The sequence below is a fragment of the Dipodomys merriami genome, unplaced genomic scaffold, assembly GCF_024711535.1.
Source record: "Dipodomys merriami isolate MVZ:Mamm:240054 unplaced genomic scaffold, mDipMer1.0.p SCAF_519, whole genome shotgun sequence".
In the NCBI taxonomy this organism is placed as follows: Eukaryota; Metazoa; Chordata; class Mammalia; order Rodentia; family Heteromyidae; genus Dipodomys; species Dipodomys merriami.
This window is the reverse complement of record NW_027206090.1, coordinates 60,690-182,585: the sequence shown is the minus strand read 5'-3', so window position 1 is coordinate 182,585 and position 121,896 is coordinate 60,690. Positions and strand designations below refer to the sequence as shown.

Below are 121,896 nucleotides of genomic sequence, written 5' to 3'. Positions count from 1 at the left end.
GGGGCGGACAGACGGAGGGACGGACTCGGCGCGTGGCCGGGAGCGCGACCGACCCCCGCCCGGGACGGCCCCGCCCCGCCCGGTGCCGGCCGGCGGCCCCGCCCCGCGGGCCCCTCCCAACCGGGGCTCCGTCCGGTACCGATCCCGGCAAGAGACGACTCTCTCCGGGGAGCCGAGCCCCGGCCCCGGCCCCCCAGCCCCCTCCCCGCCGCCAGACGCGCGGTGCGGACCGGAGGGAGGCCTTCGGCTCCGCGGCGTCGGCTCGCCAGGCGCTCCCGGCCCGGGGCGGAAGTCGGGCCTCACGGACCCGGCTGGGCAACTCGGGCGTTTCCCGCGGCCCCCACCCCCCACCCCGGGTCCCTGCGGTCACGGACGCCGCGGGGGACCTCCGCCCCCGGCCCCCGTCCACAGCCCAAGGCCGGTGCCCCCCGGAGCGTCCGGGTTCCCCGACGCGGAGCGCGCACTCCCCTCGGCCGACCCCGCCCGGGGGCGGGGCCTCCGACGCCGGCCGTTGCCCCGCCCAACCGCCACCCAACGGCTCTTCTGGGTCGGGCGGCGGGGGGTCCGGGCGAATGCGCCTGCGCGCGCCCACCGGCGCCTGCGCAGAAGCGCGGGGCGTGGCGCGCGCGCGCGGGCCCCGCCCAAGCCCGGCGTCTCCGGCCTTTCCTCCCCCCCCCATCTCCCAATCTCCTCAGCGTGGCGCCGACGCTGCGTGCGGCGCGAGTTACCCAGAGTGCTCCGCGCGGGGGCTGCTCAGTGGAGTTTGGTTCTCGAGGCGGCGGCGGCGGTGGCGGCGGCTCCTCCTCCTCCTCCTCCCTCGGCGGCGGCGGCGGCGGCGGCGGCGGCGGCGGCGGCGGCCCGGGCCCGCGCTCCGGCCCCGGCTCCCCTCTCCGCCTCCCCGCGCGCCCCCACCTCCTCTGGCGCCGCGGGGAACATGCGGCTCCGCTCCCGGAGGCCGGCGAGTGACTGACCCGCGTCCCCACCGCAGCCCGCCCGCCCGCTGGCCCGGCCTCCCCCCCCCCCCGCCTCGCCCAGGCAATGACAGCGGCTCCGGCGTCCCCGCAGCAGATCAGGGACCGGCTGCTGCAGGCCATCGACTCCCAGAGCAACGTGAGTACCCTCGGCCGGCCCGGAGCCGGGACGGCGGCCGCGTGCGCTCGGGACCCTCCCCCCTCCTCGGGGACCCTCGCCCGCCGGGCTCCGCCCCGGGGGGCCCGCTGCCATCCCGGCCTCCGCGCCCCCGGACCCGGGCTGGAGCCGGCGCGGGCCGCCCGGCGGCCTTCCCTACGTGAGGCCGAGGCTTCGGTGCGGCCTGGGCGTGGGGAGCCGGCGGGGGACCGGAGCCCGAGCTTCGCCTCCTCCCCGGCCCCGGCCGGCCGACCCTCGGTCGCTCCTCGCGGAGCTCACCGCTGTCGCCCGCCCCCCGCCCCCGGGGGACCCGAGGCGACCCCCCTCCCCCACCCCCAGGAAGCCCTCCCGGGGGGGAGGGGAGCGAGGCGGCCCGCGAAGCAACTGGTGTCCGGGGGTGCGCGCCTTGCGGGGCGCCGCGGGGCTCCCGACCCTTCAGTGCGGAGGAGGGCGTCAGGAGAGGGGTCGTCCTCCCTTTCCCCGACTGCGCGAGCCCCGGCCTCCCCTGTCCCCAGCTGAGGGTCCGGGGTCCCCGACGCGTCCCCCACCCCGGTCCTGGGACTGTGCCCGGGGTCGCCGGCCTCGGGAAAGGGGTTGGGTCCCGGGCAGGGCCGGAGCCTTCTTGTTGTCTTTCTGGGCCTCGGTGCTCTCCCAGCCCCGACCCAGCCAGAGCTGGACGGGTTCTGTTCTGTTCTTTTTTTTTTTTTTTGGTTGTCAACTAGAGGTGATTGTTCTCCTTGCCGTCCTCCCAGGAACCCCGCTTCCGCCGTCTTCCTTTCCCACCTGGGGCTCACAGCTTGGCGCTTGGTGGTGACCTAGACCTCCTAGAGGGTCAGGGTGAGCTCCAGGGGGTCCCTCTCTCAGGAGCTTTTTGCCAAGGCTACTGTGGGTGGAGGGCCCTCCCCCTCCCCCTCCCCCTCGGGTGACCCTCTATTAGCTCCCCGGTGCCTTGGCAGTGGGGGCAGGGGTCCTTTTTCTCACCTGGCAGCAGCAGACAATAGGAAGATGCAGGCCATCCAGGTGGAAGGGAAGGTTTGCTGGGAGACCAGGAAGTGGCCATTGAGATCACTTTTTAATATGCTGAGATGGAAGCAGGCTTGTCTGCGGCTTGGCCAGGTTGCCCAGGTTTCTTTCACTGGAGGAGCAGGAGCGCGGCTGGTGACTCTTAGATGGCTGCTTTCCTTTGCTGCTGGTAAGGTCGTTCATGTGGTCTGCACAGGCTTGGTGATCCTTGGGAGGCCCTGGATGCTGGAGCATAGTGCTGCCCTTCTTGGTCTTCTGGACCCATGAAGACTGATTCCAAGAGGGCTGGAGGTGCAGCACAAGTGGCAGAAAGCCCATCTAGCAAGCTCAAGGCCTTGAGTTCAAACCCCAGTGCTGCCAAATGGGAAAAAGATTGCCTCCTGAGAGTTGGGCATGGTGGCACCTGCGTGTCTTCAGGGCACTCTGGGGAAGAAGCAGGGGGGGGGGGTTCCAGGCAGGACCCTATCTCAACAGTAATAATAGTAACAGTAATGTTCATAGGAATGAAAGATTGACTCCATGGTAATTCAACAAACGTTGTAGACATTTTTGTTATGGCTTTGGGGGTGGGGCAGGCAGAGACTATAAACCCTTCTAGAAGGGCCTATCTGCAGTGAATAGTTTTTGCTGCAGTTCCAGGACTGAAAAGGGAGGGAAAGCAGCTGCAGTGCCTTTTCATCTTTCTTGGAGCCAGAGCGCCATCGCTTCAAGTCTGTGTCCTGCCTGCCTTTCTCCAGGCTCCGAGTGGTTGCTGGGCTGGTAGCACTGATTCTTAATGCCCCCTGGTAGAGCAGGCAGCCACCATGTTGTAGATGAGGTGTGACAGTCATCTCGGGCTCCAGTGTGTGCACACCTCTCACCTGAAGGGTTCCTAGGAGCAGGAAGGGAGAGGAGGGAACAGACCTTAGTTTCTGGATCTTAGCACACATGAAAGTGTTGAGGGCTGTCGGGCAGTGGTGATGTTCCACAGCATGGAGTTCACGTTTCTCGTGGCTTATTTGGGGGATGCTAGCGATGGCTGTGGGAGAGTCCTGCTGATGTCTGTGTGGGGGACGGAGCTGGGAGATGGTCTCTGACTGTGAGTGATGAGGAAAGTGCCTCCCTTTAAATGCTGCCATTATTAGTGCCAGCCACCAACCCAGCGAAGCTCCTCGGACAGGAGCTAGCTTTCAGAGACGGAGCCTGGCGGAGGAGGCCCGAGCCCCATGTCTGCGCTTCTGCAGGGTGTCTGGGTGCACGCGAGTGAGAGGGGGGTGCTGCTGCGCCGCTGCCTGTCTGCCTTGCCAGTTAGGAACTCCACCACTGGGAAACTGACACACAGCTAAGATGCTTAGAGGGAAAAAAACACAAAAAAACGGGGACAGGGCGGAAGAGCCAACACTAAAATTAAACCTCTTCTGAGAGAAGTGACAGAGAATTGTGTCATGTAATGCTTACCTTAGGGTCATGCAATTATGGTTAACAAACTTAGCTATCTATTGCTGAAAAATCAGTGTCACGCCCGCCGAGCTGATACCACGTGTGTAACCCTGCGGGTGGGCCGCGTCCCACCTGCCCCGACCATGGAGTGCTCAGGAGAAAAGCTGTCTGGGATCTAAAGTTTAATCTCTGGAGTATTTGAATTTGCACCACAGCAGGCTGAGAGGGAGTAATTTCTGCCAATCTGTAATACAGCAAATCCTTCACTCTCCTTCTTGAAAAGCATCTAACGGGTTCCCAAGCCATCGTGACAACCGTGTGTGTGTGTGTGTGTGTGTGTGTGTGTGTGTGTGTGTGTGTGTGTGTGTGTGTGTGTGTGTGTGTGTGTGTGTGTGTGTGTGTGTGTGTGTGTGTGTATGCGTGCGCACCCTGCATGGTGGCAGGCTCTCCCAACACTGTGTGCATGCTTCTTCAGCCTCCAGGGAGGTTGTGGGGAGAGGTGGAGACTCCCGCAAGCACCGGGCAGGACAAGGCTGCTCCCTGAGTTCCCTGCCTTCTTACTCTCTCAGCTGCCAAGGCGCTGGGCTCGCTTTCTTTAGCACCTTCAACTCTCTGAGTCTTAGTGGCCTCCTTGGGCCTACTGGGGGGGCTGCATGTGAGCCCTTAGTTTCCAAGAAGTCTTGTGATTGGCTGCTGTATCCCCGGAACTGCAGTTATAGAACGGTCTAACACAGAGCTTTCTCTCCAGCTGGTGGCCAGGGATGTGCCTTGGTGGCAGCGGGCGAGCTTTTCCCAGACAGTGGAGGGATCGTGGTTGCCCATGCAGCAGGCATGCTGGGCCAGGCAATGACCCCTTTTCTCCATAGAGAAGGTTCTGGAGAAAAGGGATTTGCAGGTGCCTTTGATGTCAGGTTCTGGAGCCAGAGAGCCAGAAATCTCAGGAGCTACCTTCCTCTTCCTGCTTCTTCGGGCATCAGGGACCTCAGGAGATGCGCCACAGAGCCCTGCAGAGAAAAACACACACACACTCATATACTCACGCACGTGCGCATGTACACATGCAAACACGCACACGAGCGCAAGGAGGATCGCTTGCCCTTCTAGGAATTTGAGTTTGCCGGTTGAGAGATTGCTTGGTTTGGATGGCCTGCAGGCCCAGTGTCTGCAGAGTGATCGGGAACTAGTGTGTCTTTCCTACAAGGTTTCTTACAGACCCAGCTTCTGGTTCTAGAAGGTGTAACAGAGGCCAACACGAATCATCCTAGATTTTCTGTTCACTTGTGTTAAATATCTGCAACATGGATTATGGGAATTTTTTTTTTTTTGGTCATGGGAGGGACCTGAACTCTGGGCCTGGGCGCTGTCCCTCAGCTCTTCAGCTCAAGGCTAGCGCTCTACCACTTGTGCCACAGCGCCACTTCTGGCTTTTTCTGCTTATGTGGTGCTGAGGAATTGAACCCAGGGCTTCATGCATGCGAGGCAAGCACTCTACCGCTAAGCCACCTTCCCAGCCCATTAGGGGAACTTTTTCAGAAATAGATTTCTGAGCAGAGATGTGCCTCGCTGTGCATGCTCCTGTAATGGTGTTCAGGTTTCTCCCAACAGCCCTGCTGGGGGTTCTGGGGCAGAGCCAGCAGCTGCTGATGGTCGGCGCCGGCTTGCACAAGGTGTCCTGTGGCCAGGAGATGACAAGGTACTTTTGTGCATTTTTTGTTGTTGTTGTTGACGCAGTATGAGGCTGGCCCAAAGTTAGGGGCTTCCCGTGTTCTTAAGTGACAGGGTTTCTGACTGTAGATGGTGTCAGAAGAGGTGTAGGTGGGGTGGGGCCACTGTCCTGAGTGGATCAGAAAAGAAGCAGGGAGGCCGTGTTTTCCCGTGGGCCTTCCTCTCAGCACACTTCCCAGCCTGCTGCTACCATCCTCAGGACACAGGGACCTGGCGTTGGGACTCGCTCCACTGGGACAAGAGGCCTGCCTGCCGCACAGGCTGAGGTTGAGATTGGGTGCGCCGTCCCTGCGATCGTGCTGACAAGAGAGTGCTGCTGGACCGCGGGGCTGGGAACACCTGAGGCCTGCAATAGCAGAATGCCGGGCCAGCGCCGCCTGCACAGGCTGCCGGCAGCTTCTCGTGCGCCTAGCCTTGCGTTGCTTTCTGCTTCACGGGGAGAGTGCTCTGTGTGTGTGTGTGTACATGTGTACCAGTGTGCATGCCCGTCCTGGGGCTTGAACTTGGCCTCTTGTGTGCTTCTTGGCTTTTTTGAGTAAAGCTGGTGCTCTACCCTTTGCCACAGCTCCATTCTGGCTTTTTTTTTTTTTTTTTTTTTGGTTGTGGGGCTTGAACTCTGGGCCTGGGCGCTGTCCCTCAGCTCTTCAGCTCAAGGCTAGTTGCTCTACTACTTTGAGCCACAGTGCCACTTCTAGTTTTCTGGTGGTTCATTGGAGGTATCAGTCTCATGGACTTTCCTGCCCTGGCTGGCTTTGAACTTTATCCTCAGATCTCAGCCTCCTGAGTAGCTAGGATGACAGGTGTGTGCCACCAGCATCTGGCATTTTTGTTGGCTAATTGGAGATAAGAGTCTCATAAAGTGGTGGGGCTGGGAAGGTGGCTCAATGGTAGAGTGCTTGCCTTGCATGCCTGAGGCCCTGGGTTCGACTCCTCAGCACCATATATGCAGAAAAAGCTGGAAGTGGCGCTGTGGCTCAAGTGGAGAGTACCAGCCTTGAGCTGAAGAGCTGAGGGACAGCGCCATGCTCAGAATTCAGGCCCCACAACTGACCAAAAAAAAAAAAATCTCATAGACATTCTTGCTTGGGCTGACTTTAAACCCAAATTATCAGATTGCAGCATGGTTGAGTCGCTTGGCACCTGGCTAGCGCTTTTGATGTTAACTTAAAATGCCACAGATCCTTAAAAAAAATCACTGTCCCCTGACTCTGCAGCCTATGTTAGAGGACACAAAGCCTGGGCACTTGAACTCTTCTGATTCTGCCCTACGCTGCTCCCTGTTCTGTGATGGCCAGGATGGAGGGGGAAGAGCAGAGGTAACCAGTCAGGACTCCCCATCCCCCGAGGGTGGGCTCTTTGGTCTGTCATGATGCAGGTGTTGTCATCCTGGTAGTATGTTGTCTTGGCGGAGGTCTGGAGACTGAGGGACTGTCCCAAGCGCAGCCTGTGGGAAGGGCCTCCGTCTTGAAGACAGATGGAATAGGTCCACTGGTCAGCTGGGCTCCAGAGAGGGGGTGAAGCTGTGGCTCGGGGCTAGGTGATAGAGCGCCTTGTGAGCATCTTCCCAGAGCTCCAGCCTGCCCTCTCTGCAGGGGAGTTGGGGGGGAGGATGGCTCCTGCCCACTCCCCCCTGCAGACCTCCCCCTGGGGTGGGGTGCTTTCTCTGTGGGTAAGAGTCGAGCTTTTTATTTCTGTGATCATGAGTCTGCCCAGTCCTTTGGGAGCGCAGTATGCCCTTTGGGTTGGTGGGTGCAGGCTGACAGTTTGCCCATCCAGAACCCCTTCCTTTATTACCCTGCACATGAGTCCTCTGAGTAGGGCTCCCCCTGAGCGGCGTGCTGGTCCCGGGAAGTGGGCCTGCCCGGGATTTGTGTGGTGTGTGTTCCAGTGCCCGGGGCTTTGGGAGGCCTGGCCTGAGCCTCTCCCCAAGGGAGCTGGGCCTCAGCTGAGCAGCCTCTTCCAGCCAGGGCTGCACCCTGGGGAGGCCCTGCCCTGCCCCACCCTCCCGGGGACTGCCAGCCTCCTAGGGAGGGGCACAAACTGAGTACACCTGAGCTGAGAGGTGGACCAGGGACCTTAGCGTGGTGTGTCCAGTGTCTGCAGACAGTTCTGGGGTGAGGGGACAGGTAGAAGGGGCAGGAATCCCGGCAGGTCTTGGGCGTGGCCCTCTGAGCTCTGCTGAGGTGACAGGCTCTGTCCACATCTCCAGAGTGGGCCTTGTGGGAGCTGTGTGTGTGCTGTGGAGGCGGGGCTCCCTGTGCTGGCTAGGCTGGCTTTGAACTCTTGGGCCCAAGCAGTCCTCCCTAGCCTCCTGAGAAGCTGGGCCTACAGGTGAGGGTGAGTAGTATTTGGAACACTGTTACATCCTCTGGGGGGCTTTGAAGTGCAAACCCAGGCCGAGGGAGGCCGGCCTCCTGGCCCCCCCCCCCCCCCCGCCCTGCTGTGTTATTGTTAGAGCTTGCTACTAGTGTCTGGCCGTGCAGGGTGGTCTTGGGCTCTGTGGCTTCCCAGTTCCCAAGGTTCTGTGGTACTGTATGGAGCGGTAAGGGGAAGGGTCCCATCGGGCCATGCTTCATGGCCTCTGGGGACTGCCAGGCAGATGGAGCTGAAGCTCTGTGTCTGCCACTGGGACGTTGGCAGAGTTCCTGGACATGTCTGCAGGACTGGGGAACAGGGGCCTCCAGATGAGTTCAGGGAAGCGCCAAGGGCTCATTAGAGCCTTTCCGAAACCCACAGGTGGCCACGGCGCCCTCTGTGTCCTGTGGTGGTCTCTGGGTGGGCAGCACCAGTGCCTAGCTGTCATTTACTGAGCATTTACTATGTGCCAGGTACTGGGTGGACCATCTTGGTTTTTTTTGTTTTGCTTTGTTTTGTGTTTCACTTGTCGTGGGGCTTGAACTCTGGGCCTGGGCATTGTCCCTGAGCTTTTCAGCTCAAGACTAGTGGTCTACTACTTGAGCCACAGTGTTGCTTCTGATTTTCTGGTGGTTCCTTGGAGATAGGAGTCTCATGGACTTTCCTGCCCTAGCTGGCTTTGAACCTCAATCCTCAGATCTCAGCCTCCTGAGTAGCTAGGATTATAGGTGTGAGCCACTGGAGCCTTGGCTGATTAGTTCTTTACTCCTAAAAGTTAGCTGATCCATCTTGAAGAGACTTAAGTACAATCTGTCTCTTGTCTTAGATGAGGGAATCTTGTTCTGACTAGGTGCCAGGTGCTCCTAAAGTAAGTGGCTAAACAAGACGTTCCCCCTCCTCACTCCCTCCCGAGGAGTGCCCTGCCGGAGGCTGAGCCCAGGGAATCCCTGGCCTACTACCCTTCCATGCTGAAGGGTTTGCCTTCCCTCCCTCCCTCCCTCCTTCCTTCCTTCTTTCTTTTCCTGGGACTTGATTGAACTCAGGGCCTGGCACTGTCCCCGAGCTGCTTTTGCACAAGACTAGCACTCTCCCACTGGAGCCGCTTTCCCGCTTGTTCTGTGTCTGTGGCACTGACTGTGGCACTGAGGAATGGAACCCAGGGCTTCAGTAGTGCTAGGCAGGCACCCTACCACCAAGCCACATCCCCAGCCCGTGCTTTGCATTTCTATTCCTTGTGGTTTGCATTTGTCCCTCCCAGTGGTTGCAACTGTTTTTGAGTGCATGGGTACAATTTTACTATGCCAAACTTGGAGTAACTGGAAAAAGTCAAAGCCAGAAGCTGCTATTCCTAACCTAGTTATGTCTTTACAGTTACAGTTAGTCACCAACACCTGTAGTTTATATGTGTAATTCTAGCTGCTGGGGAGGCTGAGATCTGGAGAACAGGGGTTCAAAGCCAGCCAGGCCAAAAATCCTTGAGATCCCATTTCAGTTAAAAAAAAAAAAAAAAAAAAGCTGGGCCTGGTGATGCGTGTCTGTTCATCAGGTATGTGGGAAGCACAAATTGGAGAATTGCAGTCCAGGTCAGCCTGGCAAAAAGAAGCAAGATCTAATTTGAAAAATATTGAAAAGTGAAACTGGTGGAGAGTATGGCTCAAGTGGTAGAGCACCTGCTAGTGTGCCAGGGCCGGGAGTTCAAACCCCAGTACTGCCAGAAGAAAACTTGTCACCAAAAGAGCATCTTCGTACATCTGTAGGTGACCTCTTCAGTACCCCTGTGTCTCTGAGAATTCGGCCTTTGTTACCTCTTGCTGGGAGCCCTCTGCTCCTTACAGCTCCCATTTTGGGACCCTTTCCTAATTCAGTGTATGGTGGTCTCGTTCTGAAACCATTCACCATCTCCTTTTCCTGACAGCGAGCCCATTTGTGTGTTGGGGGATAGGGAGATTTGTGTGAGACGGGGTCTTGCTGTGCTGCCTAGGCTGTCTGTGAACCCCTGGCCTCCTGAACTCCTGCCTCCGTCTTCCAGGAAGCAAGTACAGGGCACACAGCCTGCCAGCAGGTCCTGTCGGCTGCGGCTTCCGTGCGGTTCCTGATGGCAGAGTGCAGGTTGCTGTCTGCGTGTCTAGAACTTGTACAACATAGGAAGGGCCCGCTGCCTCTTGCTTCTATTGTGACAGGTCTAGAGCTGGTCAGCAGCGGTAACAGCAGGGGAAGCAGTTCTGAGTGCTGGACATCCACAGCTCTCCCCCAGGAGTCCAGCCCTGGAAGGCAGGAGCCAGTAAAAACACGGGGGGGGGGCGCTCAGTGGCCACATGGCCCGAGCCTGGCTGCCTGCTTGGGGCTCCCATGCCCCCAGTGAGAGGCGTGGACAGAGGAGGCCTCCCACCATCCTGCCTGGGTCCCAGGCCTGGGTCAGCCGCGGTGCTCCTCATCCAAAACCCTTGGGGGCGAGCAGTACTGTCGGGGTGAAGGGTTTTTTTTTTTAATTGCATTTTTGAACTTTCATAGATTTGTTTTTTTGTCGGTCGTGGGACTTGAACTCTGGGCCTGGGCGCTGTCCCTCAGCTCTTCAGCTCAAGGCTAGTGCTCTACCACTTGAGCCACAGTGCCACTTCTGGCTTTTTCTGCTTCTGTGGTGCTGAGGAATAGAACTCAGGGCCTCATGCATGCAAGGCAAGCACTCTACCACTGAGCCACCTTCCCGGCCTAACTTTCATAGATTCTTTACTGATTATCTTTAATTCGAAAGGTTAGGGGAGGGCTTATAATCTGAAGTGATCTAAAGTTTGAAAGCTTTTCAGTGTGATTGGGTACTCAAAAAATTTTGTGTTTTACCCAGATGCCAGTGACTCACAGCTGTCATCCTAGTTACTCAGGAGTTTGAGACCCAGATTAGCTAACCCAGGCCGAAGAATCCAGGAGATGCCATCTCCACAATAACCAGTGGTAACACTGAGCTGAGGCTCCGGCGGTAGAGTGCCAGCTGAGTGACAGGCAGCCCTGAGTTCAGACCCTGGTGCCAGTGGCTCACGCCTGCCCTCCTAGCTACTCAGGAAGCTGAGGATCACGGTTCAGAGTTACTCTGGGCAGGAAAGTCTGTGAGACTCTTTTCTCCAGTTAACCACCAAAAAGCTAAAAGTGGTGCTGTGGCTCAAGTGATAGACTTCTAGTCTTGAAGTGATAAAGCTCAGGGACAGTGCCCAGACCCTGAGTTTAAGCCCCAGGATGGCGACGCAGACACGCAGACACGCAGACACACAGACACACAGACACACAGACAGACACACACACACACACACACACACACATGTGTTTTGCATTTTGCAGCAGTTTGATGTTCAGTTTTTGGGTTAGAGATGTTCATTCAACCTGTCCCTGACATACTGTGTGCTAGCTGAGAAGGATGTTCAAGGTTGTTTTTGTTTTTCCCTTTTTGTTTCTCGGCTGACATCTTTATCCCTGACCGACAAGACCCTGCTGAGCGCAGAACTGGCATGTTTGTGAGCCTGGATGTGGTGTTTAATGCTCCTTCCTCCGGGCTGGGTGGGTAGAGCTCCTGCCCTGGATTCCATCCTCACCGCACAAACACTCCTTCCAGGAGCCTGGCTTCCCCAGGACTCTCTGGCCTTTTTTGTTGTGTGATAAAATGTATCACACACACACCCTCACGTGCTCTCACGCTCACACACACCCTCCTGTGGTTGGTTAGCTGTGTGACTGCTGCTGACTTTGGTTACTCCTGTGCCCTGTGTGTAGTGTGGTTTTACCGGAGGTTGGCTGGGGCCGGCCATGATTGGCCAGTAGCCGGTGCATTATTGAAAGGACTTCGGGAGGTGCTTTAGAACCCAGAAGGGGGTCTGGAGCCCCCCTCCAGGTCCTGGTGGCCCCATTGCCCACCTTCTGCCCTCTACGCACACCAACTCTGTTACACTTGACCTCCGGGTGGCCATGTGCTGCGTTCTTTTGTGAGGGAGGGCAGAAGGAGCCATTGAGGGAATTTTTTTTTTCATCAGTCCTGGGACTTGAACTCTGGGCCTGGGCACTGTCCCTGCGCTCTTCAGCTCAAGGCCAGCGCTCTACCACTTGAGCCACAGTGCCATTTCTGGTTTTCTGGTACTTCATTGGAGATAAGAGCCTCATAGACTTTCTTGCCTAGGCTGGCTTTGAACCGAGATCTTCAGATCTCAGCCTCCTGAGTAGCTGGGGTGACAGGCGTGAGCTACGGCAGCCGGCGAGTTCATGGTTTCTTAAGCACTGGGTTAGTGGATGTCTGGCAGAGCCCCATCTTCACCTCTTCCCAGAGGGAGGGTTGTGCTAGGTGTGTGTGTGTGGGGGCAGCCCAAACAGAGGCTTACGAAACCCTGGCGGAGGGCCAGCGCCCCTCAGCATGGTCTCCCCATGGACCTGGAGCCCTCCCTCCAAGGTGTCAGGTTTTCTTGATGACATCTTCTGGGTCTTCCCCAGAAGCTCCACAGTTTAATCCTGCTTCCTGGGGCTGTGGTGGGGTCGGCAGAGCATGTGGCCACGGGGCTAGTGGCACGCAGATGGGCGCACGGTACCAGGGTGTCTGCGGGGCCTCTCCAGGTCCCCTAGTGCAGAGTGTGTTGTGGGCTGACATCCCCGTGGATGCTGATTTGCTTGTTCTTGGGTGCTGTGCTGGCCTGTGCTGCCCTAGAGCTTCACATCCTGAAGGCAGCGGGGCAGCTGGGCAGCGGCAGGGCAGCCTGGTGAGGGGTGAGGGGAGCGTGGGGCAGGTGGCCCCGGTCCCAGACTCTGAACCTGCCTGTTGTCACCCTCGGACAGTCCTTTGTCCCTTATTGTGGGCTCAGGGTCTCCTGTGGCTCTTTCACCGCTTCCTGATACCCGGCTTGGCGGTGGGTGGGTCTGTGCTTCGGAGGCAGTGCAGTGGGCGTGGTCGGCCCTGAGCCCTCCCCCTCAGTCCCCGGGCCTCCTGTGGGCAGAGGTGACTGCAGCTTCCGCGGACTGATGGGGGCAGGCGCTCTGGCGGCCCTGCCCATCTCCCCTGTGTTCCCTCCTGGGGACCCGAAACTGGCCTGTGTTTCAGGGCCTGGCTCCTCCCGGTAGGTTAGTTGAGAGGCCCAAGCGATCCTTCTCCCACAGCCTCTTTCCCTCCTGGTTTTGGGTGGCTCTCAGCGTGGTTAGCCGCCTTCCCGCCCCGCCTCCGGGCTTGTGTTGGCAGCTGGTGGTGACAGAAGCGAGCCGTGTGCTCGCGGTGAGGCTCGGGTGTCCGGAAGGGCCGTGTGAACGGGTGCCACGCGCTGGCTTCCGTGTTCGGGGCGCTTCTGCCTGGGCATTTGAGTGAGAGCCGGCTGCTTTCCTCCCTGGCCTCTGAGGCCTTCCCCGCACCGCCCTGGAACTTTGCCCTCCCGCGCCCTGTGCTGGCAGCGGCCTTGGGGGTTGAGTGTGAGATGAGAGGAAATGAGGGGGAACGGGCCAGTTTGTTGTGGCCACGGGTGGGGGGCAGGTGGGGCATCCTCCACAGCGGGCCTGCCTCTGTACCATGGAGGCCGCGCTGTGAGAGGTGATGGCCACCGCCGGAAGTTGGGAGGGAGGCCTTTCCAGAAGCAGCCGATCCCCAGCAGGCCCAGCCCATAGCACAGAGGGTGGGAACCCTCCCAGGGTGACTGGAGACGGGTCTCCCGCAGTTGGGTGCACTTGGCAGGTTGTACTTGCATTAGGATGAGCAGTGGAGACGTGAGCATTCTGTCTTCAGCAGTTGGTGTGGCTGGGTGGTGCTAGCCAGCTGCCCTGCACCGTGCCCCTTACGTGCGTGCGTGCGTGCGTGCGTGCGTGCGCGCTTTCCTGTGTGGGAGTGTACTGCTGTGCACAGGTTTTCCATCCTGGTGAGTGGTGGGCCCCGCCCTGTTGAGAAAGAGGAAGTGACCTCACCTGCTGTGTCAGGCAAGCTGCCTGGGCCCACGGCGCCTCTGGGGGCATCACTCCACACTGTCTGCCTGGGTCACCATACTATACTGTCTTCCGGGCCTGGACTTGAACTCAAGAAGGATGGCAGCCTTGACCGTGAGTGGTGCCGCCTCCCGCCACCTCCCTGCCAGGATGCCTGCTTCCCCTGCACCCTCGCTCCGCCCCGCCTTGCTCCAGGTTCTTGGCTGATGGGAGCTGCAGGGTGCCCCTTCCCAGTGCAGCACCCTCCTGTATCCGTCAGCCCCTGGCACCCACGCAGCCCACCCGCCACAGCGCAGGGGCAGTGCCGGCTCCTGTCCTCCCCCTGTGGGGCTGTGGCCATCCCACAGCTGCCGTGGGACCCCATCCTAGCGAGCTGGGTCTCTCGGGGCCCAGCCCGGGGTGCCTGCCGCTGGTCCTGCTGGGCAGTGAGCAGCCACCCAGCTCTGCCTCCTGGTTTTCCAGAGCACGCCCCTCCCTCTGTCGGCAGTGGACCTGCCCGCCACAGGACGCAGCTTCCGGCTACTGTGTGGTCCCAGGGTGGACGCATGACTGGTCAGAGCGTGTGCAGAGAGTAGCGCTTTGCTGGTAGCGTTGAGAGAGAGCTGGATGGGAGGGGTGGGAACTACCTGCTGCCTGGACACATCTGTGTGCCTGGGGTTGCAAGCGGCAGAGACACCAGGTCACAGGACGAGGGTCAAAAAAGGAAGTGGCTCGGCTCTGTAATCACTTACTCAGGAAGCTGAGATCTGAGGACTGCAGTTCAAAGCCAGCCAGGGCAAGAAAATCCTGTGACTCTGACCTCCAATAAACTACTCAGAAAAACTGGAAGTAGTAAGAGTACTAGCCTTGAGCTAAAGAGGCTTAGGGACAGGGCCCAGGCCCTGAGTTCAAGCCCCAGGATCTACAAAAGAAAGAGGTCATAGGTTCACTTGAACTAGAAGTTGAGGGCAGAGCTCTTCTGGGACCAGCTGGGTGCTGGGGACTGAGTCCCCCGCTCCTCTGGTTCTTTTCTTGCTGATGGGTTGTGACCCCTCCATTGTTCCAGTAGTGCCTAACCTGGGGGCACCCAGTGAGGGATGGGGTAAGAATTAAGGTTTCGTGGGGCCTGGGCTTGGCAGGTCAGGGAGGACGCCCCTTCCCCTGGCTCTTGGCCTTCAGGCTTGAGTCATTTGGGTGGGTTTCTCCTGCGGGGTCCCCAGAGCCGCAGACATGGGCTACACAAGGCCTTGAGCCTGCTCTCTGGGTTGCCTGATGCCCTCCGGTCTCAGGGCCCTGTCTTGTGAACCCCTGAGACTACAGGAGTGCTTGCCAGCTCTCTGCCCTCAGGGTCGCTCCTGGGCAGCCTGCAGCGCACCTCCTCCTGTTTGTGCATGCTGGCTCCTTGTTCTTCCCCAGGGTCTTCCCAGGGCTAGTGGGCTGCTGTCCCCTCCTAGGCCAGACTTTTCCCCCACGCCACGCTTGCCCCAGGGCCACGCCAGCTCCAGCCCACAAGGCGGTGTCTTGTGGAGAAGGTAATTTCATTCCAGCTGTCGGTGATGCGTGGTCCTCTGGGCTTTCCTCCCACCTTCAAATAAAGGAAGATGGCTGGAAAGAAAGAAAAGTGGTGCACAGACGGGCTCTGCAGGGGGCCCGGGCTCACATTTCTGTAGTTGTGTCTCAGTTGTTAGTCCTTGGGCCGATGGCATCACACGTCTGCTGTCCCGTGCAGAGGGAGGCTGAGGCCGCCTCCCTGCACGCAGGCAGGCCCCACCGGGAGCTGCTCGGTGCCAAGCAGGCGCGAAATAAACAAGCAGAGCCTCTCCCCTTTTTTCTGGGAAGGGGTGTTACTCCTGGGGGGAGACTGCAGATAATTAACTGTGGTTTTGTGATGCACTCTTGCTCTACTGTCAGCAATGGGCAGGTACAGGATACCATTGCATAATTTCCCACAATTCTAGTGCGCCCCCCCCCAAAAAAAAAAAAAACCAGGAAGACATGGGGTGTGGAGCAGAAGCCCTGTGAGGAAGGGAAGGCAGGCGGCCTTCCTTGGAGCTCTGAGGCTGAAGCTGACAGGTTTCAGTCTGCCTGGCCTTCTCAGGACCCCTCGGTGCACTGATGCAGTGCTGATGAACAGAGGGGGCGGAGAGAGAGAGAAAGAGAGGAAGAGAAGGAAGAAGAGGGGGGAGGGAGGGAGGAGGGAAAGGGAGAGAGAGAAATTGCTTTTAAGATGCAGCAGCCTTCCCCGGGGAAGGATATACTCAGCTAACAATCATAAGATCTCAGAGACCACACAGAGAAAGGTTGATATAATTAGTACTCAGAAAATCTACCTGCTTCACAGACGCGTGGGGAAGAATGCCGCTGGCAGGCTGGAGGACTGGACAGTAGCCACCAAGATAAGTTGCTCTGTGTGTGTGTGTGTGTGTGTGTGTGTGTGTGTGTGTGTGTGTGCGCGCGCGTGTGTGCGTGCACGCGCGTGCACATGCGCGCGCTGGTTAATTAGAGGGAAGAGGCTCGGGTTTGTGTGCCTAGGCTGGCTTCAGACTGTGGTCCCCAGATCTCAGTTTCCTGACTATGTAGGGCTTGGGATGCCGGCACAGCTCTGGTCACTCAGTTGCCTTTCTGTAGCTCCAGCCCACACACTGCCCTCCAGGCAGGGGGGCAGTGCCACCGGCCTGGCAGCACCCGAAGCAGAATGGGGGAGAAGGGACAGCATTGGTAGGGATCTGGACAGTAGGAAAGGTTGTTTGAGTCTTCCCCCCTCCCCATTGTCTCTCTAAACCACAAAACAAATGAAAATAAGCATAGACGGTAGCTGGCCGGTATTGAGCGCTGGGGAGTGGAGTGGCGTGGTTGCCGACTGTGGTGCCATAGTGCTGTCTAGGCCCCTCGGAAGGGTGGCACGAAGTGGAAGTAGCCACAGGTGGCTTACAACGAAAACAACACCCCACATAGCTTGGGGGGCAGTGGCCCCGAAAGCAGAGGTGGATTTCCCTTAGAGATGTTGTTACTGAGCTTGGTGGGGCTTGCCCCAGGTGAGCCCTGCTCAAGCGGACTCGCTTGCACACACCAGCTTCTGGCTTCTGGCTTTGCCAAGGTGCAGGATGGGCAACATGGAGTTTGCCTGGTGCAGTTGCTTCTCAACACTTGCAAATGCTCACCATCCTATCAATTTTTGCTGGACTTTCTATCACCTTAGGAGCGTGGGTCTGAGATCCTGACAGCTGATGGGATTGGTTGATGGATTGATTTTTGTGCTTCGAGGGTTTGAAGTCAGGGCCTCATGCTGCTAGAAAGCACTTTACCACTTGAGCCACACCCTGAGCACTTTTTTTTTTTTTTTTTTTTTGGTTCAGTCGTGGGGCCTGAACTCTGGGCCTGGGCGCTGTCCCTCAGCTCTTCAGCTCAAGGCTAGCGCTCTACCACTTGAGCCACAGCGCCACTTCCGGCTTTTTTCTTTTTGCTTATGTGGTGCTGAGGAATGGAACCCAGGGCCTCATGCATGCGAGGCAAGCGCTCTACCACTGAGCCACCTTCCCAGCCCATCCCTGAGCACTTTTTGCTTTAGTTATTTTCCCAGATAAGGTTTGTTGTTTTTGCCTGGGCTGGCATCAGACCATGATCTTCTACCTCTGCCTCCTGAGTGCTGAAACAGAAGTTAGTTGTGCCTTTCACCATGTTGGCATGTTCTTTGAGATAAGGTCTTGTGTTTCCTGGCCTTAAACTGAAATCTTGCCTCTTCCTCTTGGCACTGTGGCTGAGTCCTCAGTTAATACTTTTGTTTATGTTAATGAGTCAGGTGATAGCCTTCATATACTGTAAGGACCTGCTTTTTTTTTTTTTTTTTTGCCAGTCCAGGGCCTTGAACCCAGCCTGGGCACTGTCCCTGAGCTTTTTTGCTCAAGGCTGGCACTCTACCACTTGAGCCACTGGTCTACTTCTGGATTTTTGGTAGATATTTGGAGATACGAGTCCCACAGACTTTCTTGCCAGGCCTGGCTTCAAACCACAATTCTCACAACTCAGTCTCCTGAGTAGCTGGGATTGCAGACATGAGCACTGGTGCCTAGTTTATGATGTTTTTTGCTTTTTTTTTTTTTTTGCCAGTCCCAGGGCTTGAACTTATGGCCTGGGCACTGTCCCTGATCTTTTTGCTCAACGCTAGCACTCAACTACTTGAGCCACAGTGCCACTTCCAAATTTTTCTGTTTATGTGGTACTGAGGAATCGAACCCAGGGCTTCATGCATGCTAGGCAAGTGCTCTACCACCGAGACACCTTCTGAGCTCTCACATACTTTTTGTTGTTGTTGTTTGTCGTGGGGCTTGAACTCTGGGCCTGGGCTCTGTCCCTCACCCAGCTCTTCAGCTCAAGGCGAGTGCTCTATCACTTGAGCCACAGCTCCATTTCCTGTTTTCTGGTGGTTCATTGGAGATAAGAGTCTCACAGACTTTTCTGCCCCAGCGGCTTTGAACTTCGATCCTCAGATCTCAGCCTCCTGAATAGCTACAAAGACAGGGGTGAGCCACTGGTGCCCGGCTCTGACATACTTTTTAAAGTTTAATTTTTTTTTGGGGGGGGAGTCCGGTCATGGGCCTGAATTCTGGGCCTGGGCGCTGTCCCTCAGCTCTTCAGCTCAAGGCTAACACTACCACTTGAGCCATAGTGCCACTTCCAGCTTTTTTCTTTTTTGCTTATGTGGTGCTGAGGAATGGAACCCAGGGCCTCATGCATGCAAGGCAAGCGCTCTACCACTGAGCCACCTTCCCAGCCCTTAGCGTTTAATTTTTATGATTAACCTTTTCTCATTACTTCTCAAGTCTAACCTTCAGAAGGCAGCCAAGTTCTCTGTAAAGGATCTGAGGCTAAATGATTTTGCCTTTGCAGGCTGTACAGTTTAGGTATTTCTGACGCGACTGCGGTCTGCTCCATAGAACAGCCATGCGCAGTGGCAGTGACTGGGCATGACTGAGCTCCAGTAAAACTATGTGCTTTATGGTAATGTTTCCACCTTCATGTAAACGGTATGTAGCTTGATAGTGATACAAACAGCATATAAATGGGTTTTAAAAACAAGTTTTGGAGTTGGGTGCCAGTGGCCCCTGTCTGTAATCCTAGATACTCAGGAACCTGAGATGTGAGGTCCCAGTTCAAAGCCAGCTGAAGCAAGAAAGTCCAGGAGACTCCCATCTCCAATTAATCACCAAAGAAGTCAGACTTGGAGCCTGTGGCTCAAGCTGTAGAATCCTAGCTTTAAGCAAAAGCCCCCAGGGACGATGCCCAGGCTCTGAGTTCAAATCCCAGGACCAGCAGGTACACGTGCGCGCGTGCATGCACACACACGAACAAAACGAACAAAATTTTGGTGCTGGCATGGACAGTGTGAGGGACGTTGCCCGGGTGTTTGCACACTTGTGAGAGCTGAGGGCTTGTCATGCCGCCCGTTCCCTGGTGTGCACACCTGCTGCCCCGGACCCATCGGCCGGCCACCGGCCGGCCCACGGCGGCTGTGCTGAGAGTGGAGCCGGGTGTGGGAGGCCGTGGCCATGACTAAGCACAGAGGCAGGGTGCTGGTCCTGTCGCAGACGGGAGGACCGTGTCTCCTGTTCGCAGCGGGCCCATCTACGTTGATGGAAAATCTCAGTTGGTGATAGCTTTCGGGTGGGGCCAGCGCTGGCACACGCCTGGCGCACCGTCCCTGCCCCCTCATGCCAGCTTGATGGGGGGCACACAGCAGACCCCGAAACAGGCAAGCGTGGGCATGTGTGCAGGTGGAGCTGATGGGGGTGGGGATGCTCCCCGCGGGCCTCTGGCTGCGCTGGGCTTCGTGTCTGAGATGCTGTGGGGGTGCGGCTGGACTGGGTCCCCCCCCCCCCCCCCCGGCTGCGCTGCGAGGCTGGGAGGCAGCCGCCTGCTGTTGCTGCCGCTCCCGGCCCACCTCCAGCGGGCGTGCTGGGGGACTCGCGGGGAGGGGGCCCACCCCTGCACCTGCCTTCTGCAGGGCGCTCCACCCCGCCTCCCCCAGACGGTGTGGGCTGCTGTCACCCCAGAAAACACGTCCTTCCCCGCTGCACCCCCAGGTCCTTTGGGCCTCGCTTGCCCCGAGGGGTGCCCGGGCCAGTGCGCTCTGTCCAGGTGATCTGTCTGGGATTTGACGCCTGAACCCCCAGCAGGCCTGAGGGTGCGGGAGACCTGGGAGGCGGAGGGGGGAAGCTGGCGTCTGCGTGCCGGTGTTGCGGGCGTTTCCGTAGTGATGGGGAGCTGTGCTTGGCGGGGACACCCCTGGGGCTGCCCCTCTTCCCCAGTGCGCCCCACCGGGCCCTCCTGGCAGCACTGTGCGCACGCCAGCCCTGTCAGGACAGGACACACGTGCCCAGGGCCACGGGGAGGGCGAGGCCCCATCTTGGGGAACTTGGAGGCCTTCTGGCCAGCCATGCACGGTGTCTCCGTCCGTCGGTGCTCAGAGCCTCAGTGCGCGAACACCGCCTCCTCCTGTCCCACCAGCCATCGTGGTGGGGGGGCCCCTTTCTGCTCGCTTCCTGCTGCTGGGCCTTCACCACGCAGTCTCGCCTGAGCCTGGGCCTGGGCCTGGGCCTGGGCTCCACCTCCAAGCCCTTCCCCCACCTGTGACCCGCGACCCCACCCCCCCTTGCTTGTGCCACTTCCCCCCACTGGTCTGCCCTGCAAACTCCCACTCGCTCTTCGGCCTCCTCAAAGACACCCTCTGTGCGGCACCCGGGCATTGCGGCCCCGCCCGCCCGGCCGGGGCGGCCAGCGCCTTCAAGGCCAGGCTTGTGCTCTGCTGTGCTGTGCTGTGGAGAATGGCGGGGTGCTGGAGAGGCCTCGGGCCAGGCTTCTGCACTCCCCACCCTGCTGTGTGGCCTCCGGCAAATTAGGTGACCTCTCTGTGCTTTGGTTTACTACTGAGAAAAAAAGGATGGTCGTTTGTGGAGCTCCTAGTAAGAATTGCTTAGTAGAGAAAGCAGCGCCTTTTTTTTTTTTTTTTTTTTTGGTCAGTCGTGGGGCTTGAACTCTGGGCCTGGGCGCTGTCCCTCAGCTCTTCAGCTCAAGGCTAGCGCTCTACCACTTGAGCCACAGCGCTACTTCTGGCCTTTTCTGCTTATGTGGTGCTGAGGAATCGAACCCAAGGCCTCATGCATGCAAGGTGAGCACTCTACCACTGAGCCACCTTCCCAGCCCAAGCAGCCCCTTCTTAATCCAACTAACTGGTTCTTGCTAGTAGGAAGCCGGGCTTTGGGGTATCTGGTCAGAAAAGGCTGCACCGCATGTTTGGAAGCCAATAGCAGGAGGCCAGGGCTGGGGGCTGATGGGGCTGTGGGGAGCACCCAGAGGCGTCTCTCAGCGTCAGAGCTGGGCGTCCCACACCCAGCGTTCAGTGCTCCTCTGGGAAGAAAGGGGTCTGGGGCCAGAGCCAGGGCTTCAGCCCCATCAGTGACCAGTGTTTGACCTTGGAGGGAAGGGGGCAGATGCCAGCCCTCCCGCCTGGTGGGAAGCCAGGTGGCAGGCGCAGGAGCAGGCCCAAGTGGGCCTCAGCAGGCTCCCTGCCCCCCTGGGGCTCCCCTGCAGTGGGCTGTTTCTCCTCCATGGTGGCAGCCCTGAGGGCAGGGCAGGGCAGGGCCCTGGGTCCCCCCCCCAGGGGACCCCTCCAGCTGGCTGTGGGTGGCTCCCCCGGTCCCAGTGGCGCTCTGGGGGCAGACTTCCTGGGGGCTGTCCTGCCCTTGGTGAAGCTGAGGCCCGAGGAGGTGAGGTAGTGGGACCGCCCCACTGAGGGGTGCTCCTGCCCATTTTGGGGGGCACAGGTGGACACAGGCTGAGACTGAGGGAATCAGGAACTCGGAGGCTTCTGCAAGCGGAGCCTCTTCTTCCTTGGGGGCCAGGCGCTCTGGGGACCCAGCCTCCCTCAGCCGGGCAAAGGCCCTCTCCACCCCCCGCCCCCCAGCCTGTGCGCGCGTCTGCATGTGCGCCTGTGCGTGGGACTGCAGTCTCGGCCCACGTGCCTGTCCCCACCAACCTAGGACTAAAGGATCCGTCCCAGGGCAGAGGGCCGGGCCCCAGAGAGGCTGAGGAGGAAGCGGGGGTCCCTCTGGTCGGGAGCTCTCAGCTCAGCCTCTGGGCTTCCTGGTGCTCCTTAATGTGGGGTTCAGGGTGAGGAAAACGGTGCTGCTGGCCCTGCAGGGGCTGCTCTGCTCCCCTGCTTTCCCCAGCACCCCCCCTCGCCCGGGCGCAGTGCTCTGGGGCCATGCAGGGCTGTCTGGGAGGCAGGGCTGCGTCTGTGACCCGAAGCATGTGCGTGTGTGGGTGAGGAAGACTCGGCAGGTTTGCGCGGGGAGCTCATTGTAGTTTGATAGCTATGCAGTTGTTTGAGAGTCCTGGGGCTTGAACTCAGGGCCTTGGCGCTGTTCCTGAGCCTCTACCATTTGAGTCACAGTACCACTTCTGGCTTTCCTGAGTTTATTGGAGATAAACATCTCATCTATGGTCTTTCCTGCCAGGCTGACTTCGAACCAAGATCCTCAGGTCTCAGTCTCCTGAGTAGGATTATAGGCATGAGCCACGGGCACACTTGGCTTGTGTAGTCTGCAGTTGTTTTAATGGGTTCTAGAACAAGAAAGCCTGACTGGGTTTGGGGCACACCTGTAATTCCAGTGCTTGGGAGATGGAGGCAAGAAAATCCTGAGTTTGCGGCCGGCTTGGGAATCGGTGCTAAAAGCAAAAAGCAGAAACCTTGCCCAGTACCACCTAACCCTCAATATTTTTGTTTGGGACAGAATCTCATTCCCCTGAGTAGCTGGGATTACAGGCGTGCGCCACTGGAGCCTGGACAGTTAAACTATTGAGGAATTCATGGAGCCAGACTGCAGGAGGCGAGGGCACGGGTTGGGTTTGAGGCAGGCTGAGGCCTGCCAGGCCAGGGGCTTGACGACGGCAACCGCCTCGGTGTGCGTGAACATTACAGTAGCTTGGTGGAAGCATGGACATGCTCTTCTTTTTGCTTTAAGCTCTCTGTCCCACCATTTCGGTAAAAAGGGCATCTGTCCCTCTGCCTGCCCGCACGCCCTGCTGCTCAGCGTGCCCGGGGCTGAGCGGGCACCGCGAAGGGCACTGACCCGGGCCTGCTGGCTTCAGGCGTGTGACCACCGCCGCGCCCACCTCTCGTGAGCCGGCCAGGCCCGAGTGGACAGACGGACGGACGGACAGACAGCAGCAGAGATGAAACACATCAGGCCGGGGTTGGGAGAGTCAGCGCTAGCGAATTTGCACCGACCGACTTATTTCTACCTCGGCGGCCTCCGGTGCCAAACAGCGCCATGTCTTGTTCTCTAATTCTCAATCTGTGCTTGAAGTGGGGGCCCTGGCACAGAATACAGAGGGGCACCCCAGTGATGGCCTGGGGCCACTGGGGGCAGAGGGGGGGAGAGGAACCGGGTCGTTGACTTTCGGTGACGAGTGGCCTAGTGAACCACAGTGGGCGCGGGCCACTGCCCCCCCACGCCTCTCCCCCCCCCCCCGGCCGTGGGCCAAGGCGTGGCCCCTGCTCCTGAGTCTGGCTTTGTCTCGCTTGCTCTTGGCTGACTCAGGAGCGACCCTGATCCCCCACTGTCCGCATGCCAGCCTTTCTGTGTCACATGGGAGGGGACAGTGGCCGCACCCTGGTCCCCACGCCTGCAGGGTGCTGCAGTTGGGGACCCCCGGGAGCTGGCGCCTTGTAATGGGGGGGCTGAGCCTGCAGCCGCTCCCTCCCCTCACGGGCCCGGGGCGCCTGGCCCTGCCATCTGCCCCACCGGAGGGAGCCGCACCGTGACTGCCTGGGGGTACCCCGCGCCTGCTCCTCACAGGCTGGGGCCCTGGCGCTGAGCTGAGCTGGAGTGGGGTGCGCCTCTGGACCCGGCCATGGCACGGGGGAGGGGGGGCTCTGAGCATGGCGTGGAGCACACACTGTGGCACAGGGGAGGGGGGCTCTGAGCGTGGCGTGGAGCACACACCGTGGCACGGGGGAGGGGGGGCTCTGAGCGTGGCGTGGAGCACACACCGTGGCATGGGGGAGGGGGGCTCTGAGCGTGGCGTGGAGCACACACCGTGGCTGCGCCCCGTGTTCTGCAGAGGTCAGGCTCTTCTCAGCCTGGAGCGCGGACCCCCTGCTTGCGGGAGGTAGGTGCCGTGGGCGCCGTGGGGGTGCGCCTGCCCCTCTCGTGGGCGCCGTGGCTCTGCTGGAGCTGGAGACTCGTCAGGGGTTGGGGCGGCTGCCAGCTTTGTGGTAGCAGCTGTTCAGGGAGAGCATGGTGCTGTGGGGGAACGGGACGCTGCTGTGGGGCGATGGTGCTGTGGGGCGATGGTGCTGTGGGGCGATGGTGCTGTGGGGTCAGTGCTGTGGGGCGATGGTGCTGTGGGGTCGGTGCTGTGGGGCGATGGTGCTGTGGGGTCAGTGCTGTGGGGCGATGGTGCTGTGGGGCGATGGTGCTGTGGGGTCAGTGCTGTGGGGCGATGGTGCTGTGGGGCGATGGTGCTGTGGGGGAACGGGACGCTGCTGTGGGGCGATGGTGCTGTGGGGCGATGGTGCTGTGGGGGTCGGTGCTGTGGGGTCGGTGCTGTGGGGCGATGGTGCTGTGGGGCGATGGTGCTGTGGGGCGATGGTGCTGTGGGGTCGGTGCTGTGGGGCGATGGTGCTGTGGGGCGATGGTGCTGTGGGGTCGGTGCTGTGGGGTCGGTGCTGTGGGGTCGGTGCTGTGGGGCGATGGTGCTGTGGGGGAACGGGACGCTGCTGTGGGGCGATGGTGCTGTGGGGCGATGGTGCTGTGGGGCGATGGTGCTGTGGGGTTGGTGCTGTGGGGCGATGGTGCTGTGGGGCGATGGTGCTGTGGGGCGATGGTGCTGTGGGGCGATGGTGCTGTGGGGCGATGGTGCTGTGGGGCGATGGTGCTGTGGGGTCGGTGCTGTGGGGTCGGTGCTGTGGGGTTGGTGCTGTGGAGGAGGGTGCAGTGCTGTCTCTGGCGGGCTCGGTGCAGGTGTGTGTCCGGCTTTTGCCGGGAGGTGCTCCTGGGTTTCCCGTGTCGTGTGGGAGCCTGTGGGGGTGAGGGCGCGGGCTCTAAGCTCACGCTGGTTTCTGCAGCCTCAGCTGCAGCTCGGCCCCTTCGGGTAGAGGCTCTGAACCAGGGAGCAGACCTACAGGTGGCATGCATGGATGATGTGAGCAGAAGGTTCCAGAAAGAGAAACCAGTGCTTATTGGGGCTGGCGGGGCCTGATGGGAGGAGAGGGCCTTGCGTTTCCTCTTCAGTCCTTGTTTAGCCCCCGGGACTCAGGTGGGACTGGAGGTAGATGCAGCAGCCCCCCCCCGGGGCTGGCTCCCCCCACGTGAGGGCTGGGCTGAGGAGAGCGCGTCGCCTCACAAAGAAACTTCCTCTACTCTCTCTTTTTAAAAGAATTTTGTTAAGGTAGGATTGGCACATAACTAACATGGCACATTTCAAGTGGACGTTTGGTCAGGAAGCCTGTGGCAGGTACTGGTTGAGGTAAATGCACAGAGCCACCTATCCTTCTAGAACCTTCCTCTCACCCTTCACGATCCTTCTCCCTTCCCCACCCCTGCCCACAGACAACTGCTTGGTGGCTGCACGTTAGTTGAGGTTGCCTTTTTTTTGTTTTTTGGTCAGTTGTGGGGCTCGAACTCTGGGCCTGGCGCTGTCCCTGCGCTCTTCAGCTCCAGGTGAGCGCTCCACCACTTGAGCCACTTCCGGTTTTCTGGTGGTTTATTGGAGATAAGAGTCTCACGGACTTTCCTGCCCAGGCTGGCTTTGAACTGAGGTCTTCAGCCTCCTGAGCAGCTGGGATGACAGGCGTGAGCCCTGGCGAGGTGCTTTCTTAGAATTCTGTAGTCGTACACTACGTCCAGCGGCCCCCCCCCCCGTCTGCTGTCTGTCCTGTGCGTGTTGATTTGAGGTGGGTCTGTGATGGGCTCTGTGTTCGTAGTTCCTTTTCGGTGCTGAGTAGAATTCCATGTGGTGGGGCCTGTGTCGTGTGTGTGTGTGTGTGTGTGTGTGTGTGTGTGTGTGTGTGTGTGTGTGTGTGTGTGTGTGTGTGTGTGTGTGTGTGTGTGTGTGTGTGTGTGTGTGTTCACACGTGCCCTGCTAAAGCAAGTAGTGGACCGCCCGGCGCAGCCCCTGGCTCAGAACACACCCAGACCCCTGTTCCTGCTGGCGGGGCAGGTCACCGTGGCCAGTCCTCTTCCAGGCCGCAGGCCAGAGGCTGAGGGGCCTCCTTGTGACTTGTGTTCTGACGCGCACAATTCCTGCCGACCCTGCGGCTGGGGTGCAGCGCCTGCCCGCCGTGCGCCTGCCCGCCGTGGGCTGGGACCCGCTGCCCTCTGCTGAGCCGCAGCCCTTGCTTTGCTGCCGCTGCCTGCCAGGCCCTCCTGCGGCCCGCACCCCAGTCCCTGTTTTCTCCAGGCTCACTGAGGGCCGCTGGGCGCAGTGTGGCTCCCGTCGAGCTTGTGCCAGCACGGGCCACAGAGGGCGCCCCAGCCACGCTTTGGGCCCCCAGGTTCTTAGCCTTTCTGCTCCTAATTGCTCGTTGTGACTGCTCACCGTCTGTCTAGTCCCTGTGTGTTCCTGGAAAGCTGGCTTACTCTCACCCGCGCTCCGCGTCCTGCAGTCGTGTAGATGGGTGCGTGTCCCTTCCCTGGGCACTGGATCACTTCCAGGCTTGTGGAGCTGGCATCGGCCCTGGCTCTTCCTAGAGGAGAGGCTGGGAAGGCGGAGCCCCCCCATCCCCATCCTCAGCCACGGTCTCCGGGACCTGCCCGGAGCCAGTTCTTGCAGGCACTCGAGAAGCCTGTGTGCGCTCAGAAAGGGCCAAGTGACAGGAGCGGAAGCCCTGTGGACCCGGGTCAGGGGAGTGGAGCTTGAATAAGGATCCGCGGGGACCCACGCCACCTCCCACCCTCCCCATCCTGCCTATGAGCCCGGGCCGTCCTCCCGCCGCTGCTCTGCGGGCTGTTGTAGGACGTGTATACGACTCCAAGCCCACGAGGACGGGCAGGCCGCCTGTCCGTGGGAAGTACTGTGGCCCCCGGTCCTCCTCCCGAGGGGAAGTGGCTTTGGTTAGGCAGAGCCCATGTGGTTGAGCAGGGCACGCCAGGGAGCATCGGTGCCTGGCAGGTTCTCCCGGCTCCTGCCAGGTGTGGGGTGGGCGCGGCTGGACAGCCGGAGCGCAGAGGACAGGCCTGGAGCCTCCTGTGCAGACGTGCCTCAGACACGGCCTAGAACAAATGGGGTGCCCTGGGGACTCACAGCTGCGCGGGCATGCTCAGCAACCTGGTGTGCACAGACCCCCGCCCTGGGGTCAGCTATAGCTTATTTTCATTTGGAAGGACAGCTGCTTGCTAATGAACACTTCCAGAGTCTTTTGAGCTCAGCTGTTTTGGTAGATTCTTGTCTAGACCATTCTGCATTGGGGGAAAAAAAAAAAAAGCGCAGCGCTAGTGGCTCACATGTGCGGCAGTCCTACTTGGGAGGGAGGCTGGGAACAGGAGGATCGTGGTTCCAGGCCAGCCTGGGCAGGAAAGTTAGTGAGACGCCATCTCAGCAGAAGAAAGCTGGGCATGGTGGTGCACGCCTGTCACCCCAGCTACCAGGGGAAGCATAAGGTAGGATTTCCAGCCGGGAGCATGCCCGGGCAACATGACTAGGAAGTGAGACTTGATTTCAAAATAACTAGGGCAAAAAATAAGGGCCAGAGGCAGAGCACCTGCCCAGCAAGTACCGGGCCCTGAATTCAAATCCCCGTACTGCCGCCAAAACAAGCGGCTCCTGTGTGTGACCTCCTCGCCACTAGGGAAGGAGCAGTGAAGATCCCGCCCTCACCAAAGCTGGGCCCGAGTGGGGCCCAAAATAGCTCAAGGCAGAAGGCCACGCTGTGGCTCACATGATAGAGCACCTGTCCGCCAGCGCACGAGGCCCAGCCTGGCCCCGGGTGCCGGGCTGCTGGGGTTTTACAAAGCCAGGCCGACCTGTGAGCTTAGGAAAGGGAACTGCGGAGAAAACCTGGCCGCTGGTGGTTGGGGGGGGAAGGAGAAAGAGGAACAGGCTCTTTGGGGGTGCTGCTAGCCAGAGATGGTTGGCGTGTATGAAAATAGGCCTGATTCTGTGAGCCGAGGAGGTGGGTGAGGGGATTGGAACACACGCACACGTTGGTTTACCTGCCCTGCTCGGGCAGCTGCCCTGAGCTGCTTTGAGCTACGGGCGGTGTCGCTGGGCGTCGGGCAGCAGTGTCCAGGGCTGGCCAGGCCAGGCCAGGAGTCAGTGCTGAGGGGACATGGGAGTGGGGGCCACTTCAAGGGCCAGCCCGGTGATGAGCTGGCTTCAGTGCCGTCGTCGCAGCCCTCGGGGTGGGGGGACCACAGGGCATAGACTGCGGTGGGGCCGGGGCCTCCCTGGCCAGGGCTCCTGAGTGCCCTTAGGAGAAGTGGCTCTGTGTTACGCTGGGCGCCGGTGGCTCACGCCTGGCATCCCAGCTACTCAGGAGGCTGAGATCTGAGGATCGAGGTTCAAAGCCAGCCCAGGAAGGAAAGGCCATGAGACTCTCTACAATGAACCACCAGAAAATGGGAAGTGGTGCTGTGGCTCAAGTGGTAGAGTGCTCGACTTGAGCAAGAGAAGCTCAGGAACAGCGCCCAGGCCTAGAGTTCAAGCCCCACGACGGACAAAAATAAAAAAAGAAATGGCCCTATGTGTGCTCTGGGCTATGAACCCAGGTGTGTCCTCGCCGAGGCTGGTTTGGGGAACACTGGCAGTGCCCGCTCAGCTAGATACGCCCCAATCCACAGAGCAAAGCACCGGGGGAAGAGCCCGTGCCAGGTGGTGGGAAGGGGGCTGGGAAAGGAGAGTGGGTGGCAGGGGTCCAGCCAGTGGCCCCGGGGTCAGGGGGTGCGCCCCTGCCGTCAGGGAGAGTCAGGTTGGGGGCACTTCAGACGCAGAAAGGAGGGATCCCCAAACTCCCAAATGGGGTGTCTCAGTTCCTTCTTTCGGGCCGTGGCTGGAAATACCCTCAGGGCAGGCGTGGGAGTGGGCGCAGCGCATTCCTGCCCGCGTGGCCCGCTGTGCCCGAGCCCTGCAGCGCCCGTGCTTCCCGCGCCCTCTGCGTGACCCCTCCCGGAGAGGCCGGGCTGCAGCCGGCTCCACTCCTGAACTCCAGCGCGGCCCAGGCCATGGCTTCCCCAGGGCCCCGGCCATGGGCTGTTGGGGGGAGGCCTGGGCTCGAGATCCGCGCAGAGCAGAGGGCGGTGCCCAGCCTCCTCCTCCTCCAGGCTCCCATGCAGACAGTGCCTGGTGCTGCGGGGACGCGCCCTGCCGAGCTGCGGGGAGCCCGCTCCAGGTGCCTGCCTGCCGGTCCCCCCTCCCCCCCCGCTTTCTGCACCTGGGGGAGGCCTGTACCTCGCTTCCACCTGCCGTCTACCCCAGCAGTCTCCCTCCCTAGCACGTCGCCTCCTCTCGGGCGCCCGGCGTCCAGGCACTGCCTGCCTGTGACCCTGCCTTGCCGTGTCTCTGCGCCTTCTTGCTCGGGGAGGGTGCAGGCCCCTTGTGTGTAGCTCGGGGTCTTGCTTGGGTCCCCGCAGCCAGGGTGGGCCTGAAGTGCGCAGCTCTGGTCCTCATGGCCGTGGAGCTCTGGGGCTGGGGGAGGGGCAGGGGGCTAGGGCTCGTTCTCCAGAGCACACTGGGGACAGGAGCGGCGGGAGCCACGGAGCACATGCAGCGCTCTGGCTGGCCTTTCAGTTCAGCACTGATTTCTGGGGTGCCCAGGTGTTGTGCCTCCTGTCTGGGAGCAACGCTGTTGGCCCGGGGACAAGGTCACTCTGTGCTGCTGGGCAGGGCCAGGCTGCTCAAGCGAGCGTGCAGAGCCCCGGGCTCTACATCGACCAGAGTGAGGTCACTGGTGGGACGGAGGCCGCGTGGCTCGCCCCGAGGCCACCAGGGCTCCCTGTCCCTTCAGGACCGGCCTCCGTGCCGGCGGGTCTTGATCACGGAGCCCACAGGGCCACGCAGTCAGAGGCAAGCCCAGGCCGTCCTCGCCCCGGCCCGGCCCGGCCCTGCCGCACGGGGCGCGGCGCCCGGTGTGGGTGCGCCTGCGCAGATGCTGCCGGCTCAGCCTGCTCCGAGGTGCCCTGTGGAGCCGCTGGCCCGGGCACCTGGCTGCCTATCTTGCAGCTTGTGACTTTTTTGCCCCCTGGGTGTCTGTGGCTATCTCCAGATGAGCTCTGGAAAGATGTGGTTGAGACCAGGCGGGCTGGTTGACCGTGCCACGTCGTTCTTTCCCATGAAGCATAGTTGGTGTGTCTTTCCCTGTTTTTCCATTCCTGCGTTCACGCTCCCAGGAGGCGGCCATCAGCTGCCCCGCCGGTCCGTCAGCTGGCCCTGAGGGGTGGGCCTGGGGAGCAGAAAGGCCCTGGGGGTGGGGTGGGGGCTGCGTGGGTACGCCCTAGGGTCCCCAGCCTTGTGGGTTGAGGGTGGCAGCTGACTGTGGCTCTTGCTTTACAGATCCGGAACATGGTGGCGGTGTTGGAAGTCATCTCCAGCCTGGAGAGATACCCCATTACCAAAGAGGCACTAGAGGTGGGTCACCTACCTGCATCCCCGTTTCCCAGGGGCCAAGGGCTGGGGTCCACGTGGGACGTGGGGAGGCCTCATGCCTCGGCTCTGGTCCTCTGTCGCCTTTCTAACGGGTTTTTTCTCATGCACAGAGCGGCCCTGGCAGCGGCCCTGCTGTGCCAAGCTTGTGGTGCCAAGGGCTTTAGATGGGGGGTGAGTGTGGGTCATGTATCTGGGCAGTCACCCCGCGTGGCATGGCGTGGCGTGGCACAGCAGTAAGCGGGCCACCCACTCTGGTTGCAGGAGACGCGGCTGGGGAAGCTCATCAACGACGTCCGCAAGAAGACCCAGAACGAGGAGCTCGCCAAGCGCGCCAAGCGGCTGCTGCGGAGCTGGCAGAAGCTCATCGAGCCCGCGCACGCGCACCAGAATGAGGCGGCGCTGCGGGGGCTGCCGGGGCTGCCCGGCTCAGCCAACGGCGGCGCGCACAACTGCCGGCCCGAGGCAGGCACGGCCAGCGCGCCCAAGAGCATCCTGGACCTGAAGACGCGGAATGACATCCAGAGGCTGCCCGGGCAGCGGCTGGACAGGCTGGGCAGCCGCAAGCGCCGCGGGGACCAGCGCAACCTGGGCCATCCCGGGCCGCCGCCCAAGGTGGCCAAAGCCGGCCACGAGTCCCAGGTCCCCAACTCATCCCCCCTCCCCACCAATGGCCTCAGCGGGAGCCCCGAGAGCCTGCCCAGCCCCCGGGACAGTAGCGGTCGCCTGGAGCCCAGCGAGAATGACAAGCACGGCGGCAAGATCCCCATCAACGCAGTGCGGCCGCACCCCACCTCCCCCGGCCCGGGCCAGCCCCTCGGGCCCTGCCCGCAAACGAAGGCTTCGGTGCTGCAGCAGCTGGACAGTGTGGAGGAGACCCCGGGGCCCCCGCACCCTCGGGGGCCCCCTCGCTGCTCCTTCAGCCCCCGGAACTCACGGCACGAGGGCTCCTTTGCCCGGCAGCGGAGCCCGTGCGCCCCCAAGGGCTCAGTGCCCAGCCCTTCCTCGCGGCCTCAGCCCCTCGACACCCCGCAGGTGCCGTCACCCCTGCCGCCGGCCCAGCCGTCCACGCCCCCCGTGCGGCGGCTGGAGCTGCTGCCCAGCGCTGAGAGCCCGGGGCGCTGGCCGGAGCAGCCCGAGGGCCACCCGCGGCTGGCGGGGCCGGGCTGCAAGGCCGGGCCGCTCCCCGCAGAGCCCCTCCTCGCCCGGGCTGGCCTCTCCCCGGATTCCTCCAAGGCGGACAGCGACGCTGCCTCCTCGGGGGGCTCGGACAGCAAGAAGAAAAAGAGGTACCGGCCTCGGGACTACACGGTGAACCTGGACGGGCAGGAGGCCGAGGCAGGCGTGAAGCCTGTGCGGTTAAAAGAGCGGAAGCTCACCTTTGACCCCATGACGAGACAGATCAAACCTCTGACCCAGAAAGAGCCGGTGCGGGTAGACAGCCCCGTGCAGGCTGAGCCACCTGCCAGGACAGAGCTGGACAAGTCAGAGGCCAAGGCCAGCCTACAGAGCCCCTTCGAACAGACGAACTGGAAGGAGCTGTCTCGCAGTGAGATCGTGCAGTCGTACCTGAGCCGCCAGAGCAGCCTGCTGTCCTCGTCGGGCGCGCAGACCCCCGGCGCGCACCACTTCATGGCCGAGTACCTGCGGCAGGAGGAGAGCAGCCGGCGTGGGGCCCGGCAGCCGCACGTGCTGCTGCCGCTCGAGCCGCCCAGCCACCTCCCGGGTCTCACCCGGGAGATCGCGCGGGACGATCTGGACAGGCTCCAGGCCGGCCGGTGGCCGGGGGTGAACGGGTGTCAGGACACACAGGGTAACTGGTATGACTGGACACAGTGCATGTCGCTCGACCCGCACGGCGATGACGGGCGCTTGAACGTTCTGCCTTATGTCTGCTTGGACTGACCTGGCGCTGCAGCTGCCCCAAAGTGCATTCCCGCCTGGCAGGGACAGGGGCGGCAGCGCGCTTGGCAGCCCAGGGCGGTGGGCCCAGGGGAGGCTCTGTCTCTTCCCTCCAAGTCTCCTTCTCTTGTGAAATGCTGCTACCAGGTTACTAACGAAACTGCAAAGGAAGGACGACGTTGCAGAAGGAAGGGCGGGACGGCAGAAGGGAGTTCAGAACTCTATAGCAAACCAGCTCTAAAAGCATCAGACCCCACCCCCGTGCCCCCGCCCCCCTGCAAGGTGCAGGCCCCTTCCACGCCCAAGCCCTGGGCCCTCCGTGGCAGGTGGGCGGGCAGGCGGCGCAGACAGGCCCCGGGAGAGGTTACCTTTACACAGCGACAGACGACAGACGCACGCATCTCATCTCTGCATTTTCTGTTCTCACCAGGCCGACAGTGGGCCACACCTCAGCCTCTTTTTCTCACCCCCACCCAGCCACTGTTGAGCCAGTGTTTTCTTTCTGTCATTTGCTGGAAGCTTCTTGGCCATGAGCATTGGGTGGGCAGGCCAGTTGGCCACCAGCCTCACCCCTGACTCCACGGGCAGACCCACCCGTTTGTATCTGGTTTCACTTCAAACCCGGTTCCTAAATGCTGCAGAAGTTTCAGTTTTCAAGTTTGTTTTCATCCCGTCCTCCATCTGACCACCAGCCAGATAACTTTCCTTTTTCTGCCCTCTTTTCTTCCTGCACTTCTAGAAAATTTCAGCTTTCTAGAACCCCTTCTCCCTCCCCCCCACCACAAAGTAAGCGCGGGTGCTACTGTGTGTGAGCTGTTCTCCTGGGTGAGGGAGACGTGTCTGTGCGCTGGAAACACTCAGAACCATTCCTTTAGATTCGTTTGCCTTATGGTTATGTCATAAATGCGATTTGCAAAAACAAGGAGCCTTAGTGAATGTACAGTACTAGACTTCTGTGTTCTCTGGACGCAGAAGGAAGCAACTTTGCTATTTGGTCCAGTAAGTGGACACCTTGTGATATAAATGTGGAAATAAAAAAAAAAAAACATTTGCACAAACCAGCCTGGGTGTGAGTCATTTCCCCTCTGGACCCACGCAGCCGAGCAGCAGCCCTTTTCTGGACTTGGATTGTCCCTGCAGATCGGGGCCCCACGGCCGCTGGCCTGGATGCAGCGCACAGCGGCCAAGCCGCCCGTAGGCCTTGCTGTTTGTGGGGCCTCTGCCTGCCCAAGTCAGAGCTGTCCCCCAGGTCCCGGGGCCTCCCTCGCCAGCCCTCGACCCGAAAGTAAGTCCTTGAGAGGCGCGGGTCTGGCAGCGCAAGCTGTGCCCAGCCCAGGCTGAGCTGCCTTACTACCTAGTGGTGAACTTTCTCTCCCTTGATTTGGTGTAGTATCGGTGCAGCCCTTCCTGTCTCCCTGAGCCCCGAGCTGAGGCTCAACAGGCTTTTCATTCCCAAGACAGTCGTCTCGCCCTCCATACACGCTTCAGGGCCTAAGTAAGGAAGAGTGACCTTGTGCTCAAAAGTGGCAGCTTTAAGGCCGGGAGCAAACCAATCCCCTCCCCCGCAGCGACCCCCGTCCGGCCAGGCCAGCCCCCCCGTCCCCACTGCCCCGGGCGGCTCGGAGGCCCGGGGCGCTCGGGGCCGACCCCCGGGGGTTCCGGCCGGGTCACCCGCCTGCCCGCGAGCACCCCAGGGCCAAGCTGGAAGCGTTTGGAGAACACGGGGTGCTGTGCCTCGTGGGAAGGTGTCTGCGGCCCGACACGGGGGCCCGCGGGCTGGCGGGGCGGGCGTGGCGAGACCTGCGGCGCCGACGCGGCTCTGCGGCGCTCGGGGCTGCGCGCTGGTCCCGCCGGCGCGGCCCGGCCTCCGCTCCCGCGCGCCCTGGGCATCCGGGTGCCGTCGCCCATCTGGGGCGGGTGCGGGTGGGCAGCGACCCCCGGCTGACATCCACGCGCCCCGGGCCCCGGCGCGAGGAAGACCCCGGGCCCCCCGGGCCGACCCGCACGTCCGCCCGGCCCGGGGCCTCCCGCTCGGCTTCCGGGAACGCCCCCCTGTGCTGCCGGAAGCGCGCCGCGGGTGGGCGGGGCCCGCGTTCGGGACGTGGTGGCTGGCGCGTCGGGGGGCGCGCGGCGCTGACGCGCAGCCGCGGCAGCCAATGAGGAGCGGCGCTGGCCGGCGGGCCCGCCTCCGCCCGGCCCCGCCCCCGCCGGCGTCGGGCAGTCGGGCGGGCGGGAAGGGGCGGCCGCTCGGGCAGGATGGCGGCGGCGGCGGCGGCGGCGGGCGCGGGCCCCGGCGCGGGCGCGGGCGGCCCGGGCGCGGCGGGCGGCGGGGCGCGCGAGGGCGCGCGGGTGGCCGCGCTGTGCCTGCTGTGGTACGCGTTGAGCGCGGGCGGCAACGTGGTGAACAAGGTGATCCTGAGCGCCTTCCCGTTCCCGGTGACCGTGTCGCTGTGCCACATCCTGGCGCTGTGCGCCGGGCTCCCCCCGCTGCTGCGCGCCTGGCGCGTGCCGCCCGCGCCGCCCGTCTCCGGCCCCGCCGGCCCGCACCCGGCCGCCGGCCCGCTGCTGCCGCCGCGCTTCTACCCGCGCTACGTGCTGCCGCTCGCCTTCGGCAAGTACTTCGCGTCGGTGTCGGCGCACGTCAGCATCTGGAAGGTGCCGGTGTCCTACGCTCACACCGGTGGGTGCGGGGGCCGGGCCGCTCCGCCCGGTTAGGAGCGCGCGGGGCAGAGGCCGCCCAGGCCGCGGGCGGGGGAAGGGACCGGAGGCGCCGAGAACGGACGAGCCCCGGGACCGCCCCCGCCCGGCCTCCCGGTGAGTGCCGTCCCTCTCTTTGCAGTCAAGGCCACCATGCCCATCTGGGTGGTCCTCCTGTCCCGGATCATCATGAAGGAGAAGCAGAGCACCAAGGTGAGGACGCCCCGCGCGGGGGCCGCGGGCCCGGGCTGCTGACGTGGGCGGCCCGGCTTCCTGTGGAGGAAGGGAAGTCGGCGGGGAGGCTCCCGGGGGTCCCCCCCGCGGCGGACGGGCCGTGCCGGGGCCTCGGGGCCGGCGCTGGCCCCTGCGTGCGGCCTCGCCCCGGGGCTGGCCGGCCCGGGACCTGGGCAATGGACGGAGCTTGTACAGACAGAACCGCGGGAAGTGGACGTGGAGATCTGACGTGAGATGCTGGACCCAGAGGTCGGGCGACGGCTGGGGCCGCGTCTTGGACATGAAAGCCGCGCGCTGATAACCTGGGCACAGAAAGGCGCCCGGCGGGAAGGAGGGGATGCCCCTGGTGCCAGCCAGGGCTGTGAGTGTGCCCAGCCCGGCGCTTCCTGCCTCCGGGCTCTTGGGACTCCTGGGGTCCTCGCTGGAGTCCTCTGGGGGGACACCGATAGCCTTCGCTGTGTGTGACTTGGGCGGAGCCGAACGGCTGCCCCGCACGAGCTGTTGGGAACCGGGCCCAGTCCGGCTGGATGCTTTCTTACAGCCTGGCGGACCTGTGCACCCTCCTCCTACCCCAAGGCTGACGTCAGGTGTGACTGGCCCTTGGGGGTCAGAGGCAAGGGTGACACACAGGTGCAGGTGTGTCGCCCAAGAACCCGTGGTGTTGATCGGGTTTCCGGGCTCCATGGGACATTGTACTGGGCTTGGGCAGGAAGCCCACGTGGCGGCCCCACCCAGTGGGCAGATAAGGCCGATCACTGATAGCCCTCCAGGACCTGGGACTTGAAGGGGACAGGCACCGCACCCGAAGGCCGGAGGGGAGGGGGGCCGCAGGGGAGGGGGGCTGGGACTCCATCCCCCAGACGGCACGCTGCCCTCCCAGGGGGGGCCCCTGAAATCTCTGCTGTGGCTCTTTGGGGGTTCTCCTTGCTTTTGCAGTACTGGAATTTTAACTCGGCCTTGTGCTTGCTGCACGGGCCTTAGCTGCCTGAGCTCCGCGTGAGCTTTCTCAGCTTTTGTGGGTTTTTTTTTAAGTGTCTTGTGGTTTTGTCCATACCAGCCTGGACCATGCCCCTTCTACCTAGGGCTTGTCGCGCTTGTCATGCAGCTAGAAAAGGTGGGCACGTCGGTTGAGATGGAGTTTCATTAACTGCCCTGCTGACCTCCATCCCAAGTAGCTTATGTGAGAGGTGTGAATCCCTGAGCCTCGGCCTGTCTCTTATTTTTTGTTTTGGATGGTACTGAGACCTGTACTTGGAGACTTGCACTTGCCAGGGGGACCCTCTCCTGCTGAGTCATGCCTCCAGCTCGTCTGCTTTTCTTTTTTGGTATCATGGGGCTTGAGCTCTGGGCCTGGGCGCTGTCCATTGGCTTTTCAGCTCAAGGTGAGTGCTCTACACTTGAGCCACAGCGCCACTTCTGGTTTTTTGGTAGTTCATTGGAGATAAGACTTTCATGGACTTTCCTGCCCAGGCTGGCTTTGAACTGTGATCCTCAGATCTCAGCCTCCTGAGTAGCTGGGATGACAGGCGTGAGCCTTGGGCGCCTGGCTTCGTCTTGGTCTTTGTTTTTCTGATACGGGTTCACTGTGGAGCCCCTGCTCACTGGCAACTCTGATCCCCTTTCTCAGTTTCCCGAGGGCCAGGATTACAGGTGCATGCTGTTACATCCAGCCCTGACCTTGTTTGAAGAATTTTTTTATAGCTCAGGGGTAAGCTAAAAGCCAGGACAGTTCCCCATGGTCTGTGGAACCTGGTGGCCCCTCAGGCATGGAGAATTCTCCCACCAGTGCCTGTGTCGTCCCCACGGCCAACAGCTGTTAGGCCTGCAGTGTGCGGGCCGGGTCTGTGATGGAGAGCAGATGGTCCAGTGGGCGGAGCCAGATGACCAGGCTGGGCCGGGACACCAGGCAGCACAGGACATGGGAGGACAGAGCCATGGGTGACCCGAGGAGGGGTTGTCCCAACCAGGGGAGCCAGACTTGGCCAGGAGAGCGAGCACAGTCCTTGGTCCCTGCAGGTGTACTTGTCCCTCATCCCCATTATCAGCGGCGTCCTGCTGGCCACGGTCACCGAGCTGTCCTTCGACACGTGGGGGCTGGTCAGCGCCCTGGCCGCCACGCTGTGCTTCTCTCTGCAGAACATCTTCTCCAAGAAGGTAACGGCCCCTGCAGGGGACAGTGCACCACCCCCCTCTCCCCCCCCCACCCCCCCCCCGTGTGCTCAGGTCCCCAAGAGGGTTCTCTGTTCTAAAGGGAACAGGGAGTCACACTGGTCCTCCCAGCGACTCAGGAGGCTGAGGTCTGAGGACTGTGGGTGAAAGCCAGCAGGACAGGAAAGTCTGAGCTTTCAGTGAACTAGCAAAAAGCCAGAAGCGGTGCTGCAGTTCACGTGGTAGTAGAGCACCAGCCTTGAGCAAAGACACTCAGGGACAGCGCTCAGGCCTTGGGTTCAAGCCCCAGGACTGGCTCTTGCGTGCGCCTGCACACACACACACACACACACACACACACACACACACACACACACACACACACACACACACACACACACACACACACACACACACACCCCTCTTTTGCGGTGAATATGGGGAGAGCAGAGACAAGGCAAAGAAGCACTTTGGGGTCCTCCGTGTGGCATTGTGCCAGGGGAGGTGGCCGTGTCCTGGGGTCACAACATTATGGGCGCCGCTTCCCGCGTGGCAGTGGGCGGCCGTGGCTCGCAGCGTGGCAGGCGCCTGCGCAGCCGCCCTGAGGCACAGCTCATCCAGTTCTCGGTCATTTTTAGCAGCTCTCTCCCTGCAGGTCTTGAGAGATTCGCGGATCCACCACCTCCGGCTCCTGAACATCCTGGGCTGCCACGCTGTGTTCTTCATGATCCCCACGTGGGTTCTCGTGGACCTCTCGGCCTTCCTGGTCAGCAGTGACCTGGTGAGTGTCCGGCTCCGGGGCAGCGCCTCCCCGCAGGGCCGGGCCGGCCGCCGTGGCTCTGCGATCCTTCTTCTGGCATCTGTTATATTGGCCTGTTTCCCGAGGCTGTGTCAAAGCCCGCATGTGCGCGCGGCGGGCTGGGGTTGCTGGGCGCCGGTGGCCACGCCTGTCATCCCAGCTACTCCGGAGGCTGAGATCTGAGGATCACAGTTCAAAGCCAGCCTGGGCAGGAGTTCCGTGGGACTCATCTCCAATAAACCACCAGAAACCAGATGTGGAGCTGTGGCTCAAGAGCGCTCGCCTTGAGCTAAAGAGCTAGGGGACAGCACCCAGGCCCAGAGTTCGAGCCCACGACCCACCAAAAAAAAAAACAAAGGAAAAGGGTTTGTCTGGCCCAAACAGCACGGTAGCGCCGCTGCCTCCCCATCCAAGGTAGCCAGGCAGGAAGCCGGCGCGGCGCGATGGGACAGCACCGAGGGCTGGGCCTGTGGTGCCCTTGGATGGGCCGTGCCGGAGCCAGAGGAGTTCAACAGGCAGCCCAAGACCTCCCTTCCTCCTGCCAGGCCCGCCCCCTGCCAGGCCCGCCCCTGTAACCGGAGAAGGAGCGCCCACGAAGCTCCGCCTCTTAAAGGTCCCACAGTGAGTGAGCATCATCTAGCCTGTCCTCTCGCCTGCTGGCCCTGGAGCACTGGGACCCATGTGGCCTCCACAGCCAGGGCCGGGCACCGCGCGGCCTGGCTTCCCCTGTGAGCTGAGTCCTGGTTCCCAGTGGCCGCCACACTCGGGCCGGAAGCTTCAAGCACAGAGCCTGCTGGCATGGGTGCCTTTGGCCACCTGACCGTCTCGCTCAGCTCTTGTTCTGACACTTTTCCCGCCTTTTCAGGGATCTTGCCCTGTGGCCCAGGCTGGTCTGGAATGCCTGGGTTCATGTGATGCTCCTGCCTCAGCCTCCCCGAGTAGCCGGGACTAGAGGCATGTGCCACCAGGCCCCCCTGAAGAACCACTGTAGGCGGCATCTGCGCTAAGAGCAAGGGAGGTGGCCTGTTGCCCTTCTCCCTGCGGGAGCTGTTTCCGTGGCTCCTGCTGGGGTTGGGACGCCAAGGCCCAACAGGAAGGCTCTGAGGTGGGGGCGGGGAGGGAAGGGCTGTGGGAGCCAGGCCTCCCGAACTCTTCCCCCCCTCCTACCTCTGTTTCCTGTCTCTCAAGGCATGGCCTCTGCCACATGGCCCTCGGAGGGGCCAGTGGCAGGCTCGCCTGGCCCAATGGGGCCCCAGCTCCGCCAAAAAACACAAAGGCACTAGCCAGGCCCGAGGACTCACAGCCAGGAGAGACCCCTGCGTTCTTGTGACTGGGTTCGTGACAAGCTCAAGGCCACATTTCCAGAACCTTCCATCCCCAGAACGCAGCCCTTTGTCTGCTGGCACCTGAGCTCCAGGGCCTGGCGTCCGCTGGGGGTGGGGCCGCTGGGCCCCGGAGGGTCTGGGGTCACGGACGCCGCGCAGGCCCCGCTGGGCACCTGCCCCCACCTCCCACCCCACCCATGGCCATCTCTGCCCCCATCCCCGCAGACCTACGTGTCCCAGTGGCCATGGACGCTGCTGCTGCTGGCCGTGAGCGGCTTCTGCAACCTGGCGCAGAACGTGATCGCCTTCAGCATCCTCAGCCTCGTCAGCCCGCTCAGCTACTCTGTGGCCAACGCCACCAAGCGCATCCTGGTCATCACCGTGTCCCTCATCATGCTGCGCAACCCGGTCACCAGCACCAACGTGCTGGGCATGATGACGGCCATCCTGGGGGTCTTCCTGTACAACAAGGTGAGGCCTGGGGCCTGGCGGGGGCAGCCACAGGGCCTTGGCACATGCACCTGTGGCGAGGCTCAACTGGGTCCCCCCTCCTTCCGTGGCCATGTGTAGTCTATGGCAGGTTGGCCGCAGACTGGCCAGCCTTGTCTGTCCTGGTTGGTGGCAAACCCCACCCAAGTGGCGGCAGTAGGTGGCGGAGGTGTGGGGAGTGAACCCGGGGAGCGGTGCCTGCCAGGCGGCCCTCCACCATGTGAGCCATGCCTCCCTCTTTCTGCTTTGATGACTGTTTGGCTTGTGTGTTTGCCCGGGCCTGGCCTCCGACCAGTCCAAGTGCTGGCATTGCAGGCGCGTGCCACCACACTTGGTTCATTTAAGACGGAGATCTCACCAAGTTTTTGCCCGGGCTGGCCTTGAGCCACCGTTTCCCAGCAACCAGGATTCCAGGCATGCGCCACCATGCCCAGCTCCTGATCGGCTTTGACACGTGAACTCTCTGTCCTTTCAGACCAAGTACGATGCCAACCAGCAGGCCCGGAAGCCGCTCCTCCCGGTGTCAGGGGCAGACCTGGGGCTGCTGGAGCGGCCGCACAACGGCGCCCTGTTCCCTGCACACGGCCGCAGCAGCGCCCTGACCGACCACTTCCAGTACGGCCGTCAGAGCCACGCGAACTCCTACACGCTCAGCCGCTACGACGTGTAGAGCCCAGAGTGGGGCGGTGCTGGGACACACGTGACTGGCCGCCGCAGGACCCCAGGCGGGCAGCAAGACTCCCCGGACCCCCCCCCACCGGGCACAGGGGAAGCCGGGTCAGACCTGCGCGGCCTGAGCCCCACGCACCTGCCACATCCTTGGGTGACTTTGTGTGCGGTATTCAGGACCCAGCCTGGTGAAGCAGGGTCACCGTGGCTGCAGAGCCGGTGAGAGGCGGCGTTCTGGGGGTGCAGGTGTGGAGGAGGGGCAGCTGGACACGCGGGCTGGCACAGGTTTCCTGTGGGCCCAGGACGTGGCCCATGTGGCACTCACGGCGGTGCCAGGTGAGATGGTTTGCAGCTGGCCGGGACCCCCCTGCCAACCGCCCCCAGCTCCGCCGAGGCTCCGGTCCCTGTGTCAGGTGCGGCCACAGGTGCTGCTGTCGGCGTGGACGCCGTGGCCACCTCTGGGGATCCGAGGCTGGCCCGTGGGCTGCTCCTGGCGTGACCGGGGTGGTGCATTTTCGGGGGTGTTTTGCAGTTGCGTGGCATTAGGCCGTGGCCCGTTGGGGACCAGGGGCCGGCGTGTGGATGGGAAATGCTTGTAAATGTTGAGCAGCAGTGGGGCGCCTGTTGCCATGGTGACGAGTGGGGCGTGGGGCCATGGGCGGATGCGTGGGGTGAGGATCATGGCCTGGTTACTGGGGAGACGATCCTGTCGGTCTCGGGGGCCCTGGCTGACCTGGTGAGCCGGGGCGGGCCCCACGCCCTCCCCTGCCGCAGCTGCACCGCATTCGCGGTCGGCTATCTTAGGAGGTTTGCTGCTCGCTGGCTTTCTTGGCTGCCGGGGATCGCCCCATGGGCGTGGCCCATGGCACCATGGGCGTGGCCCGTGGCCGTCAGCGCTGCTGCTGGTTCTGGTCCAGCCGGAAGGCATGGCGTGGGGCTGCGCACAGCTGCGGGTGGGGATGAGCCGCGGGACGTGCTGCGGTGTGGATGGAGATCGCGCATTCCTGTGTCTTCCTCCCCATGCAGTCAGCTGGCGGGGGAAATGATCGCTTTGGTTTTCTTATGGTTTATAAATTAATAAATGGGATATTTAATTCTGTACACACTCAGGGCACACGTGTGCACAGCCACAAGCCGACAGACGAAACCGGTGCCCTCACCACGCTCCCCTCCCCCACGCCTTCCGCGGGGAAACTGAGGCTCATAGGAGCTGTGAGGCTCATAGGTCAGTGAGGCACAGCGCCTTTCCCGGGGAGGCAGGTGGGGTGCAGGGGACTCGGCAGGGCGCACCCCATTGTTCAAGGGCCTGGCAGTGGTCTCGGCACTGTGCGGGGTGTGCGGGAGCGGCGGCCCGGCGCCTCACTGCCAGTTCAGGACACGATCCTTGGTGGTGGAAGAAAGGAGCTGCAGCCCAGCGTCACGCAGCAGTGTCGCTTTGCTTTTTGGTCGTGCCAGGATTTGAACTCACTTCATGCTTGCCAGGCAGGCCCTCAACTACTCAAAGCCACACCCCCAGTCCTTTCTGCTTTGGTCGTTTTTGAGATAAAACCTTGTGTCTGTGTCCAGGCTGGCCTGGGCCCCAGTCCTCTTCCATTCACCCCATCTGGGAAGCATCGTGTACAACCATACTGGCTTTTCTAAAATGGTGGAGATGGGGTCTCATGAGCTTTTGCCCTGGGCTGGCCCTCTATCATGTTCCCATGACCGCCCCCTCCCGAGTATCTGACTTCAGGTGGTACCTGTGTGCCTGGCTGTTGTCTTGTTGGGCTGGTATGTGCACCCAGATGGCAGACTTGCTGACCTCGGCCACGTAACCAGAGTGGCCATGGCCCTCACACCGCTCCTGCAGCCCATCCCACGGCTTCCTCCAGCGGAACTTAGCCCAAACCACTACTCGCCCACGCTCCCCATTTGTGCCACCCTCCCAGACTCAGGATCCCAGTTCAAAGCCAGCCCTGGTAGGAAAGTCCATTAGAACTTAGAAGTGGCGCTGTAGAGCAAAGTGATAGCACACAGGGCTGGGAAGTGGCTCAGTGGTAGAGCGCTCACCTCGCATGCATGAGTTCCTGGGTTCGAGTCCTCAGCACCCCATAAGCAGTGGCACTGCTGCTCAAGTGGTAGAGCACTAGCCTTGAGCTGAAGAGCTGAGGGACAGCGCCCAGGCCCAGAGTTCAGGCCCCATGATCCACCAAAAAGAAAGCCCAGGCAGGTGGAGGAATTTGGGGTTCTCTGGCCTTCATTTACGGGGAGAGGACAGAATGGAGGAGATCCTGTGCTGTCCCCATGCGCTCTTGTGGCGTGGCCACGGCCCGTGCCTGGACACGCTGTGTGTGGTGAATGGTGCGGGCCGCCAGCCGGCTCTGCGGTGCATCATCTTCCGAACGGCTGATACACCTCCCGGCGGAGCCTCACCCGCCAGCTCTGCGCCTTACTAACGTGGGAGAAACCTTTTGGGAAAACCCGAAGGTAGCACAAACAGCAGGTGTCCGCGAGTCACGCCGTGGCCGTGGGCTCCGTCCATGAACCACGCGCCACCCCCACCGGCTGCCTGAGCGCTGTGCACCCAGCCTTCAGCAGCGAGTGGGACGAGCAGGAGTGGAGGCCATGTTGGGGTACGTAGCAAAGACCCGCTTCCCCCCCCCCCCCGCAGTTTTTATTAGCATCAACTAGTTGCACAGAGGGGTTGCATTTTGACATGTCCATACACGACATGAACGTATCTCCTCCCTCCCCCTCAACCCCTCGGCATCTGCTTTCCCCCGTCCTGCCTCTCATCCCAGCTCAGAGCTGAAGGCCGAGGGTCATGGTTGGAAGCGGCCCAGGCCTGGGAGTCTCCATGGCCAGGGCGCTCCCCACACAGCCGGGCGTGGAGCACCGAAGCTCGGGCCGGCCCAGGCCCCGGGCTCGAGCTCGGAACCCGCACCAGCGAACTGGGCTTGCACAGGTGAAGGCGTGGCCCCTAAGAGCCATTTTCTCTTTTGGGGGTTCGCAGTGGCCGGGCCGCGCCCCGTCCGGGGCCTGGGCGGCGGGTGCGCCGGGCGCCTGCGCGCTAGGCCGCGGGCGACTTCCCCGACGGAGGCTTCGCGGGAAGGGCGGGGGGCCGGGCTGGCCGCGCGCGTGCGCGGAAACGCTGGCCACGGCGAGGTTCGGCCGCGGCCGGTCCGTCCGGCACGGCTCCGGTGTCAGAACCGAGGCAGGCCTGCCGGGGTCGGGCTCAGAGCCGGCCGATCGGGGCGAGCCTCGGTCAGCCCGGAGAGAACCCCCGAGGGTGCGGACGGCGTCCGGGCCCCGCGACCCGGGCGCGGCCGCCGCGCGTGCTCCGGGGCCGGCCTCACCTCGGCTCCCCCGCGCGCTCGGCGCGACGGAGGCCGGCCGGCTTCTCGGACCGTTGACCGCGCGAAGGGCGGGGAGGGGGGGTGGAGAACGCCTGCGGCTGTGTCCGTTCCGCCCGCGTCGCGCCCGAGCCGCGCATGCGCACCCTGCGCCCGCGCCTGCGCCCTGGCAGCCCCGCGGGCGCGCGACCGCTTTCCCGCCGACCTCTGCGCCTCACTTCCGGCGTTTCCCAGCAACGGCCGTAAGTGACGGGCGGAAGCGGACCGAGCGTCCGGACGCACACGGCCCTCTCGCGCCACTTCCGGCCGGGTTTCATTGACGGCGCTGCTGGCCATCGTGAGGCGCCGCAGGACCTTCCCCGCGGCCGGAGCCATGGAGATGCCTCTGCCGCCGGACGGTGAGGCCCGGCCCCGAGCCGGGGCCGCGTGTCTCCCGCCGGGATTCCCGGCCGGGTCCCGGGCCCGCGTTCCCGAGTCCCGGGCCCGGGAGAGGGCGGGGCGGGGCCTCGCGCCGGCGCCCGCGGCCTCCCCGGCGGGGCCCCGCGTTCCCGGCGGGCGGGTGGCCCCTGTCGGGACCCGTACGAGCGCGGGCTGCGGGGGGCCGGGCCGGGCGGGGCGGCGCGCGCTCCCTCCCTCCCCCCTTCATCCCCCCTTCATCCCCGCTCCCCTCCGCCCCCCAGACCAGGAGCTCCGGAATGTCATCGACAAGCTCGCCCAGTTCGTGGCGCGCAACGGGCCCGAGTTTGAGAAGATGACGATGGAGAAGCAGAAGGACAACCCCAAGTTCTCGTTCCTGTTCGGGGGCGAGTTCTACAGCTACTACAAGTGCAAGCTGGCTCTGGAGCAGCAGCAGCGTGAGTCCCCGCGCCCTGCCCGCCGCCGGCCCCGGAGCGGGGCGGCCCCCTCCGCCCATGGCGTCCTCGGAAGCGCCGGGTGCTCTGGAGCGCGAAGGTGGTGGGCGCTTGGGTCTGGCCCGGGAACTGCCGGCCCGGGCCGTGGGCCGTGGGCCCAGGGAGGATTCTGTGCGGTTGTGATGCACGGACCCCGGGTGGGGCCGCGCCCTGTCGCTGGCTGTCACTGCACCCACCCACCCGTGTTGTCAGGCCGCAGTGGTGAGCCCCAGGGGCTTGTTGCATAGGCGCCGGTGGCGGAGCTGCAACTGCTGAGGCCTGCAACGCCTCACTTGGGCCTCGGCAACGCACATCTTGTGCCGCAGTCATCCAGTTTAGAAGGTGGCAAAGCAGCCAGGCGCCGGAAGCTCCCGCCTGTCTTCCTATCTAGTCAGCAGACTGAGGATCGTGGCAGTTAGAAGCCACGTCAGGCAGGAAAGTCTGTCAGACTCTGGCCTCCAATTCGCCCAGAGTTTAGTCAGGAGCAGAGTTGTGGCTCAGATGGTAGAACACCAGCCTTGTGCAGAAATGTAGGTGGGTTCCTGCGTCCTGAGTTAAAGTCACAGTACTACACACACACACATTAAGTGGGTAGATCAGAGGACAGGTCCTGGGAGAGCTTCAGGGTGGAGGAAGCAGTTGTAGAACCTGGAGAGGCCCCGCAGGCCGGGAGCCCTGCGTGTGCAGAGAGGACGGGGTCTGGGGCGGTCATGCCAGGCCTTTGCCTGCGTGTCTGTGTGGGGTGAGGTGTCCAGAGGACTGCCCCTTAGCCCGCACTCCCGAGTCCAGCGTGGCTCTTGCAGCCCGGTGCTGTGAGGCTGCCGTGCGGGCTGGGCGGCAGGACAGTGTGGATGGAGTTGGCAGGGGAGGGCGGTGAGACTGAGTGGACTCCTCGGGCCATGGGTGTGGGCACAGCAAGGCTGAGCAGAAAGCCATGTGAGATGGCTGGGGAGAGCTGAGCCCGGGGTCCTCTCCCTGCACCCTCTCCCCTCACCCCAAGCCGGTGCTGGCTGTGTGGGGTCTGGGGGCACCTTGTCCAGATGGAGCAGCGCCACTGAGCTGGCTGGGTGGACCCGGAGCCTAGCCTTGCAGGCCAGGGAAGAGGCTGGGGGGGGCGGGGGGGGCCAGCGGCTTGGCTGGAGGTGAGGCTGCAGCGTGGGGGGGCACAGATTATGGATGTCTAGGGAGGCATTGGCAGGTCTGCCTTCTAGAACATGCTTGGTGCGTTTCCGATCCTCTGCAGCATGGTGCGGTGCAGGGCTGCTGTAAGGTGGCCCAAGCGTGGACCAAAGGCTAGCAAGCTCCCAGGATGTGCAGGGCTGCAGAAGTGAGAGGAGCAGGTGTCAGGGAGGGGCGCGTCCAGCCCCGAGTGGGCCCACGCGAGCCCCCTGGGCGGGCCAGCTTCCAGCTGCCTCAGGCAGAACCAGAGGCGGAATTGGAGGCTGGTTTCCTTTTCAGCTGGGCTTTCCCTGGTACCTGGTTCCACATTAGAACGGGCGCATGCCCCGCTCCCCCTGCTGAGTGGCCGCTTGGCCACAGACTCCAGCGGGACATGGACCCTGAGCACAGCAGTCCCTGGGGGCCACAGGCGAGCCAGCTGGGCCCAGAGCCTGGGTGCCCTGCAGGCGAGGAGGGTTTAGGCAGCTGGGGCAGGGATTGTGGGCACGCCCAGGGGTGGGGAGATGGCTCCCGTGGCCACGCTGTCCTGCCACCCAGACTTGCTGATGGAGCGGTGAGGGCTCCTGGGCTTTCGGAGGGGAGTGGGGCTGGGAGTGAAGGCCCGGGCTGGAGCTGGCCTTGCTCTCTGCACGGACACACAGAGCAGTCCGGGGCACCCAAGGGTGGCGAGTCTTCACCTGGTTGCTCGTGTCCCCAGTGCTCTGCAAGCAGCAGGCGCCAGAGCTGGAGCCGGCCGCAGCCCTGCCGCCCCTGCCGCAGCCCCCGCCGGCGCCCGCCGCGCCCATCCCACCCGCCCAGGGCGCCCCGTCTGTGGATGAGCTCATCCAGCAGAGCCAGTGGAACCTGCAGCAGCAGGAGCAGCACCTGCTGGCCCTCCGACAGGTGTGCCCAGCCCGCAGCCCCGGCCCCCAGCCCCAGCCCCCGGCCCGCAGCCCCGGCCCCCAGCCCGCACCTGCCCTCGGGACATGGCCAAGGGGTCGTTCATGCCACCCCTGTGCCTTGTCCCCCAGGAGCAGGTGACGGCGGCTGTGGCCCATGCCGTGGAGCAGCAGATGCAGAAGCTGCTGGAGGAGACGCAGCTGGACATGAACGAGTTTGATAACCTACTGCAGCCCATCATCGACACGTGCACCAAGGACGCCATCTCGGTGAGCACCCACCAGGCGGGCGTGCACGCATGCGTTGGGCCTCACGGGGCGCCAGCCTCACCCGCCGACCTCCGCCCGCAGGCTGGGAAGAACTGGATGTTTAGCAATGCCAAGTCGCCGCCACACTGCGAGCTGATGGCCGGCCACCTGCGCAGCCGCATAACGGCCGATGGGGCGCACTTCGAGCTGCGGCTGCACCTCATCTACCTCATCAACGACGTGCTGCACCACTGGTGAGCGTGGGCAAGGCCGCCTGGCCCCCTCGGCCCTCCTCGCCACGCCCGGTCCCCGTGTGTGGTGGCACGGTGGCCTTTGAGTGAGCCGGGTGAGCTTCTGCGCGGGCTCCGGTGACTCCGTCTGTGGAGAGGCGGGGTCCTCCCTGCGTGTGCGCACGGCTGCTCGCGCCCCCCCCCACATGCCCCACAGGCTGCCGTCTTACCCCCTCCACCCCCCCCCCCGTGTACCCCGCAGGCTGCTGTCCCCCCACACACACACCTACGCAGTCGCCATCTCCAGCCCCGCTGCCCCGTGGTCCCCACTTCCTTCCCTCTCCCCCTCCTGCCTTTCTAACCGCACAGCCGTCCACCTGCCAGCGGCTCTCCCCTCAGCTCGCCCAACCCCATCAGAGGCCGGGCCACCCCGCGCCCGCCCCACGCCGAGCTGCTGGCTTGATTTGGTTTTTGTGGTGCTGATGATGAAGCTCAGACAAGCGCCATGCCCGACGCGTTGTCCCCACACGCGGTGGGGGGTGAGGGCTGGCCACGGTGCCCTCCAGGGCGGGCTCCGGTCCTCGCTGCCACCCTGGGAGCGGGCCTCAGGGAGCCAGCATCGCCCGCAGGGTGGGGGGTGTCTCCCGAGGCGGCGGAGGGCGCCGTGGCTGGAGCCACGATGGTAACGGGCGCGTGGCCGGGTCCCGTCCAGGGCCCTGACGCGCGGAAGGTCTCTCCCTCACAGCCAGCGCAAGCAGGCCCGGGAGCTGCTGGCCGCGTTGCAGAAGGTGGTGGTGCCCATCTACTGCACCAGCTTCCTGGCCGTGGAGGAGGACAAGCAGCAGAAGATTGCCCGGGTACGGGGCCGCTGGGCTGGGGCCGGGGCTGTCGGGGGACTGGGGGGGCCGCGGGGCCTGACGCCTCTCCTCACACAGCTCCTGCAGCTCTGGGAGAAAAATGGCTACTTCGACGATTCCATCATCCAGCAGCTCCAGAGCCCGGCCCTCGGCCTGGGCCAGTACCAGGTGAGCGGCCGCCGGAGTGGCCAGCGAGCACTGGGGATGCGGTGGTGGCCACGTCCGTGCAGCGCTGAGTGGCTCCTCCGCAGGCCACGCTCATCAGTGAGCACTCGTCGGTGGTGCAGCCCGTGCAGCTGGCTTTCCAGCAGCAGATCCAGACGCTGAAGACGCAGCACGAGGACTTCGTCAGCAGCCTGGCGCAGCAGCAGATGCCGCCCATGGAGGCCGAGGTCAAGGCCACCCCGCCGCCCGCCCCACCGCCCGCCCCTGCGCCCACCCCGGCCATGCCACCCACCACGCAGCCCGGTAGGGATCCCCGCGCCCGCCCCTTGCCTATACGCTGGCCCGGGGAGCTGCCCACGTGGACTGCTCAGGTGGGAGGTCGATAGCTTTTGTTCTAGCCTGGAAAGCACAGCAAGAGGGGCTTGCTGTGTGTGGTTGGGGCGCTGTGGCACGCACGGGACCCCGCCGCCATTGCCTGCACTGCAGCCTTGCAGTCACGCAGGCGTGCGTGCGTGTGCAAATACGGGAATAGCATGTAAGACCTGAAACGGGCAGCTATCCCTGCCTTCCCAAGGCAGAGGCGGGAAGGTTGCGAGTTCAAGGCCAGGTGGGGCTACCCAGTGAGAAGTCCGGTCTAGCAGTGCACAGCTTTGATATTCCCAGTCCGCAAACTTGAGAGCCAAAGTGTCCTGAAGCGTGACGCTCCGGCGCTAACAGAACGTGGGAGTTTGAAGGAGGAATTTCACACCCGGGGTGGGCTGCTGGCAAACTCTCGTAAATATTCCAGAATCAGGGAACCAACTTGGCAATACCTGTGGCCCCGCGTATTGGCTGTGGGATGGCTGCGCCGGGTTTTACATTTGCCAGGCGGAATGCGCTGTCACTGGTTCCCTCATCCTAACGTTAGAAAACGGAGCAAGGCCTGGCCGAGCGCGGCCCGCAAGCCCGCCGCTGAGAGGCAGGCAGGGGTGGCCTGTGCAGCGCGCCAGGCTGTCTGGGGTGGGGAGGGAGGGGGCGCCCGTGCTCCTCTGGAGGGGCAGGGGTGGCGGGGTGGCAGGGGCGAGGGCGGCCGGCGGAGACCTGGCGACAGTTGCTGTGCCGTGCCGTGCCGTGCGGCCCGCTGGCTCCCGTCGCCCCCAGCGCTGTGCGTCCAGAGCCAGGCGCTGGCCGCGCGCCCCTGACGGCCCCTCCCTGTTTAGATGACAAGCCTCCCATCCAGATGCCAGGCTCATCGGAGTACGATGCCGCAGGAGGGGTGCCAGACCCCGGGGCTGGGGGGCCGCGGGGCCCTGGGCCCCACGAGCAGATCCCGCCCAACAAGCCTCCGTGGTTCGACCAGCCGCACCCTGTGGCTCCGTGGGGCCAGCAGCAGGTACTGAGGCGGAGGGGAAAGGTGGGGAGGGGGACATTGAGCCCCAGACACCGCATCTTGGGGGCTGGGCAGGGGCCGCTCCCGCCAGACCAGGGCCCTAGGCTGCCACTGACATCCTTGGGGGGGGGGGTAACTGCGCAACCATCCCGTCCTTGCTGTTCACGTCGTCTTGGGTGGTGCTGCCGGAGGTGTCCTGCAGCTTGTGGGGTGCAGCCAGAAGGGGCTCTAGACAGCCCAGCTGTGGGGCTGCAGATGCGCCCCACTCAGCGCACTCCGTCTTCAGGTCCAGAGCTGGCACGTGCTGTGGGGCTGGGCTGTGTGTCCCTGGAACAGGGGTGCAGGTCCTTGTCCCCCGGCTGCGGCCTGAGAAACCCCCAGCACTGAGCTCCCTGTCACCGTGCCCATGTTTGGGGTTGGGAGGGGACCGAGGCTCGCACGGGGTCCCCAGAACCGACCCGGGCGGGCCCAGCATGGGGGATTGAGGCCGGTTTAGAGCTGATCCCAGTAGTCGCAGATGCGTGGATGTGCGTGGGCCGGTGTTGTCAGGATGCTCCCCTCCAGTCCCCCTTCCTCCCTCTCCCACCCCAACCCCCCCCCCCCCCGCTGGCATGCCCTTGAGTCCCACACCCCCGCGGCCCCAGCTCTGATGCCCGCCATGTGTACGCAGCCTCCGGAGCAGCCACCCTTCCCGCACCACCAGGGCGGGCCGCCGCACTGCCCGCCCTGGAGCAGCGGCCACGAGGGCATGTGGGGCGAGCAGCGCGGGGACCCCGGCTGGAACGGCCAGCGTGACGCGCCCTGGAGCACCCAGCCGGACCCCAACTGGAGCGGCCCGTTCGAGGGCCCCTGGAGCGGGCAGCACGAGCAGCCGCCCTGGGGCGGGGGCCAGCGGGAGCCCCCCTTCCGCATGCAGCGGCCGCCCCACTTCCGCGGGCCCTTCCCCCCGCACCAGCAGCACCCGCCCTTCAGCCAGCCGCCGCACCCCCACAACTTCAACCGCTTCCCGCCGCGCTTCATGCAGGACGACTTCCCCCCGCGCCACCCCTTCGAGCGGCCGCCCTACCCGCACCGCTTTGACTACCCGCAGGGGGACTTCCCCGCAGGTGAGCGCACGCCCTGCCCGCGGGCGCCCCACGCCCTGCTCCCCCACACCCCCCCACACCCCAACCCTTGCTTCTCTCAGCAGAAATGGGGCCCCCGCACCACCACCCCAGCCACCGCATGCCCCACCCCGGAATCAACGAGCACCCGCCCTGGGCAGGGCCCCAGCACCCCGACTTCGGGCCCCCCCCCCACGGTTTCAACGGGCAGCCCCCACACCTGCGGCGGCAGGGCCCCCCCCATGTCAACCACGACGACCCCAGCCTGGTCCCCAACGTGCCCTACTTCGACCTCCCCGCCGGGCTGATGGCGCCCCTGGTGAAGGTGAGCCGCGGTGGGCCTGCGCCCGGGGCGGGTGGCCGCGGGGGAGGCTGCGGGCCGGGGCGGTGCAGGCAGCGCTGTGTCCCCGCAGCTAGAGGACCACGAGTACAAGCCCCTGGACCCCAAGGACATCCGCCTGCCGCCGCCCATGCCGCCCAGCGAGCGCCTGCTGGCCGCCGTGGAGGCCTTCTACAGCCCGCCCTCCCACGACCGCCCGCGGAACAGGTGCGTCCCCGTGTCCTCACGTTCCCTCCCGTGCCCCCCCCCCCCCCCCCCGCCGTGTCCCCTCCATCCCCTCTGCTAACCCCGGGCTCTGCCCCACAGCGAAGGCTGGGAGCAGAACGGCCTATACGAGTTCTTCCGCGCCAAGATGCGCGCGCGGCGGCGGAAAGGCCAGGAGAAGAGGAACAGGTGAGCCCCGCCCCCCCCCCCCCCCCCCCCCCCCCCCCCGCTGCCCTGGACGCCCCGCGCTCACTGCGTCTCTCCCGCAGCGGCCCCTCGCGCTCCCGCAGCCGCTCCAAGAGCCGCGGGCGCTCGTCCTCACGCTCGCACTCCAGGTCCTCCAAGTCCTCCGGCTCCTACTCCCGCTCGCGCTCCCGCTCCTGCTCGCGGTCCTACTCCCGCTCCCGCTCCAGGTACGAGCCCCGCCCCGCCGAGGGGGCCGACCCCTCACCACCGTGCCACCCCGCCCCGGGCTCACCCTGCCTGGGGGCGCGCCTGACCGCTCACCCGCCCCGCAGGAGCCGGAGCAGGTCCCGCTCCTCCAGAAGCCGCTCCCGATCCCGATCCCGCTCCCGCTCCAAGTCCTACTCTCCAGGCCGGCGGCGCCGCTCCCGCTCCAGAAGCCCCACCCCGCCGTAAGTCTTGCTCGGGGCCTGCGGGGAAGCACCCGCCACCCCCTTTCCAGGGGTGCGAGGCGCCTCTACAGAATCCAGCCACACTGGGGGCGCACTGTGTGCCAGGCAGTGGGTGGAGAAGGGGGCTCCAGGTGGTGAGCCCCTACTCAGCAACCCAAACTGCCCCGCTGCAGCTCCTCTGCTGGCCTGGGTTCGAACTCGGCGCCTCCCATACCTGACTCGAGGCTAGGGGAAGAGAACAAGGGGCATCAGATGCTGGTGAAGATGGGTAAGTGGCTGCGCCGTCCGCCCCGGGCCGGGGTGCGTGTGCCCATGCGCACACCCATGGCTTCGTGACTGCCCAGCCTCGGCCGCAGCTGGCCGCAGCGCGCTGACCATCCCGCACGACCCCTCAGGTTGGAGTGGCTCTGGAGGCCTGGGGGCCAAGGAGCAGGGCATCCAGGACCCCATCAAGGGCGGGGACGTGCGGGACAAGTGGGACCAGTACAAGGGCGTGGGCGTGGCGCTGGATGACCCCTACGAGAACTACCGCCGCAACAAGAGCTACTCCTTCATCGCCCGCATGAAGGCCCGCGACGAGTGTGCGTAGCGGGGCGGGGCGGGGCGGGGCGGGGCGGGCGGCGGGGCGGGGCGGGCGGAGGGGCGGGGCGGGCGGAGGGGACGGCGCTGGCCGGTGCCGGCCGCGCTGCTGACCCCGCTCCACCCCCGTAGTCTCCACGTTCGGGGCACGCAAGGAAGAGAAGGAAGACTGATGGGGCCAGGCCACGCCACACACGCGGCCGCAGAGCGCCATCGCCAGCCGCTGAGCCGGCGGGGACCCGGGCCGGCCCCCTCCGCCCTCGGGCCAGGCCTGGCGGGGGCGGCACGGGCTTCGCCTCCTCCTTTTTCCACGCGCAGTTTAGTTTTAGAGGGAGCCCGCGCCCCGCCCGGCCGCCGCTCGGCCTGCGGCCTGGTACAGGCCGGGGCCAGGGCCGCCGCCCCGCCGCGCGCGCGCACACCGGATCCACGCCACGCGGCCGCCGGGTTTCTCGTGGATTTTACTGTTTCACCTCCAAATAAAGCCATTTTGTAACAGCGTGGCCTCGGTGCGGCCCGCCTCAGCTGGCGGCCGGGGCGCCCGCGGGGCCCCGCAGCTCCTCCGTCACCTCCCGCAGCGCGGCGTCCAGGGTCAGCGGCGCGGGCCTGTGGCACCGGATGTACTGCGGGGGGGGGGGAACCGCGGGGCGCTGAGCGGGCGCTGGGGGGACGCGCCCCCGACGCCCCGCCCCCCGACGCCCCGCCCCGCCCCCCGACGCCCCGCCCCGCCCCCACCTCCTGGGCGTCCTCCAGCGTGTGGTAGTGGAAGGCGTCGCCGTCCAGGGAGCGCAGGAAGGAGCTGTGCAGCTGGCGGCTGGCCTCCACGAACTGGCGCGTCAGCCCCAGCTGCTGCTTGAGCAGCTCGTTCAGCGCCAGCACCGCGGGGCTGTAGGCTGTGAGGGCTGAGGCCCCGCCCCGCTCAGGCCGGGCCGGGCCGGGCGGGGCGGGGCCCGCGGCCTGGGTGCTGGGTAACCCCCCTGGCGGAGCACTGGTGGGCGGGGCCTGGGTGCTGGGTAACCCCCTGGCGGAGCACTGTGGTGGGCGGGGCCCACGGCGGGGGCGGGGACAGGGGCAGGGCCTGGGTGCTGGGTAACCCCTGGCGGAGCACTGGTGGGCGGGGTCTGGGTGCTGGGTAACCCCCTGGCGGAGCACTGGTGGGCGGGGCCCACGGCGGGGGCGGGGACAGGGGCGGGGCCTGGGTGCTGGGTAACCCCTGGCGGAGCACTGGTGGGCGGGGCCTGGGGGCCATCCACCGGGTGGAGCGGCGGTGGGCGGGGCCCGCGCCTGGCCAGAGTCTGCAGTCTGGTTCTTGGCCCACCCTAGTAGTCTGCAGGTTTGGGATCCAGACTCAGGTAAGGGGAGGGGTAACCCCACCCCCAGGGGTCCCACGCCCGCCTCCCCGGAAGGGCCGGGCTCTTACCTTCCAGGGCATCCGCACTGACCACATGACTAGCGATGGGCACTGGGTCCAGGTAGGCGCTGCCCAGGCCCGGCCCCACAACCGCCTCCCCGGCCCCTGCGGGACAAAGCGGCCACCCGGCTGCCTCTGTGCACCCGGCCAGCCCAGGTCTGCACAGCGCAGCCCGCACCCGACTCACAGCCTTGCTCGCACACCTACAATCCCGGCCGCTTAGGAGCAGAGGCAGGGCCTCCATGGAGGAGGCCACACAGACCCTGTCTTACGCAGCCAGGGGCTCACGCCTGTAATCCCAGCTACTCAGGAGGCTGAGATCTGAGGACTGAGGCTGGAACCCAATCTGGGTAGGAAAATCAGAGATTTGTCATATCTAATGAACCCAGCAAAAAGCTGGAAGTGGTGCCGTGGCTCAAGTGGTGGAGTGTCAGCCTTGAGTGAAAATGCAGACACAGCACCCCAGCCTCGAGATGAAGCTCTAGGACCAGCACACGCGCGCACACACACACACTATACACATATACATATGTATATACACACATGTATATATGTATAGTGTGTGTGTGCACACGTTACACACACAGTCTAGCACTTTCTGGTGCAAATTCAACCACCAAGTGCCAGGCACCCTCCCCAGGGCAGGCCTGCGGTGAAGCAGGCAGGCAAAGCAGGGCAGGGCCCAGCCAGCTGGGGGAGAGAAATTTCCAGAAGGTCCCTCTGGAGCTGAGGAAATAGGGCCAGGGGCCTGTGCACTGCGCTCCCCAGGCCGAGCTGCAGCGTGGGGGACAGGGACCGCAGGCAGGTGTCAGGGCGGCCAGCTGAGGAGCTGGGTGCACCCCCCCCCCAATCACCGCAACCAGGGCTGCCCCAAGGCCCTCCCGGGGTCGCCGGGCCAAGCCAGATTCTAGAAGTGTCCCGAGTGTAGGGGCTCCTACCCCGGCTCCACTGGTAGGCGAGGCCGGGCACCAGCGGCTCCAGTGTCTGCACGGCCACCTCCTTAACGGGGCGCGGCTGCGGCCCGGCGTGCGGTGCAGCGCTCTGGCTGCAGGACAGCTCCGAGGGGGTCCCGCACGTGTCTGAGGGTGCGGGCTCGGAGACACTGGGGCTCAGGGAGCGCTCGAAGTTCTCCGAGTAAGCCAGGCTGGAGGGGGACTCCGAGGGGGGCTCGGAGGCCACGCTGGCCCCCAGCCGCTCTGACACCTGGCTCTCGTCCCCCGCCACAGGGCTGGCTGCAGCCTGGAACGTGGAGCCCGAGGCCTGCGGCCCTCCGCTGCCGCTGCCGCTGCCGCTGCCTTCCTCCTAGGGGCACAGGGGGAAGCGTTTCACATCTGAGCCAGGCATGGTGACGCACGCCTGTAATCCCAGCGCACCGAGGAACTCCAGGCCAACCTGGGCTCCATGGGGAAACTGACCAGAACATTCCGAGAACTGGAGGTGCAGCTCAAGGGCACACTGGGGGAGGGGGCAGCCTGGGGGGGCATGCCCGGCTCCCCCGTGGGCTGGATATGCGGGGGGGGGGCGCCCATGGGGGACTTTGTCCCAACGGCGCCCAGGGCAGCACAGCAGCAGGAGCGCAGGCTTTCTGGGGGCACAGGGTGACGGGCCTGGCCTCGGGGTGCTGCCTGCTCATACCACACCTCAGAACCTTTTGCCTTTCTTGGCTCTGCTAGGGTCCCGTGCTTTTGCATGATCTGTCCTCAGACCGTGTGTTTCCGGCCCCTGCCGCCAGAGTAGCTGGGATTACAGGCAGTACCACCAGGTCTTTCCAAGTTGGTTTTTAGACAGATGCCACCCTGTCCCCCAAGCTGGTCTGGAACAGGGGATCCTCCAGCCTCGCCCCCCCCACGGGGATCCCAGCGTGACCCCACCCGTCAGGCCAGGCAGGGGTTCTTAGTCGGTGCAGCCCCCCTGTACCCCTGGAGTGCCATGCTGCTTGCATGCCAGCACCACAACTCCAGCAGGACCAAGGATGCGCACTCGGGCCGGGCCACTTACGCTCCAATCCCCAGCTGAGGTTTCGCCGCTGACGTCTGCAGCCAGGTCCTCCAGGGACAGGTCCTCCAGGGACAGGATGTTGACTCTGAAGTCTGGAATAAAGATGGTGGCCCGAGCCCCTCCTTGCCTCTGCAGGGCTGGGGACAGCGGCCTGGGCCCGGCCCCGGCTGCACGCATGCACTCTCTGTCTGAGGGCCAGCGTGCCTCCCTCGGCCCTCCGCGTTTGAGCCTCGGCCCACCAAACGTGGATCAAACCAGCCTGAAGCCACGGGGCCACCAAACGTGGATCAAACCAGCCTGAAGCCACGGGGCCACCGTGTGATGCTGGGTGGGGGCTGCGCTCCGGCACCGCACACCCGCACCCTGCGCCATCCCGGGCTGTGAAAGCCAGGACGGCCCGGCCCGGGTGGACAGGAAGCAAGGCGCTGTCCTGACAACAGCCGAGAGCCGGGCGCCGCGCTTCATCCCGGCTGCTCAGGAGGCTGACACGGGAGGACTGTGGTTCAAAGCCAGCCTGGGCAGGAAAGTCCCTGAGACTGATCTCCAGTGAACCACTCAAAGACCAGAAGTGGTGCTGTGGCTCAAGTGGTAGAGCACCAGTCTTGAGCACAAAGACGCTCAGCGACAGCGCCCAGGCCCTGAGTTCAAGCCCCACAACTGACAAAAAACAAAAACCAAAACAAAGACGCCTGCGTCTGCACCCGTGTGGAGCTCCCCGAGCCGTGAGCGCCACCTCCCCGCGCCCCCAAATGAGCCATGAAAAGGGAAGCAAATCGCAGGGTTGGCTGTAGCTCTAGAAGGTTCTTTTCCCAGGTTGCTGCTGTAATGGGTCGGAGTGGGTGACGTGGGCCCTGAAACCCCTCTGCTGAGATCAACGCGAACCCCGCTGCACCGGCTCGGGGAGAAGCTGGGGTGGCGTGCACCCGCGGCTGCCCAGGCCTGCGGAGCGGAGCCTGAGCCCGGCGGCCCGGCGCTGCGCGCGGTCCTTCCCCAGAGGGATTGAGAATGGCCTCAGACTGCGGTGCTCCGGGCTACGTCCCCCTCCCTCAGAGAAGGGATGCCGGGGCACACCACCACACCTGGCTTATTGTTTGAGATAGGGTCTCACGCGCTGGCTTCAGACACAATCCTCCAAATCTCAGCCTCTCCGCCCGCGCCCGCGCCCCAGGAGCTGGGTCCCGCCCGGATGCCCCCCCCCCCCCCCGTGCTACCCAGGCAGTGGGCCGTACCCTGCGGGCTGTCGGTGGCCGCTTCGGACGCCGGCGCGTTCCAGGGCCCCGCCTCGCTGCGGGTGGACAGAGACACCAGCTGCAGCCGCCGCAGCTCCGACGACGCGGGCGCTGAGGAGGCGCGCGAGGGCGGCGAGGCCGCGGGGGGCGCCGAGCCCCCGGGGAGCGGGGTGTGCGCGGAGCCGGCGCGGCCCGGGGGCCCCAAAGGCTCGGAGCTGGGCAGGGCGAGCGCCGTGGGCCCACGCGGGGTCTCACCGTCCTTCGTGGAAACAAGACACGTGGGAACAAGTGACCATCCAGACCTGCTGACACCCACGCGCCCCCAGACCTGGCTGGACGGCGGACAGTCCTGCAGCGACCCGCCCTCTGCGGAGCTGGGACAACAGGCACACCCCCGAGCGGCCTACTTTTCCTCGGGTTTGAACTTACGGCCTGGGCGCTGGCCCTGAGCTTTATCACTCGAGGCTGGCACTCTACCACGTGAGCCACAGCCCCACTTTGGCTTTTTGCTGGTAAACTGGAGAGAAGAGTCTCACAGACTTTCCTGCCCAGACCTTTCCTTCCTCAGGACGGTGATCCTCACGTCTCAGCCTCCTGAGCAGCTGGCATTGCAGGCATGGCCGCTGGTCTGGCTACTTATGTCTTTTCTTCCACAGGGCTGTGCTGTAGCACGGGCTGAGCCGGCGCTGGCTGTGCAGCCCCGGCCGCCCTCAAGCTTACAACCCTTCCTTTTGGGCTCCGGTGCCAGGATCACAGGTGTGCAGCGCCACCCCCTGTGCTGTAGTGGGGATGCTTGCATCACGTGACTGTCCCCTCAATTAGGAAAAAAGAAACCAAAGAGCCAGGCCCTGTGGCCGCAGGCGCTGTCTGGCGGTGCCGGGGAGAGGGGAGCAGACACAGCAGGCACAGTTACAGATCCGGGACCACACGCGGCCGCACGGCCACACCCAGCCCTCAGCCAGGGGCGTCCGGCCCCGCCCAACCCAGCGGAGCTCACGAAACTGAGCTCCACAAATGAAGAACCCAGCGCGGTGGCACACGCCTGTAATCCCAGCACTCAGGACACTGAAGCAGGAGGACCAAGGGTTTGAGGTCAGCCTGGTCACACAAAAATAGAAAATAAGAAACCCAGTCTGGAGCCTGTCATACTCAGGAGCTGAGATCTGAGGATTGAGGTTCAAAGTCAGCCTGGACAGGACACTCCATGAGACTCTGATCTCCAATAAACCACCAGAAAACCAAAGTGGTGCTGTGGCTCGAGTGGTAGAGCGCTTAGCCTTGGGCTAAAGAGCTGAGGGACAGCGCCAGGCCCAGAGTTCAGGCCCCAGGACCGACGACAACAACAGCAAAAAGATCTGGAGAGCACACCTGCCTAGCAAGCCAGACCCTGAGTTCAAATCTCAGCACAGCCAGAGGAAGGGGGAAAGTCCACAGTAAAATGGGAGTGAAGGAGCCCTTCACCCCTAATCCCTCCCCACGGCCACCTCGCGCCCAGCCCCTCACACCCCGCCACCTCGCACCCAGACCCCCACCTCGCACCCAGCCCTCCACCCCCCACCTCATGCCTAGCCCCCAAGCCCCCCCACCTCACCCCCAGACCCCACACCCCTCCACCTCACACCCAGACCCCCACCCCCCACCTCATGCCCAGCCCCCCACGCCCAGCCCCCACTCCCCCCACCTCGCGCCCAGCCCCCCACGCCCCCCACCTCGCACCCAGCCCCCCACTCCCCCACCTCATGCCCAGCCCCCCACGCCCAGCCCTCCACTCCCCCACCTCACCCCCAGCCCCCCACCTCGCCCCCAGCCCCCACCCCATGCCCAGCCCCCCACGCCCAGCCCCCACTCCCCCCACCTCGCGCCCAGCCCCCCACTCCCCCCCACCTCGCGCCCAGCCCCCCAAGCCCCCTCACCTCGCGCCCAGCCCCCCACTCCCCCCACCTTGCACCCAGCCCCCCACTCCCCCCACCTCGCACCCAGCCCCCCACGCCCCCCACCTCGTACCCAGCCCCCCAAGCCCCCCCACCTCGCACCCAGCCCCCCACCCCCCACCTCATGCCCAGCCCCCCACGCCCAGCCCCCACTCCCCCCACCTCGCACCCAGCCCCCCACTCCCCCCACCTCGCGCCCAGCCCCCCACCCCCACCGCCCCCACCTCACGCGCAGCCGAGCTCTGCTTGGTCCACGTTTCCTCACGTCTAGAAGATTCTGTCAAGCTCCCCAGCAACTCCTTCATTTCCTCCTCGTCGCTGTCCGGCGCGTCAAGTCTTCCAGCAGGTTCTGCGCTTGGGGTGTGCCGGGCGCGGCCCGCTGTCCCGGCCCGGGGGTGCGGGGGTGCGCTCCGGGCGGGGGGCGCCCTGGTCTTGAGGAACCTGCTTCCTCCCAGGCTCTGCGTGGCGATGGAACTGGTGTCTCCAGCTTTCTTCTGGAAGTTTCCGCGGGCCTGCTGGAGGGCCAGGCCCTCGGAGCTGCTCCTGCAGTGGGCGCCGGGCCGGGCCGGGGCGGGCGCCGGCCTGCGGCCGCGGAGCTTGCTCTCCATCTGCGCCAGCTTGGCGAGCACCGCGCTGGTTCGCGCCGCGGCGCCGGGGCTGGGCCGGGACGTCCGGCCCCGGCCGCCGGGCGCTCGTGGCGGGGCCCCGCTTTGGTTTCTTCTGAGGAACCGGCTGTGTCCCGGGCCGGCCTGGGCCAGCCCCGGGCGGGCCGGCAGGTTTCTGACTGCTTCCATCTTGGAATCTTCTAGAGAGAGGTCGCTGAGATCAAACATGCCACCCGGGCCATAACGCAGTTTGCTGGCAGAAGCCATTCTGGGGGGAGAGGAGAAATCGCTGGGGACGCCGGGAAGGGGGGCGCTGGGGGCTGCGGCTCATGGCAGCGCGTCGGCCCCGCAGGCGGGACTAATGCTGCTCCCACAGCACGGGTCTGTGGTCTCAGATGAGGTTGTTGGGGGGGTGGGGGGGCCGGGCCGGGGTGCTCTGCGGGTCCCGCAGCTCTGCTGTGCTGTGGGGGGTCACAGGCCTTCCCTGCCCCGTTGGGAACCCTCGGCCTCCAGCACTGTGAGCCGCGTCCAGTCCTCTCCTTCCGCGGTCACCACCGGCCCCGGGCGCGGCCGCCGTCACTGGACACAGACGGAGACACGGCTCCCGGCCGTCCGCCCTCCTCCTGCCTTGTGTTTCTGGCAGGATTGGGGTCTGCACTCGGGGCGTTACTAAGGGGGTCCCCCAGCCCTTTATCTTTTCAGGGGTTTTTGTTTTGTTTCTCCAAGGTAAACGTGCATCTGTCGCGAGGGCTGACTCCCAGGCTTCACTGTGCTGCCCATCCCTCCATACTGCACGGTGTGCTTTTCTTTCTTTTTTTGGCTAGTCCTGGGGCTCTAACTCCGGGCTTGGGCTTGGGCTCTGTCCCTGACCTTAAAGCTCAAGACTGGTGCTCTGCCAGTTGAGCCCCCGCTCCGCCTCTGGCTATTTTGGTAGTAATAAGAGGCTCACGGACTTTCCAGCCTCGATCCTCACATCTCAGCCTGCTGAGTAGCTGGGCTGACAGGCGGGCGCCACCGCCCCGCTGCTTCATAGGCTATTAGCTGCAGATCAAACGCAGAATCCACGCCCTCCCCAAAGCGTCCCTGCGAGGGACACTCAGCCTCGCTGAGCAGCACGCACGGCCTCGCCACGGGCTCACGCGTGAGTCCCCGGAGATGGCCCCGCCACGCAGCCCAGGCGGCCGGGGAGCAGCTGCGAGGCCGGAGGGGCGGGGCCGGGCCGGGCCGGGACCGCCGGGCGATGCGCGCCCGGGCAGCGGGCGGGTCGGGTTCGCGGGGCAAGTCCAGGGTCGACAGGAGTGCGTGCACTGGGACGCAGTCACGCCGCCCCCCACCTCCAGGGGGAGCAGCGCTCTCCCGAGGAGGAAACTGAGGCCCGGCCCGCCCTCCCCCGCCTCCCGTGCACGCCTCCCCCCCTCCCCACTGACCTCGTCCACGTTGTCCTTCCGCGGAGGCCGCCAGGGATTTCCCGCTCAGCGATCCGGAGCCGGGATCCCGTTGCCCTGGGCAACCGCGCGACGGCGGGAAAGGCCACGCCCCTCCTAGGTCATCGTGGCGAGGCATCATGGGAAAAGTAGTTCTGGGCTGAAATCCCGGCGTACACCGCGACGCAAACAGACCCATGGTGTGTCAAGTCACAATCGCGAGGCGTCGTGGGAGCTGTAGTTTCCCGAGGACCCTCGGCGTGCCCCGCTCCCCGAAGACCAAGGGTGTGTCCCACATCATAATCGCGACGCATCACGGGAGTGGTAGTTCCCGCTGGTTCCCGGCGTACACCGCGCTCGGGATGCACGGTGGCCTCAGGTCACAATCGCGAGGCGTGACGGGAGTTGTAGTTTGAGGCCGGCCAGGCTGGGCGCGGCGCGGGGCTCAGACCGCGGGAAGCGCCGGCGGCCGCGGGGGAGGAGCGACGCGCGCGGCCATGGTTCCGGCTCGCGTGGCCGCGCTCTGCGCCGTGTGCGCGCTGCGGGTGGTGCTGGCCACCGTCTACTTCCGGGAGGAGTTCCTGGACGGAGGTGACGGGCGGCGCGGGGCCGCGGCCGCGGGGGCCCCGCCGCGGCGGCTCCCCGCGGTGACGCGTGTCGTTTCCGCCCGCAGAGCGCTGGAGGAACCGCTGGGTGCAGTCCACCAACGACTCCAACTTCGGGCACTTCACGGTCTCGTCGGGGAAGTTTTATGGTCATAAGGAGAAGGACAAAGGTTGGTGGGGGGGGCGGAGACGCGCGCGTGCACCACGCGCGTGCGCACGCGAAGGCGCCCGCGCCCCGTGGCAGCCCAGCTCGGGCCGCCGTCGAGCTTTGCCGACCGCGGGCTCCACGTCGAAAGGGACGCCCCGGCACCCCAGGCCCGCGCTCCTGGCTTTGGGCGGAGCCAGCACTGCTTTGTAAGCTATTTCTTGACCCAAATAGTTGGTGGGGGGGAAAAAAAAATCAAACTCGATCCAGCCTGCTCACAGGCCGGCAGAGGAGGCTCATGAGTTCAAGGACAGCCTGGCCCCTCCTGCACCCGGGCACCGGCGCCGCCCACACCTGGCATCCCAGCTACTCAGGAGACTGAGATCTGAGGATCACAGTTCGAAGCCAACCCCAGGCGGGAAAGGCTGTGAGACTCTTAGCTATAATGAGCCCACCAAAACCAGGCAGTAATGGAGTTGGTATAGCATCAGCCAAGGGACGGTGCCCAGGCCCTGAGTTCAAGCCTGAAGACCAGCACCAAAAATACCCTCAAGTCACATGAATAAAACCAACACTCCTGCCCAGTTCATTCATTTCTTCAGCACTGAGGCCAGGGAAGCTTGGCACTGTGTCCACATCGGTGCAGATTCTTCTTTTGCCTCCGGGGGTGGGGCATGGAAGACATGAGGGGACTTCAGCATTGCCTTCCCCCGGAGAGCGGGACTGGAGCTGGAACCCCAGATCCTCGGGGGCCCTGTGCTGGACTGGGCCAAGGTCAAGGCCCAGGAAAGGACGGACGGGGCAAGCAGTACAAGAGGGTGCCAGACCCTGGAGACATAAATGCCAAATGCCAAGGTTCCAGGGAGAGTGGCTCAGGTGAAGGGCACCCACTGAGCAAGTCCAGGGTTCTGAGTTCAAATGACGTCAAAATGCCCGGTTCATACATGATGGCGTAGGTAGGTGTAGGAATGACTCCGATGCCAGCTTTCACAAATTCTAGCACAAGAAGGGCGTCGAGACTCATACCTGTAATCCCAGCTACTTAGGAGGCTGAGCATCAAGGTTTAAAGCCAGCCTGGGCAAGAAAGTCCATGATACTTTTTACCTCTAACCACCAAAAAGTCTCAAGTGGAGGTGCATGTCGAGTGGTAGAGTGCCAGCCTTGAGCAAAAAAGCCAAGCAAGAGTATAAGACCCTAAGTTCAGATCCTACACTAGCATAATAACTCAGGAGCTTTGAGGATTAGGGTGAGGCACAGTGGGAGAGCCTTGCTGGCATCCACAACAGCTGGGTTCTGTCTCCAGCACCAACAGCAAATCCCAAGCCAGGCATCCATGGCTCACACCGCCATCCCAGCTACTCAGGAGGCTGAGATCTGAGGATCGAGGATCAAAGCCAGCCCAGGCAGGAACATCCGTGAGACTTAATTCCAATAAATCACCAGAAACCTGGAAGTGGTACTGTGGCTCAAGTGGTACAGTGCCAGCCTTGAGCTGAAGAGCTGAGGGACAGCACCCAGGCCCAGAGTTCAGGCCCCACAACTGCCCCCCCAGAAAACCAGACAGGTGCTGTGGTCCACATCTGTAACTCCAGCCACTGAAGAGATGAGCATGGGAGGATTGCAGTCTGAGGCCGGTCCATAGGCCTTATCTGTAAAACCCAAGCAGAGAAAAGGATGGGGATTAAGTGGTAGAGCATATATAGGGTGTATAAGTATGTATTTAATGTTAATATAGTTGTATTATGTTAATCTAATGTTTTAGCATGATCATATATGTACTTATAGTTAAAAGTACAATGTAACTTAGTATCTTAACCATAAGTACATAATTATACATTAGTATATTAATATGCGTTACTTTGATAATATAGAAGGTTTAAGGTGTTAACATTAGGAATATAGTTACACATACATATATTTATTATTATTATTATCATCTTTGGTTGTGGGGCTTGAACTCAGGGCCTGGGTGCTATCCTTGTGCTCAAAGCTGGTGCTTTAACACTTGAGCCACAGCACCATTTCCAGTTTTTGTGTTGTTCATTGGAGATAGGGGTCTCATGGCAACTTTCCTGCCCCGGCCGGCTTTGAACCATGATCCTCAGATCTCAGCCTCCTGAGTAGCTAGAATAACAGATGTGAGCCACTGGCGCCAGGCAGCAGTATGGCTATGTTAAATACATATGAGTGATGGGCTGGGACTGTGGCCTAGATAAAGTCCGTGCTCAGCACACTTAAGTTCTTGGGTGTCATCTCTGGCACAAAGAAAGCCGACGCTGGTAGCTCACTCCTGTAAACCTAAGCTACTCCGAGGCTGAGAGGAGGAGGATCGCACTTCAGCGCTGGTCTGGGCAGGAAAGTTCTCAGAACCTCTTCTCACTGAGAACTGGCATGGTGTAGGAAGCCTAGCCTAAGTAGGTCCCTCTCAGAAAACAACAACCCAGGCTGGGCACCGTGGCTCACGCCTGTCATCCTAGCTACTCAGGAGGCCGAGATCTGAGGATCGTGGTTCAAAGCCAGCCGGGGCAGAAAAGTCCATGAGACTGATTTCCAATGAACCACCAGAAACCAAGGAGTAGGACTGTGGCTCAGGTGGGAGAGCACCAGCCTTGAGCACAAAGAAGCTCAGGGACAGCGCCCAGGCCGAGTTCGAGCCCCGGGACTGGCAAAAACCAACCATTGCAGGGGCTGTGGGTCCACCGTGGGAGCCCCGCCCTGCGGCAGGGGCACCGGCCTCGAGCACAGCACTAGATTGGGGGCAGATCGGGGGTCCTCTGGGAACCCAGCGCAACACCCCTTGCACTCAGTCACGCGCACTCTCCCTCGGAAGGGCTGCAGACCACGCAGAATGGCCGCTTCTACGCCATCTCCGCCCGCTTCAAGCCGTTCAGCAGCAAGGGCAAGACGCTGGTGGTGCAGTACACGGTGAAGCACGAGCAGAAGATGGACTGCGGCGGGGGCTACGTGAAGATCTTCCCCGCCGACCTGGACCAGAGGAGCCTCAACGCCAGGTCCCCCTACTACGTCATGTTCGGTGAGCGCCCGGCCTCCACCCCCCCGGCTGCCCCCCACGAATCTTTGTTGCCTGTTTTCATTTGGGGCCATAGCACAACTCAGAGGAGGCCCCTCCCTTGGGAGGAGGTCTCCCTTTATGCTTGGGCTGCAGTCCCCCATTTCTGCTTCCCCGAGTCTCCGGGGTGGCAGGCCCGGGCCATCGAGCGCAGCAGTGTAAGCCGGCATTGGGGGCGGGGGGGAGGTCACCTCACCCTGCCATTGGTGGAGATGGCATCTTGCAAACTTTTTTCTTGTCTAAGCTGGCCTCAAACCACAATACTCCAACCTCTGCCTCCTGAGAAGCTGGGGTTGCTGGCTCGGGCCACTGTGCCTGCTTCTGACAGCTTTGTGTGTTCTGCCTTGGCTGTGGGACTGGAAGTCAAGCCTCAGGCATTCCAGCCCACACTCCTACCACTGTGGCAGGGCCCCGCCTGGACAGGGCCCACACTCCTACCACTGCGGCAGGGCCCCGCCTGGACAGTGAGTGAACATCCACACGATGCTCAGGAAGTTTCCGATTGCCAGGGCTCCACACTTGGCTACTCGGGAGGCTGAGATCGGAGGCTCGCAGTTTGAAGCCAGCCAGGGCAGGAAAGTCTCCAATGAGCCACCAAAATGCCATAAGTAGAACTGTGGCTCAAGTGGTAAGAGTACCAGCAATGAGTGAAAAAGCTCAAGAATGGCGCCCAGGGCCTGCGGTCAAGTCCTAGGATGGCCGCGCGCGCGCTCACAGATAACTCAGATGTGAGGAATTGTGCATTAAAGGCCTTCGCTGTCCGCGTGCGGGTGGTCCGCAGGACTCTTCCCCATGTTCTTCCTTCCACGTTTAGCTGTATGTATCCCCCTGGGAATCGGCCTGCACTGAGCTTTGAACTGGGGGCCTGGAGCCCCACCCCCGGGCCACTGCACTGCTGCACGGACAGTGACATTCACTTATAAGCTGACGCCCAACACAGCATTGTTGTTATTTCTGTGGCAGTAGATATCTAATATTAATTATATAATACACTTGCTTAGATAGGATGCTACGTATTTCTTTGTGTGTGTGTGTGTGTGTGTGTGTGCGCGTGCGTGCGTGCGTGCGCGCGCGCATGTGCTTTGAACTCTGGGCTGGGAGCTGTCCCTGAGCTCTTCAGCTCAAGGCGGGCGCTCTACCGCTTGAGCCACAGCACCACTTGGTTTTTCTGGTGGTTCATTGGAGATCAGAGTCTCATGGACTTTCCTGCCTGGGCTGGCCTTGAACCATGATCCTCAGGTCTCACTCGTGGCATGGTGTGAGCCCTGCCTCCTGGCTGGCAGCCAGTTTGAAAGGGGAGGAAGCCGCGAGCCGTGCGCTGAGGCCGGGGTTTGAAGCACCGCAGCCCGGCCTCGAACTCCCGCCCCGGGTCAGAGGCGGAGTCCGCAGAGGTAGATTCAGCGGAGACACGCTCTGCTCTTTCCTGTGTTGTTGGTGGTGGTGGTTGTTTTCCTCAAGGTGAGCGCTCTATCCCTTGGGCCACAGCGCCACTTCCTGTTTTCTGGTGGTTTATTGGAGATCAGGGTCTCGTGGACTTTCCTGCCCCAGCTGGCTTTGAACCGTGATCCTCAGATCTCAGCCTTCTGAGTAGTGAGGATGGCAGGCTGGAGCCGCCGCGCCCGGCCGCTTCCGTTTCTCTGAGTTCTCCTGTGCTGCCGGGCCGGCCTCAGCCTGCAGACCTTCCTGCGCCAGCTTCCCTTGGCAGCCGGCTCCCTGGGTGATGGGTGGGGCGCTGAAGCCGGCGTGGCTCCTTCATTGTGGGGGCTCTGAGCGCCCTGGTGTCTCCTGCAGGACCCGACATTTGTGGATTTGATATCAAGACGGTTCACGTCATTTTATATTTCAAGAACCAGTATCACTCCAACAAGAAACACATCCGGTGTAAGGTAAGAAAACCCTCTAGCAAACCAGCCTGTGGGTGTACGTTCCCTCCCTCCCTCCCTTCCTCCCCGGCTGCTCACTGCCTGATTGGAGGGATAGACTCAGGTGTGTCTGCCCCCGCTGGCTTCAATCATGATCCTCAGCCCTCAGCCTCCTGAGAAGCCGGGATTACAGGCATGAGTCCCCATCCCTAGCTGGAGAGCTGTTTTTGTGTGCCCGTCCTGAGGCTTGAACTCAGGGCTGAGGTGCTGTCTCCACTTAACCCTGCCACCGGAGCCCAGCACCACCTTTTTAGTAGCACATTTAGCAGCCCCTGCCCAGGCTGACCTTGAAAGTGCGACCCTCAGCTCTCAGCCTTCTGAGGAGCTGGGACTAAAGACGGCCCCGCTGGCGCTGGCTGCCCGTGGAGCCGCCCTGAGACGGCGTCTGTCACGCCCTCAGGTGGACGCCTTCACGCACCTCTACACGCTGGTCCTGCGGCCCGACCTCACCTACGAGGTGAGGATCGACGGCCAGGCCATCGAGTCCGGCAGCGTCGAGTACGACTGGCAGCTGACCTCCCTGAGGAACGTGGAGAAGGCCGAGGCCCAGGCCAGGGGTCCGGCCCGGGCACGCAGAGCCACAGCGCAGGTAGGCGGACCCCACGCTCGAGGCCACACCCCGCGCACAGCCGCCCCGCCCCGGGTCTCAGGCCGCGCAGCCCCGGGTCTCAGGCCGTGCACAGCCCCGGGTCTCAGGCCGTGCACAGCCCCGGGTCTCAGGCCGCGCAGCCCCGGGTCTCAGGCCGCGCAGCCCCGGGTCTCAGGCCGCGCAGCCCCGGGTCTCAGGCCGTGCACAGCCCCGGGTCTCAGGCCGTGCACAGCCCCGGGTCTCAGGCCGTGCACAGCCCCGGGTCTCAGGCCGCGCAGCCCCGGGTCTCAGGCCGTGCAGCCCCGGGTCTCAGGCCGTGCACAGCCCCGGGTCTCAGGCCGTGCACAGCCCCGGGTCTCAGGCCGTGCACAGCCCCGGGTCTCAGGCCGTGCACAGCCCCGGGTCTCAGGCCGTGCACAGCCCCGGGTCTCAGGCCGCACACACCGCTCCCAGATGTCTACCTTGGAGAGAGTTGTTTTTGTAACCATTGGCCTTTGGCAGTGTTGGAGTTTGAACTCGAGGGTTTTGTCCTTCTGAGCAGAGACTCTACCATGGAGCCCCCCCCATTTATACACACGCATGCGCACACGTCAACACATGCTGTACCTATATGTGATTGTGTGTGCACAAGCACATATACATAGGCACACACACACATACTTGTGTGCTGGTCCTGGGACATGAACTCAAGGCCTGGGCGTTGTCTCTGAGATCTTTTTGCTCAAGACTGGTGCTCTACCACTTGAGCCGCAGCTCTCCTCTGGCTTTTTTAGTGGATCCTTAGGAGTTTCACAGGTCCGGGCGGTGGCTCCCGCCTGTCATCCCAGCTACTCAGGAGGCTGAGATCCCAGGATCACGGTTCAAAGCCAGCCCAGCCAGGAACGTCCATGGGACTCTATCTCCAATGAACCACCAGAAAACCAGAAGTGGCGCCAAGCAGTAGAGCGCTCGCCTTGAGCTGAAGAGCTGAGGGACAGCGCCCAGGCCCAGAGTTCAAGACCCATGACCAACCAAAAAAAAAAACGTTTCACAGGCACTTTCCTGCCCAGGCTGGCTTTGAACCACGCTCCTCAGATCTCAGCCTCCTGAGTCGCTGGGGTGTCAGGCGGGAGCCACCGGTGCCTGGCCACCCGTGACTTTTTAGGGGACCCCACCATGCAGTGTGCTGCTGTGTGTGTGTGTGTGTGTGTGAGTGTAACTGGATGGCATGTTGCGTCCTCCCCCTCCTCAGCCGTGTGGTAGTAGGTCCTAGCTGTCCTGCCCGGGGGGGGTGGCCCCCAGCTCTGCCCCCATGTCCTCCTCCGCTGGGCCCCTGGCCCTGGCCTCCCCGTTGGTGGCAGGACTGGGAGCAGCACTTCCTGGACGCCAGCGCGCCGAGCGACTGGAACAGCGAGTTGGACGGGGACTGGCAGGCGGCCATGCTGCAGAAGCCTCCGTACCAGGTGTGCCCCTCCCCCTCCCTTTCCCTGGGATTGGGGCGCCCTCACTGGCCCCGGCCCCTCACCCCGCGGCCCCCGCTGCAGGACAGCCTGAGGGCCGAAGGCATCGATCGGGATGTGTGGCTCCACGAGAAGATGCAGTCGGCCAGCTACCTGCTGCAGCAGGACCTCTTGGAGTTCGAGAATATCGGCGCCATTGGCCTGGAGCTTTGGCAGGTGACCGGGCACTGTGCACTGCGCAGCCTCCGCCTCCCCCCCCCCCGCCTCCCCCCCCGCCTCCCCCCCCCCCGCCTCCCCCCCCCGCGCCTCCCCCCCCACCTCCCCCCCGCCTCCCCCCCCGTCGCCATGTTGCTTTCCTCTTCTCTCTCTCTCTCTCTCTCTCTCTCTCTCTCTCCCCCTCCCTCCCTCTCTCTCCCTCCCTCTCCTGGCAGTACTGGGATTTGAACTCAGGGCCTTGCTCTTGCAAGGCAGGTGCTCTACCATTGGGCCAGGTCCCCCTCCAGCCCTTTTTGCTTTCCTTGGTTTTCAGATCAGCCTCACACTCTTGCCTGGGATGGGTCTGGGACCAGGATCCTCCTACCTCTGCCTCATTTGGCTGAGATGATAGGTGTGCACCGCACTCGACCTGTTGTTTGAGATAGGGTCTTTTTTACCTTCCCCCCCCCCCCCCATCAATTGTGGGGCTTGAACTCTGGGCCTGGCGCTGTCCCGCAGCTCTTCAGCTCAATGCTGGCATTCTACCACTTGAGCCACAGCACCACTTCTGGTTTTCTGGTGGTTAATGGGAGATAAGGGTATCATGGACTTTCCTGCCCAGCCTGGCTTTGAACCGTGATCCTTAGATCTCTTGAGTAGCTGGGATGACAAGCGTGAGCCACCGGCACCCAGCATAACTGCTTTTTTTGTTGGCGTTGGTCTTGATTCTGGACTTAAACTTAGGACCTGGGTGTTGTCTGTGAGGTATTTTGCTCAAAGCTGGCGCTTTACCACCAGAGCCAGAGCTCCCCCTGTGGCTCTTTGCTGTTTAATTGGGGACTTTCTGGCCTGGTTCCAAATTATGATCCTTACAGCTCAGCTGGGATTACAGGTGTGCGCACTGGCACCTGGTGGCACTGGCGTTATCTCCTCCCGTGTTTGACTCGGTGCTGGGGCCTAACCAGGGGTTTCAGTCCCACTGCCGTCCATGGAGAGCTGACCGCTGGCCCCACCCCGAGCTAAACACAGTCAACCACCACCCCAGCCCCGGAGGCGAGAATGACAGGATGGCAGCCTCCGCTGTGTGCAGCGAGGCCATGCCAGCGCCCTGCACGGAGCGCGGCACCGAGTGCCCGCCCTTCCCTGCAGGTGAGATCCGGAACCATCTTTGATAACTTCCTGATCACCGATGATGAAGACTATGCAGTGAAGTTCGGCAAGGCCACCTGGGGTGAGACCAAGGTAGGCCCACGTCGCCCCCCACCCGGCCTTCACACCGGCCCCCCATAAGAACAGGGGAACAGGTCGCCCCATGGAGGCTTCCACCTCTGGGCCCTGTCATGGGGGAATGTGGCCAAGCAGAGGGAGAGAGAGGTGGAGTCCCTGGAGGCCACGCCCCCAGTCCCTCCGGCCAGGTCCCGCCTCATTTATTTTTCCTTTTTGTTGGTCCTGGGCCTAGAACTCAGGGCCTGGGCTCTGTCCCTGAGCTCTTTGGCTCAAAGGTTAGTGCTCTGCCTCTTCCAGCCACAGTGACATCTCCAATTTTCTGGTGGTTTGTTGGGGATAAGAATCTCATGGGGGCTGGGAAGGAGGCTCAGTGGTAGAGCGCTTGCCTTGCATGCTTGAGGCCCTGGGTTCGATTCCTCAGCACCACATAAGCAGAAAAAAAGGCGGAAGTGGCGCTGTGGCTCAAGTGGTAGAGCGCTCGCCTTGAGCTGAAGAGCTGAGGGACAGCGCCCAGGCCCAGAGTTCAAGACCCATGTCCGACCAAAAAACAAAAAATGATCTCGCAGACTCTCCTGCCCAGGTTGACTTTGAACTGTGACCCTCAGATGTCAGCCTCCTGTAGCTGAGAGTTCAGGCGTGGCCACTGGCGCCCGGCGAGGCTGGCCTCTGGCAGGTCCCCGCGCCTCTCAGGAGCCTCTTGCTGGATGGAGTTCAGCCTGTTGCTCACTGGCCTCTGGGGGTCACTGATTTAACCTCAGCAGGAAGCGCGAGCATTTCCTCCTTCAGAGTCCTTCCTATTTTAGGGCACGCAGCAACACTTACAGAGGGCACGTGCCCGCCTCCGTGCATTTGGCGTGGGCGCTCCTGAGTGAAGCCGTTCTGGGCACTTTTGGACTGTAGTCCCCTTATTATTTCAGGAGAGATGAGTAGGTTATCATGGGAGAAGCTGGGTCACCCTCCCACCCAGCCTTCCCCATGCTGGGCTTTTTCCTGCCTTACACAGTTCTCATTTGTTAACAATATTAATAATAGATTAACAATAATAGTTAATAGTAAAGTAGAATAATGATAACAGTGTGGTTTTGAGTGATTACTTGGAGAGAAGTCTCGCAGGGGCTTTTCTGCCTGGGCTGGCCTCAGACTGTGATCCTCAGATCTCAGCCTCCTGAAGAGCTAGGGCCACCGGCGCCCAGCTTGCCAGGACTTTGCCCCACAGAGGGCGGCATGTCCAGACTTCCAGCCTATGGATTAGGGTCTTCTAATCTTTAGGGCCACATATTCAGTTTACCTCAGGTTAGTATGGAAGCTTCTGGAAGGTAGAGGCAGTTTGTTTTTTTTTTTTGGCCAGTCCTGAGGCACTGCCCCTGAGCTGCTTTTTGCTCAAGGCTAGCGCTCTACCACTTGAACCACAGGCTTTTTTTTTTTTTTTTTGCTTATGTGGTGCTGAGGACTCGAACCCAGGGCTGCATGCATGCCCTCCCAGCCCCCAGACTGACTCTGGATACTCCCTCGATCCCTTGTGGGAATACACCTGCCTTGGTTTCTTCCTCCAGGGTCCAGAGAGAGAGATGGACACCATCCAGACCAAGGAGGAGCTGAAGCAGGCGCGGGAGGAGGACGAGCAGGAGATGCTGTCGGGCAAGTTCCTGGGGCGGGACGGCCACTTCAGCCAGTTCCACAGGCGGGAGGGCCTCTAGCCGCAGCCCGCGGGGGTCGGCGGCGAGGCCCCGCTTTGGCCTCCACCCACTTTTAAAAGCTCATCTCTATGTAGTCATTTGTCCGGTTTTCTTTGCAAAAAATGCCGCCATGCTTCTGGGTAGGGTGCCAGCCGCCGGGGCCGCCCACCGCGACGCCCTCACGCGGGCCTGAGCCCCGCCCGAAGCCGCAGGCCGGGGGCCTGGCAGAAACACGGCGTTCCGCTATTGGCAATACTGGTTTGAACGGGGACCCTGCGTTTGCTGTGCAGGTGCTCTACCGCTTGAGCTATGCCACCAGTTTTGTTTCCAGTATGCCTCCAGTAGGTCTTGCTTTTTGTCTTGGCTAGCCAGGATGGGACCATTCCTATTTACCATTTCCACAAACTGACAAAGATAGACTTCTTCCTACACACCCTGTTTGTTTTTGTGCCTAAACTGGGCCTTGAACTCAAGGCCTTGTGCTCTTGTTTGGCTTTTCAAGACTAGTGCACTACCACTTGCTGGTTAATTGGAGGTAAGATTCTCTGCCTGGATTTATCTGCCCCAGCTGGCTTTGAACCACCGTCCTCAGATCTCAGCCCCTTGAGTTGCTAGGATGAGATGCATGAGCCACTGGTGCCTGGCATTATTTATTACTCTTTATGTTATTTATTTTGTTGGTCGTGGGGCTTGACCTCTGGGCCTGGGCACTGTCCCTCAGCTCTTCAGCTCAAGGCGAGCACTCTACCACTTGAGCCACAGTGACACTTCATTTTCTGGTGGTTTACTGGAGATAAGAGGCTCACAGACTTTCCTGCCCAGGCTGGCTTTGAACTGTGATCCTCACACCTCAGCCTCCTTTGTAGCTAGCTGAGTAGCTAGGATGACAGGGGTGAGCCACCACCCCAGCTATATTTTACTTTTATTTCTCCAACTCAGACAGCAGAGCTCCCAGGGGCTGACGTCATGACAAGGTTTGAGGAAGGAATTTCTCACCTGGTCTGAAAGATTTTTATTTCCTTTTTTTTTTTTAAGTTCCCTACTTAGATATTCAGCTTCTAATTGATTGAGATCTGAATCTCATCCACTTTTGCCCGGGCAGGCCTGGAACTGCAATTGGCTGCATGATTTCAGCCTCTGAGTAGCTAGGATTACAGGTGTAAGCTGTAATCTTAACTCCTCACATGTTTTTATAAAATAAAAGTAAAATGCATGAAAAAAGAATGTTTTATTTCTTCTACTTGTAAATCAACTCATAGCCATGCAACTCTGTGTGTGCGCGCGCACGTGCAGGGGTGCGTGTTCCAGTGTTGGGGATTGAACTCGGGGCCAGGGTACTGTCCCTGAGCCTTTGTGTCCAAAGCTGGCACTTTACCACTTTCCAGCTTTTTGGTGGCTAATTGGACTTTCCTGCCAGGAATGTCGGGCTGGCTTGGAACCCTGGTCCTCAGAGCTCAGCCTCCTGAGTAGCTGGGGCTGCAGGCCTGAGCCACCGGCGCCCAGCAGCCAGGCAACTTTTAAACAGGGTGTCATTCCTTTAGTTAGTTTGTTGTGTTGGAGGTGAAACCCAGGGCCTCACATGCTGGGCGAGTGTCCTACCACCGCTGAGCCACGCCTCTACGGGTGGGCCACGCCCCCATTGTTGGGCCATGCCTCTACAGGTGGACCACGAGCCACGCCCTGCGCACGGACACGCCCCCAACATTGGGCCACGCCCCAGCTCTGGGCCACGCCCCTTCAGGTGGCCCCGCCCCCAGACCCTTTCCTTTGAAATGCTTGCTGTTCTGGAAGTGGGAATCAATCGTTCAGCTGCTGTTATAAAGGTGACCCCGAGGCGGCGCGGGCAGGGACGGAGATTTTGGCACGAAGGTGGTGTAGAGAGAACGTCCTGGCGCTGGCTCCCATCCCAAGCCCGGCTCTCCACCGGCGGCCCGGGCCTGGCGCCGGCGCTCCAGCTCAGAGAGCTGTGCCTCGTGTCTCGGGCCTGCAGTGAACATCTTCCCCTGGTGGATTTTTAGCTGAGGCTCGGACCCAGGGCTTTTGTTTTGTTTTGGTCTGAGACCGTGGTAGGAACCTGAGTAGTTGTTCCTCGGCGGGCGCTCTACCGCCCGAGCCTCGCCCCCACGTCTGGCCTCCCGCGTTTCAACTGGACACGAGAGCGTGCCCTGGGTGTGGCTGCCCGGCTGGCCCCCCGCCCCGGTGAGCCGCCGCGCCCCGCTCCGCCCGCCTCGTGGAGGATCTGCGGTGTCGCCGGCTTCCAGCCGCCTCGCGCTCCCAGTCTGCCCCGGAGGCCTGCGGACTCCGCTCCCCAGGCCGCGCTGCCAGAGCTGCGGGCCGCACTCACGGTCCACACCTCCAGAGTCCGAACTTGGGGACCGAGGCGAGAACTCGGGACCCGCGGCCAGGTCGCCGCCGGACTCCCTGGGACGCCCGCAGCTCGTGCCCCGCCGCCCCGCCGCCCCGCCGCCCCGCCGCCCCGCCGCCCCGCCGCCCCGCCGCCCCGCCGCCCCGCCGCCCCGCCGCCCCGCCGCCCCGCCGCCCCGCCGCCCCGCCGCCCCGCCGCCCCGCCGCCCCGCCGCCCCGCCGCCCCGCGGCTGCAGGCGCGAGGCCCCGCCCCGGCCCCGCCCCCAGGTGCGTCCGCGCACGCGCCCCTCGGCCCGGGCTCCGCCCCCGCCTGGGAGGGGCTGCGCGCGCACCGTCCCCGTCCCAGTGCGCACGCGCGGCGGGGCCCCGCCCACTCCTCCCCGTTCCCCGGGCGCTGGGAGCCCGAGTCGGCGGGAAGATGGCGGCGCCGCTCATCCCCCTCTCCCAGCAGGTACGGGCGGGGCGCGCCGGCGGGCGGCGGCGCGGGGCGGCGGCGTGAGCTCGCCGGGGCGCGGGGAGGCCGGGCCGGGCGGCGGCGGCGGGGGGCGGCGCGGACGGCCCCGCGGCGCGGCCCTGAAGGTGACAGGCCGGCGCGGCCCGCGGCCTCCGGGCCCGGCGGCTTCCGCGGGCGGCGACCCCGCCGGGGCCGCGGCGCTCGGGGGGCTCCGCCCGGAGGCCGCCGCGCCCGGGCCCCGCGGGGCGAGGGGCGGGGGCCGCGGGCCCCGGCGCCGCCTGCGGTCTTTGTCTCCCGCGGGGGTCCCGCACCGGAGCGGAGCCGCGGGAGGGGCCGTCCCGGCGCCGGGCCTCGGGTCCGCGGGCCAAAGATGAGGAGGAGGAGGAGGATGACGGCGCGGGCGATGGTGACGGTGACGGGGACGGCGGGGACGGCGATCGCAGCCGGGAGCGGGCCGCTGTGCGATCCGGGGCAGGTTTTCATTCATTGGTCCCTCCGTCCCTGCCGGGGAGACCGGCGCCGGGAGCGCAGCCCCGTCACCCGCACGGACGGACGGACAAGGTCGCCGCCGTCCCGGAGGTGACTGGGTCCGTGTCCCGCGACCCCGAGCCGCCGCGTCGCGCCCGAGCGCTCTGCCCCCCCCCCCCCCCCAGCGCCATGACTCAGACCCGGGTGGTGGTCAGGGTGTTTGTTGGTTTGGTGTCCGTGTGCCCGTCCCGGGGTTTGAGCTCAAGGTCTGGGCTCAGCTCAGCACTTTTATGTATGTATTTTTGCACCAGACGGGCGCCCTACCGCCTCTGAGCCACAGGCCCACGGTGGCTTTTTGCTGGTTAACTGGAGATAAGAATCTCACCGACCACCCAGGCTTTGAACCGCGGTCCTCGGACCCCAGCCTCCCTTCCCGCCTGCAGCCATTCCTTCTCCTGAGCACCCGTGGATGGAGCGCTCGCTCCTCTTTGGGGTGTCAGGGCTGTGGGGTGACATGAAGGTTAAACACGGCATGTAGGCCCAGCGTCTGGTCATTCGGCCTCTAGGTGTTAGATCGGGGCTGGTACTAAGAGCCAACCTGGCGGGTGTTGACAGGCTGGTTGACTACCTGTCACCCGAGGAGGAAGCCCATGCTTGTGAAGTCTTGCAAGAACTGGCCAGTTTACAAGGCTGTTACTTAATTAATAAGGCTGAAGAGCCGGTGGCTATTAATTAACAGCTGCTTCTAACCTACACCTTAGTGCTCAGTAAAATGGGAAGTGTCCTACAGGTACTGGAGGTTACTTGAGTCTTGCTATTTTGCCCAGACTGGTGTTGAACTCTTGACCTCCTGGTTCCGCCTCTCAAATAACACACATACACACACGTGCCGGGCCTGAGACGTGAACTGCAGGCCTAGGCGCTGTCCCTGAGCTTTTTCACTCAACTCTGTGGCACTCCGCTACTTGATCCATGACTATACCTTTGGCTTTTTGTTGTTGTTGTTGGCTGTGGGGCTTGAACTCTGGGTTTTCTGGTGGTTCATTGGAGATAAGAGGCGCATGGACTTTCCTGCCCGGGCTGGCTTTGAACCTCGATCCTCAGATCTCAGCCTCCTGAGTGGCTGGGATGCCAGGCTTGAGCCAGGGGTGCCGGCTTTTTTTTTGTTTTGTAGTTAATCAAGAGGTAAGTCTCACAGCTGTTCCTGACTGGGCTGGCTTTCAACTTTAGTCCTCAAATCTCAGCCTCTTGAGCAGCTGGGATTCCAGGTTGGGCCGCTGGCACCCAGCTCAGAGTTTCCTTCATTTGAGGGGCTCTTCTTCAAACTTGCTAGTTTTTGTGAGGTACTGGGGCGTGCACTCAGGGCCTCTGCCCTTGCTTGTCTTTTTCACTCAAGGTTGGTGCTCTGTCACTTGAACCACAACTCCACTTCTGGCTTTTTGGTGGTTCATTGAAGACAAGAGTCTCAGACTTTCCTGCCTGGGCTGGCTTTGAACCTCGATCCTCAGATCTCAGCCCCCTGAGTGTCGGGGATTATAGGTGTGTGAGTCCCCAGCTTCTGCTTCCTGTCTGATTTTGACACCAGTGCTAATTTGGCCCCTGTCAGTGGCTGCAGCTGGTGTTTGTGGGTGCGTCCTGTACCCGCACTCTGCCTGGGGGAGCAGGGCTCTCGCGCTGTCGTGCGGTGGTTTGAGGTCCAGGGAGATGTGTTGCTGGGAGGTGACTGGGAGTCGGGGCCCTGGCTCCTGCTTCGAGCCTTCGCAACAGACTTGGTTTCCTTTTGCTCTGTGTCAGTGCTGGGGCTCGAACTCAGGGCCTCGTGTTCCTGCTTTCTCCTTCGTGGGTGCCTGTGGCACCCGGCAGCCACGCGTGCTGCGCTTCTCTTCCTCAGCCCCAGCTGGATGGCCGCTGCCCTCCTGTGCCTTCCCAGAGGCCTGGCAGCGCCCCACGCCGCCATCTGTGTCCCTGCCCCGGGCGCTGCAGGAGCTGTGAACCCCGGAGCCCCGGACCCGCAGGGAGCGTGCTCCGGCCTCAGTGTCCGGCCCAGGGAGTGCCAGAGAGGAGTCAGCCCCTGTTTTGGAAGCTTCTCCTGTCCTGGCCCTCTGGCCTAACGGCGGAAGGCGAGGCCAAGTTTCCTTCCTTTGGATAATTGTGTCCGCATGTCTCTGCGCTTTTTGGGGGGAGGGGGGCAGTCCCCAGCCACACCCCCTTTTTGCTTTCTTTCTCAGCTAGGGACTAGCTTTCGGGCTCAGACCACAGCCCTCCCAGAAAGCTGCGGCCTAGCCGGGGTCCCAGCCACACCCGGCCTGTCGGTTGGGACGGGCGACCCTGTGACCTTGCTGCCCGGCCGGCCTCCACTGGCAATCCTCCTCATCTGCCTCTGTCAGGCGCCACGTCTCTGCCTCTGCCCTGGAGGCCAGGTCTGAGGCAGTTGACCGCAGGAGCCGGGCGCGTGGCCGCCGTGCTCCCTCGGGGCAGACACAGCAGAGGACGCGTGGAAGCCGAGGCTGGTCCTCTCTCCTCAGGGCTGGGGTTACAGGCATGCTCTCCACTCCGCTCTCCTCCTTCCTCAGTCCTCTGGGAAGATGCGGCCTCGTGGGAGGGCGCTGAGCTCCTGCCGGCCGGGAGCATCCCCATCAGCATCTCCTGCTCCTCTTCCTCTCTGCGTCTTCACCTCTCCCAGAAGTGCACGCGGCCCCCACCCCTGACCTCCCTTGGGCGCCGCCGCCGCCGCCCTGTGAAGTACTGTTTCGTGTTGTTGCAAGGGTGATGGGGGGGGGTGCAGGTTCACGAGTCAGCTGATGAGTGCGTTATTTTGTGGGCGGTGTCACCCCATCCCTTGCTCTCCCAGCTCCCCCCCCCCATCCTTTCCACACAGTGTCCACTCAGTTCCTCTTGTGGTTTTGAGACAGAATCTGGCTTGCAGTCCAGACTGGCCTGGAACTCTCCACCCCTCCCCCTGCCCCGGCTGTCTCCTCTGCACCCCTTCTCTGGAGCCTCCTGAACCCCAAGCGCCTCCGCCCCTCTGGCTTCCTGGGGCAGGGTTCCGCCACCATGGGGGGCAGGGCCACTATTGTCAGGGGCTTCTTTGGGTTTGGGGGAGCGCTGCAGCCCTGCACAGAGACAGAGGTCGGCAGGGATGAAGAGGGGGGCAGGGATGAAGAAGGGGGCCAGAATGCTAATGGAAGCCGCCGTCCAGGGACTGGACCAGCTCAGGATCGCCGCCCGCCACCGCTGACCAGCCACCTCTTGAGCAATGGGGCCTGCACCCCATCTGCCCAATCCCCACCCCCATGTGTGTGTGTGTACGTGCGTGTGCGTGTGTGTGCGTGTGTGTGTGTTGCTCGTGGGGCTTGCACTCACTGGGCTTTTTCACTCATACCTGGTGCTCTACCACTTGAGCCATGCCTCTCCTTCTGGCTTAAAAAAATATTTTTTCTTTTTTTCTGTCAGTTGTGGGGCGTGAACTCCGGGCCTGGGCGCTGTGCCTCAGCTCTTCAGCTCAAGGCGAGCATCGTAGCACTTGAGGCACAGCGCCACTCCAGGTTTCTGGTGGTTCCTTGGAGATAAGAGTGTCACAGCCTTTCCTGCCCGGGCTGGCTTTGAACCGTGATCCTCAGATCTCAGCCTCCCGAGTAGCTGGGATGACAGGCGTGTGCCTCTGACACCGGCTCATTATTTTGATTTTTAATTCTGGTACTGGTTGCTCTCACGCTCGGCCCCCACCAGAGCCCCACCCCAGCCTTGTGTGTGCACGGCGCTTCGTGTTTGCCAGCCTCTCTGTGGGACCCCGGCCGGCCTGGACCTCCAAACCTCCTGCCCCAGCCTTCCAAGGGCTGGGATTATAGGCCGGCACTATCAGGCACTGGTCATTTGGGGGGTCATCTGTTTTTCCTCCCGCCCAAGCATGGTCCTCAGGGCTGGGCCGTGCTTCCTGTGTTCGCTGGGGAGAGGCGTGCATCGGTGGGGGGTGGAGGGGTGGGGGGAGTGTGGATCGGTGCTGTGTGGGGCTCTGGGAGCAGTGTGAATCGGTGGCGGGGTTTCCACGAGCAGCACCGGCTCCTGGCTTGTGTGCGGTGATGAAGAGGACGGGCAGGCCTTCAGGAAGGATGTATGTGAGGGGGACGCTTGCACTGGCTTTTGGGGGGCCAGGACAGCTGCAGGGGTGCACAGCGGTACTGGGGGCTGAGTCTCCACAGGGCCGCCGGCCTCGGGCCTGGGCACTGGCGGGCAGCGGACGCGTCCACTCACAGCCAAGGCCGCTGCCCCTCTGGCCCAGGCCCCCGTGGGGTCTCCTCCCTGCCCCTGCCCGTGCCCCAGAGCCGCTTCCCACCCCGCGTCCTGCTTCCTCACACCCCCGCCATCTTCTGCACCACGCACAACCCCCCGGGGTGCTCTTCATCTGCACTGTTACTGGTTTTGGGGTCCTGGGGTGGAGCCAGGGCCCTGATGGTGGCGGGCACGTGGCGGCCTGGCCAGGCTCCCACACACGTGCAGCACGCGCCGCGGCGGTGCCAGGTCTGTATCAGAAGGAATCCCATTCGTGTCTGCTGATGCTCGAGGAGTTGGCACCCCGTGGAGTGGGGGCCAGCCCAGAAACCCAAGCAAAAGCGTGAGCCGCCTGGCAAAGCTCCTCGCTGCAGCGAACTTGACCCCAGGCAGCTACCCAGCCCGGGCCTTGCCAAGCACACCCTCAGCATGGTGCGTGTGTGTGCACCTGCGTGTGTACACACTCACACACTGCTGCTGGGGCTTGAACTCAGGGCCTGGCGCCGTCCCCGAGCTTCTGTGCTCAGAGCTGATGCCCTGCCATTGGAGCACAGCTCCACTTCCAGTTTTTGCTGGTTCATTGGAGATAAGAGTGTCACAGACTTTCCTGCCCAGGCCGGCTTTGACCGCCATCCTCAGATCTCAGCCCCCCTAGTAACTAGGATGGCAGGGTGAGCCGCCAGCGTCCTCTCCTGGCGTATTTTGTCACTGCAGCCCCGGCTGCATCTGGATTTCAGGCCGCCTCGCAGCAGGCTCCTGTCTTGAAAAAGGGAAAAGGCACACGCCCGGGAGGCGCGGGTCTTACACGGCTCCTTCAGGCACAGTTCCGAAGCCACTACCAGCTGCTTGGTGGCGGCTTGGCACAGCCTGGCGAATGCTGGCCCCCTGTGGGTGAGGGCTTGCTTGGGCTCAGCCACGGAAGGCGGCTGGCAGCCCCGCGAGGACTCTTTCTGGCTTGGGGACCGCCGCCTCAGGCCCGTCTGTGCCCAGGTCTCTGCTCACGTCTGGCCGGGGAGCGGTGTGTTGTCAGAGTGTGCCAGCCGGGAGGTGGCCGACACAGTCATCCTGCCACCCAGGCTTCCGCCCCCCAGCCTGCAAGGCTGTCAGGGCTGTCCACAGGGCCCCTGTGTCCCGTCCCCCCGCCCTGCCCCCCCACTCCCCTCCCCCCCGCTCCCCTCCCCTCCCCCCCCGCTCCCCCCCCCCCCCCCCGGCTTCCTCCAGACTGAGCACCCAGGTGGGGTCGTGGCTCTGCTGACCTTGCCTCTTTGGGGGTTTTTTTGTCAGTCCTGGGACTTGAACTCAGGGCCTGGACGCTGTTCCTGAAGTTTTTTGTTTTTTTTTTGCCCAAGGCTAGCAATCTACCACTTGAGCCGTGGCGCCACTTCCAGATTTTTCTGTGTATGTGATGTTAAGGAATCAAACCCAGGGCCGCATGCATGCGAGGCAAGTGCTCTACCACTGAGCCACAGCGCCACTTCTGGTTTTCTGGTGGTTTATTGGAGATAAGAGTATAGGGGAGGGCTGGGAAGGTGGCTCAGTGGCAGAGCGCTTGCCTTGCATGCATGAGGCTCTGGGTTCGATTCCTCAGCACCACATAAGCAAAAAGAAAAAAGCCGGAAGTGGCGCTGTGGCTCAAGTGGTAGAGCGCTAGCCTTGAGCTGAAGAACTGAGGGACAGCGCCCAGGCCCAGAGTTCAGGCCCCACGACCGGACCCAAAAACAAAAAAAAAAGAGTCTAGGGGACTTTCCTGCCCGGGCTGGCTTTGAACTGTGATGCTCAGCTCTCAGCCTCCTGAGTAGCTGGGGTGACAGATGTGAGCCAGAGTGCCAGAGTGCACCACCATCATCACCTCGCCACCCGTGTGTGTGTGTGTGTGTGTGTGTGTCCATGTGTCCTGGAGATTGAACTCAGGGCCTGGTGTGTGTGTGTGTGTGTGTGTGTGTGTGTGTGTGTGTGTGTGTGTGTGTGTGTGTGTGTGTGTGTGTGTGTGTGTGTGTGTGTGTGTGTGTGTGTGTGTGTGTGTGTGTGCAGGTCACGCATGCTGAGGCAGGCTTGTGGAGCGCGCCCTGACCCTGCGGTGCTTTCATTCACAGATTCCCGGTGGGAATCCGCTCTACGAGTCCTACTACAAGCAGGTAAGCACCGTCCCCACCCCACCCCCAGCAGCCCGGCCATGCCACCCGCACCCCCCGCCGCTCAGCGCGCCTTGCCCCCTCCAGGTGGACCCAGCCTACACCGGGAGAGTGGGGGCCAGCGAGGCCGCGCTTTTCCTCAAGAAGTCGGGGCTCTCCGACATCACCCTTGGGAAGGTATGGCGGGGTGCACGTGCGCGTGCATGTGTGTGTGCGTGCACTCGGGGAGTGTGTGAGAGTGAGCATGCCGTGATTTCTCCTCCTTGGCGGCCCCCATGCTCTCCCTGGGGCTGGTTACCCAGGTGCGTGGTGCCCTCCTGTAATCCCCGCACGGGGAACGGGAGGCTGGAGGGCTGGGAGGGCGCTGCTGCCCCACCCCGACTCCTCGGCCACGGCCTGTGTGCCTGTGGGGCGCGGTGCCCCCCACTCCCCCCCCCCCGGCGGAGGCGTGGCGGGTGGCGGGGTCACAGCACCTCCGTGTCTCCGCAGATATGGGACCTGGCCGACCCAGAAGGTAAAGGGTTCTTGGACAAACAGGTATTTATTGACGCGCGCGCGCGCAGGCTCGGGCTGGTGCGGGGACCCCGGCCGCCCCCAGGGCCACCACCCCTGTACCTCCTGCCAAGGCAGCGGTCTAACAGTCGGGGGTTCACTGTGGACCCCTTGAGTCACGCCTCCTCCCCAACCCATCTTGTAGAAGCCAGCCCGGCCGGCCCGTGCGGCGCAGCCCCGCCCTCGCCAGACCCCCCTCTCCCCCCTACCCCCCCGTACTGCATGGAAAGCCGTGGCCCGCGGGTGCCCCATCCCTCGTCGTGGGGCGCGGGTGCCCGGGGGGGGGGTCACCTCGTGTGAGCCGCCGTCCTGGGGGTTGGAATGGACCCCACACACCTGCGGTCCCCGGCCGGCCCGTGGTGACGCCGCCCTTTGGCTTGCAGGGCTTCTACGTGGCCCTCAGGCTGGTGGCCTGCGCGCAGAGCGGCCACGAAGTCGCCCTGAGCAACCTGAGTCTCACCATGCCGCCCCCCAAGTTTGTGAGTGTCCTCCCCGCACCCCAGCACGTGCGGCCGGCCGGCCAGCTCGCCCACTGGCCTCTGTGCGCCCCACTGGCCTATCCCTTCCAGAACCTTCCCGGGCCCCGCGCACCCCTGTGGCACGACATCTGTGCGTGCGTCCATCCCGCAGCCTGGCAGAGGCGCAGCTTCAGCCCCTCGCCACAGCCCCCCAGTCAGCGCCGCAGGCCCCTCACCCCTGACCACAGCGGCCTCTCCTCCCCAGCAGGACACCAGCAGCCCGCTGATGGCCACGCCGCCGCCCGCCGACACCCACTGGGCCGTGAGGGTGAGTCCCACCCGGAACCTCGCTGGCCCCGGGGCGTCCAGTCCCGTCTAGCCTGTCTGGTGCTGTCTGTCTGGTCCTGTCCGGTCTTTCCAAGCCTGCCCTGCCCTGCCCTGCCCTGCCCTGCCCTGCCCTGCCCTGCCCTGTCCTGTCTGGTCCTGTCCTATCTGATCCTGTCCTGTCTTCTCCGGTCCTGTCTGTCTGGTCCTGTCCTGTCCTGTCTGGTCCTGTCCTGTCCTGTCTTCTCCGGTCCTGTCTTTCTAGTCCTGTCCCGTCTGGTTCAGCCCTGTCCTGTCCCATCTGGTCCTGTGACCTCTGCAGTAGGTGTGCCATCCCCAGCTGCCCCTGGGCCGCAGTTGGGTTCCTGCGTCTGTGGCTCCCTTCGTGTTGTGGGGCCGCCTGGCTTAGGCTCTCTCTGCTAGGCCCCGGGCCCGCGCGCGCGCTCGCTTCCCACACAGGGTCTGGCAGTGCCCTGACGCTTCCGCGTGGCTCCCACGCACGTCTGCCCATCCTGGGGTGAAGCCATCTGGGGTTTTTTTAATTCTTTTTTATGCTTTGCCCCGGCTGGTCTTTTTCTCTTGTTGTTGTCAGTTGTGGGGCTTGAACTCTGGGCCTGGGTGCTGTCCCTGCGCTCTTCAGCTCAAGGCGAGCGCTCCACCGCTGGAGCCACAGCGCCATTTCTGGTTTCCTACTGGGTCATTGGAGATAAGAGTCTCACGGTCTTCCCTGCCCGGGCTGGCTTTGAACTGTGATCCTCAGACCTCAGCCTCCTGAGTAGCTGGGATGACAGGCGTGAGCTGCTGGTGCCGGCTGCCCTGGCTGATCTGAGCCATGATCCTCCTGCATCAGCCTCCACAGCGCCACCACCCATGGCCATTGTTACTATTTTTTTAATTGCCATGGGGGGCTGGGGTCCTTGTTAGCACGGGGCCGTGTGTCCCCCAGCCCCAGCCCCAGAGAGGGGTACGGGGTGTGGGGTGCGAGCTTTTATTTTCGAGAGCAGGTCTGCTGCGGCAGACCCGGCCTCCGCCAGCTCGCGCCCCACTGCCCCCCACCCCCACCCCCACCCCCTGCTCTTGCTGGTTGTTCAGAATGGAAATTGGGAGAGCCTGAGCCTGAGTGTGCATGTTTGTGTGTGCACGTGCGTGTGCACGTGTCTGTGCGCATGCATGCACACCTTCCAGCTTCTGTTGCTCTCGTTGCTCGCTGCTTTGCGGCCAGCGATTCTCAGCACACGCCCACTATTTGCAAAGACAAGAGGAAGGGTCCTGTGGGTGAGTACGCCTGCAGTCCCAGCCTCTTCGGTGACGCAGGCCCATCCCGACCTTGCTCTGCTTCTGGAGGAGGTGAGGGAGCGGGCACAGGGTCCCCCCTCGCCCGGGCACCCCCCCCTTTCCCAGCCACCTCCTGAGCTGCCCCGGCCAGGCTCATGTGGCCCCCTGTGATGGCGTGCACACGAACCCCGCCCCCAGGGCTCCGCACCCATCTTCTTGTTGTTTTTCTGTTTGTGTCTGTTTTGGGGAAACAAAATCTAGCTATGCAACCCAGGCTGGCCTCGAACTTGATCCTTCTGCCTCCACTTCCCATCCTCATTCTCTCAGGGCATCTTTGTTGCAGCTTTGTTCCCTGGGGTGGGTGGGGGTGGGGCGGGAGGGCGCTGGTCCGCAGGGTGGGGTGCAGGGGCTTCTCTCTGGGCAGTGTAGACGCTGCGTGGTCCTGGAAAGGGCTGCCCGGGACCCTATCCCTACTGTGCTGGGGTCCTGGCAGGTGGGGCTGGGTGTGGCAGGATGCAGTGGGAGGCGGTGTAGTGGGGGATAGGACCAGCACCACAGACCCAAGGGGGGCTCTGTTGCGCACAGCCCTCCCCTTCTCTGTCTTCTCATTTTTTTTTTTTTTTTTGCGGGTCCAGTTGTGGGCCTGAACTCTGGGCCTGGGCGCTGTCCCTCAGCTCTTCAGCTCAAAGCTAGCGCTCTACCACTTGAGCCACAGCGCCACTTCCGGCTTGTTTTTTGCTTATGGGATGCTGAGGAATCAAACCCAGGGCCTCATGCATGCAAGGCAAGCGCTCTACCACTGAGCCACCTTCCCAGCCCCTTCTCATTTTTTTTTTATTTCCTTGAACTTTTTTTTGGGGGGGGGGTCCGGTCGTGGGGCCTGAACTCTGGGTCTGGGTGCTGTCCCTCAGCTCTTCTGCTCAAGGCTAGCGCTCTACCACTTGAGCCACAGCGCCACTTCCGGCTTTTTTTTTTTTTTTGCTTATGGGATGCTGAGGAATCGAACCCAGGGCCTCATGCATGCAAGGCAAGCGCTCTACCACTGAGCCACCTTCCCAGCCCCTGAACTTATTTTTTTGTGAAGCGAGCGCCTACACTCCCGCGTCCTAGGCAGGCTCTACCCCCTGAGCCAGCCTCCAGTCGTTTTTACTTCAGTTTTCTCTCCATAGGGCTTCGCGGTAGGCCTGGGCCATGGTCTTATTTACAGTTCACACACCTCATCACCCTAGCTTTTTATTGGTTGAGACCGATGCTCCTGAACTGATCTGGCCTTGAACCAAGGTCCTGCTGATCTCTGCATCTTGAATAGCAAGGATTACGGGTGTAATCCTTTGTGCTCGGCCTTGAATTTTTTATTTTTACTGTGCTGAGGAGGGAAGCCAGGGCCTCACCCCTGTTAGTCAAATGATTTTCCACTCAGCCATCCCCTCAGCCTCAGTGTTTCTTTTGTGCTGATACTGATTCTTGAACTCGGGGCCTGGGCGCTGGCCCTCAGCTCTTCAGCTCAAGGTGAGCGCTCTACCACTTGAGCCACAGCGCCACTTCCATCTTTCTGAGCGGTTTACTGGCACGGCCTTCCCTGCCTGGGCTGGCCTTGAACCGCGACCCTCAGACCTCAGCCTCCTGAGCAGCTGGGATGGCAGGCGCGAGCGCCGGCGCCGGGCTCTACAGTTCTTTCAGCACCGGGCCACTGGAGCCACAGTTCTGCTTCTGGCTTTTTCGGTGCTTCACTGGAGATGGTCTCACAGCCTTCCTGCCCAGGCTTTGAGCCCTCGGCTTCCGGAGTGGCTGATTGCAGGCGTGAGCACGCTGCCGGCTCCCGTGTCTTCATGGCTGCAAAACGCATCTCTGTGCGGCGCCCGCCGCCCGTCCCGCGGGGAGCTTGCTCGTCTCCCAGCCCCGCGGCCGTGCGCGAGGCCGGCGCGGGCCCGAGGAGGGGGCCGGGCGGGGCGGGAGGACGCGGGGGCTCCCCGGGCCCGCCCGCGCTCAGGCCGCTGCTCGCTGCCCCCGCAGGTGGAGGAGAAGGCCAAGTTCGACGGCATCTTTGAGAGTCTCCTGCCCATCAACGGCCTGCTGTCGGGGGACAAGGTGAAGCCGGTGCTCATGAACTCCAAGCTGCCGCTGGACGTGCTGGGCAGGGTGAGGCGCGGGCGGTGAGCCGCGGCCCGGGGCTCGGCGGGAGCGCACAGCCTCGGGGCGGCGCCGGGCTGAGTTCGAGTCCCAGAACCAGCACGAAAGGAAACTTGAAATCAAAACCCAGTCCCACGCGCCCGCGCATGCGTGCACTCGTGGAGGCCCCTCCACCGCAGCGTGCTCGTTCACACGCCTGCGCATGCGTGCACTCGTGGAGGCCCCTCCACCGCAGCGTGCGCGTCCACGCGCCTGCGCATGCGTGCACTCGTGGAGGCCTCTCCACCGCAGTGTGCGCGTCTGCGCATGCGTGCACTCGTGGAGGCCCCTCCACCGCAGTGTGCGCGTCTGCGCATGCGTGCACTCGTGGAGGCCCCTCCACCGCAGTGTGCGCGTCCACGCGCCTGCGCATGCGTGCACTCGTGGAGGCCCCTCCACCGCAGCGTGCGCGTCCACGCGCCTGCGCATGCGTGCACTCGTGGAGGCCCCTCCACCGCAGCGTGCTCGTCCACGCGCCTGCGCATGCGTGCACTCGTGGAGGCCCCTCCACCGCAGCGTGCGCGTCCACGCGCCTGCGCATGCGTGCACTCGTGGTGGCTCCTGACGGTCCCCGTTCAGCTGCACCGCTCAGGCTGGAAGGAGAGGCGGAGTCCTGTGGGCTCCTTTCTCAGCCCACGCTGAGCGCCGCGCGCTGGCTCTGCCGGTGGCACCCGGTGGGTCACAGGGCCGGCAGGGTGGGGAGAAGGGTCCTGTGTGGCCGTGGGGAACCGAGGTTCCCAGAGCCCCTCCCCAGCCGGGCGCTCGGGGCCGGGCGCGCGCAGCTGTCCCCCACACGGAGGGGCGGGGTCACCCTGCACCACCCTCGCCGACCCCGCCCGGCCTGTGCCCGCAGGTCTGGGACCTCAGCGACATCGACAAGGACGGCCACCTGGACCGGGACGAGTTTGCCGTGGTAGGCCCCGGGCCCCGACCCCCCACCGCCGCCCAGTGCCCCCAGATGACGGGCCCCAGGCCCCGAACCCCCACCGCCGCACAGTGCCCCCAGATGACAGGCCCCGAACCCCCACCGCCGCACAGCGCCCCCCGATGACAGGCCCCGACCCCCCACCGCCGCCCAGTGCCCCCAGATGACGGGCCCCAGGCCCCGAACCCCCACCGCCGCACAGTGCCCCCAGATGACAGGCCCCGAACCCCCACCGCCGCACAGCGCCCCCCGATGACAGGCCCCGGGCCCTGATCCCCCACCGCTGCACAGCGCCCCCAGACGACAGATCCCAGGCCCCGACCCTGAGATGCACAGCGCCCACACATGACAGACTCCAGGCCCCACCGCCACACAGCACCCCCACATGACAGACTCCGGGCCCCACTGCCACACAGCACCCCCAGATGACAGACCCCTGGCCCCAATCCCCAGACGCACAGCACCCCCAGATGACAAATCCCAGACGACAGCGCCCCCAGATGACAGACCCTGGGCCCCGATCCCCCTACTGCCTCACAGCACCCCCAGATAACAGACCCTGTGCCCCGATCCCCAGACGCACAGTGCCCCCAGATGACAGACCCCGGGCCCCGACCCCCCCACACACAGAACCCCCAGGTGACAGACCCCAAGCCCCACCACTGCACAGCGCCCCAGATCACAGACCCTGGGTCCCAACGGCCCCCAACCCCCAGATGCACAGAGCCTCCAGATGACAGATCCCGGGCCCTGACCCCTTCCACACACACAGAGCCCCCAGGTGACAGACCCCAGGCCCCGACACACCCCACACACACACACACAGAGCCGCCAGGTGTCAGACCCCGGGCCCTGACACCCCCCCAGCCGCACAGCGCCCCCAGATGGCAGACCCCGGGCCCTGGATGGCCCCACGCCAAGTGGCAAGGCACAGACCTGTAGTCCCCGCACCCGGTTGAGTGGCACGGAGCCTCCGAGCCGGGACGCTGGCTAGGCACAGGCGTTGCAGGAGCGGCCCCGCCTTGTAGAACTTTCTGGGTCGTATGTCTGGACCCTGAAGAGACTGAGGACGGCAAAGCCTCAGGTGTAGAGAGCGAGCTTGGCCGCATGTCCTGGCGCCTGCAGCCCCTGCACAGACATCGGGACGCCCCACGGGGACCAGGGGCGGGGCCCACGGAGGGGGGCGTGCCCTCACCCCGTGGTCTGGCCCACAGGCCATGCACTTGGTGTACCGGGCGCTGGAGAAGGAGCCGGTGCCCTCCGCGCTGCCCCCCGCCCTCATCCCGCCCTCCAAGAGGAAGAAGGCCGCGTTCCCCGGCGCCGTGCCCGTGCTGCCCGCTAGCCCCCCGCCCAAGGACAGCCTGCGCTCCACGCCCTCCCACGGCAGCGTGAGCAGCCTCAACAGCGCGGGCAGCCTGTCCCCCAAGCACGGTGCCAAGCAGCCGCAGGTAACGCGCCGCCAGGCCTGTCTAAGCACCAGGGCCCGAACTCGCGGCCTTGGCTTGCCCAGTGGGCTCTCCGCCGCTGCGGGCCGCGTGTCTGGAGAGGGCCTCGCTTCCCTCCCTGCTGCGCCCGGCCTCCACCTGTTTGTCTTGCGGCTCACATCTTAGCTGGGACGATAGGCACTCAGCACTGTGCCTGGCACTCTTTTTTTTTTTTTTTTGTCAGTCATGGGGCTTGAACTCTGGGCCTGAGCGCTGTCCCTCAGCTCTTCAGCTCAAGGCGAGCACTCTACCACTTGAGCTACAGCGCCACTTCCGGTTTTCTGGTGGTTTATTGGAGATAGGAGTCTCACGGTCTCTCCTGCCCGGGCTGGCTTTGAACCGCGATCCTCAGATCTCAGCCTCCTGAGTAGCTAGGATTACAGGCGTGAGCCACCAGCGCCCGGCTTGCCTGGCACTCTTGAGAAGAGGGTCTCGTGAGCGTTTGTGTCCAGGCTGGCTTTGAACAGTGATCCTCCCATTCTCCCAAGTAGCAAGGGTTACAGCCATGACTTAGGATGAGATAGATGTTCTCCCTCTCCCTCTCCCTCTTTCCCCCCTCCCTCTCTCTCTCTCTGCCTTAGTGCTTGAACTTAGGGCCTGGGCGCTCTCCCTCAGCTCTTCAGCTCAAGGTGAGCGCTCTACCACCTGAGCCACAAGCCACTTTTGGTTTTCTCCTGGTTTATCAGAGATTAAGACTCTGAGCGATTGTCCTGCCCAGGCTGGCTTTGAACCTTGATTCCCAGCTCTCAAGCCTCCTGAGTAGCTGGGATGTGAGGCGTGAGCCCCTGACACCTGGCTGGTGTCATCTGGCATCAGCGGCTCTGGCATGCAGCACCTTCGCCCATTTCCGGTGCTGTAGTGGAGTCCCTCGGCCTCAGAGCAAAGGCTCAGCTGGGGGCCGGGCCTCATGGCTGTCATCCAGGCTGCCTGGGAGGCTGAGATGGGAAGGACCGTGTCTGAAGCCAGCCTGCAGAGCGGCGGCGTGGGCCTGTCAACCCAGCAACCACGGGAAGCCCAAAACTAGACCAGCATAAAGCAGGACTGGGGCCTAGCTCCAGTGATGCAGAGCCCTGAGTTCACACCCTGAGCGAGGGCGCAGGTCAGGCCCGCACTCCAGGCTCCATGCGCCAGGGAGGCTGGGCGCTTCTTTGCCGGGATCACAGGCGTGTGCTGCCCTGCCTGGCTTGCGTGCCTTTTCCTAGGAAACCAGGGCAGGTGGTGCCGGAGGCCAGGGCCGTGTGCGTGGCCTCCAAGCTCACCCCCGCGCTCCTGCTTTCCCAGGCCGTGTCCCTTCCAGTGCGGGGTCAGGGCCGGCGGAGGCGCCCCTCAGTGCCACAGCGCGCAGGCGTGGGCGGGGCTCTGGGGCGGGGCTAGGGCCAGCAGGGGCGGGGCTAGGGCCAGCGGGGGCGGGGCTGAGGCGGCCCTCCCGTTGCAGCCGGCCGCGGCCTGGGTGGTGCCCGTGGCGGACAAGCTGCGCTTCGACGAGGTCTTCCTGCAGACCGACCTGGACCTGGACGGCTACGTGAGCGGCCACGAGGTGAAGGACATCTTCATGCACTCCGGCCTCACCCAGAGCCTGCTGGCGCACATCTGGTGAGGCGCGGGCCCGGGGTCAGGGTCAGCCTCCCTCCCCCCCCCCCCCCCCCCCCCCCCGCGGCGCTGGCCTCCGCCGGGCTCCGCCAGGGCGGCGCGGCGGGGCTGTGCCGGCTCTGTGACGGGCCCCCCAGACTCGGACACCCCTCGCCCGCCTCAGCCCCCAGTAGCGGGGTGCGGGTGCCCCCTGGCCGGTCAGGAGCTGAGGACACCCCTGTGGGCCGGCCCGGCGCCCCTCCGCTGGCCGGCGTGGGGCCCGGCGGAGGCCGAGGCCGGCCCCGCGGTCTGGCGCTCCGTGTGTAACCGCACCCCACGTTTCTCCAGGGCCCTGGCCGATACGAGGCAAACGGGGAAGCTAAGCAAAGACCAATTCGCGCTCGCTATGTATTTCATTCAGCAGAAGGTCAGCAAGGGCGTGGACCCACCGCAGGTCCTCTCGCCGGACATGGTCCCGCCCTCGGAGAGAGGCGCGCCCCTGCCGGTGAGTGCGCCCCGGCCCGCCCCACCTCCCCGGCCCGGGCCCCGCCCCCTGCTCCCTGTGGCCCCGGACCGCTCCGCCCCTGCTGTGCCCCAGGCCACGCCCCCTGCTCCCTGTGGTCCCGGGCCCGCCCCCGCCCCTGCTCTGTGCCCCAGGCCACGCCCCCTGCTCCCTGTGGTCCCGGGCCCGCCCCCGCCCCTGCTCTGTGCCCCAGGCCACGCCCCCTGCTCCCTGTGGCCCCGGACCGCTCCGCCCCTGCTCTGTGCCCCAGGCCACGCCCCCTGCTCCCTGTGGTCCCGGGCCCGCCCCTGCTCTGTGCCCTAGGCCACGCCCCCTGCTCCCTGTGGTCCCGGACCCGCTCCTGATGCTTGTGGCCCTGCTCCTGGCCCTCTATGGACCCCAGGCCCTGCCCCCTGTGGTCCCGCCTCCTGCATCCTAGGCCCCGCCCCTGCAGCCCAGGCCCCGCCCCATCCCTGTAGCCCTGCACCCTGCAGCCCAGGCAAGGTGGTGCTGCCCCTCCCGTCCCCAGGGCCCGGATGGCTGCGGGTGTCCCTGCCCCGCACTGAGACCTCCAGAGCCCACCCTGCGCCCCAGCCCCGGTGCCGCCGCCCTCAGTGACGGCCTGTCTGACCCTAGGACAGCTCCAGCTCGCTGGGCCCCGGGGAGTTCACGGGAGTGAAGGAGCTGGACGACATCAGCCAGGAGATCGCCCAGCTGCAGAGGTGCGGGCTGGCCCTGGCAGCGGGCGGGCCGGCGCCTGTGCTGGACCCCATTTCTCACTCACTCGTTTGTCTTGGTCTCAGGGAGAAGTTTTCCCTGGAACAGGACATTCGGGAGAAGGAGGAGGCGATCCGACAGAAAACCAGTGAAGTCCAGGTATCGCCATCCTCTGGGGGCCAGGCCCAGAACTCGGGGCTTCTCAGTCACCCATAAGATGTTCTGGTTCTGGGGAGAGAACCAGGGGCTAGAGCGCACCAGGAGAGCGCCCATTGAGAGTCTGCCTCCAGCCAGCTCCATTTGCTTTCCCCCTCCTTCCCTTTCTCTATCTCTTTCTTTGTCTGGTACTGAGACCTGAACTCAGGGCTAATGATTGTTTGGCTTCCTTGCTCAGCTACCGCTCTGTTCTTTGAATCACACCTCAATTTTTTGTTGGTTACCTGAAGATGGAATCCCCAGAACTTTCCTGCCTGGGCTGACTTCAATCTTTGATCCTCTAAATCTCAGCCTCCTACGCAGTTATGATCACAGGCCCAAGCCACCAATACTTGGCTCAGTGCACCATTATTTTGTGTGCCAATCGTAGGACTTGAACTCAGGGCCTGAGTGTATCCCTTAGCCTTTTTGCTCTCTGTTTGAGCCTTTTTACGCTCTGTTATTTGAGCCACAGCTCTACTTCCAGCTTTTTGGTGGTCCACTGCAGATCAGAATCTCATGGTCTTGGCTGCCTGGGCTGGCTCTGAACCTCGGTCCTCAGATCCTCAGCCTTTTGAGTAGCTGAGATTGCAGGTGTGAGCCCCCAGCGCCAGGCCGCCCTCCCTCCCCCCCACCCCCCCCCCCCACTGATTTGTCATCCGGGTCATCATGAGCTGACTTTGTCACGTACCCACCCCTGTCCCCCAGGAACTCCAGAACGACCTGGACAGGGAGACGAGCAGTCTGCAGGAGCTGGAGGCGCAGAAGCAGGACGCGCAGGACCGCCTGGACGAGATGGACCAGCAGAAGGCCAAGCTCCGGGACATGCTGAGCGACGTCAGGCAGAAGTGCCAGGACGAGACCCAGATGGTGTGTGTGACCCCCACCACACACGACCTCCTGTGACCCCACACCCACACACGACCTCCTGTGACCCCCCACACCCACACACGACCTCCTGTGACCCCCCCCACACACGACCTCCTGTGACCCCCACACCCACACACGACCTCCTGTGACCCCCACACCCACACACGACCTCCTGTGACCCCACCCCACACACGACCTCCTGTGACCCCCCACACCCACACACGACCTCCTGTGACCCCACATCCACACACGACCACCTGTGACCCCACACCCATACATGACCTCCTGTGACCCCCCACACCCACACACGACCTCCTGTGACCCCTCACACATGACCTCCTGTGACCCCCCCCACACACGACCTCCTGTGACCCCCCCACACACACGACCTCCTGTGACCCCACACCCACACACGACCTCCTGTGACCCCCACACCCACACACGACCTCCTGTGACCCCACATCCACACACGACCACCTGTGACCCCACACCCATACATGACCTCCTGTGACCCCCCACACCCACACACGACCTCCTGTGACCCCACATCCACACACGACCACCTGTGACCCCACACCCATACATGACCTCCTGTGACCCCCCACACCCACACACGACCTCCTGTGACCCCCCCCACACACGACCTCCTGTGACCCCCCCACACACACGACCTCCTGTGACCCCACCTTCCCACACACCAAGGCCCCAGGCCTGGGACGCACAGGGTGGGGTGCCGGCCCCCCCTCCTGTCCGTGCTGCTTGCCATGCGGGGGCAGCAAGCAATCCTGAGAGCCACGCCCTCCCTGTGCACCTGGGCGGGATGACCCCCACCCCTCCCCACCCCCGCCGCCCGCCTTTCTGCATGGGGGTGGGGTCGCCATGAGGAAGCTCTGGGCCGGGCTGCTTTCTAGGTGAGGAGCTGCCTCCCTGCCATCCCCGCCACTCTCATTTTCCTGTCCCGTCCCGGCTTTGCGCTCAGGCAGTGGCTGGCTCCGCTGCCCCGTCCCACCTCCAGCCCTGGATTTTTTTTTTTTTTTTTTGGTCGGTCGTGGGGCTTGAACTCTGGGCCTGGGCGCTGTCCCTCAGCTCTTCAGCTCAAGGCGAGCGCTCTACCACTTGAGCCACAGCGCCGCTTCCGGTTTTCTTGTGGTTTATTGGAGATAGGAGTCTCACAGTCTCTCCTGCCCGGGCTAGCTTTGAACCGCGATCCTCAGATCTCAGCCTCCTGAGTAGCTAGGATTACAGGCGTGAGCCACCAGTGCCCGGCCAGGCCTGGATTTTTGTGGTGGTTTTGTTTTGTTTTTTTTGTCACTCCTGGGACTTGAACTCAGGGACTGAGCTTCTTTTTGCTCAAGGCTGGCGCTCTGCCACTTGAGCCACAGCGCCACTTTGGGCTTTTTCTGTGTATGTGGTACTGAGGACTGGAACCCAGGACTTGATGCATGGTAGCGAGCGCTCGACCACTGAGCCGCCTTCCCAGCCCCTTGTTGGTTATTTTTTGGATTGGCTGTCTCTCCTTCAGGCGCTTCCTGGGCGCGACCTGCCAGTTAGGCTGACTTGTTCGGCGTGAGCCCCAGTCCCTCCTGCTCCTCCTTTGACAAGGGCTCTTGGGGCTTTCTGCCCAGGCTGGCCGCCAGCCGTGGTGCTTACTCTCACAGCCTGCTGAGCGGCTCACGCCCTGGTGCCTGGCTGGATCTTCGCTATGGACTTACTCCTTCTTATTTTATATTAAGCATTCATGTCTACACACACATTAAAGAGAAAGGGACCTAGGGGCCAGCTCTCCTCCCCCCTCGAGGCTGGCCTGCATTCGGCACCTTCCTGCCTCTGCCCCCCGGGATTGCAGGCCAGTGGCCCATCTCCGGCTCTGGCTGTGAGCTGACCTCTCACACCTGTGCTGGTAGGGGAGTCTGTCTGTGTGCGTGGTCACTGGCAGCTGAGTGCCTTTGTCCCCTTCTTTCAGATCTCGTCGTTGAAAACGCAAATCCAGTCTCAGGAGTCGGACCTGAGGAGCCAGGAGGAGGACCTGAGCCGAGCCCGGGCAGAGCTCACGCGTCTGCAGCAGGAGGAGACGCAGCTGGAGCAGAGCGTGCAGGCCGGGCGCGCGCAGCTGGACACCATCATCAAGTCCCTCCAGTCCACGCAGGACGAGATCAGCCAGGTACAGCAGAGGCTGCACGCATGCGCGTGATTCACTTGCTCTCCTCCCATCTGGCCCCCCATGCTGGGATGGCGGGCATGGGCCGCTCTGTCCCGAGGCCCTCAGGAGAGCAGCGTCTCCATGCGTCCCCTCGGTCCCACCCGGCCCCCACGTCCCCCACTCAGCCTCCTACACAGCCCAGCTGGGAGTCGCCAAGGGCTCTCGCAGTCTGGCACAATCCATGGGCCTCCCATTTTCAGCCTTCCAGGGAGCTAGGGTTACAGGCGTGAGCCTCAGCCCCGCGTACTCGGTATTTCTGGGGCTCTGTTTTTTGGAGAGACAGAAACAACAGTTAGGTAATGGCCTGAGGTCACAGGAGATCATAGCGGGTAAAATGTGCAGCCGCCCCCTGTGCCCAGTTCAGACCCGAATCCCTGCCGCTCTGGGGACTGAGGGCTAAGGATTGCATGTGAAGATTGGGTAGAAAGATCTACAAGGTTCCATCTCCATTAACCTGTAAAAAGCCAGTCAGGAGGCATGGTTTAAGTGGTAGAGCAGAAGCCTGAGACCCTGGGTTTTGTTTTTGGTTTTGTCAGTCGTGGGGCTTGAACTCGGCCTGGGCGCTGTCTCAGCTCAAGGCGAGTGCTCTACCCCTTGAACCACAGCACCACTTCCTGTTTTCTGGTAGTTAATTGGAGATCAGTTTTATGGACTTTCCTGCCTGGGCTGGCTTTGAACCTCGATCCTCAGATCTCAGCCTCCTGAGTAGCTAGCATGACAGGCGTGAGCCAGCAGTGCCCAGCTGAAGCCCTGGGTTATAATACCCAGTACTGGTTGGAAGGGAGGGAGGGAGGCAGGAAGCAAGGAAGGAAGGAGCAGGCATACAGGCTTGGCGTCTGCCAGGGGAAATCATGATGAGCCAGAGAGAATGGTGTGGGCCCAACAGGAACAGGTGGGGACACAGGGCAGCCCCCCACACCCGTGCTCTGCCGCAGGCCCGGAGCGCGCTGGCGCAGTTGCAGGAGAGCCGCGTGGAGGCGCAGCGTGGCGTGGCGCGGTGCGAGCGGGCGCTGGACGGCGCGGGCCCGGCCGCCCCGGCTGACGGCGGTGGATTTGGAGCCATGGTAACGGTGGAGTAGACGCGACCGCGCCTGCAGCCCTGGCAGGTGCCCACGATGCCATCCTCGCCCCGCCCTGCCCCGTCCCACCCCACTGCCCTCGCTCCGCGCTCGGCTCCGCTCGCTGCCTAACAACTGGCCCAGGCCTCAGCCTGCCGGGCCTCCTGCGCCCCGAGGCCACGGTTGGGCCTCGGTCTCTCGGTCTCTTGGTCTCTCGGTCTCTCATCCACCTCTGCGGTCTGCCTTCCTCCTCCTGCCCCTCGGGCTTGGGCTGGCCTCGGCCTCCCTCTCCTCATCCTCTGTAACCTCTTCCTTCGCCGCCACCTCCTCTCTTCTCTACCCGCTACTCTGCTTGCGCCGCCGCCCGCCCTGCGCGTGCTTGGCGGCTCTGCGGCCCTGGGGGCCCTGGCGGCTCTGGGGGCTCTGGGGGCCCTGGCGGCAATGGGGGCTATGGGGGCTAGGTGTCCAGGCGGGCTTGATTGACAGCATCTTCCTCCCGCCCCTCCTCTGGCCACTTCCTCCTTCCGGGAAGGAGCGCTGCGTGGGGAGCCGGCCCGGCGGCGCACCTGGGGTCTGCGTTGTAATAAACACTGTGAACCGGTGCCGTTCCCTGCTGCGTCGCCGGCAGAGCCTCTGCGGCTCCTTGGGGTCCAGCGGGGAGCCGGCTCCCCCAGGATGGGGAAGCCACCACCGGGCCTCTAGAACTTTCTAGGAACGGCTCTCAAGTTCCTAGTTTAGAGTTAGATTTACACGGAGTGACTACGCGCGCACACTCGGCCTGGGCGCTTCTCCTTTTCCACTCAAGGCTGGCGCTCTGCCACTTGAGCCACAGTTCCTCCTCCGGCCTTTTGCTGGTTCATTGGAGATAAGAGTCTCCATGTTTCTGCCGTGGCTGGCATCAGACCCCAGTGCTCCGCTCTCCGCCTCCTCGGGCGTGGGGGTTACAGGCATGAGCCACCGGCCCGGCCCGGCCTGCGCCACAGGTGTTGATTCGCCTCTTCATTTAGTGGTGTGGGGCGACCCACGCCCAGAGCCCTGTTCACATCACCCAGGGCCAGCCGACCACCCACCACACAGCGGGGCTGCAGCTTCCTGCCCCGCCCCGCCCCGCCCCGCCCCGCCCCGCGCCATCAGTGCCTTACCAGCAGAGCCTCCAGGCGGCTGCCCAGCATCCACTCACCCGAAATCCACGGCGCGTGCATGCCCCAGCTGCCCACCCCTTCCCACTCGGCCGCCTGCTCACGCTGGCACGCCACCACGTGAGCCGCAGCCCACTTCCGGCTTCTTAGTAGTTCATGGGAGATCAGAGTCCCATGGACTTTTCTGCCTGCTGTCTTGGTGCCCCGACCTCCGATCTCAGCCTCCGGGTAGCTGGGATGACAGGCGGGAGCCCTGCACCTTTTAAAGGGTGGAATGTCACCCGAATGGCCGAGGGCCCCGCAGAGTTGGCGCGAGTGTTTCCTAAGCAGGCAGAGGGGTGGCCGCGGCTCGGGACGCCAGGCCCACGTCCCTCAGGACAGCCCAGCCCAGCAGTGCACCGCACAGCGGCGGATGCCTCCGGCAGCCATGGGCCACGGTGGTGTCTCCAGGACCCCACAGCTCCTGAGACAGGGGAGACGGACTCAGACTCCCCGAGTCAGCAAAGGGGCGGAGTAGTGTTCCCAGCTACCTCCTGGAGCACTGGGGCGCTGGCCAGCCCACGCCAGCTTGTGTCACACGGCGGAGGGGGAGTAGTGTGCCCACAGCCCGCGTGTTCCTGTGTCTTGCATCCCATGGTGTACCCACCTGCAGACGCACCGCCTCAACTCACTGGAAGCTTCCATTCCAACGCCACACTGTCTTTATGGGTTTTATGTTTCTCTTTGGGCACTATCGGAGTTTGACTTGGAGGCCTTGCTCTTGATAAGTCAGTGCTGCCAAGACGCTCTGGGCACTGGCTGTGTTTGAGATAGGGTCTCCTTGCCTGTTCAGACCCTCTTCCCATCGAGGCTGCGATCAGGGGCGCGCGCCCCTCCTCCCAGCTTCGGTTGAGCCGGCCTCTCAAGGACTTGTCTGCCCCTGCCTGGCCTGCAGCCTCCCTGTGTCTGCGGGGGCCGGCCTCCAATCAGGATCCTTGTGAGTGCGCCTCTCCAGTAGGCAGGACCGCAGGCGTGAGCCTCGCACTCGGCTCGGGCCCTGCTTCCTCCTCTCTTGGCTCTCAAGTTGCAGGCCCGTGCTGGCCGGGACAGGACTTGGACCCCGCGCTCTTGGGTGGGGTGAGCGCAAATCTTGGGCCTCAGTGGGGACGCTCGTGGGAGCTGAGAGCCAAGGGCACTCAGCCCTCGGAGCCGTCTGTCTGTCTGTCTGTCTCGCGCTTGCCCCGGCACTGGCTGGGCCTCCCATCGGGGGCAGCCGGTGCGGGCGGCGCCGGGCGCTGCATCCCAGGTCAGCGGTCTCCACGTCCTCCACAGCCTGGGCTGAGAAAGGGGCCGTCGCGCCACAGCCCAGATCCAGCGCCGCCGCCCCGCCCTCCTGCCTCCTCAACCCAGCGCTCTGTGCCTCCCGGCCTCCTTCATCCGGTGTTCCTGGGCACTTCATGCCCAGTGCTGAGGCTGCAACCCTCGGTTCTTTTCTAAACCCAGCATCCCTGGGGATACGCTGGCCACAGCACTCTTGTTGAATACGTCTTTGGGGGCCTGTAATCACTCCCAAACCGTCACCTGTGTTCTCAGCCGCCTGGCAAGCCGCACCCATCCTCCTGCCTCCACCTCCCCGCAAGCTGGTGCTGCAGGTGTGTGCCCCGGCACCCAGCCCACAGTAAGCCGGGACTGAAGATGTCATTGTGCTCAGACATTAAGCTTCGTTCCCCTCACAGTCTCTCAGGGTGCTGAGCACAGCCCTGGGGTCCCCCTCCAGGGCTTCCGCGCCCCCAGTGCCCGGCTCCGGATCTCACTCACTTCTCCCTTCCTTTTCTTCCTTTTGTGGCAACTGGGGGGGTTGAACTCACACGGGCTCCTGCTCAGGAGGGCAGGCCTCTCCGCTCGAGCCACGCCCGCCGCTCCCTGCCGTGCCCAGGGCCGCGGGCTTGCTTCCGGCGGTACGGCTCTGCAGTGTTCCGGGGGCGCGAGGAGCCGCGCTCCGTCCTTCCTGCGCGGCCGCCGCGGGCATGCGGGTTGTCTCCACTGGGTGCACTGTTTTAGTTGCTCCAGGCTTACCCGTTGCACCCGTGTTGCCCAGTGCCCGCTGTCCTCTCCCGTGGCGTCCGGGGTGGCTGGACAGGCGGAGGTCGGGCCGGGGCGTGCTCTGGTCCTCCGTGGCAGTGACCAGCGCGTCCTGTCCGCTCCGCCGCTCCAGGACGATCCTTTCAAGAGCAAAGCCCTGCTGTTCAGCGGCAGCGCGCAGGAGCTGCCAGCCGACCCCTTCCAGGCCGACGACCCCTTCCAGACCGACCCCTTCAAGGGAGCCGACCCCTTCAAAGGTACACGGGCCCCGCCGGCACGCACCCTGCGCCCGCCCTCCGACGGGAGCCGGGCAGCCGCCCCGGGGGTCCGCATCTGCACGCGCTGCCCGTGGGGTCGGCGGCCTCGGCCCCCAGCAGCGGGCATCAGCGCGTGCCCACGCGGGGAAGGGCAGGTGGCGTGATTCCGGGGCTGGCGCTCCCTCCAGTCCACGCTCGCGACCCCCAGCCTGTGTCCACCCCGTGGGGGCCGGGTGGGAGTTTCCTCCTCCCAAAGCTGGATGGGCCCGAGGCAGAAAAAGGCCGGGCAGACCCAAGTATTGTTCCTCCTCCTGCCCCCTGCAGGCGACCCGTTCCAGAACGATCCATTTGTGGAGCAGCAGACAGCGATCACAGGTATGGTGGCAAAGGTGACACGGCCGGGGGTGCGGTGCGGTGGGGTGGGGCGGGTGCGGTGCGGTGGAGTGGGGCGGGTGCGGTGCGGTGGGGTGGGGCGGGTGGCTCTCAGGCCACACCCTTACAAGGAGGGGGTGGCGGCTGCCCACACAGATGGCGGCCCTCCACACCACACAGGCCCCGGCTTGGTAGCAGGTGGATTTTATTCTCTTGAGATGAAGCTCATCTCCATGTGTGCAAGCTGGTGCCAGGCCTTGAACACAAGGCTTCACGCTGGCTAAGCAGGGGCTGCTCTGCTTGAGGTGTGTGGCCAGGCTGGCCTGGGCTTTGACCTCTGATCTCCATCTCCTATGTAGCTGGGATGATAGGCAACCCCTGCCACGCCCCGCATTTTTCTATGGAGATGAGGGCCTTAGGAACTTTCTGGAACCTTGATCCTCCGGGATTCTAGGCAGAGCCACTGGCACTGGCTGTCTGTCGGTGGTTTTTAACCCAGCCTCGTGAAGAGCTAGCCTCTGCACGCAGCCAAGTTCCACATCTTGCGCACGCCCTGGCCCACGCTGGCCGCGATCTGCCGTGCACAGAAGCTGCCCGGCCTGGGCAGGTGTGAGCGGGTCAGCCTGCATCCTGACCGCTGCCTGCGCAGCCAGGGCCGCTGTGCCCCACCCCCCACTGGGGTAAGGGGCTCCACGGGGCGCCCACCCACGAACCCCAGGGTCCTTTCCAACAGTGTCCTGTGAGATCAGAACCATTCCTGTCACCCGCAAGCTTCCCATGCATGTGCCTGCCCCGTCACCTCCTCCCAGGCCACCTCCACCACTCACCTCTCCACCGCCCCCCCCAGATCCCTTTGGTGGGGACCCTTTCCGAGAGAGCGACCCCTTCCGCGGCCCTGCCCCGGACCCCTTCGCCAAGAAGCAGCCGCGGAGCGACCCGTTCGCCGCCGACCCCTTCGCCAAGACCCCCGGCGCACCCGCCTCGGTGAGCCCGGCCCACCAGCCCCCCATGCCCAGGGCGCGAGGGCCCCGTGCTCCACTCTCCCCCCTGCCCTCCCAGGGGTCCCGTGGGTCTGGAGAGGCCACAAACCCACCGTCTCCTGTCTCCTCAGCTCGACCCATTCGAGGCCAGCGAGCCCTTCGCGTCGTCCGATGTGTCGAAAGCATCAGGTGAGTGGGCCTGGGCCCCTGCCCGTGGCCTCATGTTCTCCAGGGGGCAGTCATGGGGCGGGGGCAAAGGAGACAGCACCGCAGACGCGTGTCTCGGGCTGGGCACAGTGGTGCACGCCTGTAAGTCCTACTTGGGAGGTACAACTGACCGGCCCGGGCTGTGTGATGACCCCTGGCTCTGAAAACAGCTCTGTGTCCCCTCGCCACGGACATTGTTGCCTCCGCCCCTCCCAGCTCTCTGGGGCAGCAGGCCGTGGCCCCTGCCCCCTGAGCTGTGGCCACGCAGGGGCCCTGTGCCAGAGCAGGCAGGAGCTGTGGGGCCCGTGTTCCCGCACGCGGCAACCCCCTGCCTTGGGGACCCCGCCTTGTCCTGACCCCCGAGGTACGGGGTGCATTCTGTCCCTGGCCGTGACCCCTGCCTCCCGGTGCCTTGCAGATCCCTTTGGGACGCTGGACCCCTTTGGGAGCGGGGCGTTCGGCAGCGCCGAGGGCTTTGCTGACTTCAGCCAGATGTCCAAGGTGAGGGGCGCGAGCCTCGCCGTAGGGGTGGGGGGGAAACCCCGGCTTGCCCCCCCAGGCGTGTGTCCCCCTTGACACGGGTGGCATGGCTCGGGCCCGGCCGGGGGCACCGGCACTGGGCCGGAGTGGGTGGGTGCGGGAGGCGGAGCCATGCAAGCCCGCGGTGCCCAAGCCACGTCCCGCGGGCTGCAGGGGGCTGGAGCGTGAAGTGGGCATAGACCTGCCCTGGGGAAGAAATGACGCCGGGGCCCCTCCCCAGGGCAGAGCCAGCTCGTGAGCACCGCCCCTGGTGTGAGCCCCGTCCAGGCCGCCGTCCCCCGTCCCCCCCCCCACGCACTGTGGCCACAGCTTCACCCAGGAGCCCTGTGGGGCCGGCGTGTGCTGCAGGACGGGCACCGGCCAGCAGGGGGCGGCACAGTGCCGTGGCCAGGAGGCCATGGGCGTGTGCTCGGTGCCCAGGGCATCTCTCAGCGTGTGCGTGTGCAGGGAGCCGCGCTTTCCTCCCTGGTCTCCCCTCTCCCTGGTGTGACGCGGGAGCTGGTGGCCTGGCACGTGGGACAGGGGCCGAGGGCAAGAAGCGCCCCACGATGCCCACAGGCACGGAGGTTCCTGGTTTTCTGTGTGCATGGTTGATCCTGGTGTGGAGAGCCGCCGCGCCCCGCGGGCCCAGCTCCTCACGCGCGGCCCTGTGCCGCCGGGGCCACACGCGGTCCAGACGGGCGGCGACTGCACACTGCTCCAGGCCGCCTGGGACGGTGCAGACGTGTGGGCCGGGCGGCACCGTGGGCCGGGCCCGGGCCGGGACTCAGGGGAGCGCGGCGCCTGCAGCAGGGGTGGGGTGTTCAGCACGGGGTCCGCCCCTGACACGGGGCGCATCTGCCACACGGGGGCAGCAGCCCGTCGCTCGTGGCTGCGCCCCCTGCAGCGTGCTCCCCACACCCTCCCACCCCCGCCAGGCTGCAGGCCTGGGCCGCGCGGAGGCCGCGGGCAGGGCGGGCAGGGCGGGCAGGGCGGGCAGCCTCTCGCTGGGCCCGGCCTGCCCTTCCCTCAGAGCCGCCCTGCAGCTCCGCCGTGGCCACGCGGCCTGGGGCCGGTCTGTGGGCCGCATCTGCGGGCTGTGGTTACGTTGTTTTTCAAGAACGACCTCAGGTGTGTCAACACTGCCGGGAAGCGAAACCGCGGCCGCTGCGCCGAGCCGAGCCCGCCGCGCTGTTGTTTTCCTGAGCTGGCTTTTTCTTTTCTCTTTTTCCTTTGCTTAAAAAAACTCAGCTCTCTCCTACCCCGGCAGGGTGGGGCCTGGAGCAGCAATGGGGGGCAGCCAACACCCCAAATGCCAGCACCCACCCCAGCCTCTCCCTGAGCCTTCTCCCCAGCCTCCTCCTGTGTCCTCCCCAGCCTCCTCCCTGAGCCTTCTCCCCAGCCTCCTCCTGTGTCCTCCCCAGCCTCCTCCCTGAGCCTCCTCCCCAGCCTCCTCCCCAGCCTCCTCCTGTGTCCTCCCCAGCCTCCTCCCCAGCCTCCTCCTGTGTCCTCCCCAGCCTCCTCCCTGAGCCTCCTCCCCAGCCTCCTCCCCAGCCTCCTCCTGTGTCCTCCCCAGCCTCCTCCCCAGCCTCCTCCCCAGCCTTCTCCCCAGCCTCCTCCTGTGTCCTCCCCAGCCTCCTCCCTGAGCCTCCTCCCCAGCCTCCTCCTGTGTCCTCCCCAGCCTTCTCCCCAGCCTCCTCCTGTGTCCTCCCCAGCCTCCTCCCCAGCCTCCTCCCCAGCCTCCTCCTGTGTCCTCCCCAGCCTCCTCCTGTGTCCTCCCCAGCCTCCTCCTGTGTCCTCCCCAGCCTCCTCCTGTGTCCTCCCCAGCCTCCTCCCTGAGCCTCCTCCCCAGCCTCCTCCCCAGCCTCCTCCTGTGTCCTCCCCAGCCTCCTCCTGTGTCTTCCCCAGCCTCCTCCCTGAGCCTCCTCCCCAGCCTCCTCCCCAGCCTCCTCCCTGAGCCTCCTCCCCAGCCTCCTCCCCAGCCTCCTCCTGTGTCCTCCCCAGCCTCCTCCTGTGTCCTCCCCAGCCTCCACCTGTGTCCTCCCCAGCCTCCTTCCCGAGCGTGTTCTTGCTGGGCACCCCTGGCAGACCCTGCTCACCCTCCAGGCCCTGGACCCCATCGCATCCCCCCACTGCCCAGGAAAGAGATGCAAATAAGTTCCTCAAAACGTGTTTGTGGAGGGCCCTGAGAATAAAATGAGAGCCACTTACATAACCCGCCCTGGTCTCCCTGCCCGAGCCCGGGAGAGCCCCCCATGAGCCACGTGCCTCCTCCATGTCCCCACCCCCACCCCATGGTCCATCATCAGGGACTTCTCCTTTTCCCCTCTCCTGGGCCGCGCTCTCCAGGGCTGCGCTGCCCCCGCAGGCAGGGCCACCTTTCTAGAGGTCAGCCCCCGACTCTGCAGAGGCCGCTTGGACCCCCGGCCTCGACCCAGCCCCCCAAACCCTGCTCAAAGCAGCCACCGCACCCCAGCTCCTGGGGGTAGCGCCTGTCACCTGGGAGGGCGCCGATTGGCCGGCGCTGGCCCCTGGGGGTGGGGTTGTCACTTGGGAGGGCGCCGATTGGCCGGCGCTGGCCCCTGGGGGTGGGGTTGTCACATGGGAGGGCGCCGATTGGCCGGCGCTGGCCCCTGGGGGTGGGATTGTCACATGGGAGGGCGCCGATTGGCCCCGCGCTGATGGGAGGGTGCGCCTCGTGCCTGGCCGGGTGGGCTTGGCCGATGGCCGCCTGTCACCACTTCTGTACCTGCACATGCCTGAGCGGGTCCACCGCAGCAGGATCCGAGCGCATGGGGAGCCCGCCCGGGACCCCCAGTGCCTGGGGAGACGTCCCAGGCCTCCGCCATTCCTTGCACAACACTGCGACCGCAGGGCTGCACGCCAGCGCTCGGGGGGACCCGGGTTCAAGGCCAGCCTGGCCACACAGCCGGACCCGCTCTCCAGAGAACACCCGTGACGCCCGCCGACCCCACGCCCCGCGGGCTCCCGGTCAGCCAGAGGCAGTGCGGGCCGCCCGCAGCCAGGGGCTCGGGCCAGCCCAGCACAGCCCGGACTGACACCCCGGGAAACAGCGCCTCACCAGCCATGGCGCAAGCCGTGCGCAGAAGCCATCCAGAGCCCAGGGGCATTAACTTCTGGAATTTTCTGTGTAGTGTATTTGGTGTCGGGAGAGCCGGGGTGGGTGGGTGCGGGCCGCACGTGCCCCAGCCCGTGCCCCGGAGGTACCACGTCCTCACGGTGCTGAGCCAGGGCCTGTGGCTGTGCGTGTGGCACTGAAGGTGGGGAAACTGAGTCAGCCAGGGCAGGCCTGGCTGGCTGCAGCCTGTCATCGGAGGCTCCCAGCAGCCCCTGCGCTGCCCCTGCCCATGTCCACCAGCGTCACCGACGGTGGCTCGAAGCGTCCACCCTAGACCCAGCAGCCCACAGCTAGGCACAGTGCCCAGGAGCCGCAGCCTGACCGCAGGTGCAGGCCCAACTAGCGGGCTGCAGCGCCATGCCAGGCCTATTTCCCTGTGCATAGAGGAGGCATGGTAGGGACGGCGCCTGGCACCTGGGAGGCCGCCGATTGGCCTGGCGCTGGCTCCCGTGGGCGGCGCCTGGCACCTGGGAGGCCGCCGATTGGCCCGGCGCTGGCTCCCGTGGGCGGCGCCTGGCACCTGGGAGGCCGCCGATTGGCCCGGCGCTGGCTCCCGTGGGCGGTGCCTGGCACCTGGGAGGCCGCCGATTGGCCCGGCGCTGGCTCCCGTGGGCGGCGCTGGCACCTGGGAGGCCGCCGATTGGCCCGGTGCTGGCTCTTGTGAAGCGGTGCTTCTCCCCGCTGGGCCGGCAGCCCGGCCCCAACCGAGCCAGCACCCTCTCCGTCTTCACCCGCGCGTGCTCTCGTCTGGTGGTCCACCCTCGCTCCATCACCCATCCACCCACCAACTGTGTGCTCTTCCTCTTCCTCCTCCCACCTGTGGCTTGTGCGTCCTTCTGCCCACCACCCGCCCTCCTTGCGGGGTGGGGGCTGGATCTGGGCCGGGGCCCGGTGTGGGGCCCACCGGGAGGGTGGGGAACGCAGGGACTCGGGCTGGGCTGGGGGCGCTAGGGGACGGCTCTGCGCGGGAGCCCGGGCCCAGGGGGAGCGGCCGCCATCCACGGCGGCCTGGCGAGACTGACGGTGTTGCCTCTCCCGTGTCCTCTCTTGCAGCCCCCCCCTGGGCCTTTCCCCGCGTCCGTGGGAGGCGCGGCGTTCTCAGACGACCCCTTTCACGGTGCGCAGCACACGCCGGCTCTGCCGCCCAAGAAGCCCGCTCCGCCTCGGCCCAAGCCGCCCAGCGGTCAGTACGCGGCCGGCTCCGCGCGGGGCGCGGCCTCCGCCGCTGCTCGGGTGGGGCGGGGGCGCGCGCGGAGCCAGCGGGTGGACGTGCCACGCGCGCGCACAGGCGCGTGGGCCAGCGGCTGCACGGCCAGGTGCTGCAGCCGTGCGGGGCACGGGCTCGCGTGGAGCAGAAGCCGCTCCGCGTCCAGCGCCCATGGACGAACGGGGAAGACGCGGGCGGCTGTGCCCGGAGAGGCCGGGACAGGCGGGGACGTCCCCGGGACGTGTGCGTCTCGCGTGTCGTGGGCAGGCCGGGTCCGTGTGGGGTGGAGTCTGATCCTCCCCCTCACTCTCCCACCCAGAAGCGGAGGCTCCAGAAAGCGGCCCCCGGTACACGTTGCTGTCCGGTACGTTCCCACGGCACGCGCGTGGGCGCTAACGGCGCATGCGCATCAATGGCCTGCGTGTTTGTGCACTGACGGCTCGCGCGCATGCGTGCTGACTGTGGGCAACCCGTGCCTGCCGACTGCGTGTACGCATGCGCATGCGCTAGCGGCGTGTGCTGCGTGCTGCGAGCCCCGCGCTCCGCTCCTCCCGCTCCTCCCGCTCCTCCCCTTGCTCTTCACGCAGCACGGCAGCCCGGCGGCCAGGCCCGGTGCTGGGGCCGTGCGGGACGAGGCAGGGCCCGGCCCCCGCCCTGGGGCTGGGGGCCGGAAGATGGATTGCAGCAGGCGTCCCGCACTCGGGACCCTTGGACATCAAGGTGGGAGCTGAGCCCACGAGCCTCAGTTTCCCCCAAGAACATGGGAGGAGCAGGCGGGGTGGGCACGGCGGGTGCCCGGGTCGCCCGCGTGGGTCCGCGTCTCGCGTGGGGAGGCCGCAGCTCCCAGGCCTCCGGGCACCGCGCGGTGGTGCGGTTCGGGGCGCGGGGTCCCCAGCCGCCCGCGGCGGGGCCTGCGCAGCCTGGGCTGTTTTTCTAGAAAGGTCTGTCAAGGTACGGGGTGGCGGCAGGTGGGGGGGCGGGGAACCGCTTTCTTTGAAGCAGATGCAAAACAGCCCCGCGGCCGCCCCGAAACCGTCGGTTAGAGTCGGGGTGCGCGCCTCCCCAGGTAAACAGCGCCGGCCGCCCTGCAACGGCCGCGCGCGCGGGCGGCGGCGCTCTCGGGGTTTCTCGGGTTTCTAGGTAAAAGTTGTTGATTTGCAAAGAGAGAAACAGATTTTTTTCAAGTGCAGGAAACGGCTGTGGGCGCCAGTGATTGGGCCGCGCCCCGCCCTGCCGCTTCCTGCCCCTGCCAAGGCCGCCACGGCCCCTCCACCGGCCGGGCCCTCCCCCTCCACCGGCCGGGCCCCTCCCCCCTCCACCGGCCGGGCCCCTCCCCCTCCACCCGCCGGGCCCCTCCCCCCTCCACCCGCCCCCCCCAGCCCCAGGTCCCTCTCTCCGCGCTCCCGCCACACAGCCCAGGGAAGGCTCGACCCCCGTGGCTTTGGGGTCCCCGCCCCTGCAAGGCCTTGCCCGGCTCCTGGGGGCCCCAGGACGGGGCGGGGGTCAGGTCGGGGGCCTCCTCGCGCCCCGACCTCATGTTTACGGTGCCAGCGCCGAGCGCGGTTAGCGCCTCGGCCCCGCTTAACTACCTCAGTTCCGCTCCCACGATGCGCCCCGGAGATAACGGCCCCGACGCGGGGTCACCGGGAGCCCCGACCCGGCCCAGGGGCCAGGAACCCCGCACCCCACCGCGGAGGCCGCTGGAGTGCGCGCTGGGGGGCGCGGGAGGGGGGGCGTGGGGGTCCGGCCGTGGGGGCGCAGGCCGTGGGGGGCCGGGTCGTGGGGGCGCAGGCCGTGGGGGGCCGGGTCGTGGGGGGCCGTGGGGGGCCGTGGGGGGCCGGGTCGTGGGGGGTCGTGGGTGGCCGTGGCACCTTGGCGCTGGGTTGCGGACGGAAGCGTTGGCTCTGTGCCCCGCACCCCTGGCTGGTGCTGCCCTGCCCTGTGCCCGGTGCTGGGAGCAGCCCGGGGTCTGGGGTCCACCGCCCCGGGGACCCCCGCCACGCAGGCCCCGCGCGGGCACGCACGCCTGCGCCCGTGGGGAGCGTCTGCGGGGTGCGAGCGTGCGGGGCGCCCGGCCTCACCGTCCCGCGGGAGGGGCCGCAGAGCCAGGCAGCCTGCGAGGCACGCGTGGGCGCCCTCGGGAGCCTTAGAACTTTCCAGAAAAGCAGCTTCGCTAGAGCCCGGCCGCCGGGTGCCTGCAGGGCCTGGGCAGTGCCCCCCACCCCACGCCCAGCCCCCCACAGCCCAGCCCCCCACCCCACAGCCCAGCCCCCCCACAGCCTAGCCCCCACCCCACGCCCAGCCCCCCACAGCCCAGCCCCAACCCACGCCCAGCCCCCACCCCACAGCCCAGCCCCCCACCCCACAGCCCAGCCCCCACCCCACGCCCAGCCCCCCACCCCACAGCCCATCCTCCACCCCACGCCCAGCCCCCACCCCACGCCCATCCTCCACCCCACGCCCATCCTCCACCCCACGCCCATCCTCCACCCCACGCCCAGCTCCCCACAGCCCATCCACCCCACGCCCAGCCCCCCCACAGCCCAGCCCCCACCCCACGCCCAGCCCCCCACAGCCCAGCCCCCACCCCACGCCCAGCCCCCAGCCCCCACCCCACGCCCAGCCCCCCACCCCACAGCCCATCCTCCACCCCACGCCCATCCTCCACCCCACGCCCAGCCCCCCACCCCACGCCCATCCTCCACCCCACGCCCAGCTCCCCACAGCCCATCCACCCCACGCCCAGCCCCCCACAGCCCATCCTCCACCCCACGCCCAGCCCCCACCCCACGGCCCAGCTCTCTACTGATTGGAAAATGGTTTTGGGGGAGCATCGGTGTTGGGGCCTCTGACTCGTATCTTCGCCCCCCCTCCCCCCGTGGGCGCCGAGGGCGGGCGCGGCTGCGGTGTTTGGGGCGGTGCGCACACGCGCTGGGCGCCGGGCCTGCGCTCCGAGTGGAGGCCGCGCGCGGAGCCGCGGTGTGCGGTGTGCGCCGCCTCAGCCCCCCCCCCCAAGCGAGCCAGGGAGGGCGGGTCCGACCCGACCCGACCCGCAGCCCGCAGCCGTCCAAACGTCCAAACTGCGGCCGTGCCCGCAGCCGCGCCCCACCCCTCCCCTCGGCCCCCGCGGGACTCCGAGGAACCGTCCTGGCAGACCGGGAAGCCATGGCACCACAGGCCCAGGCTCGGGTCGGGCGCCCCACAACCTGTTTGAGGGGGTGCGCCACACGGAGCCCCGCAGGGCCAGGCCCCCCACTCCCTCCCAACCCCTTCCCACCCCAACCCCTTCCCACCCCAACCCCTCACCCTCTCCCACCCTTGCCCCGCACCTCCTCCCACCCCTCACCCCCTCCTACCCCCCCGCACCCCCTCCCACCTCTCACCCCCTCCCACCCCCCCACCCCCCCTCCCAACCCCTCACCCCCTCCCAACCTCTCACCCCTCCACCCCTGCCCCGCACCCCAGCCCAACCCCAACCCCTCACCCTCTCCCACCCCTGCCCCGCACCTCCTCCCACCCCCCGCACCCCCTCCCACCTCTCACCCCCTCCCACCCCCCCACCCCTGCCCCTCACCCCCTCCCAACCTCTCACCCCCCATCCCTGCCCCGCACCCCCTCCCAAACCCTCACCCCCTCCCACCCCCCCACCCCTGCCCCGCACCCCCTCCCAAACCCTCACCCCCTCCCACCCCCCCACCCCTGCCCCGCACCCCCTCCCAACCTCTCACCCCCCCACCCCTGCCCCGCACCCCCTCCCAAACCCTCACCCCCCCACCCCAGCCCCGCACCCCCTCCCACCCGAGCCCGCAGGCCGCGGTAGAGCAGCGGGGCGGCAGGCTGGTCCCAGCCGCATGTGTGCGTGGGCTCAGGCTCCAGGCCGGTCCCGCAGGTGTGTGCAGGGGCAGCCCTTCCCAGCGGTCCCTGCGGCAGCCGTGGCGTGGCGCACGCGCGCGTGTGTGTGTTGCGCGCGCAGTCACGCCGCTGGTGGGCTGTGGTCGTGGCTGGGCCCAGGGCGTCCGCAGGCCCGGCCTCCTCGCGTGGGGCTCGGCCCGGCCCTGCGCGTGCGCCTGCGTGCCTGCGCGCGCCTGCGTGCCTGCGCGCCTGCGCGCCCCCGCGGTCTGTCCCGGGCTGGCGCAGCCCCGCCGCTCGGCCCCGCCCGCCCGTCCGGTCACGGCCTCACGCGTGTCCTCTCTCTCTGTTCTGTTCTCTCCCCCGCCCTCCAGGTAAAAGCACCCCCGTGAGCCAGCCCGGCTCCGCGGAGCCCCCGCCCCCCGAGCCCCTCCAGCCGCGGGGGGCCCGCGCCGGCGACCCGCTCCAAAATAGAGAGGGGCTGGGGGCGCCGCTTAGCGGAACAGACCCCTTTGTCCCCTCTAAGGCCGCTCCCGCCGGCTTTGCCGACTTCACCTCTGTAAGTTGAGACCCTCCCGCGCCCTCACCCCGCTTCCGCGTTGGGGGGCTCGCTGCGCCCGCTCCCGCACCCCGGGGCCCCCACCCCGGCAGGGGCACCCCGGGCGGGCCCGTCCCGGCCCCCCGCGGCCGCGGCGCTGTCGGCGGTTGGCCGGTGCCGGCGTCGCCCCCCGCCTGGGCCGCGCCCGGCCGCCCCGCGCGTCCCCCGCACGCTCTCGGTTCTGTGTTGTGCTTCTTGGGGGTGAGATGGGCTCCTGGGCCCCGGCTCCGGGTCGGGGTGCGGCTCTGTGTCGGGGGGCTGCCGGCACCCCGAGGAAGGAGGGTGGACGGGTGGCAGACAGGCCGCCCACCCCGTCAGCGCCCAAACGGCGGGCGCGGGCGCGGGTGCGGGTGCGGGCCTCCGCTTCCGTGGCCGGGGCGGTGGGGGCGCGGGCGGGGGCGCGGGCGGCCGGCGGGGGCGGGCGGGGCGCGGGCGTTGGGCAGGGGCGCGGGCGGGGCGGCGGGGGCGGGCGGGGCGCGGGCGGCGGGCGGGGCGCGGCTCACCTCCGCCAGCACCCACGGTGCCCGCCCGTCACGGCGCCCTGCGCCCCTGCCTCTGTCATCACGACCACACCAGAGACCCCTTTTCTGGAAAGTTCTCTGGGACCTGACGTGCAGCGCCCCGAGGCCCCAGCCCCCCTGCCCTGCAGCTGCGCCCTGGGCTGTCTCCACAGCTGCGCGCTGCCCTTGTGTTCCTCCCAGTGATGTGTTGGAAGGTTCCAGAAGAGAAGGGCAGGGGCGGGGAGGGAGGACTGGCTGGCGTGTGGAAGCCGAGGAGGGAGTGGATCTGGGGTGGGGGAGACCCGGCCCGGGCTTGAACTCGGGTGCGTGCTCAGAGCTGGCTGGCGCTCTGCCGCGCGAGACACAGCACCACTTTTGCTTTTCCGAGTGATTTAGTGGAGAGAGGAGTCGCTCAGAGGTTCCGGCCCAGGCCGGCCGCGGGGCACGAGCCTCAGATCCCAGCCTCCCGAGTCTCTGGGACTGCAGGCGGGAGCTGCGGGTGGCGGGGCCTCCCGGGGCGGCATTGAGATGGGGTCTTGCGCCACGGGCCCGCACTCTGCGGCCCCAGGTGTGTGATCGGGGCCCGCGGCTTCTTTGCGCCCAGGCCGGGGCGCAGGGCAGAGGCGGGGAACGGGGCCAGGGCTCCTGGAAGAAGCGGAGGCCGGAGCCCAGCCCAGGGCCCCCAAATACCCCCACCCATCTCAAGAAAGGCCCCCAAATCCTCATCCAGAGCTCCCGTGGCCGCCCGCGCTGAGCCCCACCTTCCCTTGCAGTTCTGCAATGAGGAGCAGCAGCTGGCCTGGGCCAAGCGGGAGAGCGCCAAGGCGGAGCAGGAGCGGCTGGCGCGCCTGCGGCGGCAGGAGCAGGAGGACCTGGAGCTGGCCATCGCGCTCAGCAAGGCCGACATGCCCGCCTAGCACGCGCGCGCACGCGCACTCCTTGTACAAAATGAAGTTTGAATGATTAATATAATATTTTAATACAAAACACCCAGCCCTTCTCTCCTTTCTCCCAGAAGCCCGGGGCGCGCGGTGCTGCTGGGTGGGAGAGGCCGGGGTCGGAGGCCCCGGGTGGAGAGGCCGGGGGGGGAGGCTGGGACACTGCAGGATGATGTTTTCACAGCTGAAAACAGGAAGTTTGTCCTAAATTTGTGCTGCTATTCACGGGTCTTTTTTTTTGGGGGGGGGTCTGGTCGTGGGGCCTGAACTCTGGGCCCCCTCAGCTCCTCAGCTCAAGGCAAGCGCTCTACCCCTTGAGCCACAGTGCCACTTCGGGCTTTTTCTGTGTGTGGTGCTGAGGAATCGAACCCAGGGCCTCCCGCTTACGGCGAGCGCTCCCTCGGAGCCGCCATGCCGGCTTCCAGTTGTCTTTGTGACGTCAGCACAGCCTGAGCCACGCGGGGAGCCTGGCCGGCCACCGGGGACCAGGAACAAAGGGGGGGGGGCCGGGGGCAGCACCTCAGGCCCTGACCCCCCATCTGGGCCCCCCCCCCCCTCCCGGAAGCTTCCTCTGTTCATCTCTTTGTTTCTGGCTTTTCATAACATTTTTTTAGGACCATTTTAGATTTGTAGAAAGTTCCAGGCCCTCCCGGGACACCCGGAAGCCCCGCCCCAGCCAGCTCCCTATTTTTAGCCCCGGCCATCCAATGCGGTGCTGGTCACCATGGCCTGTGACCTGCACCTGCAGCCCATGACGTGACCTTCACCCTGACCTTGACCCCGACCCTGTGAGGAGAGCGTGGGGGGATTGCTTTAGTTTTTGGGGGTTTTTCTTGTCTGTACTGGGATTTAAACTCAAAGCATGCACACACACACACACACAAATTTAAACTCAAAGCATGCACACACACACACCCCCGTCCTGGGTCCTGGCTGGCACTTGGCCCTGCAGCACTTCCCGCCTTCCTCCTGCGCTTTTCCCTCCAGCTGGCCTCCAGGCGCGGTCCTCTGGCCTCAGCCTCCTGCCGGGCTGAGAAGGCGCTGGCCGGTCCGCAAGGCTCTCCCTGGCAGGGAGAGCTGGGTGGGGAAGGCCAAGGCGGGTGCCTCTGGCCGGGCCCAGCAACGGCGTGGGGGTCACAGTGGAACCCCATCCTCACAGCCAGGGTCGCCTTGCGCCTGCGGCCTGGCCAGCCCGGCACTGCTATTTTAAGGCTGTACAGGAAATGTCCAGAAACAAAGGGCTGTCCTCCCCATACCCCCATCCCCCCCCCCCCATCCTCAGATGCTTCGTCCCGCTGCACTGATCCCATCACACCATTTTTTTAATTTTCCAAACAAATGTGTGTCAGGGCTGGGAAGGTGGCTCAGTGGTGGAGCGCTTGCCTTGCATGCCTGAGGCCCTGGGTTCCATTCCTCAGCACCACATAAGCAAAAAGAAAAAAGCCAGAAGTGGTGCTGAGGCTCAAGTGGTAGAGTGCTAGCCTTGAGCTGAAGAGCTGAGGAACAGCACCCAGGCCCAGAGTTCAGGCCCCATGACTGGACCCAAAGAAAAAACAGAAACAGGAGCGCAGCTGTGGCTCACGTGGTAGAGTGCTAGCCAGGAGCACAAAGGCTCCAGAATAGAACCCAGGCCCCGAGTTCAAGCCCCAGGGCCAGCAATTAATCACCACATGCATAAATAAAACATTGGGTTGCATTGGCTGGTGGGGGCTCTGGACTCCCAGACTCGGCCACCCACCCGCCTCAGCCTGGCTGGTAGCTGAAGGACTACAGGCATGAGCCACCATGCCCAGCCGAAGAGGTAGAGATTGGTTTTAGAGAAAAGCTGAAGGGGGGGAGGGGTCGGTGAGGAAGACTGGTGTGAGGAAGGTTCTGGGTTGAGCTGAGCAGCAGCACAAAAGAAGTTGGGGTGTGTTTCTCTCCAGGGGGCCACCTGGCCTGGCCAGAGACCAAACCACTTGGAGCCCAGCAAGCAGCGCGTACCCTATCTTCTGTGTAGGGTTCCGGTGAAGGGAATTCAACCCTGACCCCTGACCCCTTTCCCAGAAGTTCCGGCCACACGCTCACCCCGCCTCAGGCTGTGGAACTTGCTCCCAGGAGGGCACGGGCTTTCTCTTGTTGCTGTCGGTCATGGTCTTGAACTCTGGGCCTGGGTGCTGTCCTCTGGGCGGGCGCTCTACCCCTTGAGCCACAGCACCACTGCCGGGTTTCTGGTGGTTCATTGGAGATCAGAGTCTCAGGGACTTTCCTGCCCGGGCTGGCTTTGAGCCTCGATCCTCAGATCTCAGCCTCCTGAGTAGCTGGGATGAAAGGCATGAGCCACAGCGCCCGGCTCTCCTGAATCTTTTTATGCCTCAGTCATTTGGTCAGAGAAGGTTGTGCATTTTGGCCTCCAATCGTGATCCTCCTACGCCTACCTCGAAGCTGCCGAGAGCCAGGCCGAGCTAGGAGCTGCACCACACACAGCACAGGGCACTGGGGCCGGCCCCTGGACCCGCCGATGGCGGAGGCGCCCCGCTATGGGAATTTTTTTCTGGGTTTTCATTTCCTTGGCAGGGAGGGAGTGGAGCTGTGGCCCAGGCGGTAGAGCGCCAGCCTTGAGCAGGAAGGCTCAGGGACCGCGTCCAGGCCACGTTCAAGCAGGGGCTCTGCAGACCCAGGCCCTCAGGACGCTCTCCAGGAGCCCCTGCTGCCTTCCCCGGCCCCCTGGGACACCGGGCACCCACAGGCTGGCAGGGACAGCTACCAGCCCTGCGGTGACGAAGCTGCTGCCAGCCTCCCCCCTCCCCCCATGACTCAGAACGCCCCGGAAATGTGGCCAGGGAGCCTGCACCCAGGCCCCAGGGCTGCTCCCCTAGAGGCCAACTTGGGGTCAGAGGTGAAATCAGGATTGACTGGGCCCAGGGCAATTCACGCCGTGTTGTAGTAGGCGGGGTAGGAGTTTGCTCATTGGGTCTGCACCTGATTATTTCCTTAATGAAAGTTCTCAAACAGCCCCACTGAAAGTTCTGGAAAACTGGCCATCTGCCTGCCCTGCCTGGGAGCCCCAGTCGCATTCCCTCCCCAGCCCCAGGGCGCCCTGCCCAGGAAGCCAGGAGCAGGCACCCTGTGCCACCCAGGGCTGGCCGTGCTCTCCAGCTGGTCCAGGGTCCTCAGAGCTCAGCCTCCTGGGTGGCAGGGACTACAGGCCTGAGCCCCCAGCCACAGTCTTTGTTCTTGATACAGGGTTTGTGTCTCAGTCTGGCCTTGAACTTTCCCTCCTCCCACTTCAGCCTCCAGACCGCTGGGATTACAGGATGTGCCACCATGCCCGGCCAAGCACCTGGGTTTCTGAGCGCCTGTGCCCAGCGGCGGGTGTGTGTGTGTGTGTGTGTGTGTGTGTGTGTGTGTGTGTGTGTGTGTGTGTGTGTGTGTGTGTGTGTGTGTGATCTAGATCAGCCACAGAGGCCTCTTCCAGCCCCTCCACGGGGCCCCTGGTGGCTGTGACACCCCGCTCTCCAGGAAGCTCCTCTCGCAGGGCTGGTCCCAGCCGTCACCCCATTTCATAGAAGAGGAAACCCAGACCCAGTGTGTGGGAACTGGGGGCCACCCGGAAGCCACAGGGTGCCAGGCTGGGGGCAGGGACGAGGCTGGCTGCCGGGCCGCGGTCCTCAGAGCACGCCTGCCGTCCCAGCGACTCGGAGCGGCCCGCAGCACCCCAGCCTACGGCCAGCCCCGGGCAGGAAGGCCCGCGGACGCTGCCCTCTCGTGGGCCAGCAAGCGTGGAAGTGGAGCTGAGGCTCGAGTGGACAGCACCGGCCTTGAGTGGGCAGAGCGCGGAGGCCGCGCCGGGCGGGGCTCGGGCCCCTGCGAACCCCGCGCGGGCCCCGCGTGTGAGCTGAGGCTGAGGGGAAAATCCGCTCCCGGAGAGGAGGTGTGCGCACCCCACGCTCCCAGCACGTGTGGAGGGGACACGACGTGGGCCCAGGACCCCGAGAACCGGGCCCCCCAGCGCCTCAGCCCCCCCCCCACGTCTCCCCGGGGCCCTGTCTGGGCGGGGAGTTCAAAGCCCAGGTCTCTATCTAGAAAAGAATCACTGAGTCATGGCGCATTGCACTGTGGCCTTTTGAGGAACTGCCCACAGCCTGCGCCCCGCCCGCCCCCCCACTTCCACCCAGTCCTGGGGGGGCTCCACGGACCCCGAATCACGGCCGTGGAGGGCAACAGGGCCAGTCAATGCCTTCTGGTGGGTGGAAGCTTCCAGACGGGACCCGTGTCAGGGAAACAGAGCTGAGGCCCCACCTGTAACACCAGCGCTTGGGGGGCTGAGGTGGGGGACTCCGAGCTCCAGGCCAGCCTGGGCTGTGCAGGGGGAACCCCATCTCAACATAATGAGCAGCAAGCCGGGCGCCTTGGCTCCCACCTGTCACCCCGGCTACTCAGGAGGCTGAGTCCTGAGGATCGTGGTTCAAAGTCAGCCTGGGCAGCAGAGTCCCTAAGACTCATCTCCAATGAACCCCCAGAAAGCCCTGTCCGCCTGTCATTTCCTGCACTGCGCACCCCATTTTCCAGACAAGGAAATTGAGGCACAGGACTGGGGGGCGGCAGGGCAGACGGGTGGCCGTGAGGAGGAGGGTGGTGGGGGTGGCCCTGGGGCGGGGACCCCTCACCATGGGGGTGTCAGGGCCCCCACGCCACAGAGCAGAGGACACCCGCCCCACCCCGCGCCCCACGGGAAGCACGGGCCTCCCCGAGCCACGCCCGATGGGGGGGTAGAGGTGGGGGGTGCGGGTGCGGGGTGCGGGGGGGCTGGGCCCGAGGCCTGAGCGCTCCCACTTGAGCCACGGCCCGGTTCCAGCTTTTTGCTGCCTCATGGGCGAGTCAGAGCCTGAGGCTGACGACAGGAGGGCGCGGGAGGCTCGGCCGCGTTCACCCCCGGGTCCCGGCCCGGGCTGCGGGGCAGGGGGCCGCCGCGGCCCCCCCCTGCGGAAGTGGGGTGCATCCGAGGGCGCCAGTTCTGCTTTCTGCGCGGCCGCCACAGCCGGAGCAGCCGGCGCTGCCCTGGCCAACGGGGCGAGCCGCGAGAGCTGCGCCCGGGGCCCGGGGTCGGGGGCCACAGGTGCCCTGCGCCCCCACACCCCACCTCACCTCACCTCACCACCCCCACACTCCACCCACCTCACCCCCACACCCCACCTCACCCCCACACCCCACCTCACCACCCCCCCACTCCACCCCACCTCACCCCCACACTCCCCCTCACCCCCACACCCCACCCCACCTCACCCCCCCACTCCACCCCACCTCACCCCCACACCCCACCTCACCTCACCTCACCACCCCCACACTCCACCCCACCTCACCCCCACACTCCCCCTCACCCCCACACCCCACCCCACCTCACCCCCCCACTCCACCCCACCTCACCCCCACACTCCCCCTCACCCCCACACCCCACCCCACCTCACCCCCACACTCCACCCCACCTCACCCCCACACTCCCCCTCACCCCCACACCCCACCCCACCTCACCCCCCCTCACCCCCACCCCACCTCACCCCACCTCACCTCACCCCCCACACCCCACCTCACCCCCACACCCCCCTGACCCCCCCTCACCCCCCCTCACCTCACCCCCACACCCCACCTTACCCCACCCCCACACTCCCCCTCACCCCCACACCCCACCTCACCCCACCCCACCTCACCCCCCACTCCCCTCACCCCCACACTCCCCCTCACCCCCACACCCCACCCCACCCCACACCCCCACACCCCACCCCACCTCACCCCCACACCCCACCTCACCCCCACACCCCCCTGACCCCCCCTCACCCCACCCCACCTCACCCCCCCACTCCACCCCACCTCACCCCCCCACTCCACCCCACCTCACCCCCACACCCCACCTCACCCCCACACCCCCCTGACCCCCCCTCACCCCACCCCACTTCACCCCACACCCCACCCCACCCCACCCCCCCACCCCACCCCACACCCCCACACCACCTCACCCCCACACCCCCCACACCCCACCCCACCTCACCCCCCCTCACCCCCACACCCCACACCCCCCTCACCCCCCACCCCACCTCACCCCCACCCAGCCCCCCGCTGAGGACGGCGCCCCGGTCCACAGTTCAAGCCCCACGACCCGCAGAAAAACGAAACGAAAAACGCATCCTCCCGGAGCCGGGGCCGCAGGAGCCGCAGGAGCGGCCGGAGCCCCGCAGCAAACGACGCGGGACGGGGGCGTTGCTCATGGGGAAGAGCACCGGAGCCGAGCAGACGGGGATCCGAGACCCTGAGAGCAAGCACTCAGGCCCCAGGACAGGGACACACAGACGGGACACAGACAGACAGACAGACAGACAGACACACACACACACACACACACACACACACACACACACACACACACACACACACACGGTCAGCTCAAATCTCAGAAGCTTCCAGAAAGGGGCCCAGCGCGCGCCTCCAGCCATGCAGAGGCGCCGGAGCCCAACCTGAAAACAACCGGCTGCGATGCGCAAACCACAGCCGCCGCCGCTGCGCCTGCGGCCGCTCACACGGCCCGGGCCCGGGACCCCGCGCGGCCCCGGACCCCAACCCCGCGCCCGGCCCCGGACCCCAACCCCGCGCCCGGCCCCGGACCCCAACCCCGCGCCCGGCCCCCGGACCCCAACCCCGCGCCCGGCCCCGGACCCCAACCCCGCGCCCGGCCCCCGACCCCAACCCCGCGCCCGGCCCCCGACCCCAACCCCACGCCCGGTCCCCCGAACCCCGGGACCCCGCGCGGCCCCCGATCCCCAACCCCACGCCCGGTCCCCAACCCCGCGCGGCCCCCGAACCCCAACCCCCCGCCCGGCCCCCGAACCCCAACCCCGCGCCGGCCCCCGAACCCCAACCCCGCGCCCGGTTCCCCGAACCCCAACCCCGCGCCCGGCCCCCGAACCCCAACCCCGCGCCCGGCCCCCCGAACCCCGGGACCCCGCGCGGCCCCCCGAACCCCAACCCCGCGCCCGGCCCCCAACCCCGCGCCCGGTCCCCCGAGTCCCGGGACCCCGCGCCCGGCCCCCGAACCCCAACCCCGCGCCCGGCCCCCCGAACCCCGGGACCCCGCGCGGCCCCCCGAACCCCAACCCCGCGTGGCCCGGCCCCCCCCGAGCCCCGGGACCCCGCGCAACATGGCCGGGAGCGTCTGTGCTGCTGTTGGTCGCGGGTCTTGAGCAGCTCCTCGGCTCAAGGCCGGCGCCACTTCCGGCGTTTCGGTTACGTGGCGCCGAGGAATCGAACCCGGGCCTCCTGCGAGCCTGCGAGCGCCCGCCACGGAGCCGCCCGCCAGCTCGTCTGGGTGTTTTGTTTCGTCTTTAATGAGACAGCGGAGGCCATAAAAACGAAAGGCGTCGGCTATTTACAATCATTTACAATCTCGGTCACGGGCACGCACGGCGGGCACGCACGCACGGCGGGCACGCACGCGGCGGACGGTCCCCGGGGGCGCGCGCTCCCGCGGCGGCCGCTCCCGCGTCCTCTGGGATGCGCCGCTCGCCCCCCGGCCTGCGGTGGGGACGGGATGGCCGCGCGGCCCGGCCCGGTCCTGGGTCCAATAAATACAGTCACAGTCACGGCGCGGGGCGCGGGCGCGGGGTCACAGGGGTCACGGGGTCACGGGGTCACAGGTGCCTCTTCATGTGCAGCGCCAGGTGGTCGGAGCGGGAGAAGGCGCGCTCGCACAGGTGGCACTGGAACGGCCGGTGGCCCGTGTGCTTGCGGTAGTGGCGCGTGAGCTCGTCCGAGCGCGCGAACTTCCAGCCGCAGCCGTCCCAGTTGCAGTGGTAAGGCTTCTCTCCTGCGGGGCGAGGGCCGGCCTCAGTTTCCCTCCCTGGGACCGCAGCTCCCGCCAGCGCCGCGGCTGCCGCAGCGGCGGCCATCGGCTCCTCACCCCGGCCACCCCGCCAAGCTGAGCCCCCGCTGCGGGTCCTCACCCGCGGGGACCGGGGCTGGCTGGAACTCAGCGCCCCGTTCCCTCCACCACCGGGTGCCGCAGGGTGTCCCAGGCCCGCGCCCGCCCGCCCCGCAAGCCCCGCCCCGCCCTCGAGGGCGGGGCTCCTGGAAGGCCCCGCCCCGCGGCCCGGCCCGCCCAATCTCCGCGCGCGGCCCCGCCCCCACCTGTGTGCGTGCGCAGGTGCGCCTTGAGGTGCGAGCTCTTGGTGTAGGTCTTGCTGCAGCCCGCGTAGCTGCAGGTGTGCGTGGCCGTGCGCTTGCGGGGCCACGAGCGGCGGCCGCGCTTCGGCTTGGCCTCCAGCAGCTCGAGCGGGGACGCGGGGGGCGTGAGGAGCCCGCGCGCGGCGGGCGGCGCCAGGCCCAGGGCGGCGGCGGCGGCCGCGTCCTCGAACAGCCCGAAGGCGGCGGCGGGGCCCGCGGGGCCCGCGAAGCGCAGGCCGGGCGCGGGGCCGCCGAAGCCGGGCGCGCCGAAGGGCGGCGGGAAGGGCGCGCGCGGGCCGGGCGCGGGCGGGCGCGCGGGGCCGTCGGGGCTGAGCGGCGGCGTGTCGGCCGGCGGGGGCCGCGCGCCCGGGACCCGCATGCAGGCGGCCGCCGCGCCCAGCCCCGCCTCGCGCTTCGGGCCCCGCGGCCCCGCGCGGCCGTAGCCGCCGCCGTCCGCCTCGGGGGGCTCGGCCTTGACCGGGCGCGCGGGCGGCGCCCGCACGAAGCGGCCGTGCAGCGCGGAGCCCGCGTCGGGCGCGGGGCCGCCGTAGGGCGGGGGCGGCTCGGGGTAGAAGAAGGCGGGCGGCGGCGGCGGCGGCTCCGGGGCCTCGGCGCCCAGCCCGTCCAGCCCCATGGACAGGATGAAGTCCAGCACGCTGTTGAGGTCGTCGTCCGTGCCGCCCGCCTCGGGCTCGGGCCGCGGCCAGCGCTGCGGGGACGGGGCGGGGGACCGGGCGTGAGCGCGGGGCGCCGGGGTCCCCGCGATCCCCGCCGCCCGGGGTCCCCGCGATCCCCGCCGTCAGCCGCCCGGGGCCCCCGCCGCCCTCACCTCCTGGAGGCCGCGCTCGCGGCACGGGCTGGCGAAGGTGGAGAAGGACGGCAGGATGGGCTCGCTCAGCGCCATGGCGGGGGCCGGGGGCGGCGGGGATCGCGGGGACCGCGGGGCCGGCTCTGCCCCGCCGCCCGGCCCGCCCGGCCTTATAGGCGCGGCGCGCGCGGGGGCCGGGCCAGGGCGGCGGAGCGGAAACGCGTCCCGGATGGGGACGAGCTCCGGGCGCAGCCTAAATTTAGCCGCGGTATATAAGGCCGGCGGGCGGCGGCGGCCGAGGCCTCGGCGGGCGCCCGGGCTCCGCGCCGCCCGGCCCGGCCCCCGTGGCCCCGCCCCCGCCGCCAAGCCCCGCCCCCGCCCGTCTCCACGGCGACGACGTCAACACGCGCGGCACAACAGCCGCGGGACGCCCGCCCGGCCTGGCTCCCGCAGCGCAGCGCCTGGCCCCCCCGGCCCCCCACGGCCCCTACAAGTGCAGGGAAACTGAGGCAGGGGCGCTGGGCACGGCGGGAGCCTGGCCGACTGGCTGCCCTGACTGGAAGTACCGGAGGCAAACCCTGGACCCCGGGCCCCCGGGCCCCGGCCCAGAGCCAGGCTCCGAACTCTCCAGAAATCGCGCCACGTGACGCACAGCTGAGCCTCCAGCGGGCTCCGGCGAGGTCCGCAGGTCCCCGCCCCGCTCGGGTCTCGGGTGTTTGCCCCCCCACACCCCTGTGTCCTGAGGAAACAGCAGGTGGATCGGGCACGCGTGGGGAGACGGCACTGAGCATCCGCCCTGCTGAGTGAAAGGACGCCACGCGGGTCCCGGGGCTGTGGTGTGGGCACCGTCAGAGCCGTGGCCCCGGGCCGTCCTGGCCCCGCCCCGCCAGTGCTGGAGACCAGCCCACCATCCGAGCCACGCCCCTGCCCATCCGAGCCACGCCCCTGCCCGTCCGAGCCACGCCCCTGCCCATCCGAGCCCACAGCACAGCTTGGGCTGTGCCACGCCTACGCCATCGCTGGAGCCACGCCCCTAGCATCTTAGCCACGCCTCCATCCTAGCCACGTCCTGCTGCGCGAGCCACGCCCACCCTGTGGCTTGGGCCACGCCCCGGCCCGGCCCCCCAGCTTTCCCCAGCAGATTTACCCCAAACAGCGGCCTGGGAGCCAGGAGGACTCGCGGGCTGCCGGCCAGGGCGCCCAGCCAGGCCC

General features: G+C 64.8%; 7 protein-coding genes across 15 annotated transcripts; 5 read left to right on the top strand and 2 right to left on the bottom strand.

Annotated features, from left to right (window-relative positions):
- The first annotated feature begins 889 nt into the window (after window positions 1-889).
- LOC138810983 (mediator of RNA polymerase II transcription subunit 26-like) lies at window positions 890-33,140 on the top strand. Of its 2 annotated transcripts, none has more exons than XM_069998431.1 (3): window positions 890-1,110; window positions 30,109-30,183; window positions 30,463-33,140. In XM_069998431.1, the coding sequence occupies exons 1-3, from the start codon at window positions 1,039-1,041 to the stop codon at window positions 32,101-32,103; spliced, it is 1,788 nt and encodes a 595-aa protein (XP_069854532.1). In that variant the 5' UTR covers window positions 890-1,038; the 3' UTR covers window positions 32,104-33,140. The 2 variants fall into 2 exon arrangements, with proteins under 2 accessions (XP_069854532.1, XP_069854533.1); XM_069998432.1 differs by lacking the exon at window positions 890-1,110 and adding an exon at window positions 13,618-13,695.
- A 1,216-nt stretch (window positions 33,141-34,356) lies between these two features.
- On the top strand, window positions 34,357-41,566 carry LOC138811017 (solute carrier family 35 member E1). Its single transcript, XM_069998496.1, has 6 exons — window positions 34,357-34,780; window positions 34,940-35,010; window positions 37,048-37,185; window positions 37,835-37,960; window positions 39,529-39,774; window positions 40,268-41,566. The coding sequence occupies exons 1-6, from the start codon at window positions 34,357-34,359 to the stop codon at window positions 40,460-40,462; spliced, it is 1,200 nt and encodes a 399-aa protein (XP_069854597.1). The 3' UTR covers window positions 40,463-41,566.
- Window positions 41,567-44,109: 2,543 nt separating this feature from the next.
- LOC138810980 (calcium homeostasis endoplasmic reticulum protein) lies at window positions 44,110-52,968 on the top strand. 2 transcript variants are annotated; one of them, XM_069998420.1, is made up of 18 exons: window positions 44,110-44,191; window positions 44,474-44,647; window positions 46,560-46,744; window positions 46,873-47,010; window positions 47,092-47,243; window positions 47,965-48,076; window positions 48,155-48,244; window positions 48,328-48,544; window positions 49,441-49,613; window positions 50,281-50,716; window positions 50,800-51,038; window positions 51,127-51,260; window positions 51,360-51,446; window positions 51,527-51,670; window positions 51,776-51,892; window positions 52,066-52,160; window positions 52,288-52,473; window positions 52,604-52,968. In XM_069998420.1, the coding sequence occupies exons 1-18, from the start codon at window positions 44,167-44,169 to the stop codon at window positions 52,642-52,644; spliced, it is 2,745 nt and encodes a 914-aa protein (XP_069854521.1). In that variant the 5' UTR covers window positions 44,110-44,166; the 3' UTR covers window positions 52,645-52,968. The 2 variants fall into 2 exon arrangements, with proteins under 2 accessions (XP_069854521.1, XP_069854520.1); XM_069998419.1 differs by having other exon boundaries at window positions 47,932-48,076.
- LOC138811016 (uncharacterized protein C19orf44 homolog) lies at window positions 52,912-61,205 on the bottom strand. Its single transcript, XM_069998495.1, has 9 exons — window positions 61,070-61,205; window positions 60,616-60,949; window positions 59,262-59,910; window positions 57,107-57,365; window positions 55,878-55,969; window positions 54,818-55,181; window positions 53,889-53,984; window positions 53,204-53,370; window positions 52,912-53,091 (listed from the first exon to the last, which is right to left on the bottom strand). Exons 1-9 carry the CDS (start codon window positions 61,203-61,205, stop codon window positions 52,990-52,992), a joined length of 2,199 nt encoding a protein of 732 aa, XP_069854596.1. The 3' UTR covers window positions 52,912-52,989.
- A 231-nt stretch (window positions 61,206-61,436) lies between these two features.
- Window positions 61,437-72,029, top strand: LOC138810982 (calreticulin-3-like). The gene is made up of 9 exons (XM_069998430.1): window positions 61,437-61,657; window positions 61,740-61,841; window positions 64,648-64,851; window positions 66,679-66,773; window positions 67,210-67,398; window positions 68,739-68,840; window positions 68,922-69,053; window positions 70,182-70,274; window positions 71,813-72,029. The coding sequence occupies exons 1-9, from the start codon at window positions 61,564-61,566 to the stop codon at window positions 71,954-71,956; spliced, it is 1,155 nt and encodes a 384-aa protein (XP_069854531.1). The 5' UTR covers window positions 61,437-61,563; the 3' UTR covers window positions 71,957-72,029.
- A 2,651-nt stretch (window positions 72,030-74,680) lies between these two features.
- LOC138810981 (epidermal growth factor receptor substrate 15-like 1) lies at window positions 74,681-111,735 on the top strand. 7 transcript variants are annotated; one of them, XM_069998422.1, is made up of 25 exons: window positions 74,681-74,750; window positions 81,584-81,625; window positions 81,710-81,799; window positions 82,112-82,159; window positions 82,558-82,653; window positions 82,901-82,960; window positions 86,245-86,370; window positions 87,254-87,313; window positions 88,540-88,773; window positions 90,245-90,402; window positions 90,727-90,883; window positions 91,517-91,602; window positions 91,684-91,756; window positions 92,501-92,662; window positions 94,626-94,823; window positions 95,798-95,926; window positions 99,254-99,377; window positions 99,702-99,752; window positions 100,597-100,733; window positions 100,861-100,918; window positions 101,355-101,437; window positions 105,648-105,777; window positions 106,121-106,165; window positions 110,025-110,209; window positions 111,522-111,735. In XM_069998422.1, the coding sequence occupies exons 1-25, from the start codon at window positions 74,718-74,720 to the stop codon at window positions 111,663-111,665; spliced, it is 2,709 nt and encodes a 902-aa protein (XP_069854523.1). In that variant the 5' UTR covers window positions 74,681-74,717; the 3' UTR covers window positions 111,666-111,735. The 7 variants fall into 7 exon arrangements, with proteins under 7 accessions (XP_069854523.1, XP_069854522.1, XP_069854525.1 ...); XM_069998421.1 differs by having other exon boundaries at window positions 82,898-82,960; XM_069998424.1 differs by lacking the exon at window positions 106,121-106,165 and having other exon boundaries at window positions 82,898-82,960.
- Window positions 111,736-119,019: 7,284 nt separating this feature from the next.
- Window positions 119,020-120,931, bottom strand: LOC138811014 (Krueppel-like factor 2). Its single transcript, XM_069998493.1, has 3 exons — window positions 120,706-120,931; window positions 119,841-120,585; window positions 119,020-119,520 (listed from the first exon to the last, which is right to left on the bottom strand). Exons 1-3 carry the CDS (start codon window positions 120,778-120,780, stop codon window positions 119,345-119,347), a joined length of 996 nt encoding a protein of 331 aa, XP_069854594.1. The 5' UTR covers window positions 120,781-120,931; the 3' UTR covers window positions 119,020-119,344.
- Between the last annotated feature and the right edge of the window lie 965 nt (window positions 120,932-121,896).

Excerpts from the sequence above, each read along its gene's own strand:
- LOC138810983 (XM_069998431.1), top strand. The coding sequence starts at position 1,039 with ATGACAGCGGCTCCGGCGTCCCCGCAGCAGATCAGGGACCGGCTGCTG. Across the intron at positions 1,111-30,108 it reads CCATCGACTCCCAGAGCAAC|ATCCGGAACATGGTGGCGGT; the intron begins GTGAGTACCCTC and ends CTTGCTTTACAG. Across the intron at positions 30,184-30,462 it reads TTACCAAAGAGGCACTAGAG|GAGACGCGGCTGGGGAAGCT; the intron begins GTGGGTCACCTA and ends CTCTGGTTGCAG.
- LOC138811017 (XM_069998496.1), top strand. The coding sequence starts at position 34,357 with ATGGCGGCGGCGGCGGCGGCGGCGGGCGCGGGCCCCGGCGCGGGCGCG. Across the intron at positions 37,186-37,834 it reads AGAACATCTTCTCCAAGAAG|GTCTTGAGAGATTCGCGGAT; the intron begins GTAACGGCCCCT and ends CTCTCCCTGCAG. Across the intron at positions 37,961-39,528 it reads TCCTGGTCAGCAGTGACCTG|ACCTACGTGTCCCAGTGGCC; the intron begins GTGAGTGTCCGG and ends CCATCCCCGCAG.
- LOC138810980 (XM_069998419.1), top strand. The coding sequence starts at position 44,167 with ATGGAGATGCCTCTGCCGCCGGACG. Across the intron at positions 44,648-46,559 it reads GGCTCTGGAGCAGCAGCAGC|TGCTCTGCAAGCAGCAGGCG; the intron begins GTGAGTCCCCGC and ends TCGTGTCCCCAG. Across the intron at positions 51,039-51,126 it reads TGATGGCGCCCCTGGTGAAG|CTAGAGGACCACGAGTACAA; the intron begins GTGAGCCGCGGT and ends GTGTCCCCGCAG.
- LOC138811016 (XM_069998495.1), bottom strand. The coding sequence starts at position 61,205 with ATGCCTCGCCACGATGACCTAGGAGGGGCGTGGCCTTTCCCGCCGTCG. Across the intron at positions 53,985-54,817 it reads CGCCTACCAGTGGAGCCGGG|GGGCCGGGGAGGCGGTTGTG; the intron begins GTAGGAGCCCCT and ends TTTGTCCCGCAG. Across the intron at positions 53,092-53,203 it reads CGCTGGAGGACGCCCAGGAG|TACATCCGGTGCCACAGGCC; the intron begins GTGGGGGCGGGG and ends CCCCCCCCGCAG.
- LOC138810982 (XM_069998430.1), top strand. The coding sequence starts at position 61,564 with ATGGTTCCGGCTCGCGTGGCCGCGCTCTGCGCCGTGTGCGCGCTGCGG. Across the intron at positions 66,774-67,209 it reads AGAAACACATCCGGTGTAAG|GTGGACGCCTTCACGCACCT; the intron begins GTAAGAAAACCC and ends TCACGCCCTCAG. Across the intron at positions 67,399-68,738 it reads CACGCAGAGCCACAGCGCAG|GACTGGGAGCAGCACTTCCT; the intron begins GTAGGCGGACCC and ends CGTTGGTGGCAG.
- LOC138810981 (XM_069998421.1), top strand. The coding sequence starts at position 74,718 with ATGGCGGCGCCGCTCATCCCCCTCTCCCAGCAG. Across the intron at positions 88,774-90,244 it reads ACGGTGCCAAGCAGCCGCAG|CCGGCCGCGGCCTGGGTGGT; the intron begins GTAACGCGCCGC and ends CTCCCGTTGCAG. Across the intron at positions 94,824-95,797 it reads CGCAGGACGAGATCAGCCAG|GCCCGGAGCGCGCTGGCGCA; the intron begins GTACAGCAGAGG and ends GCTCTGCCGCAG.
- LOC138811014 (XM_069998493.1), bottom strand. The coding sequence starts at position 120,780 with ATGGCGCTGAGCGAGCCCATCCTGCCGTCCTTCTCCACCTTCGCCAGC. Across the intron at positions 120,586-120,705 it reads GCGAGCGCGGCCTCCAGGAG|CGCTGGCCGCGGCCCGAGCC; the intron begins GTGAGGGCGGCG and ends CCGTCCCCGCAG. Across the intron at positions 119,521-119,840 it reads GCACCTGCGCACGCACACAG|GAGAGAAGCCTTACCACTGC; the intron begins GTGGGGGCGGGG and ends CTCGCCCCGCAG.